The sequence below is a fragment of the Homo sapiens genome, chromosome 20 (genome assembly GCF_000001405.40).
Source record: "Homo sapiens chromosome 20, GRCh38.p14 Primary Assembly".
Taxonomy (NCBI): Eukaryota; Metazoa; Chordata; class Mammalia; order Primates; family Hominidae; genus Homo; species Homo sapiens.
Window position 1 is genome coordinate 55,517,388 of NC_000020.11, and position 121,896 is coordinate 55,639,283.

Sequence of the window (121,896 nt, forward strand, 5' to 3'; positions counted from 1 at the left end):
GCGAGTATTGGGATTGCTAGGTTGAAAGGTAATTCTAAGTTCTTCAGAGAAATTGCCAAGCGACTTCTTTTTTAAATAAATTTATTTTAATTTCTGGGATACACGTGCAGGACATGCAGATTTGTTACATAGGTAAACATGTGCGATGGTGGTTTGCTGCACCTATCAACCCATCACCTAGGTATTACACCCGACATGCATTAGCTATTTAACTTGATGTTCTCCCACCACTAGCCCCCAGATAGGCCACAGTGTGTTTTGTTCTCCTCCCTGTGTCCATGTATTCTCATTATTCAGCTCCCACTTATGAGTGAGAACATGTGGTGTTTGGTTTTCTGTTTCTGTGTTAGTTTGCTGAGGATAATGGCTTCCAGCTTCATCTATGTCCCTGTAAAAGGCATGATGTCATTTCTTTTTATGGTTGCAGAGTATTCCACTGTATATGTATCACATTTTCTTTATCCAGTCTACCATAGATGGGCATTTGAGTAGATTTTATGTCTTTGCTATTGTGAATATTGCTGCAATGAACATACACCTGCATGTATCTTTATAATAGAATGATTTATATTCCTTTGAGTATATACCCAACAATGGGATTGCTGGGTTAAATGATATTTCTGCTCCTAGTTCTTTGAAGAATTGTCACACTGTCTTCCACAATGGTTGAACTAATTTACACTCCCACCAACAGTGTAAAAGCCTTCCTATTTCTCCACAGCCTCTCCAGCATCTGTTGTTTATTGACTTTTTAATAATCACCATTCTGATTGGCTTGAGTGGTATCTCATTATGGTTTTGATTTGCATTTCTCTAATGATCAGTGATGTTGAGCTTTGTTTCATATGTTTTTTTGGCTGCATAAATATCATTTTGAGATGTCTGTTCATATCCTTTGCCCACTTTTTGATGGGTTTTTTCTTTTTCTTGTAAATTTAAGTTCCTTGTAGATTCTGGATATTAGACCTCTATCAGATAGGTAGATTGCAAAAATATTCTCCCATTCTGTAGGTTGCCTAGTCACTCTGATGATAGTTTCTTTTGTTGTAAAGAAGCTCTTTAGTTTGATTAGATCCCATTTGTCAATTTCGACTTTTGTTGTAATTGCTTTTGGCATTGTCCTCATGAAGTCTTTGCCCTTGCCTATGCCCTGATTTGTATTGCTTAGATTTTCTTCAAGGGTTTTTATGGTTTTGGGTTTTACATTTAAGTCTTTAATCTATCTTAGTTAATTTTTGTGTAAGCTGTAAGGAAGGGGTCCAGTTTCAATTTTCAGCATATGGCTAGCCAGTTTTCCCAGCACCGTTTATTAAATAGGAAATCCTTTCCCCATTGCTTGTTTTTGTCAAGTTTTTCAAAGATCAGATGGTTGTAGATGTGTGGTCTTATTTCTGTGATCTCCATTCTGTTCCATTGGTCTATGTGTCTGCTTTTATACCAGTATCATGCTGTTTTGGTTACTGTAGCCTTGTAGTATAATTTGAATTCAGGTAGTGTGATGCTTCCAAATTTGTTCTTTTTGCTTAGGATTATCTTAGCTATATAGGCTGTTTTGTGATCCATATATATTTTAATATAGTTGTTTTCTAATTCTGTGAAGAATGTCAACGGTAGTTTAATGGGAATAGCATTCAATCTATACATTACTTTGGGCAGTATGGTCATTTTCACAATATTCATTCTTCCTATCCATGAGCATGGAATGCTTTTCCATTTGTTTGTGTCTTCTCTGATTTCCTTGAGCAGTGGTTTATATTTCTCCTTGAAGAGATCCTTCACTTCCCTCATTAGCTGTATTTCTAGGTATCTTATTCTCTTTGTAGCAATTGTGAATGCAAGTCCATTCATAATTTGGCTTTCTGCTTTTCTATTGTTGGCATATAGTAATGCTTGTGATTTTTGCATATTGATTTTGTGTCCTGAGACTGCAGAAGTTGCTTATGAGTTCAAGAATCTTTTGGGCTGGGACAACTGGGTTTTCTTGCTATAGAATCATATCACCTGCAAGCAGACAGTTCAACTTCATCTTTCTATTTGAATACCCATTATTTCTTTCTTTTGTCTGCTTGCCCTGGCTAGAGCTTCCAATACTATGTTGAACAGGAGTGATGAGAAAGGACATCCTTGTCTTGTGCCAGTTTTCAAAGAGAATGCCTCCAGCTTTTGCCCATTCAGTATGATATTGGCTGTGTGTTTGTTATAAATGGCTGTTATTATTTTGTGGTACGTTTCATCAATACCTAGTTTGAGGGGTTTTAGCATGAAGGGATGTTGACTTTTATGAAAGGCCTTTTCTGCATCTATTGAGATAATGTGTTTTTTTTTCTTCAGTTTTCTTTATGTGATGAATTATGTTTATTGATTTTGTATATGTTGAACCAGTCTTGTATCCCACAGATGAAGCCAGCTTGATCGTGGTGGATAAGCTTTTTGATGTGCTGCTGGATTCAGTTTGCCAGTATTTTGTTGAGGATTTTGGCATCGATGTTCATCAGGGATATTGGCCTGAAGTTTTCTTTCTTTGTTGTATCTCTGCCAGGTTTTGCTATCAGAATGATGCTGGCCTCATAAAATGAGTTAGGGAGAAGTCCTTCCTTTTCAATTTTTTGGAATAGTTTTAGAAGAAATGGTACCAACTCCTCTTTGTACCTCTGGTAGAATTCAGCTGTAAATCCATCTGGTCCTGGGCTTTTCTTAGTTGGTAAGCTATTTATTACTGCTTCAGTTTCAGAACTCATTCTTGGTCTATTCAGGGCTTCAACTTCTTCCTGGTTCAGCCTTGGGAGGGTGTGTATGTCCAGGAATTTATCCATTTCTTCTAGATTTTCTAGTTTATTTACATAGAGACTTTTATATTAGGTTGGCCCAAAAGTAATTGCGGTTTTTGCATAACTTTTAATGGCCAAACCATGATTAGTTTACACCAGCCTAGTAGTATACTCTGATGGTTGTTTGCATTTCTGTGGGGTCAGTGGTGATATCCCCTTTGTCATTTTTATTGTGTCTATTTGATTCTTTTCTCTTCTTTATTAGTCTAGCTAGCAGTTTATCTATTTAATTTTTTTCAAAAAACCAGCTTCTGGATTTGTTGGGTTTCTTTAAAGGGTTTTTCATGTCTCTATCTTCAGTTTCACTCTAACCTTAGTTATTTCTTGTCTCCTGCTAGCTTTAGGTTTGTTCTTGGCTCTCTAGTTCTTTTAGTTGTGATGTTAGGGTGTCGATTTGACATTATTCTAGCTTTTTGATGTGAGCATTTAGTGCTATAATTTCTCTCTTAACATTTCTTTAGCTGCATCCCAGAGATTTTGGTATGTTGACTCTTTGTTATCATTAGTTTCAAAGAACTTCTTGATTGCTTTTTAACTTCATTATGTACTCAGGAGTCATTCAGGAGCAGGTTGTTCAATTTCCATGTAGTTTTGTGGTTTTGAATGAGTTTCTTAATCCTGAGTTCTGGTTTAAAGTCTGTTTTGTCAGAAACTAGGATTGCAACCCCTGATTTTTTTTTTTTTTTTTCATTTTCATTTGCTTGGTAAATTTTTCTCCATTTCTTTATTTTGAGTTTATGTGTGTCTTTGCACATGAGGTGGGTGTTTTGAATACAGCACACCGGTTGATCTTCACTCTTTATCCAGCTTGCTATTCTGTGTCTTTTAGTTGGGGGCATTTAACCCATTTACTATTAAGGTTCATATTGTTATGTATTAATTTAATCCTGTCATCATGGTGCTAGCTAGTTATTTTGCAGACTTGTTGATATAGTTGCTTGATAGCATCATTAGTCTTTGTACTTCAGTCTGTTTTTGCAGTGGCAGCTAACGGCTTGTCCTTTCCATATTTAGTGCTGCCCTCGGGAACTCTTGCAAGGCAGGCATGGTGGTGATGAATTCCTCAGCAATTTCTTGTCTGAAAAAGATATTATTTCTCCTTTGCTTATGAAGCTTAGTTTGGCTGGATATAACATTATGGGTTGGAAATTCTATTCTTTAACAATGTTGAATATTGGCCTCCAATCTCTTCTGGCTCATAGGGTTTCTGCTGAGAAGTCTGCTGTTAGTCTGATGGATTTCCTTTTGCAGGTGGCCTGGCCCTCTATCTGGCTACGCTTAATGTTTTTTTCTTCATTTCAACCTTGGAGAATCTGATAATTATGTGTCTTGGGATGGATTTTCTCATGGAGTATTTTACTGGGGTTCGTTGGTTTTCCTGAATTTGAATGTTGGCCTTTCTTGTTACATTGGGGAAGTTCTTCTTGTTGATATCCTGAAGCATGTGTTCTAACTTGGTTCCATTCTCCCTATCTCAGGTACCCCAATCATTCATAGGTTTGGTCTTTTTACATAATCCCATAGTTCTCAGATGTTTTGTTTCTTTCTTTTCATTCTTTTTTCTCTAATCTTGTCTGCCTGTCTTATTTTACCAAGATAGTCTTCAAGCTCTGAAATTCTTTCATCTGCTTGGTCTATGCAGTTATTGATACTTGTGGTTGCATCGTGAAGTTCTTGGTTGTGTTTTTCAGCTCTGTCAGGTCATTTATGTTTCTCTCTAAACTAGTTACTTTGGTTAACAGATCCTGTAATGTTTTATCATGGTTTTTAGCTTCTTTGCATTGGGTTAAAACATGTTCCTTTAGCTCAGCAAAGTCTGTTATTACCCACCTTCTGAAGCCTACTTTTGTCAAGTCATCCATATCAGCCTCCCCCCAGTTATGTGTCCTTGCTGGAGAGGTGTTGTGATCATTTGGAGGAAAAGAAGCTCTCTTGCCTTTTGAGTTTTCAGAATTTTTTTGTTGATTCTTTCTCATTTTTGTGAGTTTTTCTACCTTTGATCTTTGAGGTTGCTGGCCTTTGGATGGGGTTTCTGTGGGGACATTTTGTTGATGATCTTGTTACTTTTCTGTAGGGCTGCCGCAGTTCGCTGTGGGTTCACTCCAGATCCTATTCACCTGGGTCCCTCCCACATCTGGAGGTGTCACCAGTGGAAACTGCAGAACAGCAAAGATGGCTGCCTGCTCCTTCCTCTGGGGTCTCTGTCCCAGAGGAGCACTGACTTGATTCCAGTGGGAATGCTCCTGTAAAAGGTATTTGGTGACCCCTGTTGGAGGCGTCTCACCCAGTCAGGAGGCACAGGATCCAGGCCCTGCTTAACAAATTACTCTGGCTGCCCCTTGGCTGGGGAGATGTACTCCGCTGGGGAGAATCCCACTGGTCCAGACTGCCTGGATTCCTTAGAGCCAGCAGGGGGAAAGACTAAGACTGCTGACATGTGGAGAACATGGCTGCCCCTCCCCCAGGAGCTCAGTCCCAGGGAGATCAGAATTCTGTCCCTAAACCCCTGGCTGGAGTTGCTGAAATTCCTGCAGGGAGGCCCTGCCCAGTGAGGAAGGATGGGTCAGAGTCTGGCCCAAAGAGGCAGTCTGGCCACAGTCTGCCACAGTTGCTATGCTGCTGTTGGGAATTCCTCCTAGGTCCTAACTATCCAGTCTCCCCAGCACTGGCAGGGGTCAAACAGCAGACTGGAGCCTCAGTGATGGTGGCTGCCCCTCCCTCAGGAAGCTCAGTTGTCTTAGGCAGCAGACAGCCACAGTGATTATGGCCACCCCTGCCCCTGGAAACTTGGTAGTCTTAGGCAGTCTCCAGCCAAGTGGCTGCTGGGAGTCTGCACAGCTCCCTGCTTGGTACCCAAGGCCCTGGTGGCATGGGCTCACAAGGGATAAAGGGCCAAGATGGCTGACTAGAAACAGCTGCAGTTGGAGGCTCCCACCAGAAGGAAAATGGTAAGTGAATCCTGCACCAGCAACTGAAGCATCCAGGTTCTCTCACTGGGACTGACTAGGTGGTCCCCACAACCCATGGAGAACAAGGAAAAGCACAGTGGTGTGACCGCCTACCTGGGAGCCACATGGGGAAAGAGGAGCTCCCATCCCCAGCCAAGGAGGCGGTGAGTGACGGAGCTACCCAGCCTGGGAAACCATGCTTTTTACATGGATCTGTACAACCCACAGATCAAACTGCTTTCTATAGTGGTTAAACTAATTTACATTCCCACTAACAGCATATAAGCAATCCCTTTTCACCACAGCCTCTCCAGCATTTGTGGTTTTTTGATTTATTAAGAAAATCAATTCTGGCTGGTATAAGATGATACCTCATTGTGGTTTTGATTTGCATTTCTCTGATGACTGGTGATATGGAGCATTTTTTTCACATGCTTATTGGACATGTGTATTTTTTTGAGAAATATATTTTTGCCCACTTTTTAATGGAGTTATTTGTCTTTTGCTTTTTGAATTATGTTCCTTACAGATTCTAAATATTAGATCGTTGTCAGTTTCATAGTTCATGAGTATTTCCTCCAATTCTATAGGTTATCTGTTTACTCTGTTGAGAGTTTCTTTTGCTGTGCAGAAGCTGTTTATTTCACTAGGTGTTACTTGTCAATTTTTCTTTTTGTTGAAATTGCTTTTGAGGACTTAGCCATAAATTCTTCCCCAAGCCTAATATCCAGAATGGTGTATCTTAAATTTTCTTTTAGGACTTTTATAGTTTGAGGTCATCTATTTAAATCTTTAACCTATTTTGAGTTAACTTTTATTCATGGTTAAATGTAACGGTCCACTTTTATTCTTCTGTGTATGGCTATCCAGCTATCCTAGCACCATTCATTGAATAGAGAGTCATTTTCCCATTGCTTACTTTTGTCAACTTTGTTGAAGATCAGATTGCTGTAGGTGTGCCGCTTTATTTCTGGGTTCTCTATTCTGTTCCATTTGTCTATGTGTCTGTTTTTGTACCAGTACCATGCTGTTTTGGTTATTATAGCCTTATAGCATAATTCAGAGTAAGGTAACCTGATGGCTTCAGCTTTGTTTTCTTTTTTTTATTGCTGTTGTTTTATTTTGTTTTGTTTTGTTTTTGCTTAGGATTCCCTGGGCTACTCAGACTCTTTTTCATTTCATAAGAATTTTAGAATAGTTTTTCTAATTCTGTGAAAAATGGCATTGGTAGTTTGATAGAAATGGCTTGGAATCTATACATTGCTTTGGGCAGTATGGTCATTTCAACAATATTAATTCTTTGAATTTGTGAGCATGAGGATGTTTTTCCATTAGCTTGTGTCACCAATGATTCAGCAGTGTTTTGTAGTTATCCTTGTAAAGATCTTTCACCTCTTCAGTTAGATGTGTTCTTAGGTATTTCATTCATTTTGTGGCTATTGTAAATGGGATTGTGTTCTTGATTTCTACTCTGTTTGAACTTTATTGGAGTATAGAAGTCTTACTGATTTTTGTGCATTGATTTTGTGTTCTGAGACTTGACTGAAGTGTGTTTATCAGTTCCAGAGCCTATGGAGGTGTCTTTAGGGTTTTCTAGGCATAGAATTATATCATCTGTGAAGATAGTTTGACATTTTTAATGTATTTAGATGTCTTTTATTTTTTCTATTGCTTGAATGCTCTGGCTATGACTTCCAGTACTATATAGAAGAAGAGTGGTGAAAGTGGCATCCTTGTTTTGTTCCAGTTCTCAAAGGAAATGCTTCTAGCTTTTACACATTCAGTAAGATGTTGGACATAGATAACACTTGTTATTTTGAGGTATTTCTTTCACACCTAGTTTGTTGGAGGTTTTTTTTTTAATCATGAAAGAGTATTGCGTTTTATTGAAAGCTTTGTCAAGGTCTTTTGAGAGGATCATAGAAATTCTATGTTTGGTTAATAACCTTTATTGACTTGCAGATGTTAAACCAACCTTGCATCCCAGGAATGAAACCTACTTGACCATGTTGAATTAATTCTTTGATATACTGCTAGATTTGGTTTCCTAGTATTTTGTTGATAATTTTTGCATCTACACTCATCAGGGATATTGGCCTGTAGTTTCCTTTTCTCATTGTGTCTTTGCTAGGTTTTTGTATCATGGCAATACTGGCTTTGTAGAATGAGTTAGGGAAGAGTCCCTCCTGGATTGTTTTTTTTTTTTTTTTTTTTTATTTTCAGTAGAATTTGTACCAGCTCTTCTTTGTACATGTGATAGAATTTGGCTGTGAATCCATTTGGTCCAGGGCTTTTTTAGTTAGTAGATAATTTTTTTATTACTGATTCAATTTCAGAACTTATATTGGTCTGTTCAGGGTTTCAATTCCTTCCTGATTCAATGTTGGAAGAGTTTGTGTTTCCAGGAATGTATCCACTTTCTCTAGATTTTCTAGTTGTGTGCATAGAGGTATTCATAATAGTCTCTGAAGATATTTTGTATTTCAGTGGGATTGTTTGTAATGTAACCTTTGTCATTTCTGATTGTGCTTATTTGGATCTTCTCTCTTTTCTTCTTTGTGAATCTAGCTAGTAGTCTGTCAACCTCGTTCATCCTTTTGAAGAACCAACTTTTGTTTCACTGATCCTTTGTGTGGATTTTTTGGTCTCAATTTCATTCAGTTCAGCTCTGACTTTGTTTCTTTTCTTCTACTAGCTTTACAGTTTGTTCTTGTTTTCCTAGTTCCTCTACATGTGATGTATAATAATTAATTTGAGATCTTTCTTTTTGAGGTAGGCATTTAGCACTATAAACTTTCCCCCTAACACCACTTTTATTGTATTTCAGATATTTAAGTACTTTTGTCTCTGTTTTTATTGATTTCAAAGATCCTTCTTATTTTGGTCTTAATTTCATTGTTTACCCAGAAGTCATTCAGGAACAAATAGTTTAATTTTCATGTAATTGCCATCATTCTTTTTAAGCCATCAGTGGGGACATATCATAAAAAGCATGACATACTGCCTCCAATTAGCTGATGAAAGATGACATCTGTGCCAATGGGCCTGGACTGCAGATGACAGCTGTGCACTCTGGCCTTATTCCTTCATTTTCCTACATGAGCAGAGCACAATCTTGTAAACTCAGAGTGTGGACATGCTTCTAACTAGTAATATTTCCCTATCTACCTACCATCATTAGTTACCATTTTTTTCTGAGTATAAACTGCTTAATTTCAATGCTTTCAATTTCTGAAAATCAGGCAAAAAAGTAAAATCTGAAAAATATGCATGTCTCCAAACCAAAGTGGTTTTTGTTGTTGTTGGTGGTGGTGGTGGTGGTGGTGGTTCGTTGGTCCGTTGGTTGGTTTTTTTGTGCGTGTTCAATTTTAACCAAGTCAGCATGCTTGATTATGGTCTTTCAAGGTATGCCTCTCAAAGAACAATAAAAGCTGCATCACTCTAAAAATGGAAAACAGTTTGTAACTCTGAGGTGCCATAAATTCCCCAAAAATAGGTTACCATTTAAGTTGGCATCAAATTTACCTGAGGCAACAGCATTTTCATTAAATAGCTATGAAGAGATTTAAAAAAAGAACAAAACTAGCACTACCACCAAAAAATGGTAATTATCAAACAGGAATCCGTTGCCAAACTCTGAGAGAAAGCTAACCACAGTGACATTTATGTACGTGTAACAGGACTGGTAGGTGGTGATATGATTTGGCTGTGTCCACACCCAAATCCCATCTTGAATTGTAGTTCCCATAATCCCAATGTGCTGTGGAGGGGACCCAGTGGGAGATAATTGAATCATGGGAGTAGTTACCCCCATGCTGCTGTTCTCGTGATAATGAATGAGTTCTCATGAGATCTGATGGTTTTATAAGGGGCTTCCTCCTTTGCTCAGCTCTTATTCTCTCTCTTGCTGCCATGTGAAGAAAAATATGTTTGCTCCCCCTTCTGCCATGATTTTAAGTTTTCTAAGGCCTCTCCAGCCATGCGGAACTGAGAGTCAATTAAACCTCTTTCCTTTATAAATTATCCAGTGGTGGGCATGTCTATTAGCAGTGTGAGAAGGGAGTAATACACCTGGGTACTAGACCGTCTTTTCCTTGCATTTAAGTTCTGGGACCTGGGTTCAGTTGCAGAAAAGCAGAATTTGAGGCAATTGTATAGCCCTCTCCCTTTCTATGTGTGTTTAGAGATGGTGGCTCACAAGAGACAACAGAGCAGAGAATGCCAGCATATTGTCTGTGTGCTGGGGTGGAGTCTGTCAGAAGTGCTGGTGCCCTGTATTAATAACAGGAAGCTTTTTAGACACAGTGTGCTGGATATAATAGCTTTTTTTTCTTTAAGAAATTTTTTCATTCTGATAATCAGATTTAAGCACTGTGAGGAGAGGAAGATTTCATATTTAAGGATAATCATGTTTTTCCATTCCCCTATTTGTAAGGGATTCCTGATCTCTTACTTGTCCCTTTCCTCTTCCTCATGGAAGAAAGGTCGATAATATAGTTGATGTGTGGAAATCAGGAGCCTCTGGTTCTTTCGGTTGGAGCTCATCTAACAAGACCTTGAGTGTAGGGATGCAATCTTATCCTCCTTCCTCTTCACTCAGAAAGCTAGAAGCTGAAAGAAGACAAGCTGGCGTGCTCTATCGATTCAAGTTTCAACTTGAGAATGGAGCATAACAAACTCATTTTAGATTTCACGAAAAGCTACATCATCCAGCCAGGATGTTTTCAATAAAAAAAAAGTTGGGTTTGGTTCTCCACCTGCTGACTCTTGTCTGATTTATCAGTTGGTTCAGAACTTGAACAGGAAGGAGAGGTGGTATTCTTTGTGTTTCAGAGTACAAGACACAGTAAAAGAATGAACGCTAAAAATGCATGCAGTGGGTTAAAGGGTATGTACGTTAATGAATCTCAAACTGTATATTTGAAAAAGAACCCTCACCAAAGATCTATCACTGAGAGAAAGAATATTTCTCTAAACTTCAGAGAGAATATCTTATTTATATATTTTTTAAATGAGGTTATACAGTTACCTTTATGCATATGCATATTAAAGAATAGTAATTTGTTAGATCCAAACATTTTAAATATACCACAACATTTATAATACTGTATAGTGATATTTTTTGTTATTTTAAAATATACAAGATGCCTGAAAAATGGAAATGGTCTGGGTCTCTCCTGACCTCTAAAAGCTCTTAATGGGGCTATTCTGAAGTGGCTGAAGAGCTAGGTCAAAGACCAGCCCAGGCTCACTTCTGAGAGGTCTCTGTTCATTCAAATGTAAATAGAGAGGAAAACTGAGTGTTGCTAGGAAAAGGAATCTGCATGAACTCTAAAAAGGGAAAATGACCTGGAGATATATAAACCCTAGGTTTCCAGAAATTATTTGTGCACGAACCACCATAAATTCACATGAAAGTGTTTATTGTCCTCAATAAAATGCAAAAAGGCATTCTCTGAAACAGAAGCAGGAAGTCATAAGATCAAAGGGTTGTTGAGAAGTTCATTTATATTAGAAGGGTTGGGCAAGATTAAGAATGATTGGAGGAAATTAAAAGTGGAGAGTCATAACTGTGATACACATTGGAGACAATGAGGAACAAAATCCCTTCTATAGGTAAAATACATCTTTGTTGCAGAGGACAGATGTAAAACGTTTTCTAAGAATTTAGACAAAGGAAAGGCTAACATGAAATAAAGACATAGCATGAAGACGAAGGAGATCTGTGATCAGGGTTCCAAATGAAGGGACCAGAACAGAACTAACAAAAAGCACAGAAGACTATTTCATCTACCTATAATGACAGCAACAACCATAACCTTCCTGAGTTTAGCAAAATATAAAAAGGAAAACTTGAGAGACTGTACTGCGTGCTCAACAAAATCAGAAAAGAGAGCTACAAGAATGTACACGTGGTGATAATTTTTAAATTCTATGAGAGAGGTAAAAATATCCTTCAAGAATATTTGAAGGAAATGAGGAAAAGAAAAGGTTACTTAATAAAGCAAAACAGACTGGCTTCAGAATTATTACTACAACACTTAAAGTCACACAAGAAGAAGCCAGTAAGGACTCAGGTAATACAGTGTTTTAGTAAAAAGAAAAATGATAGGTGAATATACAACTCACTTAATGAATAAGAAAGCAAAATTAAGAACTTGAGATCAGAAGGATTATGGCATAAAAATATGATAGGCAAAGACTGAAATCAGTCAAGCATAGCATTGAGGCCACATAATTTTATAAACCTAGACACAAGAGTGGAGGCATGTATTAAAAATCACTTTTGAATGAGAAAGTTTAGGATGGCGAAAACTAAATGATAACCTATGCTAAAGAAGGTATGCAACAGAAGAAAATAAACTCCCTGAATAAAAGAGTTAGTCTAAATGTAGGATATCACAGTATTATTACTAATGATGAAATAAAGGTGGAAATGCAGTTGTGAGTACTTATAAGTGTAAGTAAATGTTTATGATGCTATTAATAGAATTTAATAAGTCTTGTAAATAACATAAAAACCTCAGACATGAAATTGAAGGAATGGCAATAGTAAGAAAATGTAAAACGAGATGACAAAGTCAGACTAAATGTACACATTATAATAAAAGTAATAAATTTATTATAAAATGTATACACTACAGGATGTTTATAAGAAACACAAAATGATTCCAAAAGGTTCTAGGTAAAATGATAGGCAAAGAATTGCCAGTTTATTGTACAAGTAAAGAAAGCAGAAGTTTCAGTATTATTGTGGATGAAGTAGAATTCAAGCAGAAACACAATAAATGGTGAACAAAATCATGTGCTTATTGGCAATGGATAATACTCTTAATGCGAATGCGCAAATATAAAATATTAAACACAAATATTAACTTTATTTTTGACAAAGGAGAAATTAGATATGGCTCCCAAACTCAAAAATAGCTGGGGGCAGGGAGTGGGCAAGGAACTGTTAAAACAAAAGATTGTAATGCAAAATGCCTAATGTACCTCCGCATTAATTCAACAAAAACTTGAGATTCTTTCTCTGTGACATAACTCAAGCTTTGAGAATGCAGTGGCGAATAAGCAGATGTGCTTCCCAACTTCACCATGTTTGCAGTCTATTTTGAATAAAAGGAATAATACAAAGAAGAGAACAATGAACAGCCATGGAAACAAAGTGAAGGAAGGTTTTGGTGATGAAAATCTGCAGATGTTTCACTCATTTCACATCAGGTTGGTAGAAGCTGCTTTGTCAAGTGTATCCTGCTATGTTAGGTACATGAAGAAAATATACAAAAAGGCACACCAAATTAGCATCAACTACTGCAAAAATAAATAAATAAAAATTCTCACAAGAAAATTAACTTTTTCTTTTTTTAAAGAACATGGTCCAAGAATTGCTTCTTTCCAGACCATGGGCCCACACATTTTTACAAGCTTTGCTGATACATCTCCCCCAGCCAGGTTAACAGAAAGAGCAAAATTGTTCCCAGAGAAGGTATTAAAAGCATGGCCATGATCCTGTGCATCATTTGCTGCCAACAGACACAAAAGGGATGGCTTGTGTATTCTCCAGGCTCATCAACTGCAGACCTACCAGTGGCTCATTTGGTCCCTTCCTTTGTGCCTGGCACCCTATCCCCACTTATTGAAAATATTTAATAGAACAGAACCTTCTTTTCTTGCATTTAGCCGAAATAAAATTAGTTCACAGTAACAGATTGTTACCTTGACTAACTGGACATACTAACAGACTGAGATGTGTGGCAATACATTTCCTCTTATGACATTTTTGTCTGGCAGCATAAGATGACTACAAATGGCATCTTTACTGACACACAGACCAGTTCTATGTTTCGCAAGTGTTGATTTTACTCCTGATTTTCTCTGCAGTCTTCTAGAGGTTGAGCATGACTCTTTCGTTCATTTCCCTTTGGATTTTCCATATTTAATCATTTTCAAGTAATAATTTAGCTTGATAACATGAACTTGGATTTAGGAGAAATCCCTTTAAGACTTCACCACCAGAAACAATATGGGGTGTGTACCTCATGCATTCAGTAGCAATGTATTGTATATCTGTTTTGTGATATCACTGATGGTCAAGAGACATTGAATTGTGTATTGCTCTCTTCTTCCCAGCTGTGAAACGTTCTAGTTTCTGAGTCTGGATTTTATTTTATTTTATTTAAAAAACGAATTTTGAAACGAGGTCTCTTTGTTCCATTACAATAATTTTCAGTACTCTCTTCATCTCTTATTAAGTCATTCTGTGCCTTCTCTCAGAGCACATTGTGACTGAAGCATTAATTAGCCTTCAGAGATCCTCAGACATGCTTCTTTCAGCAAAGATCTGACATTTGGGGACTGTCAGTCACTTGGAGTTATACCGAATAAAAAATTCATATTAAACATTTCAACAAGGAGTTCATATACAATGGCAGAGGGAGATGGAAGATTGATAGAGTAGAAGGGAGTCTGTTTAAACTTTATATATTAGACAACATGGGGTAAATGACGTTTGGAATTAATGAAGCATATAATCATAATTACATGGCTGGTTCATCATCCTACCTTCCAAACTGTGCCTGAAATCAGCTAATGGCGTAATACATGTACAGTTTCTTGTCCAGAGCCTATCTATCATGGCATGAGTATTCAATAGCTTAGCCAACATTGTCAATAAGAAGCTGTTTCTCTAGCACAAAAATGTATTAGGCGCTAACCAATGAGATAGCTGCAGCAGGCTTAACAAAAAAGCTTACATTTTCTGTTCTTGCCTTTTCTCTTTGACCAGATTTCACAGATTTGAGAAGGTGGGATGACATGGAGGAAAGCTGATGTTATGAAAGCAAGGAGTTCTTCCACAGGCTCCCCCTTGCTCAAATTAGCGTTGAAAAAATGGAAATGAAAGATGGAAACTGATGTTTATTAAATGGCTACTATATACCACGGGTGTCGCCTATACCAATAGATGCAGTATTTCATATAGAATAGATGATCAATAAATGTTGAAATCAATAAATAGATGTATGATTTATATGTATATGTATGTATATACATGTATATTATACGTCATACATCTGTATTATGTATGTATATACATGTATATTATACGTCATACATCTGTATTATGTATGTATATACATGTATATTATACGTCATACATCTGTATTATGTATGTATATACATGTATATTATACGTCATACATCTGTATTATGTATGTATATACATGTATATTATACGTCATACATCTGTATTATGTAAGTATATACATGTATATTATACGTCATACATCTGTATTATGTATGTATATACATGTATATTATACGTCATACATCTGTATTATGTATGTATATACATGTATATTATACGTCATACATCTGTATTATGTATGTATATACATGTATATTATACGTCATACATCTGTATTATGTATGTATATACATGTATATTATACGTCATACATCTGTATTATGCATGTATATACATGTATATTATACGTCATACATCTGTATTCATGTATATACATGTATATTATACGTCATACATCTGTATTATGTATGTATATACATGTATATTATACGTCATACATCTGTATGATGCATGTATATACATGTATATTATACGTCATACATCTGTATGATGCATGTATATACATGTATATTATACGTCATACATCTGTATGATGCATGTATATACATGTATATTATACGTCATACATCTGTATTATGCATGTATATACATGTATATTATACGTCATACATCTGTATTATGCATGTATATACATGTATATTATACGTCATACATCTGTATTATGCATGTATATACATGTATATTATACGTCATACATCTGTATTATGTATGTATATACATGTATATTATACGTCATACATCTGTATTATGTATTACACATGTATATTATACGTTATACATGTGTATTATGTATTACACATGTATATTATACATTACACATGTGTATTACACATTATATATGCATATGTACATTATACATTATATGTACAGTGTGTTAAATATATGTGTTACATGTATAATATACATACATTATATAATACATATATGTATGTGTTACATATGCATATGTATTATACATTATATGTAACACATACATACGTGTATTATATATCATACATGTAACACATGCATGTATTACATATACATATGTGCATATATATACATAAATACATGTGTCTGGAAGTATAAAGTGGTGGTAAAGACCATGGAGTTTTGTTTCATGGACTTGGGCCCACGCTCAGGCAGTACATCATTAAGCAAATGGAACTATAATGACTGCTGTCACAACTTTTCTTTTCCAGGTTATTACTGTTAATATATCCCTCACCATCCCATAACTTTTACTTTAATAATTCTCAGGGAAGATCTTGTCATCTCCCTGAAAAAGTCATGTCTGAGCATGAGCCCCCAGATTCAGATTGAGATCCTTATGGAATCTCTGTACATTTCAATATTTTTCCTAAATCCCTTATGAGGTTAGTGGTTTATTTTCCCAGCCTATGGAGGGAAGCTCTGGCAAGAATACTGCATAGGAACAGCCAGGATGACCTATGGGATGCCATCCAGGGCCCTCCTTCCATGATGGGAAGTCCAGCCACGCGCTGCTAACAGTGAAATGCAATGTGGCCCATTCTCTTTCACTATAAGGATAGACAGCTGTTCACTGACCATATCCATTTACACCACTCATTTACTGTGACATTTGCGGTTTGAATATCTGTTTGCCACATCCTAGCTCTGTTAACACTTTGTATATGATCTGACATAACAGAGAGCATAAACTAACCTTCCTCCCAGCTCTGTATTTGATCCAAAAAGCAAGTCCTGGTATTTCCTTTTTCCCATGATTAAAACAACAACAAAAAAAGAATATCGTGTATTGCTACTTAGAGTACTCACAGGAAACAATGGAATGCTCAATATGTTTAAAGAACCAATAGGCGTTCATGATAGTCTCCGGGATTAATGACAGTGGATGACTTGATATGAATGGGGGAAAGAAAAGGAAGAAGGTGGCCGGGAGCAGTGGCTCACGCATGTAATCCCAGGACTTTGGGAGGCTGAGGTGGGTGGATCATGAAGTCAGGAGATCAAGACCATCCTGGCTAACACAGTGAAGCCCCGTCTGTACTAAAAATACAAAAAATTAGCCGGGCGTGGTGGCGGGTGCTTGTAGTCCCAGCTACTCGGAAGGCTGAGGCAGGAGAATCTCTTGAACCCGGGAGGCGGAGGTTGCAGTAAGCCAAGATCGCACCACTGCACTCCAGCCTGGGCGACAGAGCGAGACTCAGTCTCAAAAAGAGAGAGAAAGGAAAGAAGGTTCTTGGAACCTGGGAAGAGCTAGAATGGTGGAAGAGGCAGTGCAAGGCAAGAAGTGTAGCCATATACAAATGCAGCTACTGCTCAAACCAAACAGGCAGGGAGAGAACAGTGGGGAATAAACACCCTGACCTTTCTTCTTTTGTTCCTTGAATTTTGTTTGACGTCACCTATTGGTTGGTCACTACTGAGTATCAGAGGACAGGCTGGCTAGACCGATGCAGTAGAAGGTAGCTATGTGGACAGAGAGTGGCAGAGAAGGCATAGTGGAGCTGGGATAAGGGCAAGCATAGGAGAATCAGTACCATTTTGTCTTTTCCAGCCCTGGGTCTCCCTCCAGCTGCCGCCCTCTCTCCCTTCAGCTTTACAAGCTTCAGAAAAGCTTGCTGCTATAGGGCTCGCCTCCTGTTGAACATTGACACTGGGAAATCCAGCATTTATTTCCGCCTCTGCTCTGAACCTTCTTTGACCAAGTCACACTGGCATCCTTATGGCTAAATCCTACATCCGTTCTTTAGTTCTCTTGTGGCAAAACCTCCTCCCACGTGGGCCGTCGTTCTCCTCTGCTCCCTTCTTTACTGTTTTGGCAGTCATTGTAAAGATCATGTTAATGACAAAACAAAACAAACCAACAACAGAATCCAAGAGCAAAATGATTGTTTACAATACCATCCTGTATTTAATTTCAGATTTATTATTACTTTCTGAAACAGGGTCTTGCTGTGTTGCCCAAGCTGGAGTGCAGTGGCACAATCTCAGCTGGCTACAACCTCTGCCTCCCAGGTTCAAGCAATTCTCATGCCTCAGTCTAGTGAGTAGTGGGGACTATAGGCACATGCCACCATGCTCAGCTATTTTTTCTTTTTTCTTGTTGTATTTTTAGTAGATACGGGGTTTCAACATGTTGGCCAGGCTGGTCTCGAACTCCTGACCACAAGTGATCTGCCTGCCTCGGCCTCCCAAAGTATGGGACTACAGGCATGAGGCACCACGTCTAGCCTAATTTCAGATTTGTATTTGTTCATTATTTCTAGTCTGTATGGCATTTCACTTAGCACACAGAGCATATTGCATCATTTTGCCAGTTTCTTTCTTGTATTCCCCTCCTTCCCTTTCCTACCTCATCCGACTTAAACCATGTGAAGAACCTCACACGTGTGTTCTTCATATCTTTCTCCATGACCCATACAAGCATATGCAAAACTATGTATACACATGTAAGGTGACTTTAATGTGCTGGTTTTTTGTTTTAATGGCGCACACACACATAAAATAACACCATATATGTTTCTCTACAACTCCACTCTCAATATAATGTAAATTATCCTAGGATGATTTGCCTGGAATTTATTTTGTTTTATAATACTTTACCTCGTGGCTTTCCAGACGAGCATCAGGCTTGGCACAGCTTATCCATCTGGCTAGGTAGGTGTCTGTTCTTTATTCAATTCAAGATGAACTCTCCTTTAGTCAAAAACAAGAAATCTCTAAAGGAGCCACCAAGCTCCTTCTTGAAATATTCTGTGCCCATAGTTTCTGATATCCCTCTGTCCTGGTTTTCTTCCTCAAATTCTCTCCCCACCTGTGTGTGTGAAATCCTCCTTCTCTGTTTCCTTTCTTCATGCTTACCTTTGACTCAACTTTTTCTGTGATAACAATGCTTAATAAACAACCCTATAATTTTATTGGCTTAAAATCACAAACATTAATCTGAAAAGGCTGATTTTACATTTCTAGTGAATTTCTGATAAGTAATTTCCCCTGGAGTAATGTCTTACGTACGTTTTTGTGTGCCAGCTTATTTCCTACAAATCCTTTTTTCATATTTTAATTTTCCTGAAGCCTTTCTCCAAGCCTCTCTATGCCAAAAAATAAATAATAAAGTAAATCATAAAGTTTTTCTTGGAAATCAGTACAAGGTGCTGTGATGAATAACAAACTGGAATTAACTCTGTCTTTCTTAGGCCATCATACGGGACTCAGGTCTGGGTAAGCCTCCTCTCGGTCTTGTTAATACAAGGCCAAATAGTTGGTTGTATCTTCATTATTTATTTCAAGTCTTCAAGGAATAAAAACACTGGTTTTTCTAACCTTGACTGTTATTATATGAAAATCGATCTATATCATTATATCTTAGTAGTGTCTACAAAAGGGACCAAATATATTAGTGTCTAAAAACAATACATAGAATACGGAAGTCAATATATATCCTCCCAGTCAGAGATTTAAATTTAGAAATTTCTAATTATTGTCCTCACCACAGAAATTCAAGAAGTGAGTGTGCCACTCTCCTTCATGGAAAATTAGGGTTGGCCAAGTTCCAGGGGGTAGAAATAGGGTTTTGTAGGGCTTTAGCTATACGGTGGAAAATACGTAACTTAGAAAATATGAAGAGATAAGGTGGTGAAAAAATGCAAGAAAACATAAAGGAGAACCAAGATCCTGAGTCCAAGGAAAGCACATAAAATCCCACAGCTGGGAGCCAGAATAGGGGATTCAGACATAAGTTACAAAGCTGAGAATTGCGCACTCTGGACAAGTGAAAATCGGGGAGGTGAATGAAGGTCCTATTTTCTAGAAATGTTTTCAAATATCAGGGCAGCTCAGAGTGATAAAAGCCCAAGTCATTTCCATCTTTTGACTAGTTCAGCTTTTTAAACATCATAATAAATGCTCAATCAGAAGTATAAAAATTGTGATATAGTTTAATGCTCACTTTTAACAAATTAATCCTTTTAACAAAAGCTTTGTAATGCAATGCAACTGTGCCATCCACAAAGCAATGATCAAACTTTGAATTAAAAAAACACACATTTGTAGTACCTGTTTTGGTTAAGTTTGGGAAACCAAGTAAGTTGAATGCTGTGTTCTTTCAATTTTGTCAATATTTATCTGTAATTGAGTATATAATCTAACATTTACATTAGCAATGTAAACTTTACATTAACAATATAAGGTCTTTAATGAATGTGAGGCTTGGCTCAAGTCTCTTGGCCTCGTCATATCTGTCCCTCCCAGGATAAATCTTTTAAATCTCAGCTGGCCACTCATCTTTATTATTGTGATGAGTTTGGCTGACCTCAGGGTTAGCATCAACACTATATGAATTTATATAGCCATGAAAAAACTGATTTAACGTTTCTGGGGCATCTCTGATGGGTAAATTACCTTAGAGACATGTTTTATTTACGTTTTTGTTTGTTGACTTCTTTCACTCTCTTGCATGCAAATCTTTGTGTCTTAATTTGCCTGGACTTGTAATTCTCATGACCACAGCAAGACTAAAAGGGAATCTTTGGAAAGTGCTTCTTTAATTTGATGAATACAGACGGGTAATCTGAATAAATTCTGTTAAAGTATATTAATTATCCATTGTGGCAGTCCACACTAATCAATTTCACCAGAGGTTGCTTGTGTTCTAGATCGTTTTCTGCATGGAAGTCATAGTCGAAATCATTATTAGGACCCATGTAACAGAGAACATTAGGGACATATCAAAGTTAGCAAAATAAATAATGTAATATTTATAGAACCTCTTCACTTACAGTTGTCTTTATATTAATAGCCTACTTTTTTTAAAGAATAACATAAGTAACTGCACATAGGAAAAAGCTCGATTATAGTAAACTAAAGGAAAAAAAAAGATCCTCCATTACAGAATCTAGCACTTGGAAACTCCATAATATATAGCCTAGCTCTTTACATTTTTTTTTTGAAAAGTGTATGTATTTAAAGTGTTCCCTTAATATCTTTGAAGATAGATTTTTGAAGTCAACTTTTTAATTTTAAAATAGCTACATGTGCTTCAAATCTGGTGGTTCAAGATAATTTAATCTCCCTAAGGATATAACTCTTACAGCTGTAAATGACAAAAAAAAAAAAAAAATCCATTGATTTAATCAAATAAGGAATGTACTGAATCATACAACTGGAATGCCTGGGGTGTGGACTGCCACAAGTCTTGCTTCAGCTAGGGTTAGATTCAAGGGCTTAAATCAGAAAAATATTAATTTTTTCTATCTCAGATCTATTTTCATCAAGGTTAACCTCTTCTCCAGGTAGCATTCTCTTTCTCTATATGTAACATAAAGGTCATTTATTACTCTAAAATTACATTCTACCAGTTTATCAACCAAGGAAATAGTGCCTCTTTCCTAATCTTTCCAGCAAACCTCTCAGGTAGGATGCCCATTATCTCAGCTCTAGTCACAGGCTCATCCAGGAACTGATCCTGTGGCTGAGAAATGAGGTGGCCTTAATGCCTCTACTGGAAACATGTAGAAGGAGAATGGAACAAAGGTGTCTTCCAAGGAGAACACCTAGAAGCAAGAGAGATGAATTTTGGGTGGGTAACGACAACTTGTTCATTAGAGAGCAGGATTATGCCTGCTTTTCCTCTGGCCCATACTGCATGCCTCACTCCTTCCCTGCAGCATCTACCTGTTAAAACGCACATGGTAAAAAGGAGTACATGTTGAATAAATCAAGGCATGAGTTTCGTTTCAGAGTAGAATGGGAAATTGATTGGCTCTGAAATCAGAGAAAACTGTTTTCTAATTGTGGGTCTACAACATACTGAGAGATCTTGGGGAAAATTAATGTGTGTGCTTTCATCTTCTCTTATGTAAGTCAGGGATAATACAGGGATTTTTAAGAGAAAAAGATGTGAATATATGTAAATTACATAGTCGAGGCCTTTTTGTTTGAAAAAATTAAGTCTAGTCTCCATTAAAATACAATTCCATTCTACTAGAATTATCATTTAAATTTAACTTATTTGAAATTTAATATTTTATTAAAACCTAATTGATTTTTTCATAGGATTAAATAATGTAATTTAGTATCTATTGATTTGGGTTCAGACATATTAAATAAATTTTAATGCAATGTCTTTGTGTTTTTCATAAAACAAAATTGAAACACATTATTTAAGGACATTCTACACTTGACCTATTTTCTTATAAAAATATGTGCCTGCCCCTTTAATGTTTGGAACGGGTAGATAATTCTGTCACTTTGTGTAAGTGTATAAAAGAGGGAGAAAAATAATGATGTTTTATGTCCTGAAACAAATAATATTTTACTCTTTCCATTTCTGTTTACCCCAGCCTCCGGAGGACTTAGAGGCAATATTGTGGAAGAGTTATCTTTTGTATATGTAATAGACCAAAGAATAAATATTAAATCCGCTGCTTCACTTCTCCTATCTGTTTCCCCAATGTCCCAAGTGGGGTCAACTCTGATATCTTTTGCTATTACAACAATCCCAGAAAGATAAAAGGGACTGGCATGCTAACCTAAGGAAACTACCTATTGACAATATTTTTGTTGTGATTTAAGAAAGAATAAGCCTATCAACAAATACACTTCTTCAGTGGTGGATGACATAAAATTTAATCATGCATAGTCCTTCTTTTGGATACACTGGCAAAAAATAAGATGCCAAAGTGGCATTCAGCATATGGAACACTGAAAAAAACATTCTACAACAGACTTTTCTACGTTGTCCCATCAAAAATAGTTCAGGTAGGTGTTAAAGAAAAACTATTGTAGACATGTCTAGACAACACCAAATCCTGTCCCTGTGCACATTTTGGAAGAACTAGGGCCTGAGTGGGGAAAAAAGCCCCAAGGTATTTTGGAAAAGGCTAATGTGTTTGCTTCCTGGAAGAAGCAACACCTGATAAGTAAAATATTTAAATAGGAAGTGATTCACCCTATTGCTGTTAGTCCATTGGGCTGTCATCATACATTATAGACATGACTCTAGACAGTGTCATTAGAGAAAGTTCACTGACAGTGTAATCAGTTCAATCCCTGGTGATCTTCTTCCTAAACATTGTCTAGATTCATCTATCCCCATACTTGGTAAACATTTTCGCTAACAAGCCTCTTAATAAAAAAGAACAAACTCCCATTCCCCAAGTATGTGGAGATTCGCCCAAAGTAATGACACATTCTTCAAGGTTTTTTATTTTAAAAAGCAATTTGCATCTCAGCTTCTATATAATTGAACAAGTGTGCTTGCTTCGGTGAACTGTATAGTGTAAAAATACTCATTTGAGTTTATTCCCATTGAACTGACCAGATCTTTAAGTACAAATGTGTGCAGCAGCTAGATTTGTGTGACTCCAGCTTTAATATTTATTTCACAACACCGTTCTACAAGCACCAAGAGGAATGGAACTGTGACTCATTTCTTCATTGCTGTACCCCCAGGGTCTAGTCAGTACCTGGTAAAGAGTAAATACTTGATAAATGTTTGTTGACTGAATGAAAGAAATAAGTAATTAACATGCCGTGTGTATCCTCAGCCTTCCCATTTTCTCAGTGCACACCCCCAAGAGGATGTGTACTTCCATTTGAAAAGCACTGCTCGATAGGATGCAAATTGAAGCCAAGAATCAGAATTCACAGAGACAAATTAATGAAACAATTTTCTCTTCCCTTCTGTGATTTTATTAGCTGAATTATGGGTGCGGCTTATTTCATGGATCAAATGACCGAGTCTTCTAAGTCTGTGGGCTCGGTACTCAGCAATTATCCAGTTAATATGATTAATGTCGACAGTAAAAATGAGCATCAGCTTGGTCACGGGGGTCTCATGTTTCTGAGGCTTGGAAACCACATCGAATCTGCGGAAGAAATGTTCTTTTGAAGGAATTAAGCTCCGGAGGATACCTTGTTCCTATCCACTGCCTCCATATGTCTTCTGCCCTCTCATTCTTCCTCCTCCTTCTCGGATAACTCAATATTTTTTCAGATCTTCATTTCTGGCCATGCTGCATGTATGTATGTTGTCAGTCTGAATTACTTCTAATTTCTCAAGCATCAGAAAGACAATCCTGTTAAAACATGATGGCAAAGCCCTGACTAGACAGTTGGGTATGATGGCCTATGGTCATGTGGGAGAGGAAAATAATCGCTGATTAAAAATATTATTTTACCTCAGAAATGCTCACTTTTTAAGGGAAAAGTTGTCTTAAATCCAATACCAAAAATAAAAAAATCAGTGAAGGGCATTTGGGCTACCTTTTGTTGAGCACATCTCAGATGCTACGTACTTAAAAACATGAACCTATTGAACCGATTCACCTCTCTGCACCAACCTGAGTAGGAAGGTCCTGCTGTCCTCTGAAGACAGGGCAGGGAGACTCGAAACAGTGAAGCCTCTTGCTCAATCATAGGTGAACCTTGGCAGAACAAGGGTCCAGTGCCGATCCGACCTAAGGAAACTACCTTTGACAATATTTTCTGTTCTGGTTTAAGAGAGAATAAGTTTATTAGCAAATATACTTCTTCAATAGTTGATGACTTAAATTTCATTAGGCCTAGCCCTTGTTCTCATACACTGGCAAAAAAGTAAGATCCCAGAGTGCCATTCAGCTTATGGAATGCTGAAAAAAGCATTTCTACAACATTACTTTTGTATGTTCCCCTATCTAAAATAGTTCAGGTAGGTGTTAAGTAAATAAATACTATTGTAGTCATGTCTGGACAACACCAAATCCTATTCCTATGCAGGTTGGATCATCAAAGCAAGGATGTAAAGGATTAAACAGAAGTTGTGGATACAGAGTGGAAATTTGGTCAGAGACGCAGATAGAGAATTAATCACAATTAATAATTTTAACTTAAAAGCTCTGTCTGGAAAATCTGAATTCTTAACCACTGTGTTACATTTATTTTGGCTCTGTAGCAGGTCAAAGACAGAACTATCAACTGAGCAACATCTAATGTAAGACTTTTTAAGTCTGGCGCACGCACGTACACACGCAGAAAGAATAAGCATATTTCAGTATATGTGGCCGGGTAAAAATGACAATGAATTATTCTTGCAACCAAATTCAATAGTCTGAATAGGACAAAGTGAAATATTGTCACTTTATACCTCTTGATTATGTTTTAATATCTCCTAATACCACAGCTAATCTTCGGGGTACTAGAATAGCTTGTTGAAATCATGTAATTTGAAGGCTTCACCTAGAAATCTTCCATTTGAAATTTGGCCATCAACATATTACTCTATCACCTGGAATGAAACTTTACCAATGGGCTGAGACTCACATTTATTTTAAATTTCTCTTTACAATGCAAAATATGCTCATGACAGACAGCACATATTGCCATAAATCCCATTTAGATCCCATTTTTTGGAGTGATGACTATATAAGAGTTCTAGTTTATACAACCTCAAGTGGGTTTTTTTTTGTTTCGAGACAGAATTTTGCTCTTGTTGCCCAGGCTGGAGTGCAATGGCACAATCTCGGCTCACCACAACCTCCACCTCCCAGGTTCAAGCAATTCTCCTGCCTCAGCCTCCCGAGTAGCTGTGGGATTACAGGCATGCGCCACCATGCCCCTCTAATTTTGTATTTTTAGTAGAAATGGGGTTTCTCCATGTTGGTCAGGTTGGTCTCAAACTCTCGACCTCAGGTGATCCACCCACCTCAGCCTCCCAAAGTGCTGGGATTACAGGCATGAGCCACTGCACCCAGCCTGTCAGGTGGGTTTTTATCATCTGCATTTGCAGAAAGACAAGGGATTTTCCCAAGGCCACACAAATCAGATATGGTAGAGCTTGGATATTGGGCACTTTTCTTTAGCTTTTCCCATTGTGAACTTTCATATTCTGTAAGGAAATTTAGAAATGAGTACCCTAACAGAGCCCTAAGAAAATGGGACACTGAGTAGTGAGTTTTCATAAGACTTATCAATAGAGGACAGGAACAAAAACGTGCTCATGGCAGGGGTACATGTTCCAGCAATAGTCACAGTGACAACATGAAGATTCCCAAGGGCTAAAGTTAAAGACTAATCCTCATCAGTTCTCAGATTTGCCAAAGAAAGCCCAACTATAAGGATTGGTGACAGTTAATATGATTAATGAAGACAGCACACTACATTTAATAAAGTGTTTTGTCAGCAAAGATATCTTCCATTTTGAGCAATTTAATTTCAAGAAGTTCATATTCTATTCAGGAGGGGATGCCTAAAATACCTCATCTGAAAAAATAAAGAATTGCATAAAATATTTAAATAGAAAATGTATAGTATGTGCACATGTGGTATGAAGAGCTGTATAACTGTTACTTGAAGAAGGCATTCAGTGTGAGTCTTCCAGGTTCTCGGTGTGTTGAACAAAGAATTGAACAAAATGCACAAAGTAACAAAAGAATGAAACAGTGAATGTAGGGATTTACTGAAGTGAGAAAGCACTCCACAGGGTAGGAGTAGGCCTGACTCAGTGACTCAAGGGCCTAGTTACAAAATTTTCTGGGGTTCCGTACCTTTTAGAAGTCTCTTATTTGTTACCACCTATGTGGATGAAGGATTTGACCCATAGCCAACCCGAGGCCAGAATGGATTGGTGCCTTATGCAAATGAAGGAATGGCCTACGCTTGCCCAGGCCAATCAGGGGCACTTTGCATTTCCCATATGTGACCCAGTGGAAGGGAGGAGGTTGTAAGGAGAGTAGCCTTTTGATCCTGTGTTATTTGGGTCTGGGAGGTGGGTTCCCCTTTTGATTCAGTTTTAGGAAGTCAGTGCAAATTGGCCTTCGGTAGGTACCCTGTCTCCAGACCCTATTCTCCTGCCTCAACTGCAAGGTGGGGAAGGGTGAATTGTGGTGTCATCTGCATTGCAGTGATAGCTTGAAATCTGGGATGGTTGAAAGCCACGAAGGAAGCTGGAGAGATGGCAGCACTTAAAATACCTCAAGTACAGGCATTGGGGAAGCCCTACATTTAGGGCGAAGAGGAGGATTTCCAGGACACAGACTAGAAGTGGCTAGGCAGGCCAGGGTGAAGCACGAGGATTGACTTGGGTCGTCAAAGCAAGGATGAAAAGGTTTCGGTAGAAGTTGTGGATACATTGAGACTGGAAATTTGGCCAGACATGCAGATAGAAAACTAATCACAAGAATAATTTTAACTTAAAACAAAAATGAAATATCTTTCAACTAATATGTAAACAGAAAAACTCCATTTCTGCAGGTCTTTCTTTTGAATTTGGAAATGCTCTGATTTCATGTGCCAATTATGTTTCCTAGATCATGCAACCTTGCCACAGCCATGTATAGAATATAGAGCAATTGTGTTTTCCCCAAACATGATGAAGAAGCATTTTTACCCATGCAGTGGACTCCTGGTGAACTTCATTATTTTCCCTTTCTTTTTTCATTGCTACCTTCGCCTGCCTTTTCACAAGCACAGACTTGAACATTTGCTACTCTCTTTATCTCTCCAAAGGCCCTGTTTTATTTCTCAGTAGCTGCCCCGTTTCTAAGGAGGTGAAGTTCCCTTTCAAAGCTGAACTTCAGACTGCACCTTGACCATTATTACTGCAACTCTCAGCTCCAGGACAGCGTTTAAGGCAGACTAACCAGAGACCTGCTTCCCCAGCCTGCAATTGAGGAGAAAAAAGCAGACTATAGCAGGAGGAATTTGCGGTGGATTGTATGGTATTGCTCACATGAAGCTTCTTGGTATTTTTCTTTATATGAGATCAATTTCTACACTTTTCTTCAACTCTTTCCTTCCTGGACTTTTATGAGGTCAAACTACAGATAAAGGCAAACTCATAGAGGCAACAAGAAAGGAGATGGACTGTTGGTCTTTATTTTCTTCCTCCTCTTGATAATCTTACCCCTTCTCTTCATTCCTCCTCTAAAATTTACCCCAAAATTGAGCTTTATGGATGGTAGAGAGTTAGTGATTTATTATTCTCTAGCAAGAGTATTTTTCCTTTCAGATGTGTGTCTTTAGAAGTCCTATTTTAATGTGCACAGGTACCCCACAGATAGATTGAAAAAGAGGATATCTGCAAAAGCCCAGTTAGCCAATTTCGTGAGTGTGATCAAAGGAGTTCAAAGGCAAATTCAGGTCTCAAGGAAAGAGATACGGGAAATGAAACAGACCAAAGCCTGTTCTACTCAACCTAGTGGAGGACAGAGGCTTTGAGGATAAGGGAAGAGGAGGAAGAAACTAAGAAATAAAAGAGGTCAACTCATGATTGAGCTAGAAAAACTACAACTGGAAAAGAGGTTATAGGTGGCAATTTAGGGATTTCTGAGTAAGACTGGGACTTGAAAATAAGTATCTAGATCTCCCCTCCTGTCTCTTCACTGAAGTTTCTAAAGGCACATTAAGGTGTGGGGAAAACACTTTTAGAGCTGAGGACTTCAGAAGGAGGTCATCAGCAGGTGAAAGTTTGAGTTTTTCTCATGAAAAATAGAACTAGATTGAAAGAAGGAAGACACAGCAGGGAAACTCCACCTCCACTACTCCACCAGCTCTAAGAAACATCTTTAGGATGAAAGCCTAGAGGACCATGTCAAAACCTTATTAACACAACCTAAACCAGAAGAGAAAGTACTGGAGCTAAAATTGGGCCATTTCCTGTGAACCCTCTGTGAAATTATGACCAAAGAAAGTAGAAGGGAACATCAGCCTTGGGATAAATGTGTTGCCTGCAGATAAACAGTGTAGCAGATCCCATCTGGGGCTCTAATTCTTAACCTCTCTCGACACCCGCACCTTTTGCTAAGTGACATCAGAGCTGTCTTCCCTTGCCTGCCCCACGGGCAGAGTAAACCCCACTCTACCTCCTGACTTAACAGTGTGGCCATGTGACTTGCCTTGGCCAACAGAACAAGGCAGTGATGCTGATGTGCCAGTGCAGGGGTGACACCTTAAGGGACCTTGCATAATGCCATTCACATGGGACAGAACTAACCCAGAACAACCTGCTGATCTTGGCAGAGCAGCCAACCCCCAAGCTCAAAAGCTAAATACTTGCTTTTTGTTGTATGCTGTTCGAGATTTTTGTGGTTGCTTTTTTCACAGCAATAAGTTATCAATATAATACACAAGGGCTTGTCCCTAATCTACCAAAGATCATAGTGGCCTAGACCTGCTATGTGACCATGAAAATAAATGACAAAATGTTTTGAAAACAAGGAGTTCCTGCAAATGAATGCACCAAAACCATAGAAATCAGATCCAAAGATGGATAAAGGAAACCAGAATGAATGTTGTTCTTCTTGCCCTGGATGGGCAGGTTGACTTAGTAATGTAAATCAGTGTTGAAGCTATTCACATATTTTCTTTTCTGGATTCACTTATTTGACATTAATCCAACAAATATATTTTAATGCATCCACTATGTATTAGGCAATAAAGTGCTTTGGAAAAAGTGCGGAGGAGCAGGCAGACACGGTTCTGGCCTTCAGGAAGTTTGATGTCCATCAATTCAGGAAGCATGCAAGGCGTGTTTTGATTTTTTGCCGGTCACTATAAAGGAGAAGATAATGGAGTAACTTGCATACAGTTATGGAGGGCAAATAATATCCCATAAGAATTGCTTACGGAAACAAGTGTTTTTGAAGACAATAAAGAGTTGTTTGTCAAACAAAAATTAGAAGTGTATAACATTCATATTGTCTTCCTTAGCCCTCCCCACAAAAAACTAATATGTATACTGCAACCAACCAATAATAAGAAATTCATAAAACAATTAAAGATTAACATTAAAACTAGGCCTGGGCATGGTGACTCATGCTTGTAATCCCAGCATTTTGGGATGCCAAGGTGAGAGGATCATTTGAGGTCAGGAGTTCAAGACCGGCCTGGCCAACATGGTGAAACCCCGTCTTCTAAAAAAAACAAAAATGAGCTGGGTGTGGTGGTGCATGCCTGTAATCACAGCTAATCAGAAGGCTGAGGCATGAGAATCACTTAAACGTGGGAGGCGGAGGTTGCAGTGAGACCAGATCCTGCCGCTGCTCTCCATCCTAGGTGACAAAGCAAGACTCTATCTCAAAAAAACAAAAAAAAAAAAAACAAAAAAAACAAAAGCCATTTAAGCATGGAGGACAGCCTAAATAATTACTAAATACATAAATGTTTTTAAAATTTTAAATTTACTTTTAAAAATACCAAAAACAATACATAAGAAAACATCCAGAATATAAAATTTTAAAATACAAAATCTAATATTAGTAACCCTGTGCCAGGTGTTGGAAAACTATGGCCCACAGAACAAACTTGCTCACTGCCTATTTTTATAAATCTTTATTGGGACATAGTCATGCTCATCCATTTCATATTGCCCATTGCTGCTTTTACATTATAACCACTGAATTGAATAGTTATAACAGAGACCTTATGGCCTACACAACCAAAAATATTTGAATTGCTACCAAAATAACTGCTGACCGTCACTCTGTAGTGATAAATTTGGAATTCTTAATTAAATGAGTAATATTTTCAAAAAGTATACATTTCAAAATTTATCCAAGAAAAAATAGTGAAAAAAAAACAAAAGGAAAGCAATGGATGGCAAAATAGTTGTTCCATGAATACATCTCTAAAGAGCTTTGATGCTAATTTAGTCAAATTTTCAATACTGTACAATCTTCTCTAGAGCAGAGCAAAAGAATAAAAGCACTTCTAGCTAATATTATGTGGCATAACTTTGATATCAAAACATAAAGCTTTATATAAAAAGATGCCAAATATCAATCTCATGTACTAATATTGACATAAAAATAAAAGATTAATTCAGTCCACTACTATATAAGAAATATGAATTAAAGTTTATGTCAAGAATGTTAAAAAGCCTCCATGTTATCTCTTGAACTAATTGATTGGTTGCTTTCAGTTCCTAAAACACATTGAGATGTGGGGAAACCACTTTTATATGGAATCACAAAGATGCTATCATCAGGTGAAAAACTGTGAGGAGTTTCTGCCCGAAAAATTATAGAAAGAGGCTGGGTGTAGTGGCTCATGCCTGCAATCCCAAAGACTCGGGAGGCTGGGGTGGGAGGATCACTTGAACCTAGGGGTTTGAGGTTGCAGTGAGTTGTGATCTTGCCACTGAAATCTAGCCAGGGCAAAAGAATGAGACCGTGGTTCTAATTTTTTTTTTAATTAAGAAAATTATAGAACCAGAATGAAATAAGTGATTTCCACTTTTTCAGGCAAACTAGGGCTACCATTTTTACCATTACAGCACTTTCTTAGGAAGTGGGGAGGGTGGGCAGGGCAATGATGGAGAAAACATATAATCTACAGATGAATAAAAGGCATTTGGTAAAATGTAACATCATTATCACTTATAAAATAGTAATAGAGACTTCCTTACGACATCAGACTCAATGTTCAAATATTTGAGCATAATCACTGAAGTTAGAAACAAACCCAGTGACCACTGTTACATAGCATTGTTCTGGAAGTACCAGCCAAGGTAGTGAGACAAGACATAAAATTGAGGAATCCTAATCCATTGGCTACTGCTATTGCTGTAATAGACTGATACTCTGCTCTGACCCAGGAGTCTTTTGTCTTCTGACAGTGTCCATGAAACTGGCAGGCTAACTTACTTCACAGTAGGGTAAAATCTTGATGAGCTTGGGAAAATGTGTTAATTTCCTTTCAGTGCAGTTTTCCATTTTCTAAAATAAATACAACTCATGGAATTTTGAGGGATGTCCTAAGAAAATGTGAGTGGCACATGGTAAGCACAAATGTCCCCATTTTAATATTTTGTATTAATAATTTAATTGGAATGAGTAGAATCTTTGTGTTTTAACCACAGAGGATGGTGCTTCTGGTTCTCTGCTTCTCTTCTCTGATCTGGCGTTTTTACTTCTTACATTGTAACCTTCAGATCCTCTGAACTCAGTCTAAAAGTCTATCAAGTTAACTAGTTATCTTGTTAATCAGCTTTACCAAATAGCCAAAGTCATTATCCCTGTAATTTTTTTGAGGTATAAAGAATAATGTATTAATTAATTGACAATGAAACTCTGCAAAATGCAGTCTAGTTTTAATAAAATGAAAGAAAACGATACACATGTAAATACCATTTATATTTTATCTGTGTTAACGTATTATCATAAAGGCACTATTTTGCTCTCTCTCTCTCTCTGTCTCTCTTTCTTTCTCTCTGTCTCTCTTTCTTTCTCTTTCTTTCCCTCTCCTGAAACAAAACAATCTTATCTTTTGCACATACCATTCTCATGATTTTTTTATTTTTAATACATATATATTTCCATAAACAATATCCAGTTTTGTTTTGTATTTGCACAGTTCACATAATAGCATCCCTGTAAAGTACCCACTTGTTGTTTTCCTTCTGTTTTATAACAAACGTTATGCTTTACAGAGTTACCCAGGTTGATTTATGGAGATATGATTCATTTTATCTATAGTAAAGTATTTCATGAATAGACTACAATCTATCCACCTCCCCATCGGGAAGCAAGTTCTTTCCACAAATACTAATGCCATTTTCCTAATGGAGAAAATTGGACTCAGATACAGGATGGACATTAAATAGTACTAAGAAAATTTCTGCTTTGCACTTTACACTCAAAGAATGATACAGTCATTTGAATTGACTACAGTGGTTAAGTATGTCTTTTGAGATTTTTCCACAACACACTAAATTTACCTCCTAGTTACTATCTCCCCTGGAAGTTAATAGAAGGTCAATTACACTATAACAGTGTAATTGATGGAGGTTGGCAGTATTCAAACATTTTTTCCTTTTTTTTTCTTTTGCATGCTAAATTGAATTGTTTCCTTTGCGAGATTTAAAGTGATTGAAGCCAGTTTTCTTCCATTCTCCCCCACGTCCTTGTACATATAAAAAAAGAGAGACAATTTCTTACAGCCTCAAACACAAGATTTTAAGAAAAGGGAGGCAAATGTTGAAGTTTTCTTAGCATTTTATTTATCATGAATATTATCAGTCTGTTTAAAGCAGTGGTTCTCAACTGGGGCAATTTTGCCACCTCCACTCCACACTTCAGAACATTTGTCAATGTCTGGAGATATTTTTCGTTGTCATGACTGGGGTGGAGGTGCTACTGGCATCTGCGGTGGAGAGGCCATAAATGCTCCTAAACATCTTACAATGGACAAGACAGAGACACCTCTACTGCCACCCCCAACACAGAATCGTCCAGTTCTAAATGGTTGTAGCACTGAAGTTGAGAAACCCCCTGGTTTAAAAAGGCAGAAACCAAAATTACATCCCTCGGCTGCCATCTTTATTCCAGGAGAACCCTTAGACCAAGGCCTGACCTGAGCCTATGAGGACATAAGCTAAATCATAAGGCAGAGAGAATGTTCTCTCTGTCGCCCTCCTATACATGTCAGTTACCCCACACAGCCGGTTTTAATTTCTGTCTTTTCTCCCTGTTATGTAATTCCCCAGCTTCCTTTGAAAGCTCCTTCAGCTCCACGTCTGTGTATCCTTTGGAGGTGGACCTCAGGTGGCTTTGTTTAGCTGAGCAAGTCAACACACTTTTCCCTTTTCTATTATCTATTCCCCTGAGGTTGTCCTCCACAGCTACTGTAGTATCTCCACGCAGCAGCAGCAGTGGGCTGATTGCAAAGAAGGTGAGCAGGAAACACCCCTGGCTGTTCTGTAAGAATTCAGGGCACTCTGCCCACTGCCAGCTGGCCAGTGTTCTCAAGTTTAGGTTGGTTCAATTGGAGCTAACTTTCTAAGTAGAAGACACTAGAGCTGGTGGCATTTCTGTAACACTTGACAGCAGTCCGGAAATACGTGGGGATGTGAATGAAGAACAGGGCAGCACAGCAAGACAGAAAGGTCAATGACTTGTGCTGGGTTCTCCTGCTGACTAGCCACGTGACCTTGGGTAAGTCACTTTCAATGAAAAATGACTCACAAAATAGACAGTATGTTCTTAAGCTGCATGCACCCAATAGCAAACCCAGAAAGGGAAAAGCGGAAGCTCACCTTCCATGAACTTCACAATCTGACATCCTAGAAGCAAGCTGTGTTGATTTCGCTATTCACATAAGTTGGATTTTAATTTTAAATTGCAAAACCTTTTCAGTGCTTAGGATTTCTAAAAGTCTTAATTGAGCCTTGACTGTGAAGGATGTTAGATTTTCAGACTCCAGACTTCTATCTCCAACTATCTCAGGGTCCGTATTAATTCTATAGACTGAAGGCTTTTGACCCATCCCTTCATTAAACATACAATTCTGAGCACTTATTTTTTATTTTTTGAGACGGAATCTCACTCTGTCCCCCAGGCTGGAGTGCAGTGGCGCCGTCTCGGCTTACTGCAAGCTCCGCCTCGCAGGTTCACGCCATTCTCCTGCCTCAGCCTTCTGAGTAGCTGGGATTACAGGTGCCCGCCACCACGCCCAACTAGTTTTTTGTATTTTTAGTAGAGATGGGGTTTCACCGTGTTAGCCAGGATGTTCTCGATCTCCTGACCTCATGATCCGCCAGCCTCGGCCTCCCAAAGTGCTGGGATTACAGGCGTGAGCCACCGCACCTGGCCCTGAGCACTTATTATGCACCAAGCATTGAACTAGATCTTGGAATTGGCAGAAATGAATGGTACTATGAAGTACAGGACAATCATTTATCAGACATCTATTGAATCCTACTCTATCAGACAATGTATATAGCAGTCAACTGAGAAGAGTTCCTGCCTTTAATGATGTCACAGTCCCATATAAAAATAGATGAATACCCATATAAAAATAGATGGATACTGTTAGAGTCACAGAGTATAGAAGTACAGGGAGGGAGATAATATAACCCATTGAGTGGTGGAGCTTTCTGGAGGAGATGACATCTGAAAAATATAAGCTATGTCAAGGTCTAAAGGAATTCCGTACTTGCATGTTTGCTTTAGTCCTTTCATTGAATATTTATGGATTATCTACCATGTGATGGGCAACATGAGAAGTTTCCAAAATTAAGAGAACAAATAGTCGTGGTTCCAAACTTCACAGAACTTATAGCCTACAAGGACTTAGTGATCATGCAATTCAAGGCTCTCACTTAGAAGATGTGAAGTCCAAGCATATAGATAATATTCCTTGTAAGTCTTTTTAGTGGCAGTTACCAGAATAGAACCTGAGTCCTGTGGTTTACCATAAAGCATTTTAATACTCTGTTGTATTGAACTCCATAGTGGCTTGGATCCTTCAAAAGAGCCGTTCTACTATCTTAAGAATTTGAACTTCTCTGAGAATGGCTGACTCTGCAGCTTTCACAGTTTCTGCTTCTAGAAACTGTTGCCCTCTTATCTGACTATAAACTTCCAGAAAAGTCATTCTTCTGGGTTATACAAGGATACGTTATTCTGTGGGACACTCTTACGATGCATGCTCTTTATCAGCTGCTGAGGGAATTTATCAGGTTACATGATTCTAAGAAATGTTGGTCCATGGTCTTCAGTAATTTTCAAGTTTTCAGACTGTTCATTCCCACAATTTTTTTCAACGTGTCCTTCCTTAGTCACATTCTTCAGTTCCATACCATTTTTTTTAATTGGGTACTTCTGATCTTCTTTTCTGGTTGTATACTATTTATACTCCCTTTGCTGCTTTGGATAATGAGTACTTGCTTCCTTTGCATCCGTTCCTCTTTATCTAAGTACAAGCTCCTTCTCTTCCACTTTCAGCCAATTATTTCTGCTGAGGCAAAACTTCTATGTGCAGGGCCAGGGTATTGAAATAGGAGGCCTAAGATGACAAGAGCTAAGTATCAAATTCCTCCTGTCATGGTTATTATTAAGTGCTTAGAATGCAACCTCAGTTGACCAATTGCAGAGCACTTTAAGACATTTAAATGTGTAATTTAAGAAGAGCATTTATTTTCTGCTGTACTTAAACCTGGAATGACAGAAGGCTAGCTCCACCATGAGAGAAAAGAGTAGACCTCTAGGAAGCCACTATGCAGAGTTTAACAAAGAAACCAGGGTAGTAGCAGTCCGGCCAAGAGTTGGATGGAAGACTAAATCCTGGTGACTTTGGTTGACACCAGGGTACATCCATGTTTAAATAGTTTGCTTGCTACCTCATTTTCTAATATATAAATTCATTGCTAGTATATAAATACAAATGATTTTTGCATTGTGACCTTGAATCCAGTGGTCACATTTTCCTACCTTTTTGGTGTACCCTGTAACTTTTTAATGTAAGTTGGAAATTTTGCATAAAGTAACACTAGATACTGAACTAAATATTTATCCTCAGGAAATATGGCCTCTCCTCTGTGTAGTCATGAGAATGAGGCCTGTTTGATCTGTTGATGAGCTGGATTAGCAATGCCGGCATTTGTGGGAAGATTATTCCCAGTCAAAGCCCTGGGAAATAGCAAATCTTCAAATGTTAAAGAAACAGAAAGAAAAATTGCGAGTCCAGGATGGATTGAATGTGAGGAGATGAGTTTTGGGGATTCAGCAAGGGCCTGTTATATAGCTCCTATTAGAGATTTGTTTTTTTCTTTTGAAAGAAATGCATTTTTTTTTTAAGTAGGGGAATGGTGTGCTCTAACTTTGGTTTCTTTTTGTTTTGTTTTCTGACTGATTGTCATGTGGTGTAGAGATAATGGGCTGTCAAAAGACATGGCTCAAAGTAGACAAGCCAGCAGTCATCACAGGGGGCATGAGCGTTTCTTTAACAGGTGAGGCAGCAGTAAAATGCAAAGAAGTAGATGGATACAGACTATATTTTGGAAGTAGAGATGATGGCATTAGCAGTTTGGGGAAGAGAGTAGAGGAACAAAGAAGAATCAAGGACGATTCCAAAGTTTCTTACTTGAACAACCGAGAAAGTCAATATTAACTGAGAAGTAGTAACGGTAAAAAAGAAAACAGGTTTAGTTCAGTCTTGGACATGGTAAGCTTAAGAAAGAGGCCTAATAAGTATCTTCATGGATTTGCCATGGAGGCAGATGACTATCAAAATCTGGAACTCACAAGAGAGCTCAAGACTCAAGATAAAACTATGGGAGTCATCAGAAGAGTTAGAAAACTTCGGTGACCCAGAATAGAATTTCTAAAGCAAGAAAAAGTTGGGAAGTGCATGGAAAACATTTAGACTCAGACATTTCTTTCTGACAGGAACACTTAACCACATGATAGGGCTGTCTGTTGTCAAAAACGGAAGTTCTTCTTTTGCCTTAAGTTGGTTCGCTCAAGTAAGGGCCAAAACTATGGTCTATTTTGTGCAGGGAGATTCTGACAGTATAGAATTTCAACGATGTCTATGCTTTCAGCAAGACTTCATGTGTTTAACATTTGTTGTGAATAGAGCCCTAAAATTTTACCACCTTCCATAAACATTTATTGTTTTTCTGGGTTTCCAACTCTAAGCAGAAAGTCCTAGTGCTTTATCATATATTTCTTGAAGTGTGTCAGTGTCAAAGACACAGAACACATTAAGCATGTGAGCCACAGCATATAGGTCCCTAGAGAAAAGAGACTTAGAAAGAAGCATGGACTATTGTTCCCTACAACTATTTTTACTACTTGACTAATAGAGTTTTCACCATCCTTATTACATTTTTCTATTCAGCCTCAACAAGCTTTGCAGACCACATGGCTAATACAAATTCTGGCAACATATTTCACTTCTTTTATTGCACACCTCAAACCTTATTACTTGTTCATTGTATTGCAGTTGGGATTTAGATTTTTATAAACATGTTCTCAAATGCTGTGCACTTTATAAATTTATGACTTTTATTGCAGATCAATAATTTTTATCCACCTATTACTCAGCAAGGGACATACTTTCCTGAATATGCTATTACCTTTAACTTTTTAATCCAGGGGAAATTTTAAATTAAAAAAAAATTCTCAGCACAAGACAGGCAAGAAGACAGAGAAAGGGGATGGTGGGATTCGGGAATACAGTAGGAAGAATCATGAGTACAAGTCTTTTCTCCAGCGATGTGTCAAATTTCATGAATCAGCAGAACTCCTTTTTTCTTTAAAAAATTACTGAAATGGTTGTTCAAGGACAGTAGTTTCCAGCCGGGGATGATGAATTTTTCCTTCCCCTTCCCCCATAGAAGGCATTTGGCAACATCTAAAGATATGTTTGGTTGTCACAAATGGGAAGGAGTTACTCCTGGCATCTAGTGCGTAGAGGCCAAAGTTGCTGCTAAACATTCTCCGGTGCACATGGTAACTCCCCACAATAGACAACTATCCAGCCAAAAGTGTCACTGGTGCCAAAATTAAGAAACACTGGCTTAGAATCTGGGGCCTAATGATTTTGTCCTTGTTCATGCTAAGACATACCCACAAAAAACAGTTTTCAATTTTTTTGTGTATTTCTATTTCTTTCACATTTGAAATCATTAAAGATCCACTTTTGATAGACTTTCAAATAGGCTAAGATTATCTAATCCTTGGAGACTATGAATAATGTAGTCATGTGGATTTATCAAAATGCCAGTGAATGGTGGAAGTTGAATTCCTTAGATATAGTTTATAAACTGGTTAGGGAACTTTAACCTGTTTCAGAATAGTCTCACAAGTCACTGGGGTGAAATTGTTGTGAAGGAATACATTTAACATTGGTTTCTTCATAAACACATAGTCGGCTGACTGACCAGCAATGATTTTGTGAGATTAACAAATGGAATGAAAAATGACATTTATTTATTATTTTAAAATTTCAAATGTTCCAGTTTTATTTAATTGGACCAAGCACCTGCATATCATTTTAAGACAATTACCTACTATTTATGGTTTGAAATTCTGTATAGTATTTTGTACTGTATTTTATTAATACAATAAATTAATTATGCATAGTTCTTATTTATAGCTCTTATTCTGATTTTAGAAAGTGAATAGTTTGCCTAGAACAGATATTAGAACATAAAACTTTTCAAACCTTCTTAAATACATAATAGGGAGAATTTAAGCAACTAGAGGCATAAATGTGCAGATCAGTGTTACCCAACATGTAGGCTGAGTAATCCTGAGAAATGCAGAGTATCTGAAAGGATTCTTCAATGTACGTGCTTCATAAGCAACTATTTAATAGTTGTAATAAATTGATAATCACTAACATTTATTGTGCAAGAATAACATCCGAAGAGCTTTAAGTGCATCAGATTATTTAACATCCCCAGAAACTCAGTAGGCTGACACTATTCTACTTCCATCTGGAAGACAAGGAATGTAGCTTACTCAGAGACGTTAGTAATTTACTCCATGTCACATAGCTACTAAGAAGCAGAACTGGGTCTGTCTGTCTCAAGCCCAAGTTCTTCATATAGAAATGCTATATATAAATGGTTTTGTTATTATTAAATATACAAAGTTGAAATGCATTGCTGAACATGGAGTACTCTTTCTGTCATTGTGACCTTTCTGAAAGTATTGAAAAATAAGGCTCCATACAAAGTTTTAACTTTACACAGACTGAGAATGACGATAATAAATCTTCTTTCCTTGCATTTATGTGTGTTTATCAATTATTCACGCAGCAGTAGAGATGGTTGATGAGATCTTCCCACAGTAACTTAATCATCGATCATGAAACAACACATGGACTGTTCTACCTTTGTCTCTAGCCTTAACTTTCTACTTCAATTAATACCATTTCCAGATGTCTTACTGTACCTATGAAAAAATACGTAATTGTTTTTTGCAGGGCCATGTAATTTAATTGAATCAGGATATGTGTCTCCCTCCCAAACTAATTAGGTTCTCAACTACTCTTCTGTATGATGAGAATATTATGGCTCCAAATAGCAAAACTTCATCAGCATGGTTAGCTCTGATGCCCCAGGAGGCAGTGACGGTTCCTAGGAACTGGAGCTTGGCAATAAAAGAAAATGGAATGAATATACTTTCCATATCAGGTTCTCCCTTAATATTTCTGCCATGAGGTTACTCATCATGTTTTAAAAGAACCAGTGATACGGAACTCACTTCACTTCCTACCTAGGCATCTATTTCACCTTCAGACAGCTTTAACTTTTTTTGTTCTCACATTGAGCTGAAATCTGACTCTGAGAACTGTTTACTCTTGGACTGTAAGTGCAAAATAAACTAATTAGACAAAGATTCAATAATTTATTAACTTCTGTCACAGACTGGCCTCACCAAAGTATCCCATCGCCATGACCTTGACATAATGCTATGTTAACACCCCTCCATAAAGTCTGTACTTTCTCCCCTTGAATCTGGGTGGGCCTGTGGCTATGGTGGGAGGAACAGTATCTGCCTGGTCCTTTTAGGATGCTTGCCTTTGAATTGCATCCCCTTTGCCATGAGGCAAATCTCCCTCATAGATATTATATTGTCATGGGGAGACAAAAAATAAACATAGAGCAGGAATAAAACATAAATATTGACCTCCAATGCTATAAAGAAAAACAAAAATCCTAAAAGGTAGTAACTGATAAAAGTAGGGAGAGATACTAATTCACATATGGTCATTTGGAATAGACACTTGAATGAACTCAAGGACAAGACAAGTAGATATCTGGGACCATACTGTTTCACACAGAAGGGAGGGAAGTATAAATGGCCTGAGGCAGGTGTGTGTCTGATATACTCCAGTGAAAGCAAGGAGGCCGAGGTGACTGAAGTGTAACAGGGCAGAAGGGAGAATGGTAAGAGATCGGGTCAGAAATAGATGCTGGAAGTCAACATACAAAAGACCTGGAAGAGCCTGCATTGCTCATGAGATGGGAAGCCCCTGGGGGGTGAATGAAGGAGTGACTTGATATGACTCCCACGTAGAAGGATGACTGATGACAAGCAAGGTAGTCAGGAGGACCCATTAGGAAGTTGCTGCCATGGGTGGAGGGGAAAGTTGATCTCAGCCTGGCGAGTCTAGCAGTAGTTGAGGCAGTGAGAAGAGGCTCAGATTATCATCATCATAACTATGGGTACTTTTTTATTGTTAAAACATACATTCACATGACATCATTTCTCTGCAGTTACTGTTGCTAGTATTGTTGGCAACAGTTATTTGTGAGTAAAGGTGAAGAAATGAAGGCTTGGAGAAAACCAATGATAGCCCCCAGATAGCATTCTATTTATGTTTCTCTTTGTCTCTCAAACTAAATGAGGTTGGTATTCAAACCTAGACTTTCCAACTTCATGTCTATGTTAGTTTACTAGGTAAACAGGTAATACCACTTTTCTGATTTAAAATTCATGTTTAGTACACTCAATATTTAGAAAAATACACAAAAAATGAAAACGAAATAATTCATAATCTTATTATGATACTCTGAGATATTGTTGGCATTCTGGTGTATTCTCACACTATATTTTTACTACTTTTACATTTTATGTAATAGAATATGTATCGTGTTTCATAGGCAACATTTCTATTTTACAGTGTTTCATAGTTATGAGTTTAGAATTATTTTGCAATATGATTATGAATGGCTACATGGTCTCAATGTACTATTATTCATTTAACCAAACCCTGATGGTTAGACATTTAATTTTTTAAAAAAATCTACCTTACATGATCTAAGATGAACATCTTACTTGTAAAAATACTCGTATAAACAATTCTTTTTGACAATAAATTCCTAGAAAGGAAATTTTTACATCAAACATATGTAAAATTTTGCTTCAAAAAAACATTAAGAGACCACTCTCTACAATCATAAAATTAAACACCTATCAAGAGTTTGAGGCCAGGCGCGGTGGCTCACGCCTGTAATCCCAGCACTTTGGGAGGCCGAGGTGGGCGGATCATGAGGTCAGGAGATCGAGACCATCCTGGCTAACACGGTGAAACCCCGTCTCTACTAAAAATACAAAAATTAGCCAGGCATGGTGGCGGGTGCCTGTAGTCCGAGCTACTCGGGAGGTTGAGGCAGGAGAGTCGCTTGAACCCAGGAGGCAGAGGTTGCAGTGAGCCGACATCGCGCCACTGCACTCCAGCCTGGGCGACCGACAGAGTGAGACTCCGTCTCAAAAAAAAGAGTTTGAAGGTATCTAGTTCCCTGTAATCCCATCAACATTCATCTTTGCCAAAAGGAAAGGAAAAATGGCTCATCATAGCATTACAACTGGCTCTTCCTATCTGTGCGTCCTACATCTGTAGACTTAAAGAAAATTGTGTCTGTACTGAATATGTATAGACTTTTTCGTCTTGTCATTTGTCTAAACAATGCAGTATAACAACTACTTACATAGCATTTATATTGCATCACGTGGTATAAGTAATCTACAGATGATTTAAAGTATATGATAGGGTGTGTGTAGATTATATGCAAATACTGTGCCACTTTATATAAGAAACGTGAACATCCACAGATTTTGATATTCCCAGGAGGTGCTGGAAACAATCCCCCAGAGATATCAAAGGATGACTTTATTTACAAATGCAAAAAGCAAGCAAACAAGCCTTTAATATTTGACAATAGAAAATTATTATATGAATTGTGGAATATTTAAGTGGTGTAATTTTATCCTTATACATTTGAAATTAATATGCCCTTAATTATTACCCATTTTACAAACATGTCTATCTAGATCTAAACAAGTGGGTTTTTTTGTTTGTTTTTGTTTTTCAAGGAGCAAAGCAGATACACCACTGGTTGCCATATGATGAGATTAGGTGGTACATGGACACAGTATTACATTCAGCTAAATAATGAGAAATTTGGCTCCTTTTAAATTTCCTTTTAATTTCAATGTGGTACTAACCTTAACTTTTTTCTAGTACTAATTTTCCTTTTGATAAAAAAAGCTTATTAATAATTGTTATTTAATTTTAATGGTAATAAAATAGTTAAAACTTGCACAGTAATTTATTATATGTCAGGCATCGTTCCAAGTGCCTTACATTTATTCGCACATTTTATCTTCATCACAACCATGCCAAATAACCTGTAGAAATTTCATACTATTGTTTTATGTCATTATAAATTTTTGTGCCATTATATTCCACATATGGCAACTGATATTTCTATCTAGTTTCTATATATATATTTGGGTGAAATAAGTTGATTAAATGAAAAGAACCTCAGTTAAAGATTAGCATATTGTTATAGAAGAGATCATGAAAGTGATATGGGAAAGATTGAAATTTGAGGATCATTAGTCTAGAGGGGTGTTTCTCAAATTTTAATATACATTTGATTCACCTAAGGAGCTTGTTAAACTACAAATTCTGATCCAATAGGCCTGAGGTGGGCTGATATTCGGCATTCTTAACTAGCTCCTGGGTGAGGCCAGGCTACTCACCTACGGACTAAACTTTGGAAGAGCAAGAATATAAAACCCTGTCAGCCATGTGCATAAAGTCATTCAACAGGTGAAGAAAATTAGAAAGATTGGTGTTGAATTCTGGTTACTTGGACTCTGGTGCAACATCCAATGTATATAAAGCTAACTAATTTCATAATTTGTATGATGCAAAATATTCATTAATAACATATATGAAGAAATTCCCGGGACTCTTACATTTTTCTACTGGTGCTGAATCAGGAAAAAATAAAAACCAATCTTAATGTATTTATCTTTCAACTTACATTTTAGATTCAGAGTGTGCATGTGCAGGCTTGTTACCTGGATATATTGTGGGAAACTGAGGTTTGGATATGAATGATTGCATCACCCAGGTACTGTGCGTAGTACCCAACAGTTGATTTTTCAAACCTTGCCCCACTCCCTCCCTCCCAACTCTACTAGTCTCCAGTGTCTATTATTGACATCTTCATGACCACGAGTACCCCATGTATAGCTGCCACTTACAAATGAGAACATGCAGTATCTGATTTTCTGTTCCTGCATTAATTCACGTAGGATAATGGCCTCCAGCTGCATCCATGTTGCTGCAAAGAACATGATTTTGTTCTTTTTATGGCTGTGTAGCATTCCATCGTGTATATGTACCGTATTTTCTTTATTCAATCCACCACTGATGGACGCCTGGGTTGATTCCATGGTTTTGCTATTGTGAACAGTGTCCTTTTGGTAGAACAATTTGTTTTCTTGTGGATATACACCCTGGATTGGGATTGCTGGGTAGAATGCTAGTTGTAAGTTCTTTGAGAAATCTCCAAACTGCTCTCCATAGTGGCTGAACTAGTTTACACTCCCACAACAGTATATGTAAGTGTTTCATTTTTTCCACAGCCTCACCAACATCTGTTGATTTTTGACTTCTTAACAAAAGCCATTCTGACTATTCGAGATGGTATTTAATTGTGGTTTTGATTTGTATTTCTCTGATGACTAGTGATGTGGAGCATTTTTTTATATGTCTGTTGGCCACTTGTATTTCTTCTTTTGAGAAGTATCTGTTCATGTCGTGTCCCTATTTTTTAATGCGTTTTTTTTTCTTATTGCTTTAAGTTCCTTATAGATTCTGGATATTGGACTTTTGTCAGATACATAGTTTGCAAACATTTTCTCTTATTCTGTAGATTGTCCATTTACTCTGGTAATAGTTCACAGAAAAAGTGCAGAAGCTCTTTAGTTTAATTAGGTCCTACATGTCAATTTTTGGTTTTGTTGCAATTGCTTTTGGGGACTTAGTCATAAATATTTCCCAAGGTCAGTGTCCGGAATGGTGTTTCCTAGGTTTTCTTCTAGGATTTCTATAGTTAGAGGTCTTATATTTAAATATTTAATCCACCTTGAGTTAATTTTTATATATGATGAAAGGTAGGGGTCCAGTTTCATTCTTCTGTATATGGCTAGCCAGCTATTCCAGCACCATTTAGTGAATAGGGAGTTATTTCCACACTGCTTACTTTTGTAGACTTTGTTGAAGATCAGATTGCTGTAGAAGTATGGCTTTATTTCTGGATTCTCTGTTTCATTGGTCTATGTGTCTGTTTTTGTACCAGTACCATGCTGTTTTGGTTAGTGTAGCCTGATAGTATAGTTTGAAGTTGGGTAATGTGATGCCTCTGGCTTTCTTTTTCCTTAGAATTGCTTTGGCTATTTGGACTCTTTTTGTTGTTATCCCATTTGAATTTTAGCATATTTTTTTCTAATTCTGTAAAAAAAAAAAAAAAAAGACATTGTTAGTTTGATAGGAATAATGTTGAATCTGTAGATTTCTGTGTGAAGCATGGCCATTTTAATGTTATTCTTATAGTCCATGAGAATAGAATATTCTACCATTTGTTTGTGTAATCTATTTTTTTTAGGAATGTTTTGTAGTTCTCCTTATAGAGATGTTTCATCTCCTTGGTTAAGTGTATTCCTAGGTATTTTATTTTTGTGTGGCTATTATAAATGGTATTGCATTCTTGATTTGGCTCTCAGCTTGAACTTCATTAGTGTATAGAAATGATACTGATTTTTTTACATTGATTTTGTATCCTGAAAACTTGCTAAAATCATTTATCAGTTCTAATAGCTTTTTGGTGGAGTCCCTGGGATTTTCTAAATAAACAATTATATCATCAGCAAAGAGAGATAGTTTGAAAAGGCATTCTTTTTCCTATTTGAATGCCTTTTATTTCTTTCCCTTGCCTGAATGATGTGGCTAGCACTCCCAGGACTATGTTAAATAAGAGTGGTGAGAGTGAGCCTCCTTGTTTTTTTTTTCCAGTTCTCAAGGGAAATGCTTCCAGCTTTTGGCCATTCAGTATGATATGGCTATGGGTTTCTCAGAGATGCTGTTGTTATTTTGAGGTATTTTTCTTACCACCTAGCTTGTTGATGGTTTTTATTATGAAAATATATCGCATTTTATTGAAAACTTTTTTCGCTTCTATTGGGATGATTATATGGTTTGTGTTTTTAATTCTGTTTATGTGGTGAATCACCTTTATTGATTTGTATATGTTGAACCAACCTTGCATCTCAGGAATGAAGACTACCTGAACATGGTGAATTCAGTTTTGATGTGCTGTTGAATTTGGTTTGCCAGTATTTCGTTGAGGATTTTTGCATCTATTTTCATGAGGGATATGGACATGTAGTTTTGTTTTTCATTTGTTTTTTGTTTGTTTTTTCATTGTGTCTTCACCAGGTTTTGCTATCAGGGTGATGTTGACTCTGTAGAATGAGTTAGGGAGGAGAACCACCTCCTCAATTTTTTGGAATAGTTTCAGTAGAATGAGTACTAGCTTTTCGTCATGCATCTGGTGAAATTTGACTGTGATTCCATCTGGTCCAGGGCTTTTTGTGGTTAGTAGGCTTTTTATTATTCATTTAATATTGGAACTCAGTATTGGTCTATTCAGGATTTCTATTTCTTCCTGGTTCATTCTTGGGAAATTGTACATTTTCAGGAATTATTCACTTCCTCTAAATTTTCTAGTTTGCATACATAGAGTATCTTTTGTATTTCTGTGAGATCAGTTGTAATGTCACCTTTTTATATCTGATTGTGCTTCCTTAGATCTTTTTTTCCCCATTAATCTAGCTAGAATTCTGTTGATCTTGTTTATCCTTTCAAAAACAAATTTTTGATTTCATTGATTCTTTGTATGGATTTTTGGATGTCAATTTTGTTCAGTTGGTGCTCTAATTTTATTTTCTTCTGCTGCCTTCAGAGTTAGTTTGTTCTTGTTTTTCTAGTTCCTCTATATATGATGTTTGATCATTAATTTGAGATCTTTCTAACTTTTTGAGGTAGGTGTTTAGCATTGTAAACTTTCCTCTTAATATTGCTTTTACTGCATCTCAGAGATTTTGGTATGTTCTGTCTCTGTTTACATTTCAAAGATTTTTTAAATTTCTACCTTGTTTTCTTTATCCAAAAGTCATTCAGGAGCAAGCTGTTTAGTTTCCATGTAATTGTTGGTTCGGAGAGATCTTGTTGGTATTGATTTCTATTTTCATTCCACTGTGGTCTGTGGGTGTGGTTGGTATAATTTTGATTTTTTTGGAATTTATTCGGACTTGCTTTATGACTGAGCGTTTAGTCAATCTTTGATTACATTTCATGTGTAGATGAGAAGAATGCATGTTCTGTGGTTGATATGTACAGTATTCTATAGAGGTCTAGTAGGTCTAATTGGTCAAGTGTCAAATTTAAGTCCAGTTTTCTGTCTCGGTCACCTAATGTTTTCAGTGAGGTGTTGATGTCCCTACTATTACTGTGTGACTGAGTCTTTTTGTAGGGCTTCAGGTACTTGTTTTCTGTTTTGTTTTATTTTATTTTGTTTTCATACTGGGTCTCACTCTGTCATCCAGGCTAGAATGCAGTGATATGATCATAACTCACTGCAACCTCAAACTCATGGGCTCAGGTGATCTTCCTGTCTCAGCCTCCTGAACAGCTGAGAATACAGGCATGTACCACTGTGCCTGGCCAGTGTGTGTGTGTGTGTGTGTGTGTATGTGTGTGTGTGTATAAATATATATATATAAACATATATAAATATATATAAAATATATATAAAATATATATAAATATATATAAAAAATATATAAATATATATATATATTTTTTTCATAGAGACCAGGTCTTGTTATGTTGACCAGGCTTGTCTCAAACTTCTGGCCTCAAGCTATTCTCCTGCCTTGGCTAGAAGCACTTGTTTTATATATCTAGGTGCTCCAGTGCTGGGTGCATATGTAATTAGGATACACAAGTCCTCCTCTTGAATTGAATACTTTATCATTAGGTAATGCCCTTCTTTGTCCTTTGTTACTTTTTTTTGGTTTGAAGTCTCTCTTATCTGATATAATAGGAACCCCTGCCCTTTATTTTCTGTTTGCATGGTAGATCTTTCTCCAACCCTTTACTTTGAGTCTGTGGGTGTCAATATGTGTGAGGTGGATCTCTTCAAGACAGTAGACTAATGGGTCTTTTTTACTGTAATCCAATTTGCCACTCTGTGCCTTTTAAACAGGGTATTTAGGTCAGTATTGGGATGTGAGATTTTGATTTGGTCATGAAGTTATTAGCTGATTGCTTTATAGTTTCTATCGTGCAAAATCCTTTTTAAAAAGTAACCCCAAATATAAATCCTCCAAACAATGTAATTTACATCAGCTCCAAACAATGATTTTCCTTTGATTAGATGAGAGAGATTTCCTCCAGCTGGAATGTGCAAAATATAATTTGAGCTAAGGCAATGAAATCTGACTCATTTCTTTTAAGGGATTATTTAGTGCAGCCCTTTCTTAATTATCTTTTAATCTTATCTTTTAATTTCTAACTCACCTTACTGGATCATATGCCTTCAGATTACAATATGAACTCTCTCTGTGCTAGACAATCAGGCCCATTCACCTCATCAGCCCTGAACTCGTCAGCTAAAACAAGGTGACAGAGCCTGACATTCCAGTGCTCACTACAGTAAAAGTCAAGCAGCTATTCATGTTGCACAGCTGCCACGTCTTCTTTATAAAATATTCATTCACATTATGTCATTTTTTATTCAGCTGCCAAAAATGAAACATTTGAGGAACCTTCAAGTCATCAGAATGCAGTCGTTGCCCATAGAGGCCCATGTCAACGTATCTACCATTAATTTGGAGTGTGGATGGGACAGTGGCCCTTGCACTTCTGTCAATGGCTTTAAAAATGATTAGAAAAAAGTTGCCTAGAATACTGTCGGACATTCTCGGCTTTCATTCATACACAGTTGGAGAAAAAGATCATATACATTGCAAATAAACATTTTGTATTGTGATGAAATACCCATGAAATTTATCATCCTAACCATTTTTAAGTGGACAGTCCAGTAGTGTTACATACATTCACGTTGTTGTACAACATCACCATCCATCTCCTGAACTCTTTGCATTTGCAAAACTGAAACTTGATACCATTAAACAACTCCACATTATTACCTCCTTCAAGCCCCTGGAAGCCATTGTTGTCTTCTGTTTCTGTGAATTTGACTACCCTAGATACTTCATATAAGTGTTATGCCATATTTTTTTGTGTGTGTCTGGCTTTTTTCACTTAGCATAATGTCCTAAAGTTTCATTAAAGTTGTAGCATGTGTCAGAATTCTCATTCTTTTTAAGGCTGAATAATATTCCAGTGTAAGTACAGTATATACTACATTTTATCAGTCCATCCATCAATGGACATTTGGGTTGCATTCACCCCTTGGCTATTGTGAATGATATGGTTATAAAAAAGGATGTGCCAATATCTGTTTGAGACCCTGCTTTTCAATTCTTTTTTTATGTACTCAGAAGGGAAATTGCTGGATCATACGGTAGTTCTAATTTTAATTCCTTGAGGAACCACTACACTTGTTTCCGCCATGGCCACACAATTTTACATTCCTAACAATAGTGTTCAAAGGTCCCACCTTTTCACCAGTAATTTTTATTTTCTGGGATTTTCCAGTGGTAGCCAACAGTATATTGTACTTTCAATGAAATATTATTCAGCCTTAAAAAGAATGGGAATTCTGACACGTGCTACAACATTAATGAAACTTTAGGACACTATGGTAAGTGAAATAAGCCTGACACAAAAGGATAAAGATGGTGTGATTCCATTTATAGGACATGGAATCTCAATGTGGAGAAAGCAACATTCCTAAAAAGAAACAAAATCAGCCAGACACAAATGGACAAATATGGTATGATTCCACTTACATGAGGTAGTATCTCAATGTGGAGAAAGCAAATTCCTTATAAAAAACATCCTGGAGAGAATAATCAGAAAATGGGCTCTGGTAAGTGCCAAGGAAGTGCATTAGGCAAAAATGGCATAGCTTGCCCTCGGAGATCTCAAAGCCCAATGGCAGAGTGTTGTGCTGGACCCCTGTTAACTTCAGAAGGGATGGCACCAAGTTCAGGAGGCCGAAGAAGAGACCCAGAACCAAGAAATGAGATACAGGATTTTATTAGTGGGAAGCTTACAAACAGGGCAGTCCAGTGGCAGTGGGCTGGACAGGAGAACCACAGTCGCTTGCAAAAAACATGCAGTTTATATAGCAACTTAGCACCTTCCCCTTAACAACCTTCACCTGGAAACCTTTAACCCAAAACACGGGGCCTCTACGGCTTGTATGGCCCACATCCCACGGGATGGGCAGAGGGCTCCAGTGTTCCTCCTAGATAAGAAACAAACCTCTGGGTTGCCCACCCTCAGATTCCTTAGCATAAAACGCAGAACACACATTCATGTGTGTCTGTCATATGGGGTCATTCTCAGGGTATGCTTAAGCTAGGTTATTGCTGTCAAGTACATCTACCACACAGAGATTTCAAAAGGAAAATAAAAAGTAAAGCTCTTTCTTACTGACAACTTTTGGTTAATCACAGCCACTCATTTTCACCTGACCTTAACTCCCACAGATAGTCAACAACTCTTAGAGAAGGATTTGGGATTAATTCCAACCTATTTCCATAGCAAAGAAAACATGTCAAATCTCCTAAGCAGTGGGTGAAGATGATAATCATGATTTTCAAGGAGTATTGTGTTAAATTCCTACTTTTGAAAGTTTTGCATATTATCACCTCAACAAAAGAAAATCCTAAGTCCTTCTTTAAGCTCTACAGAGTGTAAATATATTGCTCCCTTGCCCCCAAGTGGAAACATAAATGAAGGGAATTATGAATTAAAATTATATCAGTTATGGATGGAATAATGCTACACACACACACACACACACACAACTAAATTCACTGCCTTAGAACAAAAATAATTTACTGATATGGATAAGACTTAAGTCAGCTGGGGCATGTCTTCAGACCGGACTTTGTTGGACATGCGTGATTCAGGCTGTCACAACTAGAGTGGGCCAGGGTGTACTCAGGTGTGGGTGACTTATGCTTCTTGGACAGATGGTCTTGCCAGGGCATGTACTGCTTGTGGCAGTAGCAGAGGCAAGACAGCAAGCAGAGGCGCGCAATGCTCAGAACTACCATGCTGACACTCATCAAGGGACGCTGGCCAAAGAAAGTCCAACTCAAAGTCAAAGGGTGGGGATGAACAATGGCAAAGGGGTGGTTGCGTGGAAGAATGAAGAACAGAGGACATTCATTCATTCAATCAACTACTTCAGCTGCCATTTCTTGGCCATTCTCTGTTTGACTCTACCGTGGAAACTAAAAGTTGAGCTCCATGCTCTGTGAGTTCTAAGCCAAGAAGAGTTAGGTTGTTTCAATCTGCTCTGCTATACTTTCATAAGCATTGTCCCCTCTGCTGCTTAGGGCATCCTTTTTCTGACCCATCATCATAAAACTGAAGTTGCCCTCAAATTAAAATAATTATTGACTCTTAATCCAGTCTATCATTGTTGGACATTTGGATTGGTTCCAAGTCTTTGCTATTGTGAATAGTGCCGCAATAAACATACGTGTGCATGTGTCTTTATAGCAGCATGATTTATAGTCCTTTGGGTATATACCCAGTAATGGGATGGCTGGGTCAAATGGTATTAAGAAAATGTGGCACATATACACCATGGAATACTATGCAGCCATAAAAAATGATGAGTTCATGTCCTCTGTAGGGACACGGATGAAATTGGAAATCATCATTCTCAGTAAACTATCACAAGGACAAAAAAAACAAACACCGCATGTTCTCACTCATAGGTTGGAATTGAACAGTGAGAACACATGGACACAGGAAGGGGAACATCACACTCTGGGAACTGTTGTGGGGTGGGGGGAGGGGGAGGGATAGCATGAGGAGATATACCTAATGCTAAATGACGAGTTAATGGGTGCAGCACACCAGCATGGCCCATGTATACATATGTAACTAACCTGCACATTGTGCACATGTACCCTAAAACTTAAAGTATAATAATAATAATAATAATTGACTCTAACAGAATGTAGAAAATCTTAAGCTGTGTGCAGAGTAGTAAATGCATCTTCTCTTCTTTTAGAAACTTTTCCAGGGAAGCAGATACTGTGTGTTTATCTAGGCCCAAGCTTTTCTCTCTGCAGTACTGAGCACCACAAACAGCAGCCTCTATTCATCAGCAACTACAGAGGAATCTTCTAAATGGTGAACTAGTCAGCCAAGATGTATGGAAAAGTCCATGTGTGACTCATTTTCCAAATAGAATGTACATCATTAGAACAATGCAAATAAATTCTCACAATTGTCCCTAGTCTTGGGATATATGTGTAGAATGCGCTGGTTTGGCGGAAGAATTCAAATTAATAGATGTGACCTTCCAGTGACTTTGCCCCACATTCTCATAAATTTGTTTTATTTGCTAACAATGCTCCGGGGAGAGATACTCTGAAACTTTCCAACATGAAAACTCACAAATTTGGCATGATTTTATAATTCTAGGAGTCCATTAAAAATAAAATAAAAGCAGGATTGTAACTTACCAGGGTGCCTTTGTGTTTTGGTGAAGCTTGGAAATTATTCATAATATATATTTTGGAATTTAAGTCCCCTATTCTTCCAAAAGCAAATTTTTTGGTGGTGTTATTAAACATCAGATAATACCCTGACAAATTGTTGATGAATGCTGCCTGCAGACCCAGCTGTGTGAACAGCATTGCTAGTGGGAAAATGAGAATGTTTTCTGATGCCTTATGGAACCCAAGCAGCAAAACTAATATTTCTGTGTTCATTTCTTCCTATTTTCTTCTGTTGTGCATGATATTGGAGGCACAGCAGCAGGAATTTGACAGGAAGGGAATATTTAAAACACAGACAAAATGTCTCTGTCCTCTCTGGCATGTCGTTTCATTTGTGAGAATCTGTCAGCCACTGGCATCAGTCTTCATCTTCGGGTTCACAGTTTTGTTCACACTTCCTAAAATAAGCTAATATACTTGATACACAGCACATTAAATTCTGCAAATGGCACTTGGTTGAACTGTAATATCTAGTGAAGCTTCCCTCCCCAAATGCAAGCTGCCTGCCTTCGGGAAATCTGTTCATTTTCTTCATGTTCATTTCTAATATCTTACACAATACACTTAAAATATTCCTTGAATAAGTAAGTGATGGTTACATTCCACCACCTGCATTCTGAAGTTTTGTCAGCCTGTTCAAAAAGCTTGGCCATGTGACGAATCACTGGAGAAAATGTTCTTACCTTTTACCTGGTGTTCAAGACTGTCAACATTCTAGCTGTGCCACGCCTATAGTCACTATTCACTGGGTGCTACTCTATGAAAACAGTATTGGGTCTTGGTGTTGTCACATTTAGTCCTGGTTCAAATAACAACTCCACTTACATTGATTGTGCTTGTTTGAGAAAGTTATCAGCATCTTGCATCTTCAGTTTCTTTGTTCATTAAACAGAGACAACAATAACAAACAGTGTATTTGGTCATTGTGAGGAATAAATGTACGACTATATGCATAACCAGTGTGTGGAACAGTTAGGTATAAATGTGGCCATAATCAAAATTCAATTTTGTTTGTTTTCTCTTGTCCTTTTAAAATATGCTCACTGGGAGTCATCTTCTTTTGTTCCCTATTAAGAGGAAGGTGATGGTCAAGATTTCAAGATGGTCAAGATTTATTCAGGGAAAGAGTTACAAGACTAGTTACGAGAATATGACGCAGAGCCATCAACTCCATCTTCCAACTACAGGGAATCCATTCCGGAGTTCCACGGCTCTCCTTAGATCACCCGTCACTAAGCTTGGCTGAGGACCTCATCATTGTTTATTTCACAAAATTATCTCTCTAATTATCTTGACCCTTTTTATAATTTTCCTTAGATCATCCATCACTAAGCTTGGCTGAGGACCTCATCATTGTTTATTTCACAAAATTATCTCTCTAATCATCTTTGACCCTTTTTATAATTTCTAAATGGGATAAGGGGTTCAAGAGGTATGCAGTGGTTTGGATCCTTTCCTTTGAAAATCTCCATAAAGCAGTTCACACTCATTATGGTATCTGTTACCCATTCTTTGGGCAACTCAGGGAAAAAACTAAAGCATTATCCAAACTTGTTACAACATAGCAACTTTCATTTTGTTAGTTCTCCAAAAATCTCAGTCATCATAATTAAAGTCCTCAACAACTCTAAGGGAAGACTCTTCCAGTCAGACTTTTTCATTCCTAAGCACCCATCCCAGTTCTTTTTATATTTTCCTAGGTTAAGGCTCTTTTGCTTATCCCACATTCCTTTCCCAGAACTTTTTTTCCAATTCCTCTGGGCCTAACCAAATGCTACCTGTTTCAAAACACACAACCTCCCCAAACTAAAAATCACTCCATTCATATAATAACCTGGAAGAATCCAATATTAATGACAAACTTTTTATATTTCTTCAATCACCTATTTATTGAATAAACATTAATTAAGCACTATCTAGATCACAAACATTGAGAAAAAAATAAAGACAAGACACAGACCCATGCTCCAAGGCACTTACATTCTAACTGAGAAAAAAAAAAAATGTGATTTGAACACAATGCTAGGACTGACATGACAAAGGAGCTACTGGAAGACACCTAACCAAAGGCCTAGTTAGGGTATGGCTGCAACGGGTTAGAGAAATAAGTGTCAAGGAATTCATAGAAGAGTGTTACTTGAATTGAATCTTCAAGGATAGAATGCAGTCAGCCAGATAAAATGGAGAAAAGGGTTCCAGCTAAGGAAGGCTGTGTTGGCAATTAATCTATATTAATGTAGATTATCTCAAACTGCTATTGATTTTTTTTCTTTTTCTAACTTTTATTTCACATGAGAAAAATTTTATCTCATTTCGTTCATTACAAGGATTTTCCCACTAATGGGTTTTTTTTTTCCAAAGAGAATTATAATATACGCTGTACATCTCTAGGAATGATAATTTTATTGACCCCAAATGGGAAGGAGTTCTATAAAAAGATTCCTACAGTGTTTGATTCATGTAGTTAGTGGGCTGTGATTGAAAGCAGAAGCATGAGACATTTTGTTTTATGGAGTGAAGGTCCATTTAGCTCACCATTATTTATCACCAGAAACCAGCACCATGCCTGAACCAAGATTGTCACTGGAGAAATATTATGTGACTGAATAAATTAGTAGTAAGTAATTTGGCCCCTTGATGAATGCATCTGCTGAGTAGAAAATTCCGAATCTTACCTATACCTGGGTGTGTCACCTTCTCAAGCACTTAGCATAACCTGAGTATATAGCAGAACTGTATTTTCTAGCCTCATTGTAGTTAGACTGTTATAATGTGACTGAGTTACAGCCAAGAGAATATAGGCAAAATGGTGAGCATCACTTCCAGGACTGAATCATACGTCTCCCCTTTGCACAATTTTCTCTTTTCTCTTCTTACTCTGCAAGTCTATGGAGGTCACATGTTGAAGATGATGGTGATTCCAGGTGGAAGGAACCTGGGGTCTCTGAATAACTACATAGAGGACATCCCCACCTACTCTTCCATGTCAACCAATAAGTCATTAGAGAAAAGTAGATAATGCCTGCTCTCAAGATGATGAGGCATTAGATAATTTTGAAGCATTTAGTTTTAAAGACGTATCTTTATCCGAATGCATGATAATGAGTATCTTTCATCTGTGGCAAATTTATTTGCCGGAGTGATATGACGTCTTCTTATCAAATAACTGCGTTCATCAAAAATGAGTTCATTTAAAAATATTAAATAAATATGTGGATGTGATACAAATATAGATAAGACAAAAGAAAAGTTAAGGATGGAATTCCAGAAAGCATTGCATTAAAATAGTATAATTTTGGACATCCCTGGCTGTACTGGTCGCTGTGATGTTTGAGACCACTATTCCTGTGGGTGGGCAGAGACCTATCCTTCATGAAGAAGGTGTAGATGCCAGAGTACAGTGAGAAAAACAGAATCATACAAGGTGTTTTCACAGAATTTAATACAAGGAATTTGCTTAAGGGGTATGAGAAAATTGAAAATCTAAAGGGGACAGTGAAGCAATACAGGCATGTTAAATGCACCCATAAAAAGCAGGAGGTGCAACCACACTGTCTAGGGCTGGGGGATTACGAGAAAGATATTGGGATTACAAGAATCTAGAATCTTTAGGATGTAGCCCCATGGAGCTAGGACTCAGCTCAGAAAGGCAAGGCTGGCTTGTTCTAGTGCCTTAAAACCTTGGCAAAGGGCTCAGTAGACATTTTACCATGCTAGTCATTCTTTTTTTTTGTTTTTGTTTTTGTTTTTGTTTGTCTGTTTGTTTTTGAGACGGAGTCTCGCTCTCACTCTGTTGCCCAGGCTGGAGTGCAATGGCATGATCTCAGCTCACTGCAACCTCCGTCTCCCGGCTCCAAGCAATTCTCCTGCCTCAGGCTCCTGAGTAGCTGGGATTACAGGCACGCACCACCACGCCTGGCTAATTTTTGTATTTTTAGTAGAGACAGAGTTTCATCATATTGGTCAGGCTGGTCTCGAACTCCTGACCTCATGATCCACCCATCTCGGTCTCCCAAAGTGCTGGGATTACAGGCGTGCGCCACCGCGCCCGGCATGCTAGTTATTCTTTACTCCATGCGAAGGCATTTTCTGTCCCACGTGTGTTGTGTTCTTTTATTCTCTCATACCCAAACATATTCAGCCAAGAATAATCACAATGAATATAATATTAAATTAATAATAATGACAACCACATGGACTAAATGTGTCATTTACAGTGCTAAATGCTTTTCACACATTTTCTCATTTTCTCATTTTCTCCCTTAATATTCAAAATATGTATATAAGTCAGAAATAATTATCCCAGAGCCTAACATTTTACAGCTGAGGAAACTATGATTCTAAAGGTAAAGAAAACTGTGCAAGGTACCAAAGTTAAAGTAGTGGAACTATGATTTTAAGACTTTTTTTTTTTCCCTGATTCCAAAGCGTCTGTTTTTAATCATTATGCTCCAATGCTTGAATCTTCAATCATAGATTATTAAAAAGTAAGTTATAGTATATCCACACAAGGGAACATTGGACATCTGTAAAAAGTGGTATTACAAAAGTACGATTATTTATGTGAGGGAAAAGCAGGTTGTAAAAGGGTGTATACGCTGATCACATTTTTCTTTTCTTCTTTTTCTTTTTTTTTTTTTTGTTTGAGACAGAGTCTTGCTCTGTTGCCTAGGCTGGAGTGAAATGGCATTATCTAGGCTCACTGCAAGCTCTGTTTCCTGGGTTCAAGCGATTCTCCCACCTTAGCCTCTGGAGTAGCTGGGATTACAGGCACCCACCACTAAGCCCGGCTAATTTTTTGTATTTTAGTAGAGACGGGATTTCGCCATGTTGGCCAGGCTGGTCTCAAACTCCTTACCTCAGGAGATCCACCTGGCTTGGCTTCCGAAAGTGCTGGGATTACAGGCGTGAGCCACCATGCCTGGCCTGATCACATTTTTCTTGGGAAAAAAAAAAAAAAAAACTGTTTATAAAAAAATGAATAAAGATGATCACTCAGTGAAGGGTTAGGAATATTTATTATCTTTCAGAAATCTATATTTACCTTTATAAAAGTAAGCATGTGTTACACAAGACACCCATTTATACTTTTTTTCTTTAAATCAATTACTTTTTCATATTACTATGCTGGAACTATATGTAGCCATTTAGAAGCATGTTTTAAAGACATAGTTCATAAAAAAAGAAAGCTTTCATGATAAAATATATATACTTTAAATATGTTCTTCACCATGACTCTGTTTTGTTAGTTTTTAAAAGTAAAATATTTAAGGGAAAATTAATATGTGTTGGCAATCTCTGGATACAAAAAGCCAGGTGATTTTAATTTTTTTCCTTGTACTTTTTTAGTTTTATAGTTGTTTTCTGGAATTAACCATAGAACAAAAGAGCTAGTATTGTGTGTGTTTACCTGTGTATGAGTATGCATATATTTTATTCTAGACAATGTCCTAAATGTTTAGAATAAAACATAGCTTATGTCATTTAAATTTATTATGAGGTAGTTTCCATTTCTACATTCTTTACTTGAGTGTACTAAAGCTGAGATTGTTTAAGTGACATGTTCAAGGTCACTCAGCTAATAGGCAGCAAAGCCAGAATTTTAACCCAGATCTATAAAAACCAAAAAGCAAGACCTTAATGAATACTATAATGCTAGTATGTATATTTTTAAATCACCCTACTAAATTAACTGACCTTTTACTCTTTGATGAGACTAAATTGAATTTACCTATATAATAACATTAATTCATCCAACAAATATTTATTAAGTGCCCTACTACATTTGACACATAGTGCCCTAATAGAGAACAAAACAAAACCCACTCTGGTGGATTTTTATATTCTACTGGAAAGTCATAGAAAACAAACAAACAAATAGGTCTGACTTTGAAAAAAATGAATGAATGAATGAATAAAACTGGGTAAAAGGCTGTCAAGTAAATATGGTGTTCTGCTTTTTCTGATGAGGTAACATTTGGATAGAGGTCTAAATGCATTGAGGGAAAAGGCAACATTGATATATTTGGGGACAGTTTTTGAAGCAAGAAGAAGATTAAATGCAAAGCTCCTGAGGTGGGATCAATAGGAATAGCACCATGTAACCAAACAGAGAGGTTGGTTCCAGGTAGGGTGCAGATGAAGTCTTATATACCCTGATAATGACATTGTATATATGAAATGGGAAGTCATCCTAGAGTTTTAAGCCTAGAAAATGTGATTATCTGGTTTATTTAAAATATATTATTTTCAATAATATGAGATTAGATTTTCCAGTATAGAAACAGAGCACGAAGGTTACTCGAAATGTCCAGATAAGAGATAATGGAGCCAGAGACTGGGATGATTCACAGTTGAAGTGTATGAAGATGTTCAGTAAGCAATCTTCTTTCATTTTTTTCTAATTTAATAATATAATATCTTTAAACCTTGGATTTAGCCCTGGGGGACTTAAAATGGTAAGGATTATCTTGGGGGAGTCAGGAGGTGAAGTTAAGCTCTAGACAGCATTCTGATGGCTGTGGGTGGTGTAAAAGGTAGTACATCTGCGTCTGTTCAATTATTATACCCACAAATTCACTTCAGATGGCAAATCTACTTTGGGACTCAGTGGATATGGGCCGGGATATACAAATCTACTTAGGAACTTACCAGTTAACAACTACACATATATATCTACCATGGATAGCCATTTCATGAGGACTTTCTCATATATATATATATCTCTCTCTATATATATATAGATATATATATACAGATATATATACACACATATCTATATATATAGAGAGAGATATATATATGGACTTCCATATATATATAAATATATATGAGGACTTTCATATATATAGATTTAAATATATATGAGGACTTTCATATATATAGATATAAATATATATGAGGACTTTCATATATATAGGAATAGTACCATGTAAGATGCACCATGTAATATATAATTCATATATATGAATATATATGTGAATAGCACCATGTAATATATAATAGCACCATGTAATATGTAATTCATATATATGCGTGTATATATATGGGTGTTAAATTTTAAATGAACTCTGCTGAACATCATCTGTAATATTTCTCTAGTTAGTAAGCTGAATAATGGTCTATTAAAAATGCACTCTATTCTCTCTTCAAACAAGAACAATTTAATGAGTGGCAGTGGATTGTTTTGCATTTGAAAAATATTTAAGTTGACTTGCCACACTTTGATTTCAGTGCAGGTTGTGTGTTATTTTTGTGTTGTTTCAAACCACACAGGTGTCATTTCTCAAAATGATCTGGAACATAATTACTCATCAATGAGTAGGAAAATTTTTTCTTAGTTCTTTCTTCCTCTACATAAAGATTGACATTCATTTTCATAGAGCACAATTTTGAGGCTTAGATTTTAAGCTTTCTAATTGCATTTGCAAATAAATGTTATGCTTCCTGTAATTGAATAATGGAAACAGGAAATGCTAGTTTATCTCAATAAGATAAGCATCATCATTGTTTTCCTATTTTTCTGGAACCCGTAGGGCCAGATTCAGCACTTGAGGTAACCTGCAATACTCCAGCATCTCAATTAAGAAATGCTTTGAGAGACATTATGAATATCTTCCAATTCTTATTGGTCTAGGTTGTAGATGAGAATCCTGACATCTGTTCTTTGCTGTTCTCAAAGTGCTTTTCTGTAATCATTTGGTCCTTATACCACCTTCAGCATTAGGGAAATGAATTTTACTTTCATGTTTTATAGAAATGGGAACTGACATGCTGAGTGATTAAGAGATTGGCCCCAGGTCATGTAGCCAAAAAATGATGGAGAAGAGAGTCAAACACAAGTATGCAGATTGGAAGTTCACAGTTCATTTTGTGCCTCCACTGTCCCTCCCAGTTTGGTTGGGGTAGATGCAATAATAAACCAGACTCCTCCAATTGTAAGTGACAAACCCAATTCAACCTGGTTTAAGCCAAAACATGAATCTATAACGTGATGTTAGAGTCCACAAGTAAGACTGCTATAAGACTGGACTTACAGGTAAAAATATGCTTACAGTAGAAAAGACAAGGTAGAAATGCTATTATCGCAAATCTGTTTCTCTCTATCAGCTCTGCCTTCTACTCCATCAGCTTTAGTTTCAGGCTCCAAGTGGTGGTGTCTGGTCAGTCCAGGGCAAAAGAGAAAACTCACTTTCTAGTAGTTCTAGCATTGTCTTTGTCCATCTTGTGTTGCCATAACAGAATGCCTGAGGCTGGGTAATTTATAAAGAAAAGAAGTTTATTTGGCTTATAATTCTGGTGGCTGAAAAGTTTAAGATTGAGCAGCTCCATCTGGTGAGGGCCTCATGGTGCTTCCAGTCATGGTGGAAAGTGGAAGGGGAGCAGGTATGCGTAAAGAGATCACCTGGGGAAAGAGAAAGCGAGAGAGAAACCAGGAAGGCCAGACACTTTTTAACAGCTCACTCTCATGGGAACTAATCCATCCCTGCCAGAGCAAGAACTCCCTTACCCCACAAGAAAGGGCTTTGATCTATTCATGGGGGATGCACCCCCATGACCCAAACTGCCTCCCACTAGGTTCCACCTCTCAACATGGCCACACTGGGGATCAAATGTCAACATGAGTTTTGGTGAAGACAAACCATATCCAAATGATTCACTGTGACTGAATGACTTGGATCATGTGCCCACCCTGGACCAATTGCATCATTCAGAAAGATAAAATTACTCTGATTAGCCAGGCCTAGGTCTCCATTCAAACCATGTGGATTGATAATAGAGAACTAATGTTTCCTCCAATAGGCTCAGGGTGCTATTACAAAAAGAAGGATAATAGCAAAACAGATATCCATTACAAACTTATAAGAAAATGAGACAATTTTGTCTGACCTGGCCCTGACATTTTCAGTTTTTTTTTCTCTTTAACAATTGTGTTAAGTTGTTTTTTAACAATTGTGTTGAGTGTTTCTAAAATTGCAATATGAAAATTTGTCGTTGATTAATTTAAAATGTCTGTTAATAATTTCTGTTAAATGCCTTTCAACTTTGTGTTTTCCTGTCTCCGTCACTCTAGCAGGCTTCTGGTATATAAATAAATGGCGATAGCATACAACAGCCCCAGCACCAGGCTGAGTGGATTCAGATCACAGCTCTGTGACTTTTCTTGACTTGGATAAGTTAGTTAACCTCTCTGGGCTCCAGTCCCTTTTCTTCATTTGTAAAGTAGAGATAAAAAAGAATACTCACTTCATGGGGTTGTTGGGAGGATCATAGATAATGCCTAGAATTTGTTTGGCATGTGTAAGTGTTCAGCAAATATTCAACCTGATTATTGAACAAATCCCTAACTGATTGGAACAGCTTCTGGAATTTAGGAAGTTATCAGTGAATATTACTATTTGCTTTCTTCCCTTCACCCAGCAGCATTTTTGGGGGTCTCAAGAAAGGGTAGATTCAAATGTTCTCTTTTACATTGCTTTCGATTCTCTTGCAATACATGCAAGATGAAGCCTTTACAAATTGATGTATGTGAAGCCCACACATCTGGCTAGTTGACTGTGGTTCTAATTGCCCAATCTAATGCTTTTAGAAAATAATCACTTTCTTGCAAAACAAACAAACAAAAAATTTGTACTTGGCCAAAGGGAAATCAATCCTGTGTTCTGAATAGCTGAGTTCTCCTCAACATGCAGAGCAACGCTCAGAATGGAAACAAGCATGTAAACAACAGCTACAGAAAATTCAAAGCCTAGGTACAGAGCACCTTGATTCAGCACCTCTGGGAAATTAGAAACAGTCTCTTTTCAATTTAGTCTTAAAAAATCAGCTTCATCTACTATGTTCTTAAGAAAAATGGAAGTTACAGTCAAAATTAAGTTTCTTGTTACCTGTATGAGAGTGACCATTGTCCCTGTTTTTACATGAAGCTGTAAATTTGATTATAAATACTTGCATACAAATGTGAAACAAAAGTCCTGGGTGAGAAGACAAAGCAAAGGAAGTTACCTCCAACTGTCCAAGTCATTCATATCAATGACCAGCTTGGGATCATGTCATTGACCTTTGAAAATCCCCATTGCCTGCACCACCAGCTACCTCCAATTAAGCCAGGTTTTTGTGTAACTGTGGTTGAATATCAAGTGGATCAGCAGACTCAAAGCAGGAGTTGATGCTGGATGCTCCCATATTAATATGACAATATCATGATTATTTTGGTATTTTTCTTAGTAGTTTAGATGTATATAGAACTTCAGGAAGCACTTACATTTTCTAATAGCATTCACTCTAAAATAATCACTAAAATGGTTTATTGTGTTCCTTTTTTAAATGTGGAGATGGAAATTGTAATTCAGGGAGGTTTGACTTACGTAAATTTGTGTGGTTTGTAAGCAGTAAGGAAGCCAGGCAAAAGCAAACACTGAGTCAGTGTAGTATCATAATTAGGGTGAGTTTGGGAGCTAGACTCCACGTATATGGTTGTATTTAACATTCTAAGACTGAGTTTCTACCTCCACAAATAATTATAATGAGATCTGCCAAGGATTAAACCAGTTAATACATGTAGGACATTGATCACAGGGCTCAGCTCACAGAAATGATAATTGCAATACCATTGCAATAATGGTAGCTTTTAGTTTTATTATTTCCATTCTCACTCTAGAATTTTTCAAGCAATATATTTTATTTCCTCATAGTCAATAAAATGCATGTATAGTTCCAGGCATGAGCATTTTCTGTAGAAAAATCAAAATGATCTTTTCTATTTCCCTGGCAAAATATAGTTTCTCAAATTAGTTCTTGATAGACAAAATCTCCAGCACCCATACAACTATTGCATTTGAAACCAGACTTTTGGGGATTATATGTCTAGATATTTGCTAAATCTTCATTGAAAATTGTTTCCTTGCAGAACACGCATGTTTAAAATAGCCAAAGAAATGTGCGTTGAATCACCTAGATTATTGACTTAAAAAAATTAAATGTCAAATATCTTCCTAAAAGCTTTCTGACAGAATGACAAGTTAAATTTTTCACAAAACAGTTTGGCCTCTAAAACAATCAGTTGCAAAATGCCAGAAGTAACCAGGAGGGGTGATTCATGACTTCCACACCTGTTTTGAGGTAAAGAAGCCAACAGTGGGTTGCAATTACACCAAGGCAGCCATGTGGACTCCCCCTCCTTCTTGGCCAATTAATGCTAAAAAAAGATCCTTTGTATTTGTGAAAAAGATGACTTGGGCCTATCTCTTGAAAATTCAAGGTTGGCATATTATGGGTGCATATTGAAATATTCTGATCATTAGGCAAAAAAGAGACTGTAAATAAGTTGGCTTTCATAATGCTATTTTTCAAGTCAACTTATTACTTGCAGGGTTTCTCAAAGCATGACACATATCTCACCTTTATGAAAATCATCCAGAGTACTTAATATAAATTTGGGTTTTCAGGCCCTGCCTTGGATGGACTAAATTAGAATCTTAGGGCATAAGGCCCTGAAATCTTTATTTCTAAAAAGAACCCCAAGTGATACTTTTACGAATGGGTTGAATAAGCTTTGTATGCACGTGTGCAAATCTTTTTAAATAATCCTACAAGAAAAAATAAGTCAATGCTTGTTTGGATTTCAATCCAGAATGACTCTGATCCCTTTCTAAATATTTATCTTCTCCTCACATGTGCAGTCCCAGGTTTCATCCTAACAATAAATTTCAATAAGAAACAGCTCTAAGAACTCTAGCAGCTTGAAGCTGGAGGCCATCATTCTCAGCAAGCCAAGACAAGAACAGAAAACCAAACACCACATGTTCTCACTCATAAGTGGGAGCTGACCAATGAGAACACAGGGACACAGGGAAGGGAACATCACACACCGGGGCCTGAGCTGGGGTAGGGGGCTGGGGGAGAGATAGCATTAGGAAAAATACCTAATGTAGATGATGGGTTGATGGGTGCAGCAAACTGCCATGGCACATGTATACCTATGTAACAAACCTGCATGTTCTGCACATGTATCTCAGAACTTAAAGTATAATAAAAAAAATTAAAGACAAAAACAAAAAACTGTAGCAGCTTGTGCAACGTGAAGAACAAAGGCCATTTCTGCATCTCATACCTGTTGGACACTGGGTGCATTTGTGAGACACTGGGCAACTCACCAAGTGCTTTCGCTTTCCCACTGGCCTTAGTAGCAGGTCTCTACTCTCGCTTCTTGTATATACATGGTCTTCAACTCTGTCATTTAGGGAATACAATTAGAAATAAAATTCTGGAGTCTGCCTGCAGTTATTTAAGTAGGTTACTAATAAACACGTGGTAAAATTCTTTTATATTTTTTCATTTTAGTAATGTAATGATAGTTACATTCAAAACACATGCACTCATGCAACTGTAGGTAAACACACACACACATACACAGAGACACACATAAGTTGAGCTGTCCTATTAGAAAATTTTAAAATATATAAATATATTGTATATATATACTATATATAGTATACATATAGTATATATACTATATGTAATATACATACTATATATACTATATAAAATATACAGTATATATACTATATAAAATATACACACTATATATACTATATATTATACATATAGTATATACTATATATAGTATATATATTATATATAATATATAGTATGATGCACTATATATGTAATATATAGCATATATAGTATGTATCTTAAAAAACCATTTTCTCCATCTTATATTTTAAAAACCCTTCATATTGTATTCAGCTATTCTACGGTGGGAGAGGGGCAAAATTGAAACAGGAGTAACCTTGTAATTTCATTAATGGGTAGGATGTTTTTCCTCATTCTTGCCAATTACAAACAATAATGTTCGCCCCCCTCCTGACATAGGATGTAAAATGCCCTTTGCTCTCACTTAAAGACAAAATTCAGCTTTTATCAAATCACTAAATTAACATAGGAAGAGTTATTAAATTAAACCTGGGCGGTGCAATTAAAACAAACTTTCACATCATTTCTCTAGAGGTAAAGAAAAAGGTTACATATGCAACCAGAGCGTTCTGCTAATCCATAAAGAAGTCCACAGGGCCCAAGTGAGTTGCAGAGCCATCTCCAAGACAGAGTGACTGCTGTGTAAAGCAGCCAAGGCCCGCTGAAAGCATAAGACTCATTTCCTGTATTTCAAGACAAAGCAGACACTTCACACTGGATACAAGGGAATTGAGATTTACGGAATTTGTTGAATATGTCTATTCTATAGGCATACATCTTGTTTCATTTAATCCTTATAACTGCCCTAACGGGTGGGCCCAGCTATCTCCTTGATAATATGAAAATCAAGGTTGTTAAGCCAGCAAGGAGCAGGAAATATTCCATCCTAGGATGGCCTGATTAGGGACATTCCACCAAGGAGATTCCAATTCAAGACCCTACATGTGCTGGCAGTGTCTCTCCTCAGTGTCCCCATGTTGAACCACAATACCTTTTATTCCTTTCATTCTTGTCTAGGGATTGGAAGACTATGACCAAATCCAGTCACTACCTATTCTTGTAAATAAAGTTTTATTGGAACATAGCCACCTCCATTCATTTAAATATTGCTCATGACTGCTTTTATGCTACTGCTACAGAGTCAAGTATTTGTAACAGAGACCTCATAGCCCACAGATACTAGAACATCTGGTACCTGTATTTTCAAATAAAAAGTGTGCTGGCCCCTGCTCTAGTCATACTGAGAGTCTTCTCTGCCCCAAGATTAGAACAGGTCCTTTCTTGTCCCTCAGGTTCTCCCCACATGCTGTCCCCTTTGCCTGAAGTTAACTTCGTGGTATCCTTTTATTGGGGACTCTCTCATCTTTCAGGACTGTTTTCAAAGGACATTTCCCTGAGGGGTCATCGCTCATTAACCAGGCCCAGGCTTTATTTTTTCATGGCTGCCATCCTCTTTAAGTGTAATACTTTATATGTTGTTAGCCTAGAACAGAGCTCCACGTGGGTAGGGATCACATCTATGTATTCATTTGACACAAGCAGGGCCCAGCCGTCCTGGAATGGGTGCTCACATAATAAATTGATATTCTAGAAGAAATTTGGCAGAAAAAGATAAACTGTAGCAGAGATAGTCTGACTTATTCTAGAAAAACACTGTTAAAATGAGAAAAATTCGCTCTTTAAAACTACCATTACATGTAGAGATAGAACTACATAGAGTTAAAAATAGATTTGTAGATATAGAACCTGTCATGTGAATAAGCTGTTGTTAAAAGAGATTAAACCTTTTTAATAAGGTGTAATAAGGTAAGGACAAGTAGCACCCAGCATTAGGTTAGGTTTTATTTCAAAAGTTGGCTTATTACAACCCCAGATGGGTTTTCCACCGTCATATCTGGTGGTTAAATTTCAAACTGCCCCTCAAAAACTTCAAGACTAACAATCTTAGTAGTTATGAAGCAAGGCAGACATTTAGGCCATAAGAGAATATTCTAATTCCTCCCTTCCTAGGTGAAAAGCAGACACCACAGGCATTTTAACAAACGGGTCAGAAGCGAATCTTACCTTGGTCAGCCTGTCTCACCGGACTTTGTGCACCTCCCCTCACTTCCTAATCAGTCCCTTCCAGGCCCTCATTAATGTACGATTTTATCTAGCAGATAGGAACTCAAGAATTTTACAGTTTAGTAGACTGATTAAAGTAAGCACATATCTAATTGTCTTAGGGCAGTGCCCCCAAGAAAGGTAAGAAAAAGTGTAGTGAGGGCTAACAAACACTGTTCAGCAGAGCAGTTAAAAGAATAGGTTAGATTCAAATCCAGGTACGTGAGGATGCATGTGTATGTGTGTGGGCATATATATATGAAATATACTATTTGATTAATGTTTCAGTATAACTCCTCCAGTGTTTTCACTCAGCAATGTTTTTTATGTTGCAATCTTAAATATCTTCCCTATTCTTTTTAAAGGTTGTATGATATTCTATGAGAAATTAGACACTCTTGTGTTCTCTAAACACTTCAAGCTTCTGTTACGATAACCCCCATGGCTGTTACTATACATGGCTGTGGGAACTGAGCTGATCAGGGCTGAGAAAATAGTTCTAACAGAGAGACTGTTTTCAATCTCAGTGGTATTAAGTCAGGAACTGAATGCACTTGAAGGACTAAGAATTTGATATGCAATTAATATATAAAATATGAATATATAGTTGAGTATAGAAAGGAGCATTATTAGTGGACATAGGTGGAATAAGATTTAGTGCAAAGAGTTTAGATCATTTTTATTTTTAGGCCTCAGACATAAATCTGAAATGCTTAACAGAACAGTGTGGCAAAGAAATACTTTTCAAAATTATTCAAAGTAATTTTTAGTAATTTACTCAAAGTAAATTTGGAACATCAAAATTTCAATATAGTATTAGATTCTCTACCCAGAAGTCCCCACATGTGCTAATTCCCAATATCATCAGTCTGTCCCTATTACAACTTTGAAATATCTATGTTATTGCATTGTGTTGTCTTTATTTGTGCATGCCTGCTGCCTTAACTCTGAGCTTATTTTGAAGGCAGAAACTGTGTCTTATTCATTTGTATATTACCAGTATCTGACACAGTACCCAACACAATGTAGGTCCTAAAAAAGTTTTTGGAATGAATGAATGAATCAGTGGCTTCATTAAAAACATGTGATCCATATGCCAATGTTAGGAAGACATTTTGCTTTAGGATCAAGCAAATCTGGTTTTTAAATTGCTCTGCCATTTACTAGCTATGAGACTTTAGAGGAAATAAACTCTCAAGGCCCAATTTTTCACCCGTAAAATGGGAGTGATAATATCCTTATAGAAGCATTGCACAGATTAAAGGAAGTAGGACATCTGTATTGGTTAGCTTTTGATGAATAACAGATCACCCCACTTTTGGTGCCTTAAAACAATAAACATTTATTATTTCTCACACATCACTGTCAGTTCATCTGAGATGGTCTCGCTGACATGTCCAATAATTGGCAGGCTATTGGCTCAGATACCCTGGTTCTCCTCCACAGGGCTTCTCTAGCAAAAGATTTCAGGCTCATTCTCTTGGTGGTGCTGGGGTCCAAGGGCAGTGGGAGAGAGCAAGCCCAGATGTGCAAAGCACCTTTCAAGCCTCTACTTACATCACATTTCCTATCGTCTCATTTGCCAAAGTAAAGTACATGACCAATCCCAGAATCAGTATGGGAGGGGTCTACCCAAGATGCAGATAGAGGTTGGGCAATTATTGCAGCTATTTTGCAATCAATCAACACTCAGCATCTTAAGTGTTTAGCACAGTGTCTAGAAAATAAAAATATTTGGCCGGGCATGGTGGCTGACGCCTGTAATCCCAGCACTTTGGGAGGCCGAGGCGGGCGGATCACGAGGTCAGGAGATCGAGACCATCCTGGCTAACACAGTGAAACCCCATCTCTACTAAAAATACAAAAGATTAGCTGGGCGCAGTGGCAGGCGCCTGTAGTCCCAGCTACTCAGGAGGCTGAGGCAGAAGAATGGCATGAACCTGGGAGGTGGAGCTTGCAGTGAGCCGAGATCGTGCCACTGCACTCCAGCCTGGGTGACAGAGCGAGACTCCATCTCAAAATAAATAAATAAATAAAAACATTTAATTTAGGTTAGCAATAATCATAGCACAACCATTGTTGTTATTATACAAAAAAGCATTTTCTATAAAGAAAATTATCATATATGATCATATATATCATATATGATCATATATATCATATATGATCATATATATCATATATGATCATATATAATTTCCATGATACTTTCTTGAGATCCTTCTTAGCTTCTAACTGCTCCATCTGTAAGTCTCTGCCTTATCAGGAATCTATCACTCTTCTTTCACATGGAATTATTACTACTGACAGCTGATGATGATACTTATATCTTGAGATGGAATCTAAGTCTGGGTTCCCTCCGAATCAGAATTTCAGCAAGAGCTTTGAGGCAGATGGTTTATTCGGAAGGGAAAGCTGGGAAACAGGAGACAGACAGAACAAAGTGGGGAAGAAAAGACAGCCCAACATAGGAATGAATTGCCTGTGATGTTGTGAGAAAAGCAGATGAATTGCTTCAGGATCTCTGGGAAGCATAAACTATGCTTCTCTATACTGTCTAACCAATAGACAGGAGACTGAGCATTAATCCCCTGGCTCCCGCCTCCCCTGCGTTGAATTTGCTCATGGAGCATTAAGCCCTTCTCACCTCACTCCTGTACTTGCCAGCTGTGTTTGCCTACGGGCCCAGGAGACTCACAGGTCAGCCCTAGAGCTTGATTTACAGACACTACAGGGGCACACTTTAGGTGGGATACTTTCAGTGGGAGGTGAGCTGGAAATGGCCACCAAAGCTGCCGCTGAAATTGAATATGTCCCAAGGAGCTATAACAGGAACACCCCTAGCATCTTCTGTGGATGGTAAAAAGAGAGAAAAAATAATTGCAGGACTTGCAGGTGACAGTTTCCCATCATAACTCCACTCCACAAGTGAGCCTACACTGCCCTGGAGGGCTTTCACTGCCAGTGCATTTCTAGCAACATTGGAAACATAACCAGGAAAACAGTGATGCATGGCCCATCGGAAGAGGCACAATCATCAATAAAGCTACAGTTTATTTCACAGTTTGATCTGAGTGGTATTGTTTTATGCAAGTCTTTCTTCAAATATCTTCCAAGCCACTTTACATTTTAAATGTTACAAATCCTAATACCCATGTTTTGTTTTGCTAATTTTTTTGAATGGGTATCTTTAAGAAACTATCTGTCTGTCATATAAAGAACTGGCCATCAGGTTATTCAAATAAGCACTTAAAACTACATGGAGAAGAAGAGCCTGAAGTTGTATTTATTCTAATAAGTTGATGCTTAAGGATTCAGTGTGATTTTCTTTTCTGCTTTTTAGAAGCAGCAGAAACAATAAACAATTATCTCTTGGCATACCCTTGATCAAGACAGCCAATTACAAATACTCTGTATTTATGTTCCCTGTGTTTGGTAAGACAATTTTAAATATAGACATCATTGACATTGAAATTATACCTTGTCCAATTGTCTTGCATACACAAGGAACCTTACAGGTTGAAGAATTCACTCCAACTCCTCACTTAGTTTTTTAAAAAGAAAAGTGAAATTGGTTAAACTGGTAAAATCAAACAGATATCTTGACATCAGAACACAAAGTCAAAGGCGAAGTTTCCAGGACATCGAAGTCACTTACATCCTCTGCTCAGCTTGTAGAGAATGCAGCATGTTTTATTTCCTAATTAATCACAGCTCAGTCATGTGGCACTTAAGTGCCTACCACTTGCTTGGAAACCAGTAGGAATTAAGCTGGGCTGGGAAGGCTGTAAGATCAAGCCTTTATGATTGTTCTCAGGAATTAACTGATAAATAATATATGCAACATCCCACTGATTCAAGGAACACTGAGTTTGATCTTAGAAATCCACTCACAGAATTTTTGTAAACAAGTCTGATATGATTCCTGATATATTGTATGCTTTCTCATGAATTTTATTGAATAAATATGCACACACGGGCAGTCTGATTCAGGCATATGTGTATTATTTATTTTTCAATTTGACAAAACGTTTATTTGAAAGTAGTTTTAATGAAAGATAGATGTGCTTTTGGGTTGCTCTTATGATTTGATGTGAAATAAAAATAATGACATTGCCTTATGTAAATATGATTTTAACAAAGTAAAAAATACTTAGTTTCAAAAATACAGTATTCTGATTTCAACAGTTACATTATACACACAAAATCTCCTGTGATATTGATGAAAAGAAAAGAGGCTTGAGAAAGCTGAATATGAAATTCTGCAATGATGCATGATCTTATAGACAAGAACTTGATATATTGGGGCATGAACAGGGATATAGTTAGTTCTGATTAACACGTCAGCAAGACGCCATTCATGTAGTTCCTGGGCTGCAAATGACAGACCATTTACTGGGGTTGTACACAAATTGTTCAAGTGAAGAATCAGTCAACTAAGGCATTTTTAAACAGACTGTTTACTGGGGTTATATCAAAATTGTTCAAATGAAGAATCAGTCAACTAAGGCATTTTAACACACTTCGTGTAAGCAGTATTTTCTAGCAAGCATTACTACAGAACATTGCATGGAGAAGGCTTTGTGCCATGAGCAGAATAAGATAATATACCTGGTTGTGAAAATATAACCTCAAATATGTCATTGTTCTTTTTTTGCAGAAAGAGGGATTACAATTTAAAAAGTATTTTATGTGAAAAAAAATACATAGATGAGCTAAGAAGGACATATGTCATGACACTGTTCAAGTTTCAAGATGGGAATCTGAGGTCTGAGCACAATTTTTCCCTCTCACTAAACCCTTAGAAGTGAGGAAAAATAGATGAAAGAACTTTTGAAAAAATATATTTTCATATTTATCGTTATCCAGTATACTTTTCTGTGTGCTTAAAATACCATAATAAAATTACCAAGAAAAAAAAAAAGGAAAGAGAAGGTATTTCAGCAAGCAAAGAATTAATCTTTGTATTTCCAGGCTTCAGTAGGGATTGATCCTGACCTTGTTGCTCTTTAACCTTTCAGATGACTGTGCCATGTCTCATAAACTGTCTCAGAATCATACCTCAGCTGCAACAAATCTCCCTCCACGTTGAAGCATCTGCATATTTAACCAATATGCTCCAATTCCAGTAGACTGTTTATCATGTAATTTTCTGTCTCCTGTGTCTAAAACAGAGGACTCAGACACCCTGCTGTCCCATAGGGAAGTCCTTTTACTGCTTAATTTTTAATCTTCGTATATTAAAAACCCTCTGGTGCTCTTTCTAGGCAAACTAAAATCAGAAGTGCAAGGCCGTAATCCACAGAAATCTGCCAGTCCTGACAATTGGGGAAAAAAGAAAAAACAAAACTTCCCATTTTCTAATGAAACAGGAGAATTCCCTAATGCCCTCGTGGGATTTGTGACAGGGGTGCAGCATGCTCAAACCCATTAGGGGAGGGGGAGCATGCAGACAGGCAGGTGCAGGAGCCAGGGAGAGCACTTTTGGGCTCCAAGGCTGTGGTAGCATCCAGGGGTGTGTTACAATTTAATGCTCTTTTAGCAGTTCCTGTCCACAGATGGATAAGTGTTAAACCAGCACAGTGGAGAGTCAGGGTAACAGCCTTTTACACCCTGCCCTCTTGTTACCCAGGTCCTTGTCCAGTGTCTGGGAAGAATCAGGTCACACGGACTTGAAAAATGGTGAATGCAGGGATTTTATCGAGTGATTGAGGTGGCTCTCAGTAGGATAGATGGGAAACTGGAAAGGGTATACAGAGGGAAGATGATCTTCCCCTGGAGTTCAGCCATCCCATGGCTGATGTCCGCTCTGACTGTCACCAGTAGAACTCCTCTCGATGTTTAGACACTCCATCTCTTCTCTGCTGCTCTGCTGCTCTTCTGTTCCTCTGCTGTGGAGCTTGGGGTTTATATGGGTACAGGATAGGGGTGTGGTGGGCCAGAGTGGTCTTGGAAAAGGCAACATTTGGGCGTGAAAACAGGAATGCCTGTTTCTAGTTAGGGCTGCGTGATTGCAGGCTTGAGGATGGGGCCTATGCTGGGGAACCACCCTCTTTTACCCAGTATTTCCTTGCCTCCTGTTCATATCACTAATTATTAACCTGTCTTTTGAATAACTACAATAGAAACACATTTTAACCATTGTTACTGCTGCTCTAGAAAGCACTTTATCTCATTAGGGTGAGTACTCCCGAAATGACTGAAGGAGATCTTCAGCCTCAGCATGATCAGTGCTATAGCTAAGTGATTCTCACTTGTGGGGATTGTGCTGCGAGATGTTCAGCAGCACCCCTGGCTTCTACCCAATAGATTCCAGTAGGATTCTCCCAGTTGTAACAACCAAAACGTCTCCAGATTTACCAAATACCCACGCGGTGGGAGCAAAATTGCCCCCAGCTTAAAGCCACTGGTTAAACACAAAAGGATTTAATGTATAAAATGATGTACTTAAAATGTGTTCCAAGTTATATTGAATCAAGCTCCATGGAAGCTTCTGAAGATACTTCTCAGGACACCACAGAAACTGAACCTCCAGAAAATAGTGGGAGATCAGGACGCCACCGACCCAACTCTTAGATGACTTGGGGATAAGGATGTCATAGACCCAACTCCTACATTCAAGACCACCTAGTCTCCATCACATTTTTTTCCCAGTGCAATAGATAACTCTCTCTCTTCCTTTAACATCCACAACTTTAGAGACTGCATGCTATTCATCTTTGCCTACAGTCTAATCACCGGCCAACACAATAGCTACAGTCTGGCAAAACAGCTCACCTGGAATTGGATCTACATGCAAAGGGCACAGCACGTGGAACAGAATAAGCCCCCACTCAATAGAACTGTGTCTCTACAATAGAGAGACGGCACAGACTAACATCACAGATCTAAAACTTTACTGATGAGATATTTCATATTCTTTTTTTTTGTACTAAATCTTCAAAATCTACTGTGTATTTTATAGTCAGAGAACCTCTTGTTAAGTAGTTAACATGTTAAGTGCCCAGTAGTACATAGCATACAGAACAGCCTGGGTCTAAATAAGTTAAGGTCATCATTCCTAAAAGAAAAACTTCATGCTGTAGAAAAAGCATAGTGTCATTAGAGTAGCTGTAATAATAACAATAGCTAACACGAATATGGTACTTATGATGTGTTCTGTTCTGAGCACTTCACAGGATAAACTCATTTACTCTTCTCAATAATGCTGCGAGGATAGCAATATTATTAACAGATGAAGATTGAAAGGCATGGGAATGTTTGACGCCTGTCCAAGGCTACAATAAGACATAAACCTCAGAACATACTTAAAAAATCAGGAGGACGGAAGAGAATATGAAAGGTAAATGTACGAATTGCCTGAGTTTTGTTTTTCTTGTTGTACAAAAGGAAGAAATGAAAGTTATTTTGTTCTGAAGTTGTTAATAATATAGGATTAAAATATGCTAATTCAGGAAATACAAGTAACATTAAAATGCTTTCAAAATGCTGAAAGAGATGCATGTGGGAAAATGCTAATTAACTGAAAATGAAATTAATGCTAAATAATTGCCCATGTACAACTGAAGCCATCTTACCACCACCAGGTATAAGAATGTCACACACTGTGATATGTAGCAAAACCTTACAGGAATAGCAAGAACACAAAAATCATATAAACACACTAGTGGTTTTAAACATCATCAACTATTCCATCCTTCACAAATCCCAAAGATATAAAACAAAAGTTAAATGCTGAAATTAGAGTATAGCATTTTAAAAAAGGAAACAGCAAGGAAACATACTGAGCCTACTGCAGAAATAAGAGCAATGTCTCAAACATAATAAACATAATAAATAGAAATCACATATTCATTAAAAAGACTTTCATAATGAATAAAAAAATCAAAATATACTACAAAATAAAATACATACCAAATCAAAGTAATGAAAATTGTTTTAAAATAAAAGGATGATCAATAATATACCAGAGAAATAGAAAAATATTGAGATTATATAGCATCAGGCCTGGTATTACTGCATTATAATGTATAAAGAAATAATGTATAATGTAGCTTTGCAATGTATAAAGCAGCGCTTTTAAAACTTGCTTAATTCATAGGCTAGTTTCATAAGTTTTTGTTATGCCTTCATGAAATTTAAATTGTAATTTGCTCTACAATTTCTTTACATTGAATTCTTTTAAATTAAATGATACATCTTAAACAGAAGCAATATATCACCATCAAAATACAAAATCATTCTCTATTGCAAAAAATAGAAGGTAACTATTAAACAAAAACTAAAAATTGGAAATTTCCCTAGATGTGCTAGTGTCACTGAAAGTCTCAGAAAGAAACAGATAAAAGGAGTTTTGAAAACAGACTATTTACAAAGGTTTGGACTGGTGGGGACAAGTCTAAAGTTGACAAGGAATAGTGTGATGCTCTGGAAATAGCAGCCGCTGGGGACAGTTACCCACCCTTGACAGGAAGGACACAGAACGGAGAGCTTTTCAGGAGGCCCGGCTCCTAGAAGCTGCTGCATTTGGAGAAGAAAATGTAGCCAACCCTAAGTGGCCCAGAGAGAAGGATCCAGCAATTCTCAAATCTCTTGCCATTGCCCTGTTCAAACACACTTGTCTGCCTCCTGAGACAGAAAGCAGAGGCAAGAATAATGGAGAGTAGATGGGTGTGGGCAACTAGAAGATTCTCAAAACAACTCTATTCTACCCAATATTCTTACGAAGTCTTGCTCTTCTCTAGTAAAAGTATACTAATACCACCAAGTTCAGATTTTCTTCTTTCATAATGAAGACTTGAAGATAAATGAAAAGGAAAGCACTGCCTCCCAATGTTCATGCCATGCCCATGTACAGTTGAAGCCAACTTACCACCATTCATAAGAATCCCACACACCGAGATACGTAACAAGACCTTCCAGATACAGCACGAACACAAAATCACATGAACATACTAGCGGTTGTGACCACAATCATACCGTTGCATCTTTCGCAGGCACAAAGATATGAAACAAAAGTTAAATATAGATGAATCTGAAGAGCATAGCCCGTAAATGTAGATTATACTTTCTAGACAGAGAATGCAGCTACTTCTTATGTGTATATGGGGTATTTACAAATACTGACTACAAATTAGACTCCAAACAAATTCAAAATTCTGAAGAACAGAAACTAGACATATATAATTGCCCATAATCTCTGACAGCAATGCAATATACCTAGAAACACGTAACAAATGAAAAAACTGAAACTTGACTACTTAGAATTTAAAAGAAAATATTTTCTACTGAGTAACTCCTGAACCACAGAAAAAAATCAGAAGTGCAATTGCTGAATAGTTAAAACACAATGATACTGAAAACTCTCTGTATAAAAAATATGGAAAGATGCCAAAGAATTTGTTCAATAGAAAATCAGAATCATAAATGTTTCCTTGCCGAAAACAGAAAGAATGAAAACAGAAAAATAGTGTTTTCAACATAAAAAATATAAAAAAAGAACTCAAAGAGCTAAGGAAAGCAGAAAAATAGAAGAGATCAATATAAAAGCATGAATTAATTTGTTGTAAAAGACAAAAAGTAAAATTGATTAGTACACGAAATAAAAAGGAAAATAGCATCAATAGAGAAGAATGCATACATTGGAAAACAGAAAAATAGAATTGAAAAATTTATAAAATAATTCTTTTTAAAATAAGAACAAATAATTTTATTATAAAAAAGAAATACATCGGCCAGGTGCAGTGGTTCACGCCTGTAATCCCAGCACTTTGGGAGGCTGAGGCGGGCGGATCACGAGGTCAGGAGATTGAAACCATTCTGGCTAACACAGTGAAACCCCATCTCTACTAAAAATAAAAAAATTAGACGGGTGTGGTGGCGGGCGCCTGTAGTCCCAGCTACTCAGGAGACTGACGCAGGAGAATGGCGTGAACCCGGGAGGCAGAGCTTGCAGTGAGCCGAGATTGCACCACTGCACTCTAGCCTGGGCGACAGAGCAAGACTCCGTCTCAAAAAAAAAAAAAAAAAAGAAAGAAAGAAAAGAAATACATCACTGTGGAAACTTATTAGGAAAATGGAACTGATTAAAAGAGTATTTAACAGAATATTTGCTCAATTCTATGCTAACAAATTTGAGAATGTGACTAGACCATTTTCTATAAATATAAAAGTACTATACTACAAATTGGTCCAACAAAAAAATAGAATTCTTCAACAAACTCAAAACCAAGGAAGAAATTGAGAAAGTTTTCAAAGATCGAATTCTCAATAAAGTTTCAGAAAATTTCATGCATGAATTCCTACAAATCTTTAAGAAACAGATAACTCATGAGCTTTTTAAATTGTCCTAAAGCATAAAGTTAGAATTAATGCTTTCTAATTCTTTTTACAAAACCACTGTAGCACAAATACCTAAGCTTAACAAGAATAGCACTGAAAACAGAACCTATAAACCAAACCCATGAATATTGATGGAAAAATCACAAAATATCAACAAATAGAATCCACATAACATTTTAAAAATAAGTTTTAGTTCAGATATTCAAGAATAATCTAACATTAGAAAAATATCATTTTCATTCAGCATATAAATCAGCAGAAAAGTAATAAAATGATCATATCAATAAGGCCAAAAACACATATATGATAGAATTGAGCATTCAATCATATATTTAGTAATATCTATGTCATTTATTATAAAGTAGATGTAGCTGCTAAAATTTAACATGTGATATATAAATAACATTTCATAAATGAATGAATCACAATAATTTGTTCCTGTAGCTACAGCTTTCAATCTGAATAGAAAAGAGTCACTTCCTCCTGAACAGAAAATAGTAGCCTGGATAGAAAAGCACATATGTCAAAATTTTGCAAACACAGGCACAAATAGGGCTCACCCAGGTATTAGCTAGGTAATTATGTCCAATTATATAATCTATTCAAGACTCAAAGTTTTGTAACATGAGGGCAATAAAACACATCTTGACAGGTTATTTTCAGGATTGTAAAAAGTGCAGAACACTTAGTACAAAGTAGGTGCTCAACTAATGCTCTCTTCATTGCCTTTGTTGCTAGCTGTGGTAAAATAATTTGCACAATTTGCATTTGAATCCAAGCTTACAAAATAAATATTTTCTTATAAAATCTCTACCCCTCTACCACATCCATTTAGGGAGAAGACATAACAGGTCAAAAATATTTTTCCATTATAAAATCATTCTTATGTGAAAAAATGTATAAAATGAAAATGCACAATATAGAATTAAAGTTTCTCATAGTTAATTCTCTGTCATAGGCTTCATTATATTTGGCATGTATTCCTCTATGCTTGGGATCTTAGTTGGGGCTGTACCCTTTAAATACATTTTTAAAACAAAATTGTAAAGTCTTCAGAAAAATACTTAATTTGACAACTTCATTTCACACATTGCTTTACAGTTACTTATATATTTTACAAGACCCAAACTGGCTGTGTCTTTGATCTGATCCAAAGTCATATAGTATATAATATAATCCGTCAGTATTTAAAATCCTAAGTCATTGGTCAAATATGGAAATGTTTCAAGAGATTATGACTGTGCCAACCTTATCCCTTCTCATCATGTAAACAAACAAATCAGTTGGAAGTGGATGGGTCTTAGCGGTAGCTCAGTCATAACCATTTTCAAATATGAAGGACCAGAAATACAAATAGTTGGAACAGAATCCCATCAGATGACATGCAGGTATGCTTAATTATTTGTCTATATAACAAAAAATTTTAAATTTGCCCAGTTTTCCACTTAATTTCATCAACATAGATAACTATATATTGGAGGTTCCTCAGTGGCAAGTAATAGAAAGAAATCATTGTCTCATCTTGAACTATCTCGTTGAACTATCTACAATTGATGAGTTTAACCATGTAATTGACAATATTCCAATCTCCACTGGGCTAATGAAAACCTCAGCACACTGATAATACCTCAAAGTTTTTTCCTGTTCAAGTTTTTAATGTTGCTTGTGGTTAAGGTTCATCACAATTAAATACCAGATTATTGCCTAAAAAGCTTATTGTTGTTCTTGTTTAGCTGTCTAATTTCCTTTTGTTAATATGCTCTTAAAGCTGTTACAAAATACTTTTTCCAAGCTAATTTGGGAAAGACATTTTACAAAGAGCAGGTAATTTTAAAAGCATCATTCTAAAGTTGATCTTTCATTATTTCTCTAAAAAACAACATAATTGGTAGGATCAAGGCCACCTACAGATCAGTCTTTAGGCAAATCTTGTATATTCAAGGTATAAAACTTCTCCCTGAGCCCAGTCTCATTATCTAATGGGAAAGTGCTGAGAAAGATAAAAGTTATGAGATTATTTTTTCCCTTGCTTTCTGCCCCACCTCCCTACTTTCATAAAACATCTTTTATCAGGCCATGTCCTGGAAAATCAGACATAATTGCAGTAACCTTAACAAGTAAAGGGAGGAATCTGTCATATCCTATTTTTATCAACTTTGTTTTGAAAGCTTTCGATGTGTAGCTTCTTCTATTAAATGACTTAATGCATATGTGCTCTGCAAGAGGAGATTAAGCCATGTGTATGCTGTCTGCTGTATCTAGGGGTGTCATTTGGAGAATCAACTTCAATTAAATCTAATTACATTCCCCTTCAACTAGAGAGGCATGAAAAGGACCCATAAACTTAATTTTAATTGTAAGTCAATTACATTGTGAAGACGCAGAAAAAATATTAAATGAGTATGACAGAGTCATCCTGCATGGATACTATACTCTCAGACCTCATGTAAAGAGAATTACTAGGAGTGAATTTAAATAAAAATCCTTATTCAAATGTTACCCAAAATATTGTACCCATTTTTTTTTGAACTAATACCCATATTTCCAATGGGAATGCAATCTAATGTGGAAAGATGTCATTGTTCATTGGGAATGAAGAATGAAAATTCCGTGCATTCAGGTCATTCAAGGGAAGAGACAGACAGGAATTCTTTAAAACTCAGACAACCAGCCTGCTCTGTAATCATGGCCAAAAACAACAAAGTTGTAATTTTTATACATACCTTTCAATTGGTTAATAGACTTTTGGAAAATAATGCTCATAATTTCAGAGGAACTTGATGTTGCCATTGGCCAGGCCCAACTTACAGAACCTCTCCTGCAACTAAAGGTGCCACTCAAAGTACATAGACCAAGAACCAGGGCAGGGTGCCCCTACAGGAATATGGCACATCGTGAACAGAAGCAAGGTGAATGGATACTAAGTAGCACCAACAATAGATTTCCATGATCACAGGCATTCTAAAATTATTTCTTTGATTAAGACATATTGGTGGCAACTTTAGTTACTGTGCTATATTGCCTATCCTCTCTTCAAGGCACTTTAATGAAACTGGTTTATTTTATGAGATTAAATGAAACACTCTTCTAGAAATAGTCCTCATCTTCATTGTGAAGGTATTATTCAGGACTTTTTTTCATATATTCCACACTGTTCTTTTTCTTTCTTTTTTAGAATCCATGTGAGAAATTTTTATCTGTTCTTAGCATCAGGAATAGTTATGACTCCTCTGAGAAATATGTTCAAGTTTCATTTTCTAGAATCCTGGGACTTGTGTAACTAATCATGTTTCCCTAATGTTTTCCTATTTTTAACTCTCTGAGAATACTAGCACCCTTAGCAAGTAAATGTACGGGAAACTTATGTATGCTTTTTACAAAATTGTTGTTATTACACAGACTTATTTACTCAACTTACAGTTTGAATTAGTTCAGTGCATTTTATGTTTTCTTATAAGATATACAATTTGTTTAGTCAAATGAGCAAAGATATGAAATCATATCTTTGAAATCATGTCTTATGGGAATCAAGCTAGTAATGGAAATGGGTCAAGCATCTCACATGGGAAGGGCATCTGGTTCTCTTTCTAATGACACACTGGTTCCTCTGATCCAGCCAATTAGTGTCACATTGAGGATTGAGACCCATATGGCCAGATCTTTAAGAAAAGGCAAAACTGCATCCTAAACCCATGTTGCCTTCAAAGATAGATGGTGGATAATACAGAACTATATGATCTTCCTTAAGTTAATATATTTTTGTCTTCATTAAAAGCATAAGAAATGAGAAACATTTTATTTATTAAAGCAGTAAAGAAAATGATGGAAAGGGTATTTGTTAGCTCATGGAGTGACTGAAGAGTCCACAGTGCCTGGTTGGGAAAATGGGCAAGAACCAGGGATTTGCGTCTGAGCACAAACTTGACTGCAGGAATGGGAAGCCCTAGTTCTGCCGCTCTGGACATTCATCAACATGCTGCTGGATCGGCTGCCACCAGCACTCTGCACACTGGATTGTCTCCACCTTGGAGACTGTGTCCACCTTTGACATGAATCCCAAATGCACCCTGCCTCTTTCGGGAGCATTCAGTAGACTAAGCTTAACTGCATGTTTAAGGCAAAGCTGCCAGAAATTGGTGAGAACCTGTACCTGAGCTTTGATCCTTCATTGTAGGAAGGTTTTCTAAACATAGGACAGGGATTCATAGATGTGGTATGCATAAGCAGAAGGGCAAATCTCCACCATAGGACCCAAGAGCAATATCCATCTAACAGTTTTTTGAAATGAACAACAAACAACCTATTTTATGCTAAGCAATATTTTTTTTCGTCTAAAACATCCAGTTGACTATTCTTTTAATAAATAGGAGATGAGAACAGTTTTATCTTTGGGACTAGTAGTTATTATCCATTAGTGTTAGGGCTCTATCTTTGAAAGTTATGTGGCATTATTAAATAATAATATTCCCCTTGTTAGGGTGATTAAACAAACATTTAATGATCTCTCTGTGAGAGATAAAAATAAAAATACCTAGATGACAAAGCAAAAGCCTTTCAAATACCCTTAGAAGAAACCAACCCCAAGGCCCTTGTGACAGCCTCCACATGCTATCAAAAACCAGTAGCTCAATCTTATTAAGTTAGACTCACCTGGAAAGGTTAAAAGTTTTAAAGTATAGATTCCCAAGACATCCCAGAGATTCAAACATAACCCTCCTGGGTTGGAGCCCAGTCTTGGTATTTGTTAAATGTTTTTCCAGGTATTTTCAGCACTGAGATCAGCACTGTTCTGATCCCGAGAAGAAGGAACTGGTACCATAGATAAAGGGAAAAAAAGGGAAAGGAAACTTTTCTATTTGAGAAGACCACAAGTAGTCACCTTTATAAAAACATTTATCCCACTGGCATATTATTAGAGCCATTAATTTGCATGAAGGATGAGATGAGAAAAAAGTTTATATAATTTCCAGAGGATTGTAGTACTATTGAGTGCTGATATAATAATGATGATGATGATAATAATTGTGAGCTCAACAGGAGAAAGTACAGTGACCGACTCCCAAGGCCGGCCATGGGTGCAGGTAGAGCGATTTACCACGTACGCCAGGTATTTGCCATCCTTAAAGTGTTTCCTTCACAACAGTTCATCCTACTCAGTACGTGTGATCTCCGATTAAAACTATTGATCCACTTGACTAGCTCTGACATAGCAGAGAATCTGGCTCTGCGAGGAGACAAGAAACAGGTGAATTATTTGCAAAGTAGAAAGAGAACTAAAGCAGTGGCAACAAGTCAAGACAATGAGACCAAACTGGACTAGTAGCTGCTGTATTCCTCCCCTCCAAGCACTTGGCAGTTAATTATATACACAGTCAGCCCTTCTTATCCACAGTTCTGCATCTGCATCTGGAGATTTAACCAACTGCAGGTGGAAAACACAGTGATGGTGGGATGCAGAATCTATGGATAAGGAAGGTGGACTTTTTGTATCCATGGGTTCCACAGGGCTGACCACTGGACTTGAGCATCCTCAGATTTACGTATTGTTGGGGATCCTGGAACCAATGTGTGTATATGTGTGATATGGTTAAAATACGTATTTAGTTTTCATCCCCATTTCCTGATAATATAGCTTCTAAAACGCTTGGAATCTCTGGAGTGATGTCTTCTGTATACCAATGAGCTGACTGGCAACTGGCAGTCCCTGGGCATCTTCAGGTAGAGCCGGTAGCAAGAAACACCAAGGCAGGATTAAAGGATTGGGGCTTTCAGACCCACCACAACCTTCAGGGATGGGAGGGGGATGAAAGCTAAGTTGATTGCCAACTATCCAATCAGTCATTCCTACTTAATGAAGTTTCCATACCCAACCCCTCAACCTGAAACACACACACACACACACACACACACACAAACAAAACAAAAAAACACACAGGGTTTGGGGAGTTCATGGATAGTGGAACACACAGAGGTTCCCTGAGTGCAGTGCACTCAGAGAGGGCATGGAAGCTCCAAGCCCCTTCCCACACGCCTCGCCCTATGCATCTCTTCCGTCTGGTTCTTCATCTGTATCCTTTGTAATATCCTTTATAATAAACTTGTAGAGGTAATTCTGAGTGTGTCCCTGAGTTCTGTGAGCTGCTGCAGTAAATGAATCAAACCCAAGGAGGCAGTTGTGGGAAGCCTGATGTATAGCCAATTGTTCAGAAGCACAGGTGAAACAACCTTGGGCTTGTAATTGGCATGGGAAGTTTGGGGGCAGTCTTCAACCTGTGGTATCCAATGCTATCTTCAGTAGATAGTGTCAGAGCTGAATTGAATTAGAAAACACCCAACTGATGTCTGCTGGAGAATCTGTGGAATTGCTTGCTTGGTGGCGAGAAATCCCCGCACTTTGGTGATTAAAAGTCACAGAAACATTTGTGTTATGTTGAGTATAAAGTAGAGTAGGAGAAACTATTTGTTTATTCCTATATTACAGTGTGAATTTAATTTGTATGTCATTAATATAAGTAGATATACATGGCTCATTAGGTAAAGAGCAAGTGTTCATTTGAGAACATATATATTCAACTAATGAGTAAGTTCAAGGAAATATATGTGCTTGAATGAAAACTGGATCTTTACCCAATATATAAAATGTATAATATTAGATAACCAGTTCTACTCAAGTATCCTTGATGAAGCAATAAATATTATTAATGTTATTAACTCTTGACCCTTACATACATTGCGTTTTAGTGTTCCGTTTGGTGAAATGGGAAGTTCCCATAAAGCACACCAAAGTGCTATCACATATCAAGGAAAGGGACGTGCAGGGAAAATGAGCCTGTTTTTACCTGGAATGCCATTTTTAACTATAATATATGGTAGGCAAACTATGGTTACTCAAACTTGTGTAGTATGAAGGTGTATTTTTGAAAGTGAATGAAAGGAGTTATCACTTTAAGGGGAAAAACAAACAATATTTGCCACCAGTGATAAAATTTGGACTTTCAAGTGAACAATAGCATTTTTAAGTTCTATGTGCCACCATGAGCCTGGCAACTTCCCAATACTTAGGATACTTTTCTGCTGAGATATCTGGTAACATTAATGAATGTGAGTTTTTTGTATATTTGAGAATGAATTAGATCAACATTTGGAAAAATGTATGATGCAGTGAACCAGTAGTCCCCAAATGATCAATGTGAGATGCCACGCATGGGAAAAGGACCCATTCATAGTGGAAGATAGACCAAATGGATTTTGCTGTCCTAAAGTACAAACGCATTGATATAATTTTAGATTTATCACCTAGCAACTAATGTATAACTACTCACCTCTTGTCGAATTTCACCGTGCTATCAAAGGAAAGTACCAACAATGAATCTAAAGAGACTTCAAATTCTCCCTCCCAGTGGCATGTCATGGTCACTTTGCAAAGACAGCCCCAGGAGAAATAGAAGGAAGCAGAAGAAAAGGGAGAGTAGAGTACCCTGAAGACAAACTGACTAGCTCCACCTTTTTACCAAGAGAAGGGCCCTGTGATAATGGGAAGTGTCTGTGAGTGCACTTTTAAATCTTGTACGCTTTTACCTTACCTTAGACCCAGTCCTATTCTCACCTATATTAATTTCATTTTTTCCTTTAACTCATCTTTCCTTTACATGTGTTTGAAAAGCAAGCTTTATCTCAGTAATGCAAATGAAACACCAAAAATTTCTCTTAAGTGGAACTGAACTCTCAAATCAATGCACATAATTAAGACAAATTTATCTTTCAGTCTATCCATATGACACCCAAAATCATTGGCATTCTATCAGCGTTGTGTCCATTGTTTTCCAAGTGTCTTCCTCAGCTTCATTTTAATATCTCATATGTTGTTCAAAAATTAATGAAAATCTTCAATGCGGAAATTCTTTGAACACTAAGAAATTTTCATTACAGTCTTTGGTGAATGTGTTGATCTTGGAGTAAGATTAAGTGAGAATAACTAGCCAAACCAGTCACCTCTCCCTGACTATATCCTCTCCCACTGTAATCTATTCTCCACCGCAGCCAGACTTGTCTCTCTGGAAATTTTGTACTGTGATGTTAATGCTCTGCTTATAGTTCTCTTCCTTAAACTCATTATTAAGTTCATTTCTAACTCAGGACGCTTGCACATGCTGTTTTCTCTGCCTGGAAAGCTATTCCCAGAGATCTTTAATGGCTGGTTCCTCTTTATAAATGCTATCTTGACAACCTCCCCATCCCCCTACCCCCAGTCTCAGGAATTACCCCTTTCCAGAATGCAGTAACTGTGGCACCAATCAATATATGAAATTATCTTATTTGTGTACTTATTTTCTCTGCCTCTAGCATTAGGTTTCACTCATCACTTATGGAAGACTAATTGCAAAAATGGCCTTGATTATTCCCCTTCCTGTATCTTTACCCCTTACAACGTGGCTTTGTACCTCATCTTAGAAGAGGTAAAGTCTAGTCCCTCAGCCCTGAAATCTAGACTGGCTTTTTATTTGCTTTAGCTAATAGAATGCATAAGAACTGATAGTAGGTGACTTCTGAGCATAGGTTCAAGTACTTTCCCCTTCCTCTTTAGTACTCTAGCTTTACTAGGAGATAAAACTCTGGCTAACCTGAGGACGGAAGACCATAGGAGAGAGTCTAGTTGTCCTAGGAGGGGCCATCCTAGACCCATCAACAGCCAACTAACCCCCCAAACAAGCGAGAGGGCCCAGCCAAGATTAGCTCAACTGTGTACCCTATCTGTACCAGAGTGCAGATTGGTGAGTGTGCCCAGATGAGAACAGCGGGCAACCTAGGTGTCCCATAGGCTGATGAGCAGTAATAGATGCTTATTGTTCTAGATAGTTTTTTGCTATTGTTGATAATTATTCACAGAATTAATGTGTCAATAGATAACAGATTCACCACTCTATCTCAAGAACCTTGAGTAGTGCTTGGCACATAGAAAAATATTTTGATTAAAAAAAAGTTAGTGGATGTTTGAAAGAATGAAGAACTAAAACGTAACTTCTTTATATACTAGTCCAGTTACATTTTCCCAACGTGTTCTAGAACTAACCTAAACAATATTAAGAAGTTTGCTCATGCAGTTAATTCAGTTCTTCTGGGCATCCACACCAATTACTAGAAAAGACAAAAAAATACAACATTAGAATAGATATTGCTACTAAATAAAAGGTATTCAAATATTTATATCTACTCTCTCTGCAGTCTATAAATACACCCGTCCAGACAAGCTTTATTGGTGTTAGATGAAGTAGACTGCAGCTCAGAGACAACCGTTGTTTTCTACTTCCCTTTGAGCCACTGCTGGCTCATACAGAATGAAGATTTTCCTGTTTTGTTTCTGCCTAATCATTTATTGTAATGCCGAAGGGAAGAAAATAAATCTTGGACACTTTGACCAAATCAGTTTAGTTTTTCCATTATCACAGCAAGAGAGGAAAGTACTGGGTTTTCATTTTTAAGGATAATCTTTCTTAAAGTGTGTGCAATAACAAGCTAGGTTGAAATGATATTAGAGACATTTGAAATGTTTTTAAAGGGATTCAGGGCTACACTGGTTTCTGGCTTTAGTCAGAAGTAAGTTTGTTGCCCCCTTTCATTTTCTCTGGACAGTTGCAAAGGAATTAAGTACTCTTATAGATAGATGCCATTGACCAATTCAGAGAAATGCCTGGCTTGGAACTTTTCCAAATGAAGTTACCATTTAAAGATTCTTCCTTGTATTTGGGGGAAAAAAATGTTAAATGCAATTATTGTTTGTTTTGAATGTAATTATTGTTTTAATTAATTTCAATTCATAAGGCACTATCAATGTAATTAGAACGTTGGACTTTGAAATTAATTGAATATTTATACAGAAATGAGTTTTGTGTTTGTGCCAGCAATCTTCACCTACCTATCCATGTGCCAAAAATTGTTTTCTTTCCTCTTTCCTCTCTCCCTTCCTCACTCAGTCGTTGGTTTCCTCCTCCTTTTCTTCCTGCCTGCCTCCTTTTGTGCACTGTCTCCACTCTTCCTTTCCTTCATTCTTTCCTTTCTCTCTGCTTTTTATTTCTTCCTTCCTTTTCCTCTTTCTATACTCCCTTCCTTTTCTGTCCCCTTCCTTCCTTCTCTCTTGCCTTCTTTCTTTCTTTCTTGTCTCTCCCTCTTCTCATCTTTACTCCCTCCGTCTCCCCGTCTTGCTCCACCTTCCCCACCTCACCTTCCAGCCTCTCAGTAGCCACTTGGTGATGGTAGGGAGGATGAAAAGGTATTCCTTGTTTTACCACATTTACTCAGATAATTCACAGCATGGGTCCAGCATGTCTAATTTATTCTTTTTTTATGAGCTGAATATAATCTTTGAGAAATAGAAAAATAGATTGAGTGTGGCCAAGGATCATTCAACTTCTAACATTCTCAAATGTAGACTGAATTATGTCTTCTGTTTGTTAGAATTAAGGAAAAAAATTCATGTTTCGAGTACCTTTTCTGTTAATCTACTTTCACATTTTACATATTTAGCAGTTTTAGGCTAATTAACAACAGGGTTGTGTATATGTAATTTTGAAGTTGTAATTCTGAAACATATTAGGACTTATCTTTGTTAATTATAAAATTTCAGCTGGATGCTAGACACTGTCATTTAATCAATTTGCGATGTATACTTTGTATTGGTATCCACTTATATTAAGGCAAGTGTTTTAAGTAAATCGGTATACTAGTTCAATTTGACTTCAGTTTCATCAATTTTATCAGTTGATTGATAATCTGATTTAATCAATGTCTTCTTTCTTCTGTATAACTCACCTCAGGATTTAGAACTAGCTTTGTTATTGGAAGTCCAAAATTAATCTACATTTCAATAAGAGAATGAGAAAGAGCCTGGTTAGGATACTTGTTAAAGTGGGCTTGAAATTAAAATGACTAAACTCAAAGCAATTATAACCTCACTAATAAGGTTTAAAAATCACTGTGAATATTAACCCAATGTGGACGTGAATCTTATAAAATATTTACACTTATGCATTACTATGAAGAGTTGATTTTTGATCTGTTGTAAGCTAATTTGATAAATTTTACAACCATAGAAATGTTCAAAAACTTAATGGTTTATCATAAGAAAATAAGAAACATTTCTATCCCAAAAAATTAGAAAAATGCCTGGGCATGACAACATTCATAGTGGTGTTGTTTATAATAGTAGACATTGAAATGAACACGAATGCCCTACAATAAGAGAATGACCAAATAAATTGTAGTAACATGAAATTGATGAAATTACATATAACCAATAAAAATAATGATGACTATGCAGGAACATAGAACATTCCTATAACAAACTTTTGTGTTATTTGTGTTATCATTAAATTTATATGAGGATCATAGAACCATAACTATTTATTCAGTATGTACTCACTGAAAATGCATTGCACCCTGTGCTAAAAGCAGCAGACATAAAACTGACAGATAAAACTGAGGGAGATATGACCCCTGCCCTCTGCATTTGACAGACCAAGAGGAGCATCCCCAACTTCCCACTTAGGAGCTGTGCATACTTAATCTCTTTCAGTCTGTTTCTTTCTCCTCTGCAAAATGGGTATGAGATGAGTAACCACCTCTACAGGGCATCTTTGAGTATTTAATTGATATTATGTGTATTTGTTTAATCCATTGCTTGGTGTGTTAGTTTGCTAGTTTGTGTTAGTACTTTGTTAACCTTAACAAACTACTATAAACTGAGTGGCTTACACAACAGGAATTTATTGTCTCATAGTCCTGGTAGCTAAACATCTTCAGATCCAAGCGCTAGTGGAGTTGGGTACTTCTGAGGGCTGTGAGGGAGAATCTGTTTCACGTACCTCCCGTGGCTCTGGTAATTTGCTAGCAATCTTTGACGTTTCTTGGCTTGTAGAAGCGTCACCCCAATCTCTCCCTTCATCTTTTTTTCTTTTTTTTATTATTATTAAAGTTTTAGGGTACATGTGCACAATGTGCAGGTTAGTTACATATGTATACATGTGCCATGCTGGTGTGCTGCAGCCACTAACTCGTCATTTAGCATTAGGTATATCTCCTAATGTTATCCCTCCCCCCTCCCCCCACCCCACAGCAGTCCCCAGAGTGTGATGTTCCCCTTCCTATGTCCATGTGTTCTCATTGTTCAATTCCCACCTATGAGTGAGAACTTGCGGTGTTTGGTTTTTTGTCCTTGCGATAGTTTACTGAGAATGATGATTTCCAATTTCATCCATGTCCCTACAAAGGACATGAACTCATCAATTTTTATGGCTGCATAGTATTCCCTTCATCTTCTCATGACATTCTCTCTGTGCACATGTCTGTCTTCAAATTTCCCCTTTTTATAATGACACCTGTCAGATTGGATTGGGGCCAACTTTAATGACCTCCTTTTAACTATATTACCTCTGTACAGACCCTATGTCCCAAGAAGGTCACATTCTGAGGTACTGAAGGTTAGGACCCCAACACAGGAATTTTGGGGAGACACGAATTAATCCATAATACTTTGTATGGCATAAGCTTTCAATAAATGTTAGCTACTATTATTACCAATATTGTTAAGACTAATAGTCATATGACATTATAATGGTGTATGTGGCAAGACCTGACATGCTAACCAAATAAGAAGAAAACAGTTGATTAGTTGGACGATAAGAGTCTAAGTTATCAAGTGTCTTTTTAAATTTTTCTTTTCTTATCATTTTTATAATGCCCACCCATCCCCCTGGAGTTTGCACTATTTGGAGAGGGGAAAAAATCTGGACTGTCTCTTAAATATAAGCAACTGCCATTCATCCATAAATACCATTTCACTCACTTCCCACTGACTCCCACTCTCAAATAGAAACATCCATAAAAAAGTCCAGCTCACTTTTGGAGAATGAAAAAGACCCCCTTTTACTCTATTTTGTATTCTGTCTTGTCTTAATTATCGCATGAAACAGCAGCCTTTTTACCTTCGTGTTCCTTCCTAGTATTTTATTTCAATATTTATGCTTTTCTTCTCCAGAAAAGAAAGCATTGTTTTCTAATTTCTCTCATCTCTCCTGACTGCTGTGTAGTGATTATGACATATGGATTACCACCTATAGATTCTTTATAGCAAGAAGGTCCTCGGGCCAAGTGACAAAATCTTTGACTTTATTAGAGTCATTCTTTTCTCTCGCAGTCTTTTTAAATATTTATTTTCCTTCAGGTACTTTGGCTGTTGGATTTCTTTCTTCCTAGTATGTCACAACCCTTGGCTTAAAAACTCAATGTTTTATTTTCAAAATAAAAATATATTGAATTGTGCAGTTTTCAGATTAAGGGAAAGAAAGATAAAAGTAAGCATTAACTTGGAGTATTTGAGCCATTTATAAAAATTTATTTCATGGATTCAGCTAAAATTTAATACATAAGTCCACATGAAGAATTGTGTCTACAAAAAATATTTAAAGAGAAGATGTCAGGTCATGTAACAGAAAAGTCCAAGATGTATCTCTTCAGGTGAGGCTAGATCCAGCAACTTGAGTCATGCTACAGATGATTTTTCTCCTTATCCCTCTGTTCTTTTTTCAAATACTGACTACATCCTCAGACAGAGACCTAGTAGGAAATCTCAGGACATCGCCTCGTAGTTACTAAACAGTAGCTGTAGGTTCAAAGCTCTCATCCTCCTTCCACACACCCAAGAGAATTAGAATGAGTCACTGATTTGATTCTTCAGAAAAGAGAGGTAGTGTCTCCTTCTTAAATGTTTCCTCACAGGTCATTGGCATTGATGCTGCTTGACTTATGCATCCAGCTCTGAAAGGCTATGAACAAAATGACATTAGCATCCCGTGTGAGCCACAGGACTGAGAAAGAAAGGTCCCTTCACAAAGAAAATTCAGGGTGCTGTTCTTAGAAGGAAAGGGAATGGGGCATTGCTGCCAAATAGAAAACAACAGATGTCCACCTCCAGAATATATTTAATAGTGGAAACAATTATTTTTAATGATCATAGCCTTGTATTTTATAGAAAGGTGCTCTATACCTTGCCCGAGGTGGTCAACAGACAAGTTTGTTTTATATACTTCTTTAAGTCAAGATTTCAAATGTAGGGTTCTGTACAGTCCATGAGGCAATGACTCCTTCTCCTAGAAAGTGTTCTTTTCATACCTCACTTAAGAGGGTTTCACAGAAGGGGCCCTGCGAAGCCAGTTTGTGTTGCTTGATCCCATTACCCTGTTCGTGGGTGATTGAACCAGGGGTAAGCTGCTGACCTAAAGTGAGCCATCAGATTCTCCATCCTATGCATTTGGAAATGGTGGTGGGGATGGGAAAAAATAGGAAAAAAAAAAGCTACCTAATAAAGAACTTATCCCATTTATAATAAACAGAAGCATACTCCAATAAAAATATAGGCAAGCAAAATAAATGGGAAATTCACAAAACATAAAAAAAGTTTGTGTTAGCAAGGTTCGACCAGAAAAAATAGAAATAGTAAGAGCAACATATTGAGAGATTTACTGCAAGGACTCAGCTTGGGCAACTGTGACGTCCGGCTGGGTAGGCCTAGAATCTGGGGAGCAAGTTTTCAGGAAGCTGAGACTCTAACACATGGGCTGAGACTCTGTCCTCAGGCAGAATTTCTTTTTCAGGGAGCCTGAGCTCCTTCTCTTGAAATCTTTCATGTGATTGGATCAGGCCCAATCAGCTTATCTATGATAATATCTCTTACTTAAAATCAACTGATTATGGACTTTTATCATATCTACAAAGTACCTTCCCAGCAACACTTAGCCAACTATTTGATTGAATAACTAGGAACTGTGGCCTCGCCATGATGTTGATACATCAAATTGTCCATCATGACATTCAATCACACTAATAATCTAGGAAGGGAATACTAAAGTCACAAGCATATTACTTTTACCTAATAAATTAAAAATTGTCTTAAAATACTAAGACTTGGTGTTACTATGAAAGAAAAGCAAAAGATACATCTACTGGAGACCATAAGTTGTAAGCTGTCTTTCTAGCAATGTGGCATAATATCTCAGGGACACCAACATTTTAAAAAGAAATTTAATGTGAAAGAAAATAGAGCATAAAATAAGTAAATTATTATTTAACCATAAGATGGAATGTCAGATAACTATTAAACATTGAGTTAAAGGACAATATTTCATGGCATAAATAAAGTTCTTGATATATTAAAGTAGGTATATTAAAGAGATAGTTGATAAATATCATAGACATTCAGTTTTGTACAGTAATAAAAAGGGTAGAAGTATATAAATCAAACTATAAGAGTAACTCTAGGTAATGGGTAATTTTTTTTTTTTCTTGAGACAGAGTCTCACTCTGTCGTCCAGGCTGGAGTACAGTGGTCCGATCTCAGCTCAGTGCAACCTTCACCTCCCAGGTTCAAGCAATTCTCCTGCCTCAACCTCCTGAGTAGCTGGGATTACAGGCACCCGCCACTGCGCCCGGCTAATTTTTGTATTTTTAGTAGAGACGAGGTTTCACCATCTTGGTCAAGCTGGTCTCGAACTCCTGACCGTCTGATCCACCTGCCTTGGCCTCCCAAAGTGCTGGGATTACAGGCATGAGCCTCCGTGCCCGGCAGGTAATGGGTAAATTTTTATTTGTGGCTTTTAGCAATTTCTAATTCTTACAATAAACAAGCTCTTGTTGTGAAATTAGTTACAGTTGGGGTTTGTTATAATATTGAGGAGTTAAATAATGCCACCATATAGAGAATCTTGAATATAAAGTGCATTTGGAGGTTCACATACATTCGTGTACTTAATCACTGCACCGTTAACTCACTCAACAAATACATTCTAACCTTTTATTCTATGATAGTCACTGTTTTAGGCAATGGAAATAAAATAGTGAGCAAAGCAAACTCAGGCCCTTCTGTCATGGAGCTTAGCAGGTAAGAGAGAAAATAAAGAATCAGATAAATACATTTGTAGTTGCATTCTATAACAAGCGCACTGAAGGAAAGAGACAGTTTTCTGAATGTACTAGTATTTATATTAAAATTTTAAATTATTATATAATGAAAATATGTAGTGTGTGTTCGTTTGGTATGCTTGTGCACGTGCGTGCTGTGTGTTGTGTGCTGTCACCAGCATCAACATCTCAAATTAGCACTTGGAGAATGAGATTCCAGGAAAAAATATCCAGAAATGCCTAAAATTGCTAAAACTCTGCAAAAGAAATATTGAAAAAAAAAATGCACCATTGCATAATGAATCCTGAGTAATTGGCTGAAGCTCTGAATGACACACCCACATACATTGACAGTTTTCCACTGGGCTCATATCATTCATCCATTTTCCCTCAGAATCTGAAAGATAAATCTGACAAGCTCTGGATAAACACTGGCTAAGACTCTATAGTTTCTGGGTATGGAGAGGTGACATGACTTATTCTCTGTTATCATCGGGTCTCCTGTTAGGCAGCTTCAGCAAAGACTCTGGATAGATCAACATGTCAGGCTGGAGGCTTAGTGATAATTCAGACTGCGGTTGAGTTGAAGCGACTGCTCAGGCAATCAGGAGAATATAGCAATGCATAGTTCCTTCCAAACTACAAGAAAACTGAGAAGAGAAATAGAATTTTGAACTCTTTGGTATAATGAATAAGATCACAAAACTGGAAACTCGCCTACTAAATTAAGCCAATTATTTTGTTCCCCCCTAGATGAGATCAAATAATGGTCCTCATGGAGGTGTCAGAAATAGGATTGCAAAGAAGAGTCCATACACAATCAGGAAAAATAGATCTTGTGTTAAGATATCTTGGCATGCATGACTATGGTGATTGCTTCCTCATTTCCTCCAAGATGCATTTTGAGTGAATTATTCCTCCTCATATAGTTGTAGCACAGGGAGAGATCATATTCTTAGAATGAGAAAGGGACTAGGTTTAGATACCAACTATGACTTTTTGCCAGTGAAGACCCATCTGTCCGCTATTGATTTAATAACTGAGCAAAGTTTCAGTAACTTGGTGAAATTTTCATTTGCTATCTGCATTAGGTGGAATTCTGAAATGGCCCCCAAATTCTCCTTGGATGTGGATGCCTTAGTATCAGACCTTCCTTCTCCTTGAGTGTGAGTGGGCCTGCCCTAAGCAGGTGAGCCCTTTAAAGAGGCTCTAGGGTCAGAGACAGAAGTTAGAGAGATTTGAGACAGCAGAATATATTCTCCTGCTGGTGCTGAATAAGAGAACTACCATGCTGTGGAGTGAATCATGTGGTAGGGAACATGGAAAACTAAGGGTCAGCCCTAAAACTGCAATGAATTGAATTCAGCCAACAACCAGTGAGCTTGGAAGAGGGCTCCTGGCCTCAGATGAAATCACAGCCCTGGCTGACACCTGAATGCAGAACTGTGAGACCCTGCACGAAGAAACCAGCTAAAACATGCCAGAAAACTGCAAGATAATAACTTTGTTTTGTTTCTTAATTGTACTTTAAGTTCTGGGGTACATGTGCAGAATGTGCAGGTTTGTTACATAAGTATACATGTGCCATGGTGGTTTGCTGTGCCCATCAATCTGTCACCTACATTAGTATTTCTCCTAATGCTATCCCTGCCCTAGCCCCCCATCCCCTGACAGGCCCCGGTGTGATATTCCCCTCCCTGTGTCCATGTGTTCTTATTGTTCAACTCCCACTTATGAGTGAGAACATGTGGTGGTTGGTTTTCTGTTTTTGTGTTAGTTTGCTGAGAATGATGGTTTCCAGCTTCATCCATGTCCCTGCAAAGAACATAAACTCATCCTTTTCCATGGCTGCATAGTATTCTATGGTGTATATGTGCTACGTTTTCTTTATCCAGTCTATCCTTGATGGGCATTTGGGTTGGTTCCAAGTCTTTGCTATTGTGAACAGTGCCACAGTAAACATACGTGTGCATGTGTCTTTATAGTAGAAAGATTTATAATCCTTTGGGTATATACCCAGCAATGGAATTGTTGGGTCAAATGGTATTTCTAATTCTAGATCCTTGAGGAATTGCCAAACTGTCTTCCATAATGGTTGAACTAATTTACACTTTGTAGGCCGGGCACGGTGGCTCACACCTGTAATCCCAGCACTTTGGGAGGCCAAGGCGGGTGGATCACAAGGTCAGGAGTTCGAGACCATCCCAGCCAACATGACGAAACCCTGTCTCTACTAAAAATATAAAAATTAGCCGGGCGTGGTGGCGGGCGCCTGTAATTCCAGCCATTCGGGAGGCTGAGGCAGGAGAATTGCTTGAACCCAGGAGGCAGAGGTTGCACTGAGCTGCAATCATGCCATTGCACTCCAGCCTGGGCGACAAGAGCAACACTCCGTCTCAAAAAAAATGTATATATATATATACACACTGTGTAAAAGTGTCCCTATTTCTCCACATCCTCTCTAGCATTTGTTGTTTCCTGACTTAATGATTGCCATTCTAACTGGCGTGAGATGGTATCTCATTGTGGTTTTGACTTCCATTTCTCTAATGACCAGTGAGGATGAGCTTTTTTTCATATGTTTGTTGGCTGCATAAATGTCTTCTTTTGAGAAGTGTCTGTTCATGTCCTTTGCCCACTTTTTGATGGAGTTGTTTTTTTTTTTCTTGTAAATTTAAGTTCTTTGTGGATTCTGGATGTTAGCCCTTTGTCAGATGAGTAGATTGCAACAATTTTCTCCCATTCTGTAGGTTGCCTGTTCACTCTGATGGTAGTTTCTTTTGCTGTGCAGACGCTACAGTACCATTCAGGACATAGGCATGGGCAAAGACTTCGTGACTAAACCACCAAAAGCAATGGCAACAAAAGCCAAAATAGATAAATGGGATCTAACTTTGTGTTGCTGAGTTACATTATGAGCTAAGTATGTGAGATTGCTTATGCAGAAATAGAAACCTAACAACACTATCTATGCTTCCTTTCTGTTTTTTTAAAATTCAGTTAAATGAATTATTTGTTCCTCCATGGTCAAAACTCTAATCATGATGTGTCCAGAGACTGCAGATTTCAGTACAACATAAATGCAAAAATCATCCCCAGTGATCTGTTTTAAAAATTTAACACTAATATTCACACTGAGATAATTTCTTTGGCTTGAATCTCATAAATACAAACTAAAAATATTACAGAAGTTAGCATCTAGAACTTGGTATCTGAGTAACAAATAATATTAAAGATAACTCATGTATTCATTGCTTGTTCTTTGCCATTCATTGTACTTTTTTCTTCACTACATTTTCTCATTTAATCCTCCCCCAAAAACGATAAAGATGGGGAGATACTGTATAATAATTTATGGGTGAAAAAACTAAAATTTAGATAATAGTTAAGTAACTTGCCAAGGGACACACATGGCTGTAAGTAGTAGAGGCCAGATCGAAATTCCCCATTCAGCTGCTGTGCCAGCACTGTATATGAAACGCAGGCTTTGTCTTTTAGCCTCCTGTAACCAACCTTTTACCCTGGAAAGTGACTACACTACACTACAAAAAAAAAAAAAAAAAAAAAAAAAAAAAAAAAACAGGGTTTTTTAAAAATATCTATATATTCAGAATATATAAAAATAAATTGTGAAAATGTAACCATTTATTTTATTTATTCAGAATGGGTATTGAGTCCTATACGTACCAGGAACTGCACACTGTCACAGCAAATGCCTTTTGCCTGACTAAACAGATGTTGACAATTCTTCCTTTTTGTTTTTTCCTCCATGCCTTCTTTACTAGGATCTAGATCTCTGGTCTCATGAAATGGTTATGCTTATATTATCACTTTGTTACATGTTTACTTAGTTACAATTTTAAAAAAAAAAGAAAACCCCCAGCTGGTCTGGGAATTTGCAACTAGAGAGGTGCCTGATCCTCTCTCTTCTTAGTCTGCCTGGCCTCCAGCGGTTCCGCTGCTGGGCTCAGACTTATTTTAATTCCCTAGTTTCCTACTGAGTCAGAGTCAGGCGCTATATCACTTTTCAGCGTCAATAACGCAGGTCTAATTTTCCTAAGTTGATGAGGGTCTGATAGATCTGATGACCTTTTGTTGGAATGTCATTTACAAGTATGATTAAATTATTCTCCATGGCTGAATTGACACCTACAGCTGATGTATCTTCCTCCAGAGGCAGCAGAAAAATCTGCTTCACCCTCTCATGCGCGGCAGAGATCTTTTGTAGGCAGATTACAGATTTTCAGCTTTGAGTTTGAAAAGGTGACCCTGGTGATGATGACTTTTTTTTTCAAATGTGTTTTAGCTGATACCATTTCTCTCCAAACCGATTAACTATATCTCTATAGCTATACCTAAAAAGGCTATTTATTTAATCTGTTAGGAGAAATAGAAAAAAAAGAAAGGATGCCAGTCAAATTTCTTGAACTACATCTTCCTGGGAAGTAAGAAAAGTGACATTTTGGAGCACTGTCTATTTGCTATGTTAAACATTGTATTTTTGTTACTTATTTAATTTTGACAATAACATATGAAGTATAATATTTGCATTAAACTTATATTTTGAGCCTACTGTGTGTCAAACATGGCTCAAATAACTAGAGATACAGTGAATTCTGCCCTCATCGAGCTTAACTGCATATGAGGAAACTGAGGCAAAGGAAGATTAAGTAGGCTCCCTGCGTGCACAGCTCGTGCCTAGAATATGGTATGTGTTCAATAAGTGTTGAATGTATAAAACGGAATCAAGGATGACCCAGGTCTGCCTGCCTCTACAACCCAAGCTTTGTTCTCTAGCATATAAGAAAAAGAGATGAGCATAAGAAATTCATAAAGTAAAAATATTCCATGGGAAAGATGAGGCTTCAGAGTTTGCTGTGAGCTGCTAGTCTTGACCTCTGACTGCACCTCTTGTGTTACTTTGCCGCCATGCACAGAGCTAAGCTTACTGCTACATGTGTTGTCAATAGATGGTGGCTCATAGGCCAAATTCAGCCCACTGCCTGTTTTTGTAAATAAAGTTTCATTGGAACATAGCTAAGCTCATTTGTTTACCTATTGTCTACAGCTGCTTTTGTGCTATTTTGAGTCATTGTGACAGAGACTGTATGATCTATGAAGCCTAATGTATTTACTATCTGGTCCTTTACAGAAATGTTTGCAGACTTCTGTAGGAACTTGTCAAAATAATCCTAACAATCCTAAAAGACAGATACTATTACTATCCCTGTTTTATGAATGTGAGAAGTCATACAGTTAGTAGATAATTGTGTCAGTATTGGAGACCATAAACAAATATAAAGTGTTTTTAATGAATTATTACACCACCTCCTCCACACAGATGCCTTCTGGGAGATGAGAGTGAGCGTGTCTAAAATGGTCGTGGATTGGAGAGGATGTGTCTTAGCTACTGGGGCTTCCAGAGTTTTGAGCACTGACAACTTCTCTCTCTCAGCTCTAATCCCTCAGTGTATAGCCTGTGGGTTGGCTCAGGTTCTTGACTTCACCAGCGAAAGAATTTGAGAGTGAGTCCAAAGTAAAGGTAAGCAAGAGACTTGATTGCACAGCAAAAGTGCACTCTGCCAGCTGATCAGAGCAGGCCGCTCAAAAGTGAAACAGCACCGACTGACACTGGGGAAGCCACCTTATGGGAGTCTGACTGACATGGTTATTCATAAAAGGGTGATGCTGCTAAGCATGTTCTGGGCTGTCTCCTGGTGGCACATGCGCTGTGGTTGAGCATGCTGGTACATATGTCACATGTCTCATTAGCATCATAAATCCCCACCCAGATGTGGGTTCTTCACTATTATAATGAGCACAGGTCAGCCCAAGGACACTAATCATGGGTTTCTGCACTTGCATGAATTTGAGGATTTTCCCTTCTGCTCTTCTTCCTCCTTTCTGGAGGATGTTCTAATCACGAGCTCAGGATACGGCTCCTGTCCTGTTGGGTGGCTTGTTCTCTCCATCCATTTAGCAAGTCTGTTCACCTTTAAGGGAGGCTACGACCACACCCCCTAACCCACCTCCGGTGTAGCTGTGAAGCCCTGTGCTGAGACTTACGAACTTCCTTCAACTCCATTTTTATGGTGGTGATCATGGCATCTCATGCTACATATTCCCTTCCAAATGATGACGTCATCATCGATTGAAAAAGAAACCCAGAACCTTCAGAAGCAGACAATTTTTTGGTTGCCCTCAATTATTGGACTATCTATAAGAGATTTTCTTTTGCCTTAAGGTAAAGGTGGTATCGCCATTTTCCACATAATCAAAAACGTTTCCATGTTTAATTTTTATTATAAATTGAAATTTTACAATGATACTGAGTTTTTTATATCTATATCTTCTTTCATGGTGCCTAAACGTTTTCCTTGAAATCTATAAAAATTTTCAAATTGTCTTCCAATAATAAATACCATTTGGTAACCTTTACAAATATATAAGGCTATTACAACTCAGCTCCAGCTAATGATTGACATTTAGACGTGTAAGCCCAATATAGCCAGAGCTTCTGTATTTAAAAAAAAAAAACAAACTCAAATTTGCTACACATTTTGAGTCATACAAAATTTGACTGCAGGCAGATTCAGCTTGATGGTCACCAGGTTGTTTTCACCACAGTCTGCTAAACTGCATCCCCACACAGCCCAGGACTGCATAACTGAACTCACAGCTCCCAAATCTGAATGCACAAATAAACTATTGAATTTGGTGCAAAAAGAATTTAAATGCCCACTTAAAATAACGTATTTCTTATAATTTTCAAGAAATAAGAAATAAATTAACTTTAGTAACACTCAGTAATGCAGAGAGACACTGACACCCCTCACTTGGGTCCATAAACCTGATGCTGCTGTGTCCCCTAAGATTTGCTGGAGAAAGACTGCAGGTTCCAATGGAGAGATGCCAGGGTAGGCTAGATGCATAATGCAACTTACTGAAAATCACGAATGACCAGGTGAGTGAGTTTTTGAACAATAATGTATAATTTCAACTAAGTGAACCCCTCCCCAGATGGACAAGTAGCATAAAAAATATTTATTCAAAGGACTATAAACTGAAGATAATGCTAAGGACACAAAAACACAAGCATAGAAAGATAATGGAAAACGTGGCCTTTACACAACTCCTATTTCAATTGCTTGGTAAGCAATATAGTAAGATAAGAAGAACAGCGATCTAAAAAGAACTAGCCAATTATCGCAGCACCATTTGTTGAAAAGGGTGTCCTTTCCCCACTTTTTTTGCTTTGTCAAAAATCAGTTGGCTGTAAGTATTTGGGTTTATATCTGGGTTCTCTATGCTGTTCCATTGTTCTATGTGCCTATTTTTATACCAGTACCATGCTGTTTTGGTGACTATGGCCTTATAGTATAGTTTGAAATCAGGTAGTGTGATGCCTCCAGATTTGTTATTTTTGCTTAGTCTTGCTTTGGCTATGCCAGCTATTTTTTGTTGCATATGAATTTTAGAATTTTTTTTTCTAATTCTGTGTAGAATGATGGTGCCATTTCAATGGGGATTGCGTTGAATTTATAGATTGCTTTTGGCAGTGTGGTCATTTTCACAATAATGATTCTACCCATCCATTAGCATGGAATGTGTTTCCATTTGTTTGTGTAGTCTATGATTTCTTTCAGCAGTGTTTTGTAGTTTTTCTTGTAGAGGTCTTTCACCTCCTTAGTTAGGTATATTCCTAAGTATTTTATGTTTCTTCTTCAGCTATTGTGAAAGGGGTTGAGTTCTTGGTTTGATTCCCCACTTGGTCGCTGTTGGTGTATAGAAGAGCTACTGATTTGTGTACATGAATCGTGCATCCAGAAACTTTGCTGAATTCTTTTATCAGTTTTAGGAGCTTTCTGGAGGAGTCTTTAGGGTTTTCGAGGTAAATGATCGTATCCTCAGCAAACAGTGAGTCTGACTTCCTCTTTACTGATTTGGATACCCTTTCTTTCTTTCTCGTCTGATTGGTCTGGCTAGTACTTCCAGTATTATGTTGAAAAGGAGTGGTGAGAATGGGCATTCTTGTCTAGTTCCAGTTCTCAGAGGGAATGCTTTCAGCTTTTCCCTATTCAGTATTATGTTGGCTGTGGGTTTGTCATAGATGGCTTTTGTTACATTGAGGTATGTCCTTTGTATGCCAATTTTGCTGAGAGTTTTAATCATAAAGCGATGCTGGATTTTCTCGAATGCTTTTTCTGCATCTATTGAGACTATCATGTGATTTTTGTTTTTAAGTCTGTTTATCTGGTGTATCACATTTATTGACTTGCGTATGTTAAACCATCCCTGCATCCCTGTTATGAAACTCACTTGATCGGGGTGGATTATCTTTTTGATATGTGATTGGATTTGGTTAGCTAGTATTTTGTTAAGGATTTTAGCATCTATATTCATCAGGGATATTGGTCTCTAGTTTTCTTTTTTGGTTATGTCCTTCCTTTCTTTGTTTTGGTATTAGGGTGATACTGGCTTCATAGAATGTATTAGGGAGGGTTCCCTCTTTCTCTAGCTTGTGGAATAGCATCAAAAGTATTGGTACCAATTCTTCTTTGAATGTCTGGTAGAATTCTGCTTGCACATGCATGTTTACAGCAGCACAATTCGCAATTGCAAAATTGTGGAACCAACCCAAATGTCCATCAATCAACAAGTGGATAAAGAATGTGTGTGTGTGTGTGTGTGTGTGTGTGTATACACACACACAGAATGGAATACTACTTGTCCATGAAAATGAATGAAATAACGGCATTTGCAGCAACCTGGATGAGATTGGAGACTATTATTCTAAGTGAAGTACTTAGGGATGGAAAAGCAAACATTGTACTTTCTCACTGATATGTGGGAGCTAAGCTATGAGAATGCAAAGGCAGAAGAATGATAGAATGGACTTTGGGGACTTGGGGGAAAGGGTGGGAGGGAGGCGAGGGATAAAAGACTACAAGTAGGGTACAGTGTATACGGCTCCGGTGAAGGATGCACCAAAATCTCACAAATCACCACTAAAGAACTTACTCATGTAACCAAATACCACCTGTACCCCTGTAACCTATGGAAAATAAATAAATAAATATAAATAAAAAGAGATTAGAATAGTGTCTGACTTAAAGGGTTCAACAAATGAGTAAATGGGTCAACTAGTTAAAAAGAACTAATGAGCAGTCAGCCACAAATTTTCCAAATTATTAAGAATATTATTGCCATGTCACTTTTTTAATTTTTAGAACATACTTTCATGTATATAATGATTTGAAATATTAGTCAATGAGAGTAGTAGATGTGTATGAGTGTATGAAGTCAGAATGCCTTCTTGAGATTAGGGAACATGATCGAAAATATAACACTATAAAACATTCAAAAAGCTATCCAGTTTACTTTGGGGTAAGTAAAAGGCATTTTTAAAATGGCAAATCCACATGGTAGAAGCAATCCAGGTGTCCATCAACGGATGTCCAGGTAAGCAAAGTGTGGTGTAGATACACAAGAGAATAGTATTCAGCCTTAAAAAGGAAGGAAATTCTGACATATGCTATCATGTGGATGAACCTTGAGGACATTATGCTAAGTGAAATAAGCCGGTCACAAAAGGACATATATGTATGATTCCACTTCTATGAGGTTCTTAGTGTAGTCAAATCCAAAAAGACAAAAAGTAGAAGAGTGGTTGTCAGGGGCCAAGCAGGGAGGGGGATGAGGAGTTGGTGTTTAATGAGCACAGATTTTCAGCTGGGGAAGATGAAAACTCAGGAGATGGGTGGGGGTAATAGTTGCACATCAATGTGAATGTACCTAATGCCACAGAACTGTACACTTAAAAATTGTTAAGATAGTAAATTTTATGGTATGTACTTTTTATCCATCCCCACAGAACAAACTTTTGAAAAAATACACCAAGATTGTCTCTTTGGAATCATTAATGACATGTATACATTCACGGGGAAAAACGTTTAACAATCCAATATTTTAAAATCCCTAGAAATAAAAATGACAACTCATATGGCTCAATCCCCTTATCCTCACATCACTGTAGGGAAATGGAGGAGGAGGACCAGCCTTGAGGCATTGCTTCTTTTCCCTTTCTCCGAACTTGTGCATTTCAGAGTGAAAATCAGCACTGAGACTTTCTTAGCTGTCTCAGCTTATTTCCTCTACCCACATCACAGAAGAAAAACTGAAGTGAATCATTTCCAATAGTTATAAAATGAAAAACAATGAAAGTAACCTCCCAATAAATATGTGACTAGTGCCAATGTATTTCCAGAAATGCAATGCACATCTGCAAAATATGTCTGCTTCATTCTAGGAAGCTAACATAACAGCTGCACAATAAAGAAAGATCTCTGATAGCTTCTACCATAAGCTCACTTTAGAGAACATATGAAATCTAACACAACTACGTACTTTTATAAAAAGCATCATAAACTAGTTACAACTCATAACTGATTGGCTCCCTACCATTTTAATCTCATCTTCCTCATTAATAATTTTAGTAGAGTGGCTAATTCTTCCTGGCTTTTAACCTTCACCCATATTAGTCAATATTGTTTTTACATTTACGGCAGTGGTTATTCATACTTGCTCACATTTTATCAATTTCTCTGCCTGCCATTGTTTGTTTATTATTTTGGAATTTTCACCATATATGATTAACATCCTATAAAATGTACTATTTTAAAATGGACCATTTAGTAGCTTTAATATATTCACAAAGTACATCACCATCACCACAATCTAATTCCAAAACATTTTCATTACTATAAAAAAAATCAAGTACTTGTTAGTGGTCACTTCCCATTTTCCCATCCCCGAGACCCTGGCAGCCCCTAATCTATTTCTATGAATTTGCTTATTCTCGATTTCTACAAATGGAATTGCACAACATATAGCATTTTGTGGCCGATTTCTTTCACATGCCTCATGTTTTGTTACTGATTACGTTTTAGCCTATATCAGTAATTCATTCCTTTTTATTGCGAAAGAATATTCTATTGTATGGTATACTACATTTTGTTCATTCAACAGTTGATGGACATTTGGATTGTTTGAATATATATGTTTAATTCTTGTTAGAAACAAATGCTCTTTGCTGCAAAGAATAATCAGCACTCTGGCAAAAGTTGTCTCAGCAAGGCAATTTACTTCCATAGAAGGGTGCGTCTCATGGATGGAGCAATGGCAAGAGCACACTGAACAAAGGAAAGCAGGGGTTTTTATTCCTAACGCAATTGGTTTCTACTACTGTGTCCTGTCTCCATTGGCTGGAGCTGGACTGCACAATCTAAACTGGTCCTGGTTGGCTAATTTGAAGGGTGCAGGAAGGGGGTTACACTGGCAAGAAGGACAGGTTTGGTGGGAAAAGCGATTGTGGTGGGAGGGGTAATTTACAGGGTTAGCAGCAGATGTGGAATGTAGGCTCTATAGATAAGAACTGATGGGGGAGTTGTTTACTGAGACTAGGACAGGGAGACATAAAGAATAAGTAAGTTCCGCTTTAAAAGCAGGAAACAAAGAACAAGGGAACTTAGACAAGCTAAACCTTTGAAGAAGAACTTCTTACTGTATTTAACATTCTCTTGGGTATACACTACTGAGTAGAATTGCTGGCTCATATGATGACTCTAACTCTTTGAAAAACTGCCAAATTTTCAAAATTGGCTGCACTATTTTACATTCTTAATAATTTCTCCATATTCTCACCAACACTTAATATTGCCATATTTTTATTATAGCCATCCTAGTTAGGTATGAAGGGGCTTTGATTTATGATTTTGATTTGTATTTCCCTAATAACTAATGATGGTGAGCATCTATCATGTTTACTGTTGGTTTTTGCATTCAATGTCTTCCTTCAGCATTCGGATTCCTTCCCACTGAAGTATAACTTGTAACAGTTCTTTCAGAATACATCTTGGAGAGGTGAACTTTCTTAATTTACATATATCCGTAAATTTCTTTTTGTCTTATCTTTTGACTATTTATTGACATGTAACAAATACAGTATAAATTATAATCATGTAGCTCAATACATTTTCACAAATTCAGAAAAAAGCACTTGAATAACCAATACCTATAATAAAAAATAAAAGCTTAACAGCATCTTGGAAGCCCCACTGGGCCACTCTAAGTTACTGCTCTCTAATAGATAACTTTTATCCTAGCTTTTGCACCACACACAAGTTTGCCTAGGTTTAAACTTCAAATAAATGGAATAATATCATTCAGAACATACATATTTTTTCTCTTTCCTAATTGTTTTAGTATATCATGTGCTGTGGGGATACATATTCTCTTCAGTTGTATCTACTGACTATTTATTTCATGTTAGATTACATTCTCATGCAATTTGCAAATTTTGTAGTGACCTTATATTTCATAATATTTCATAGAGTCATATATTATTTTCATCTTGGATTCCCAAGTGCCCTGGTTTGGAAAAACCCATATAGAAGAGGTTGTTTTTGGTTTGACTGGCATTGACCTCTTGGAATGGTCTAGGATTATATTAAATGGTCTGGCTTCATGTTTTCCTACCTTAGAGTTAGTAAAAATGCAATTCAACACCTCTGCATCTTGCTTGAGATTACAACATACACACTTCTGGCAGATCCTCGATACTTTCCATAACTTGTCCTTCATAAGACTGTTTTAGAATTGAAGCAAATCTTTGCCTCTTTTGTAAATTCAAAACCAGATTCTTTGAATGGTAATGCAGATATTAAATAAGTGTGTGGGTTAAATGACAACCCAAAGACTCTGTTTTTATCAAGACCTTCTAGTTAGCACATAAATATATATTTTTGCTTACATAAGACACTAAATGGGATCTGAATACTTAAAAGGGATAGATATATTCTATGAAGACATGCAAATACAAATAATTAACTATCAAGTTTCCCTGTGGGCAGGTATATTGAATCCAAGTTCCTCTTCTTGGCTTCTTGATCCCAAACCTCCTTACCAACATTTCCTTCTGCTTCTCAATCTTCACAATTCATTGTAGTTTGAGTTCTTGATAGCCCTCTTCCCTGTAGCACATTCTAGATTTCTGGCCTTGCTATTGACAGCCCCACCTCTGAAAAACCTGCTTATTTTATTCTTTAAATATACTTTTTATACTATCCCTCAGGCTATATTTTTTTTCTGAAGAACTATCATTTTTTCTAGTGCTTTGTCTATGCTAAGACCATCAGTGCTTCATAAAATGTGGTTTAATTATTCATACATAGTTATAACAGTAGGATCTGCTTTATATGCCCCTGAGCTTTGCATAGCTCAGGGTAGGCCAGTATACTTCTTAATCCCTTAAGTAAAGATTTGGGATCTTGTTCTCAGCACCGTGTTTTATGTTTAGTGGTCCTCTTTGACCCTGTAGTTATCTTTGCAGAGTTACTGTAGTGAGGCACCTTTCACAAAATGAGCAATGTTTCTGGGTCAACCAGTTGGATGCTTGGTACAAATAGATTTGTCTTTATTTAAATGAAGAATGAGATGCCGGACTTAAAGATACAGGTTCTGAGAACTTAAATAGCATCCTTCACAGCAGTCTTTCTTGATTAACATTAACTTGCCTAGCACTGCTAGGTGTCAACTTCCAAATTGGATCCACTCTTTCATCTTAGGATGCTCTGAGTTAAAGATCTTCTTGTTTCTCATCTCCTACTTTCTCAGAACTTTCTTCCCCATACCCACTTATCCTTCACACCATAAATTTTATTACTCTCTTTGCCTTTATCCCCTTCAATTATGAATCCCATCATTAGCTCATTAAAACATGACTTCAGGCTTGGCACGGTGGCTCATGCCTGTAATCTCAGCACTTTGGGAGGCCACAGCAGGCAAATCATTTGAGGCCAGAAGTTCAAAACCAGCCTGGCCAACATGGCAATAACCCATCTCTACTAAAAATACAAAAATTAGCCAGGCATGGTGGTGCACACCTGTAATCCCAGCTACTTGGGAGGCTGAGGCAGGAGAATCACTTCAATCAGTGAGGTGGAGGCTGCAGTGGGCCAAGATCATGCGATTGCACCCCAGCCTGGGTAAGAAAGTGAGGTCCTGTCTCCCTGTCTCTCATATATATACATAACTAAAATAATATATAGTAATATATGTTATATATTATACTATATTATATAATATACTATAATATATATAATATAGTATATATTGTATATAATATAGTATATATAATATAATAGTATATAATATAGTATAGATAGTATAGAATATATAGTATATACCTAGTATACTATATTATATAGTATAACTATTATAATATTTATAGTATATTATACTATATAATACAGTATACTGTATTATATACTATAATCTACTAGATTATAATATACTATATAATCAGTATACTATATTGTATAGTATAATATAGTATTATATTATAGTAATATATTATAAAGTATTATAGTAATATAGTATAATATACTATACATTATATAGTATAGTATATTATATAGTATACTATATATAAGTATATTTAATAGTATATTGTATATAGTAATTATATATAGTATATATAATATACAATGTATAGTATATTATAGTATACTATACGATACTGTAGTATAGTATGCTATATAGTATACTATATACGACAGTATCATATAGTATACTACAAAATATATAGTATAGCATAGTATACTATATAATATACTATATTATATATACTATATTATATATACTATACTATATTATATATACTATATTATATATACTATACTATACATAAAATACTATATATAGTATATTATATATAGTATACTATATATAGTATATAATATATAGTATACTATATATACTATATATAGTATACTATATATACTATATATAGTATACTATATATCATATATAGTATTATATACAGTATACTATATATAATATAGTATACTATACTATAATATACTATTTGTTATAATTATCTAGTATAGTATACTATATATACTATATTATATAGTATATAGTATATATAGTATATAGTATATATACTATATACTATATATACTATATACTATACTATATAATATATATACTAATATATTGTATACTATACTATGCTATAGTATGCTATATACTACACTATAGTATACTGTGTACTATACTATAGTATACAGTATACTATATACTATACTATAGTATAGTATACTATAGTATAGTATACTATATACTATAGTATAGTATATAGTATACTGTATACTATAGTATAGTATACTATATACTATACTATACTATAGTATACTCTATAGTATATAAAGACATATATATAGTCTTCAAAATGAAGATCCTGTATCCTATATATATATATAACTTCAAAAGTGAGATACATATATATGATGTAGAAACTTTAGAATATACAAAATTGTCTTCTTCAGGATAAGAAAATCCTGATATTCAGCCTAACCTCCACTGACTGTAAAGGAAGAATGGGTTTCACTTTCAGGGAAGGTCACCTTCATCCTCATGAAGAACTGTCAAAAATAGTCTGCCAAGAGTCCCAGATTGAACACCTTCTGTGTAGGTGACAAAAGGACAAAAAAAATAATCAATTCATGGCTTACGTGCTGATATAGTCATGGGATATTAACAAATGCAATCACTGTAATTATTAATGGCATTCATTAAACACCATGGTGTGCTGGTAGGTTGTTCCACATGAAACTGACTATGCAGGTGGTATGTCATTCCATTTCACTATATGCTCCCTACAGATAATTACTATGTTATAACCAGCTTGCAAAATCAGGACTGACCCCCACCTAAAGTTCAGATGGCAAGGTTGATGAAATCACAAGCACACAAAGAGGGTATGGAAAGGATGCTTACTTACATAATTGAGGTCTCTGGGAGAACCGGGCAGACCTCTCAAGCAGGTCAGAAATGGTTTGTGAGGGCCAGGAAAGGTGACTGGCTTGGGTCTCTATTATGATTCACCGTGGGACCAGGGTGAGCATTCCATATGGGCAGAGGTTTCCATGGTTTGGATGTCTCGCTGGTGCCAAAGGAGAAAGCACCCAGGCTTTTTCTTTTCTTTTTTTTTTGAGCTTGTACAGATGTGGCTACAAGGGAAAGCAGAGGGGTGAGGCTTAAAATCTATCAACAGTCAGACATCAAAAAATAGAATCAGACTCCTAATTACAGAGCATTTGTTGACAGTTCTTCATAGCTGTCATTTTGCTTCCATCATGTTAAATATTTTGTAGTCCACTCGGTAAATGCTTCTAGATTAACTGTTTGTTTGGATCACAAATCTTATTTTTTGTCTAATGTCAAGAGGAAACTCTAAAAGTGTAAGATCTTTGTAAGGGCATTAAGCTCAATCACAAAAGTGCAATGCTTTTAGAAAACTAAGCCGACACTGGTTGAGTCCATCTAGCTCTAGCCTGCTAGAGCTGCCAGCACTCTCCCCCAGTTGTCTGAAATATGCCTTCTTCTGTAATTGGCCTTGCACCTCTGCTCCAAAGGAAGGTTCAGTTCTGTCTACTCATTGCCTTCTAAGTCTTACTTCCTTTGGCAATATCTAAGGTTAGGTCAGCAGCGTGTTTTCTATTGTATTAGGTGATCTCATCCCCTAGGACCCTACATGAATTTACATGAATTACGATCTCAACAATCACTCTCTCTTTCCCTTTGCGTCCCCATTAGCACCCCTTGGTTGATTTGTGCCAATGCTTATTGTCCTTTAAGTTATGAAGAAGAAAAAGAAAATCTGATAAATCAATTTCCTCCTCAACGAAAAGGAAAATTATTATTTTATACTTCTTAATCTTGCCGTGATATGCATATATTGTAGGCTGTATCAGCTATCCACTACATACTTAGAAATTTGGCTAATTATCATAACATAAATTAACATTTTATGGCTGTGAAAAGAGAATAGAAATGGATTTTAGAATGTCAAGTATTTATCACTAGTATGTGTTAATATAAATAGCTTAATAAAAATAGGGCATTTATATGTATATATGTGGGTGTTCATGTATATATTTTTATATGTATATATGTGGGTGTGCATGTATACATTAAATGATGAATTTATATGTATATATTAAATGTATATATTATATGTATATATTACATATATACATATTGTATATTACATATACATAATACATAAAATGTTTAATACATACATAATATATACATAATATAATATTGTATATTATTAAATTATACATGTATATATGTATACATGTATACAAAATATGTATATAATATATACAAAAAATGTGTATTTTTGTACATATATTGTACAAAAATATGTATATTATATATACAAAATATGTATATAATATATACATATATTATGTAATATAATATATACATAATGTGTATTACATACATTATATGTAATATATACATATATATTATATACATATATATTATATACATATATGTATATATTATATACATATATGTATATATTATATATTATGTATACACATATGTATATATGTATATATTATATATTATGTATACACATATGTATATATGTATATATTATATATTATGTATACACATATGTATATATGTATATATTATATATTATGTATACACATATGTATATATGTATATATTATATATTATGTATACATATATGTATATATGTATATATTATATATTATGTATACATATATGTATATATGTATATATTATATATTATGTATACATATATGTATATATTATATATTATGTATACATATATGTATATATTATATATTATGTATACATATATGTATATATTATATATTATGTATACATATATGTATATATTATATATTATGTATACATATATGTATATATGTATGTATACATGTATATACATATATACGTATACACATATATACGTGTATATACATATATACGTATATACACGTATATATTAAATGATAAATTTATATGTATATATGCGTGTGTGCACACACACACGAGATATGTTGGTTTTGTGTAATGCAACCAAATAAATTAAGTATACATAGGAGAGAGTCACTGCCCTGACTCTTAAATGTAACCCTTATTAAAGAAAATATTTTAGTTCATTTTTTATCTATCAACCTTTTTTATCTATCAACTCTGAAATCTGCAATCAATCATATTTGGTTATGAGCAAAATAACATGAATGATAATCTAAAATTTCTGGCCAAATAACACTGGGATAATTGCATTATTACCTCTAGTACTCTTAGAAATTTCATTTGCCAGTCATAATGTCATTGAGGGGTGAGTAAACTTTTCAATAGCAGGTAGTTTACCATTGGAGAAATGCATTCTGGATATTTCCCAAAGTACACCTGAGATTTAGATTATTTTACTGATAGTTTTTGAGAAGAAAATAATAATCATTTTTCTGGTTCTTCACACCAAAAAAATTTTAAATGAAGTTGGGCATTTTAAATACTCTTTGGATTTAGAGCTCTCTAATTATATTTGAATCAGAACAAAATTCCATTAAAATAATTTTAATTTCCAATATTATGCACCAAGCATCTGATTTTTTCATGAGTTTGCCAATGGAAGTTCATGCTGCTGGTCAAAGTTCCCACTCATATAAGAATAATTTCTTTTAAGAATAATTTCTTTTACCCTTGAAGCCTCCTGATTGCTGCAAGCAATTTCAAAAACTTTTTTTTTTTTTTTTTGAGATGGAGTTTTGCTCTGTCACCCAGGCTGGAGTGCAGTAACTTGATCTCAGTTCACTGCAACCTCCACCTCCCAGGTTTAAGCTATTCTCCTGCCTCAGCCTCCCAAGAGATGGGAATACAGGTGTGTACCACCACGCCTGGCTAATTTTGTATTTTTAGTAGAGTCAGGGTTTCACCATGTTGGCCAGGCTGGTCTCCAACTCCTGACCTCAGGTGATTCGGTGATTCACCTGCCTTGGCCTTCCAAACTGCTGGGATTACAGGCATGATCCATCACACCCAGCCTGACTCATTCTTTAATGGAAAAAGAAAATACACATGTTATTCCTAAATGTCAGCAGTCAACCTATCAATGATTGACATATCTTATTTTCTCAAATACAAGAAAACCAGTCCTTGGTATCGAAAAGGTGATGCTGTATAGTACATACGGTATTATCTCATTTGTTTTTTCAAATGAAAATAATTTTTAGTGAATGATTAAAATTTACTAAATCTCTCTATAGCCATGTCTAGGGATCTGACTTGTTCCATATGTAAGTACGTGCCCCATATATTGACACAATTTTAGAAATGGCTGTCAGCTGTTATCTCTGGGAGAAAGGATTAGTAGAGACTCATTATAACTTTTATATTACCATATTGTTTGAGGAATACATAATCACGTTGATCAGATACACATCTCAGTTTACAAACTCAAGTGTGAAAGAAATCTTTTCTCAGAGTGTGTCTTATTTCTGCAAGGGGACAGACCTAGTGTTGAAGTGGCATTTTCAGGATGAGACAACAATCTAGATTTTTGTATTTCCTTTCTTTTGCCTTGGGGTATGCAGACACCCTGTTCCCATCTGGCCTTTATACACTGATGTATGAAGCCATGCTGCATTATCCTCTTCCTGTCTGTGAAGCCCTTCACCCCCCTTCACTGGCTGTCCTTAAACCAAGTTATTCCTGCTCCCGGGGGAAAGCATTCTCCATCTCCTCCTCTGCTGTGGTTGGCAAAGAAAACTATGAAGCCAAACTGCTCAGATATACTGTAATGATTTACAACAAACGAGAGAAAGTCAGATGGTAAGAAGGGCTGGGAAGGATTTTAAAACTGGCTATTGTAATGGTTGGGAAGCCACTTTATAGTAGATAGTCAAGGATGGCTTCTTGGAAGTCCTGCTATTTGTACTAGTAGTGTCCATTGCTGTCTCCATTAAAAAATGATGAATTTAATCATGTGTGATGATGGTAGAACATGATCAAATTCATTGAAGAGCTGGTAATTTGGCTTGAAAGGGGTGCAAAATAGAACAACAACTAGCGTCCAGGCGCAGGTATCCATCAGCCATCACATCTGGGCCTGGCCTCCTAGGAGAAATTAGTTCCATTATTTGTTTTCTCCATCTGTGTTAGACCCCATTCAAGGCTCAACATTCATAGATATAGAGTTTGAGAGCCCAAACTTAAGTCATCGCCCCCCACCCCACCCCGACTTGGCTATGAAAGATCAAGAATTTTTCTTGCCAGTTTCACCTATAATTTTCCAAAAACAAGTTGCACTATAAGTTACCCCATCAAAAAGTGGGGAATGGGCCAGACGCGGTGGCTCAGGCCTGTAATCCTAGCACTTTGGGAGGCCGAGGAGGGCAGATCACGAGGTCAGGAGATTGAGACCATCCTGGCTAACATGGTGAAACCCTGTCTCTACTAACAATACAAAAACTTAGCCGGGCGTGGTGGTGGGCGCCTGTAGTCCCAGCTACTCGGGAGGCTGACGCAGGAGAATGGCGTGCACCTGGGAGGTGGAGCTTGCAGTGAGCCGAGATCGCACCACTGCGGTCCGGCCTGGGAGAAGGAGCGAGACTCCGTCTCAAAAAAAAAACGTGGGGAATGAGGGGTAGAAATGGGTACTGAGCAGCCAGGATCCATGAACGCCTTAAACATTCTTAAGGCATGTTAAAGGCATTGCACTATTTTACCTGCTAAACAATCCGTTGGTTTGAAACATGGGTTCCTCTTCTTTTTTTCAGTGGTGTGCCAGGTAAAGGAAAGCGTCCAGGGGAATGTAGTTAGGGAGGAATTGCAGTCGGAGAGGATTTGCCTCACATCATGAGCTTCAGCGCTGTGATTTACATTAATATTAAATGTTAGCTTGTGTGTTGCATACCCTGAGGCTTTTTACTCCACCTGGGGGTGGAAATTTGCATTATTATGCATTTCTGACTCTAGATATAGTGGGGATTTTATTTTTGTCTCTAAGAACAAGCTAAAATCAAATCTTGTTTAAATAGGGACAGACTATGCTGCTTAGGAAAAGCACAGAGAGAAGATAGGGCAATGAAAACTTGGCAATGAGGCAGATATCAACATTTATACATTATTGTCTATTCATTTTTTCTCAGTCTTGTAAGAATTAAATCTTAAGCCGGTGCTTCACATTTCTTCTCCTTGCCTTATGAAATAAAGTTAACAAAATCTGTGTATAACAAGTTTTCTCACAACAAAACCCATTCCATAACAAGTACATTGAGTAAATATCTATGTAGGAAACCGTATGTTAGGCAGTGTCATCATGTCCTACCAAAGACCAACACCCATGTAGTAATTGAATTATTCCTTAAAGCCACATCGTCACCAGATTCTCTGGTATTTGTGTTTTATGTGTTTGTGAAATGGGTATTTTGATGCCTTGCCTTACTCCTTTTTTTTTTTTTTTTTTTTTTGTGAGATAGATAGGGTCTTACTCTGTTTCTGAGGCTGGAGTGCAGTAGCACAATCATGGCTCATGGCAGCCTGAACCTCCCCAGACTCAAGCAATCCTCCTGCCTCAGGTTCCGAAATAGCTGTGACTACATGTGCGCACCACCACACCTGGCCAATTTTTGTATTTTTTTTTTTTTTTTTTAAGATGCAGGGTCTCGCCATGTTGCCCAAGCTGGTCTCCAACTCCTGGACTTAAGCAATCCTCCTGCCTCAGCCTTTCAAAGTGCTGGGATTACAGGCGTGAGCCAGCAGGCCCGGCCGGTGCCTTCCATTTTTGACTGTAAGTTTAAAAGGATTTAGAAGAATTTAAGCTTGAAAAATCAAGCAGAGATTTGGCTCAGGTTAGGTTTTGTTTTGTTTTACAAAACAATGGAGTCAGAGAAACTGAATATTCTCTCTCAGGGTAACTCCTACCAACAGAGGCAGTTGCCAGGACGATAGGGGCTATTTCTACACTGGCAAAGAATATTATGTAAAAGTGCCTTGGTTATTGTTGTTGTTTTCTACTACGAGGGCAACAATCACACGTAGTTACTTTTTCTTCTACAATGTGCATTGAGCTCATATTATTTTAGAAACGTATTTTACTTTGCCTAATTCTAGAACCGGTTACTTACATGTCTGCCTCTCCCTTAACTCCTAACAATGAGGCAGATAGCATATTTTTGACATTTCTCGATCCCTGTGTTACAGGATTTTTGGGATGTCACTTTTCTGGCCAGAAACCTCTGTGGCCAGTGGCACCTCTGCCTGAGTTTTGCTTGGGCCCACTGGCCTCATTCCGCCCACTCAGCCTGGCAGGCTGTGCTCACCTTCACTACCGGTCTCAATCCCATGCCTGCCACGGGCGAGACAGGTGTGGAGTGGCAAGGGGTGTGTGAGCAAGTGTAGGGTCCAGCCACTGTGCACAGCCAGACATGCTGGCTGTTGCTGAGGGGTGGGCAGCTCCAGGTGCCAGCACAGGCACCAGCTGTCTGCAAGGCTGCAGCTTCCCCTGCTGGCACCAGGGAATGCGGCAGCACCTGGAAGCTTGGGGACTCCAGGAACCACAAGGCCCCAAAGAGGGAGTCACAGCCCTGGCTTTGGGAGCTCTCAAGTCTGGGCTCCCTGATGGGCTGCCGCTCTTCTCTCCTTCTCTTCACCCACAATGTGGCAAGCAAGGGGCATGTTTCAGCCCTGTTTGTGTTACAGCTCTTTTAGCCCCACCATTCGGGGGGTCCTGAGGAGTTTTGTCCTGCAACCAGGAAGAATGAGGTATGTAGACAAGTGGAGGGTGAGCAAGACGTAAAGGAGTTTTACTGAGTGATAGAACAGCTCAGAGAAGACCCACAGGGAGTAGCTCCTTTCCAAAGCTAGGGTGTCCCAACAAGTGTTCAGCTCCTAGCAGAGAGGGTAGCTCCTCTCTGTAGCTGGTCACCCTGACATCTGCTCAGTTCTCTGGCTGAGCCCAGGGCTTTTATGGCCTCAGAGGGGAGAAAGTGAACACCAATTGGTTCATGGCTGGCCAAGGGCAGGATTGGCAAAGGCACCACAATTTCCCACTCCAGGCTGTGGGACTGGCAGCTTGGCCCCCAGGCTTCAGGCCCTCCCTAGCTCATTGGTGCCCAAAGTCCAGATGGGGCCAAGGTGGCAGGGACTTGTCAGCACTGCTCGGAGCATGTACATATTGGGCCAGGCTGCAACTGTGCCCAGGCTTAGCCCTGACTTTGCTCCAAGACTAGGGCAGATGCCATCAGCAGGGAGAAGCCCTGCAGTGGGAGAGGGCACTTCCTAGCTCATTGGTGCCCAAAGTCCAGAGGAGGCCAAGGTGGCAGGGGCTGGTTTATCAGCACTGCCCCAAGCTTGTGCATACCTGGCCCCAAGACTAGAGCAGGTGCCAACAGCAGGGAGAAGCCCTGCAGTGGGAGAGGGCACTTCTAAGCCTGTGAGGGCAGAGAGGGCCTTTACAGGCCCCCAAAATTACAGAGATGGCTGGTCTGCAGCAGCAGTTTGGATGGCTGCAGGTGTACCTGGGGGGAGGGTTGTGGGTGGGGTTCCTGCCTACTCCATGGAGCAGGGGGCTCAGATCTGCAGCCACTACTTGGGCTGCTGTGGCTGCACCTGGGGAGCTCCTACCCCAATATGGAAGGGGCAGGTGTCCCATTTGTCCCTGATTCCCTCCTGCTCTGTAGAGTATGCAGTCCTGGCTGTGCCTCCTCCAAGCCTGGGGCAGGGACTCCAGGTCCTTGCTGGGCTCCTTTCTGCCTGCCCCTCATGCCCGACCACACTGCTCCACTGTTAGTGGCCCCCAAGGCAATGGACTGGGCTTGTTGGGGGCTCCCACCAGCTCTGTGTAGTACAGCACCACCCCTGGCTCAGGTCCACCTCCTCCTCGTGCCTTCCCTGCAGTGGCCAGTGTGACGGCAGCAGCCACTCCAGGGAGTAATTAAGATATTATTTGGAATAGATGAATGAATGGATAAGGAATAAAAGAATCTGGGGGTAGGTGAGGAATATAATCTGTAAAAGTGAAATTAGCATTGCTATAATATAATGGATATTTCACCATTGTAATTTAGGAATGGAAAAATTAGATCAATTACTTCCTTTATAACTGCTAAAAATAAACTTGGGAAATCCTGAAAGAGCTGTAATCTTAGACTGTAAAACTCTTAGTTTTTACAGGTTAATAGTTGTTCACCCTCATCACTAAAAAAAAATGCACATATATGTAATAATATATTTTTAATCTTATGATGATTCTTACTCTTATTAGTACATTAGTTCAGTCACTTCAAAGACTAAGGTCTAATGTTGCTCATGTATTTGCATCTGATTTTCACTAAAGTTATAAAGGGGAAACAAGAAGTTGTATCCTCAAACTTGGAGGTTGAGATTAGACAATATAATTCAGATATAGAAGTAAACAAGGTTTTATTTTTCAGAATATACCTCATCCCTCAAATGTATAAATAAAAAATCACAATAAAAAGAATAGTGTCATAGAGAAATTAAAAATCCTCTTTAAGCTTAGAATAACTTAAGCTTAGAATAACCAAGATTCCATTCATAATGAACATGTCCAAAATTGCCAGTGGAGACAATCCTGAAGTTCAAGGCAACTGCAACTTGAAGTTACAGCTGAAACTAGAATGCATTCTGTTATGGTGCTTTTTGCTCCCTCTCAGAAGATTTTCTAAGGTGACACTCAGAAAGCAAATGGCACTTTGACACTGTTAAGCAGTAGCAGAGCTAATATTTATTGTTTGAAAGCGGCATCAATGTCACTCACTTTGATTGGGCTGTTTAAGGCCACTGTCATTTGGACTTGGATTGGCCACTGAATCACCCCTTTGTTATTGACTTGTGTATTGTTATGGAACTGATAAAAATGTTTGGGTTGGTTACAAGTTCCAAGGAACTTCAAACAGCCCTACAGCACAATTCTATGTGCAATTGGGAATCATTCATTTTCCAGATGTCAGAGTTTGAAAGACTTCTCTGTATAGAATTGAAAATCGTTTGTGCCTGAGGACCTGGGATATTTTTCTATTCCACGCTGCCATTTAAAACATTTAATGACTTTTAAAAGAAAAAAATGTAATGCATTCATCACTTTGGGAAAAAATGAAAAGGAAACATTTTGACATATCTTGAGAGCATCACAAATGATGTGGGGTCTTGATGAAGGGCCCTCCAGTTTCTGTTTGTTTGTTGCCTGTTTTCCACATTGAGATACAGAAGACAAGGACACTCATGTAGCTGGTGTCATCCTCGCCTTCTTTGCATGCCTTTCCATCCATAAAATTCAACAAATATCAGTCTAGCAGCGCTTTATTAAACACTGCCTACCTATAGAGCTGAAACCAACATTTACGTTAATCTTTATCCACCTTACTAGGACTTTTTTATTAATGCACCCCTAAGCCAGAGGGAGTAACTGCAAAAAAGAATTGACATGTGATATTCCAGGCTTGATGGACGTGTCCTAGAAAATGTCTTAGGGAAGACATCGTAGGGAACCAGGAGATGCCTTTATGTTCCTTGTTAATTACCATGTACAAAATGTGAAAACAGTTTCCTGTATAATTCCTAGTGACCACGAGGTTGCATTTCTCTATATAGACACAGATGTACTAATGCTTGTAGTCCTGGTCACAATCATGCTCAGAGATGTATTTATAGTTTGTAGATGTCTCCCTATTGAGAGCCAGAAAAGAAATTAGCTCTTACCATATGTCACATACTGTGCTGGCTTGCAACCCAAGATCATGTTCCTTATATAGGAAAGAAATGTGATTGCAAACAGGACCATGTGATGTTCTTCATCATTTCTTTACCAACAGGTGTTTTCAACACACCCTCCGAGAGAGTGGTTAAAGTAGAATTTCACTCTGTAGATGCCCCCAATTTCCTTGGAACTCATTCTCTTTGTTTCTGTAGTGCCTCTAACCCTGTTTTTCCTCCTTCAGTGGCCAGTGATCCTCGTGTGACACCTTATCTCCCTCACCTCTAATGCTAGTGGACTCCAGCACTAAGTACACAAACCCATTGTCTACATTCAATTCCAATGTGGTCTCATCAAATCTCAGAGCCTTAAATCTAATCTTTGTCTTTACCAAATTATATTTCTTGCCCAATACTTATTTCCTTAGAGTAAAAATTTATATCCAATAGCCTACTCAAAATCTCCACTGGCATGTGTGGTAGGAATCTCAAATTTAATATGTATAAGTTAAACCCTTGGTCTTCCTCCCCATATTCTCCTGCTGACTTCTTATCTCAGTGACAACTCAATGGTTCCAGTTGCTTCAGCAAAGAAAAGTTTCTTTTTATGTCCCATGACCAATCCTGTCAGTTCTACCTTGCTGTTATACCCATACTCCAGCCACTCCTTATCACCTCCACTGACAGCCAAAACCAGCACAACCACTTCCTAAAAGGAGTGAAAGACCCTCTACCAACTGGTTCTGCTCCTGCTCCCTCCCACACACAAAGGAAAACACAGGGATCCTTTAAAAAAAAATGCAAATACAATGAATTTACTACTCTACTCAAAACCACCCAATGGGAAAAAGCAACGTATTACCAAGACGTACAAAGCCCTGCCTCATCTAGACCCAGCTCCCCACACCCCCACCCTACCTCATTTCCTACCCATTCTTCTTTCTTATTGACTCCCCTCCAGCCACATTTTCTTCTTAGAATGCTCTTTTCCCTCCTGTGTGTGGCTGGACTCCCTGGTTTCCTTCAGGTCTTAGCCCAAGACACTGGCTCAGTGAGAATTTCTTTTTTCATCATCTTCAAAATAGCAGTCTTCATCCTAGAAACAACTTATCTCCCTTCACTGCTTTGTTTCTCTTCTTCACACCTACTACCACACTCTAGATTGATAAATAGATAAGATATAGACATACAATGGGAGCAACATGAAAGACAGGATTTTGTTTTACCTATGACTACATTCTCAGCACCAGAACAGTACCAGATATGCAGCAAGTGCTAAATACTTAACTGCGACATCAACAGATAACTGAAAGCACACATATTGCTTACCCTTAAGTCCTTCAGCCTCAGACATCTCTGGCTTCCCATTGTGTTGCTATTTAAGTTTCAACACTCATAGCTAAATGAATGTTGAAGGAGAATTTCATAGGATGGAGTGCCTCATCATTCCGTGGGCACATGGGAAACAAACAGACGGAAAAAGAGGCACTGTGATGAAAGAATTGGTATTGATGTAATTCATTCTCTGACTGCATACCACACAGACACTTTTATAGGGGCAAAACACTCATTTATATCTTAAGGATCTTGTGCGAATGGACTGGACATTCAAGGTGAGTGGTGCCTGAGGGTATGTATTAGAAACACAAACAACATACGGAAATATTCTATGTATGTGCACGTGTGAGGTATACATGCTTCTTCTCCTTTATAAAAGAGAAAAATCCAAGCTGCTTCTGAAATCTGGAGAAGGGGCAGAATGTCGAGTACATGCATCTTTACATAAATACCCTGAGTGAATTTCCCCTTTGGGTATATGACATCCTTGAGTCAGATCCTTCTGTCAGAGAATGGAAACAACCATTTCCAGATTTAGAAATAAATAAATAGTAGAGAATAGCAGTTAAGGTCCAAATTAATCCTGTCTCTGCCGCTTTGTGACTTATCCATCCATATGTAGGAACAATTACAGGTTGTACCTCACGAGTTTAGTGGAAGATAAATGAACTAACTCATTTTCAAGTAAAATACTTGAAAATGTATTGGGCAAATAGTAAGCTTAGGATTAATATTCTCTTTTTAAATTCAGGACTATGAACAATGATCTCAATGATCTCTATGTAAGAAAGTTCTCGTTCATTTTAGATATTACTTGTATTTATTTAACAAAATGCCCAAATACTAAAGATGCAGAAGTGAATTCTATAATGCCTTCCCCTAGGAGTGCAAATTCTTTTAATAGAGAAAAGGACAAGTAATTATAAATATATACAGCAAAAATTATTGCAGCATTGAAGTCAGATAGGTTAGTTTTAGAATTTGACGTAACATAATCACAATGGAATAGTACCTGCTATCCCCACTTTATTCGTTTACATAAATAAAAAGTTTAGTTAAAAATTAAATGATCAAAATAAATATAGGAGACAACACATATTTTAAAGATGACTTAGGAACAGAAACAGTAGATAGTTCAAGAAAGATGCATCTAAGCCTACACTGTAAATGAAATGTCAAAGTTAAGAATGAAATGTGACATTGACAAATTAATTTTTAAATGAGTAAGAAAAGCAATACTTTGAACGAAATTGTGTTTGAGAAAAGATGTCATCATTAGAGTTTTATAGTCATATTTACTTCTCAGCTCATGTAGAAATTAAAGGATAACAGATTGTAGATCTATAAGCTAAGATCGGAAAATGGAAAGAAGAAATAATTAGTATCCAAAATGAGGTGTTTTTTTTTAAGATGGAGTCTCCCTCTCTCACCAGGCTGGAGTGCAGTGCTTAGCTCACTGCAACCTCTGCCTCCTGGGTTCAAGCGAGTCTCCTGCCTCAGCCTCCCAAGTAGCTGGGATTACAAGTGCACACCACCACACCCAGCTAATTTTTATATTTTTAGTAGAGACAGCATTTCACCATGTTGGCCAGCATGTTCTCGATCTCCTGACCTTGTGATTCACCTGCTTCGGCCTCCCAAAGTGCTGGGATTACAGGCATGAGCCATCGTGCCCAGCCCAGAATGGATTTAAGTGACTCAAATGGAGGCAACAGCATTATTCTGCTGCTACATTTCAAGGAGCCCCTGAAGACCAGGTGCCTTTCCATTAAAGCAGGGTGAGGGTTTTAAGGGGTAGGGAAATCTGGGTACAGACTCTTCTGGTTTAGGCTCTGAAAGGAGTTTGCATCTTGATGCATCTCGAAGAGGAACTTGGAATTGAGATATCATCACTGTAT

The 121,896-nt window shown here is 37.3% G+C and overlaps 1 long non-coding RNA gene across 2 annotated transcripts, besides 2 other annotated features; it reads right to left on the bottom strand.

Annotated features, from left to right (window-relative positions):
• Positions 1 to 60,072: 60,072 nt before the first annotated feature.
• On the bottom strand, positions 60,073 to 120,076 carry LOC105372676 (uncharacterized). Of its 2 annotated transcripts, XR_001754682.1 has the most exons (5): positions 119,990 to 120,076; positions 113,671 to 113,813; positions 108,891 to 109,119; positions 64,333 to 64,408; positions 60,073 to 60,581 (listed from the first exon to the last, which is right to left on the bottom strand). It is a non-coding gene; the product is annotated as an uncharacterized LOC105372676 (long non-coding RNA). The 2 variants fall into 2 exon arrangements; XR_001754683.2 differs by lacking the exons at positions 60,073 to 60,581; positions 64,333 to 64,408 and adding an exon at positions 90,463 to 90,915.
• Positions 60,722 to 61,921: an enhancer, noted in NCBI's record as "CDK7 strongly-dependent group 2 enhancer chr20:54153167-54154366 (GRCh37/hg19 assembly coordinates)". NCBI's record gives its function as "activates an origin of replication core promoter dependent on BRD2, BRD4, P300/CBP, MED14 and CDK7 cofactors, with strong dependence on CDK7, by STARR-seq in HCT116 cells {active_cell/tissue: HCT116}" and the evidence as "EXISTENCE:reporter gene assay evidence [ECO:0000049][PMID:35650434]".
• Positions 115,335 to 115,846: an enhancer, noted in NCBI's record as "H3K4me1 hESC enhancer chr20:54207780-54208291 (GRCh37/hg19 assembly coordinates)". NCBI's record gives its function as "activates a minimal SCP1, AML or CMV promoter by ChIP-STARR-seq in naive H9 embryonic stem cells {active_cell/tissue: H9 hESC(naive)}" and the evidence as "EXISTENCE:reporter gene assay evidence [ECO:0000049][PMID:30033119]".
• Positions 120,077 to 121,896: the final 1,820 nt, after the last annotated feature.